Genomic DNA, 144179 nt, shown 5'->3' with positions numbered 1-144179 from the left:
AGCCCAGATAATCACGATGGTGTGACCACACACCTAGAGCCAGACATCCTGGAATATGAAGTCAAGTGGGCCTTAGAAAGCATCACTACGAACAAAGCTAGTGGAGGTGATGGAATTCCAGTTGAGCTGTTTCAAATCCTGAAAGATGATGCTGTGAAAGTGCTGCACTCAATTTGCCAGCAAATGTAGGAAACTCAGCAGTGGCCACAAGACTGGAAAAGGTCAGTTTTCATTCCAATCCCAAAGAAAGGCAATGCCAAAGAATGCTCAAACTACCGCACAATTGCACTCATTTCACATGCTAGTAAAGTAATGCTCAAAATTCTCCAAGCCAGGCTTCAGCAGTACGTGAACCATGAACTTCCAGATGTTCAAGCTGGTTTTAGAAAAGGCAGAGGAACCAGAGATCAAATTGCTAACATATGCTGGATCATTGAAATAGCAAGAGAGTTCCAGAAAAAACATCTATTTCTGCTTTCTTGACTATGCCAAAGCCTTTAACTGTGTGGACTACAATCAACTGTGGAAAATCTGAAAGAGATGGGAATACCAGACCACCTGACCTGCCTCTTGAGAAACCTATAAACAGATCAGGAAACAACAGTTAGAACTGGATATGAAACAACAGACTGGTTCTAAATACAAAAAGAAGTATATCAAGGTTGTATATTGTCACCCTGCTTATTTAACTTATATGTAGAGTACATTGTGAGAAACACTGGGCTGGAAGAAGCACAAGCTTGAATCAAGACTCTTACTCCTCGGAAGGAAAGTTATGACCAACCTAGACAGCATATTCAAAAGCAGAGACATTACTTTGCCAACAAAGGTCCGTCTAGTCAAGGCTATGTTTTTTCCAGTGGTCATGTATGAATGTGAGAGTTGGACTGTGAAGAAAGCTGAGTGCTGAAGAATTGATGTTTTTGAACTGTGGTGTTGGAGAAGACTCTTGAGAGTCCCTTGGACTGCAAGGAGATCCAACCAGTCCATTCTGAAGGAGATCAGCCCTGGGATTTCTTTGGAGGGAATGATGCTGAAGCTGAAGCTCCAGTACTTTGGGCACCTCATACGAAGAGTTGACTCAATGGAAAAGACTCTGATGCTGGGCAGGATTGGGGGCAGGAGGAGAAGGGGACGACAGAGGATGAGATGGCTGGATGGCATCACTGACTCGATGAACGTGAGTCTGAGTGAACTCCGGGAGTTGGTGATGGACAGGGAGGCCTGGCGTGCTGCGATTCATGTGTTCAAAAAGAGTCTTACACGACTGAGCGACTGAACTGAACTGAACTGAACTGAATGAGAACCAATGCTATAGCACAGGGAAGTCTACTCAGCACTCTGTGGTGACCTAAATGGGAAGGAAATCCAATAAAGAGGGGAATGATGTATATGAATGGCGATTCACTTTGCTAAACAGCAGAAACTAACACAACATTGTGAAGCAATTATACTTGTTTTAAAATAAAGTTCTTCCCTCTTATGTACTCAATATGATGCCTTACTGAATGACTTCTGAAGGCTTTAACACCAGTGGTATGAAATCTATGTAAAATGAGTTACATTTTATGCAAACTGGAATTATGTGACATTTAATCACTTAATGGCAAACACTATACAATCTTTGTGAATTTAAAAATAATATAAATATATTGAAATTTATAAATTTTGCATGTTTTCAAAGATAGGAAGCCAAAAAAATGTAAATTATGTCTACATAATTGTCTTGTGGTGGCAAAAGTAAAACTATAAAGAGAAATAGCTGCCATTATTTTTCAGGGTAGTTTTACACCTCACTATGTTTTTGTATATCAGAACTTCTCTTGAGAAATATTGGTGACAAGTGTGCTTGTATTTGAATATTCACTGTTAACTATAATCACTTATTCTATTATTCTTATCACTTACTGTCACTTATTATGAAAAAAGAGATATTGATTCTCTTGCTGAAAATGTGCTAAAACTGAGTACCTTTGTTACAGAATTTAGAAGTGAAAATGCTCCAAAAAGGATCAAATGACTGAAATCCTGCATGATTTGATTAATTTAGTAATAAAGTCAGAAAAGCATTACAGATAAATCTTAAAAAAGAACCATGCTACATTGACATAATGTTAAATAAAACAGGTAATTTTAAATTTCTTAAATTGTTATGACTAGAAAGACAATATATAAGTTAGTCTTGAATACTTAGGAATATGATTGAGTTATAGCAAAGAGTTGGACACGACTGAACAACTGAACTGAACTGAACTGATACACACACACACATACACACACACACACACATACACACACCTCCCTTATATTGATGGAAATACCTTGCACTGAGTAATTATTTTTATGTATTTTAAAATAACTTGGTTTATACAAATATATTATTTGACACATATTCCAGAATGAAAGTGACATTCAGTTTTTCAAAAGTCTGAAGATTAAATCAAATTTAAATTGTTGTTATATATAGTTACCAAAAAACAACAATAACAATAACAACAAAGAGCTCTATGCTGAAATAGAGGTATTTTTATGAGAAACTAGATAGCTTTGAGTGTGCTAGGGTTATGTCTCAGATTATATATATCTGATTTCCAAAATATAGTTTACCCATTAACTTTCAGATTTCTGAACTTATAAAAAGCACTGTTGGTCTTGTCTTTGTTGCTCAAAATCACATATTCTAAATACTATCTACTTTTCATGCTTTTAAATCCTCAATTTCAGTCTAGTTTTGTATGCATAATTGTATGCATAAAAAAGACCTCATGATTCATAGGTGACTAGTTAAAATTATGTGACATTATATCTCACAGTACATGGTTTAACTCCTAGATAGATATCTAAGCATTTACTGCTCATTTTTCTTCACCTCGGGCTTATCTGGTGGCTCAAACTAAAGCATCTGCCTGCAATGCAGAAGACCCAGGTTTGCTAACAGTTCACAGGGTCGCAGAGAGTCAGACCCGACTGAGCAACTAAATTATTATTATTATTTCTTGCCTCTGTTCATTTTCAAAATAATAGTTTTACATAGACTACAATATGAAATACAATATATTCCAGGATTTTTACCTGTATTACAATATACCTAAATAAGAGAAATGTCACTCTTTCTGAAAATAATCTTTAGATTAGTCCCAGTCTGTAGTTTTCATTAACACTCCTTATTTATGCTTCATGTTTTATTTATGTTTCTAATTAGAAACTCAGCCAGATTCAAATGCTGGAAGCAGCAAGCAGGCTGAAGGGACCCACATTTTGTCTTCTGGAGTCTCAGGTGTGCATAATCAGTGCCCCTTGTAGAAATGTACAACGTGAGCTAATTTTTATAAAACTGGAACAAGCCTCTCGTATAATTTTTATAATACCATAAAACCCAATGTTATGTTAAATTATTTTTTTTTACATTCAACAAGGACATTAGGAGGAGACACAGCAGTGAAAGGTACAATCTTTTCAGCATTCTTTGCATTTCATCCTACAGTGGCTACCCTTTCATTTTCTAGCTTTATTACCAGCTACAAGGATTCAAATTATTTCAACAAATGACATTTTAAGCTGTTTAACAAATACAGCTTACAACTTTTAGGTTATTTCAGTCGAGTATATTTTAGAGTTGATGGATTTCCTATGCAGGAGATGGGCATTGACAACCCAAAATGTCTGATTCCTTTACAAATAAGAGTTCTTTTGTTAATTCTACTTTTCCAGCCCCTTAAACATTAATCAGTTCTTTATAACTTTGGAGGGAGATCATAAATAAATGATAGTTTTATCCTCTCTCTGTACTTTACTGTATTTCAAGCTAGATTTTTTTAAAGGAGTATCAAGTCATAGCAAACTTAATAAGAGCAACTTAAAACTGAACATGAAGAAATTTAAAATGGATTTCTTAAGATTCTAAATTATTTGTTCTGCATAATAGAAGAAAAATAAGACAGGTAATGAAAATAATATTATAGAAGCTATTATGTTAGGTTGAAGTTTTGAGGAATTATGTGGTTTATTCAAGTTCATAGAGACAGTGAAGTACCGAAGTTTTAAAGCTAAATTTTATTTCTGGAACCAACTTGTATTTTTTTTTTTTTAGTAAAACATTCTATCAAATACCAAAAAAGATGATTCTCACTCTTATCACAATTTAATTTAACTGGCATTCTGGAAAATTGTTACTATAATTATGATCATATACTCCTTTATCTCTTTTAGCTATTATTCTGGATCCTTATGTAAAAATGCAGCAATTATTGGCTTCATCACATTTATATCTTTCACATCTAAATAGTATAAATTTTACTTCAAATTGATTTATAGTTTTTGCATTATGTTCCATTCTTACTGTCACAGTCCTGGTCTAAGCAGTCCATCTAGTTATTGAGTTACTTAAGTTTCAGATTTACCCATTTTTTTTTTCTGTAGTCTCCTTTCAATTCCCTGGTACTAGTGGACAGATGTTGGAAGACCACTGTCACCCTGTCAGTACATTGACCAGGACTATAAAATGTTTTTTGTTGTTGTCTAATAAATCACAGTAGGAGCCCTTACCACTTGTTCAACTGTCTATCTAAACTTTAAAAAGTAAATTGACTCAAGTCAGGGATTTCCTCAAAGCCCCCTAAAGTCCCCATTTTCCATGCATTCTTCTGTGTCTTTATTTTTGTCTTTCAACATAGCAAAGCCCTTCCTATTCCTAACTTCTCTAATTTTCAAACACTAAGCAACAAAAAAGCAAAGAAAAGAAAGTGTTACCTTCTTAAAGATGCTTCCTCTACCCATTACTTTCTGTACTCCAGGAAAATTGCTCCCATACTCTGATAGTAATAACTCTTATTCCAATGACTTCTGTCTCTATCAACTAACAAACTTATTAGTATTCCACTCTCAGAAGATTTTACATTGCCTCTTTTTCAACTAACTGAAATACCTCTTTAAAAATTTTATTTTTCTAAAAGTAAAACTATATTCACTAGGAAAAATCCATTTCAAGCAAACTTTGAATCTTCCCCTGAAAAACAATTTGGTAGTGTAGCAGAAGCACAGAGATGTCAGGATTGTTCATCCTGTTCCTTTCATACATAATATCAATACAAGCAGACCAGAGTGTATATGGCAGAAAAAGATTTATATATGTATATGGCAGAAAAAGGTTAGAATAACCTTTGTCTAGAAAATGACATTTAAGCAGACAACTGAAGGTTGCTAAAGAGTTAAATAGCGAAAGCATTTATTTATTTATTTATTTATTTTTAAATTTTTTTTGGTCCTTTTTTTTTATTTTTACTGCCCATTTTATTTTTTTTTCTTTATTTATTTTTTTTTAAATTTTAAAATCTTTAATTCTTACATGTGTTCAGAGAGAATAGGAATACAAAGGGAATTCAAGGAAGTTGAAGTAAGAAGGAAAAGACACTGATACAGAGCTGGAACCCAGAGGAGGATGGAAGAGGAATGAGAAAAGTAAGAATTCAAATACTGTAGGACCTTGCAATGGAGAAGGCAATGGCACCACACTCCAGTACTCTTGCCTGGGAAATCCCATGGACGGAGGAGCCTGGTGGGCTACAGTCCATGGGGTTGTGAAGAGTCAGACATGACTGAGCGACTTTACTTTCACTTTTCACTTTCATGCATTGAAGAAGAAAATGGCAACCCACTCCAGTGTTCTTTCCTGGAGAATGCCAGGGACAGGGGAGCCTGGTGGGCTGCCATCTATGGGGCCACACAGAGTCGGACACGACTGAAGTGACAGCAGCAGCAGCAGAAGCAGGACCTTGCAAAACATATTAAGGACTCTCAAAATGTGTATTAAAGAGCATTAGGAAATAATGGAGAGACTTTAAGCTAAAAGTGATGGAAACTGAGTTATTTAAGCGGCTATAGTGCATGAACTGAAGTGACTTACCACAAAGTGCATGAAAAGTATATAGTTGTTTCGTTTTTAAAATCATTCAAGAGGGATAAAGATTGTTATATGAAAGGTAGGTTCTTGAACCTGATAAAAAGCAGGTAAGGTTGGCTATAGATATCTCACATAAGAGGCTACCCCCACAGTTCAGGAGAGAAAGGTAGAGTTTAGTCTAGAACTGGTATAGAAATGGTGAAATACGGAATAACTTGACATTAATTATCTATTCTGTACCAATGTTGGGGAATACAAAAGCTAACAGAAGATAGATAAACTTCCTATGCTAATGAAATCTAAGTTTTTCTGAGATAAAGGAGGAAATAATCATATACTAGGTTATTTTGTTTTTGTTATTCAGTCGTTAAGTCATGTCTGACTCTGCAAGCCCATGAACAGCAGCACACCAGGATTCCCTGTTCTTCACTGTCTCGTGGAGTTTGCTCAAAGTCATGTCCATTGAGTCAGTGATGCCATCCAACCATCTCATCCTTTGTTGTTTCCCTTCTTGTCCTGCCTTCAGTCTTTCCCAGAATCAGGGTATTTTCCAGTGAGTCAACTCTTCACATCAGGTAGCCAAAGTTTTGGAGCTTGAGCAACAGCAACAGTCCTTCCAGTGAATATTCAGGGTTGATTTCTTTTCAGATTGACTGGTTTGATTCCCCTGTAGTCCAAAGGATTCTGAAGAATCTTCTCCAGCACCACCATTGGAAAGTATCAATTCTTTGGCATTCAGCCTTCTTTATGGTCCAGCTCTCACATCTGCACATAACTACTGGAAAAACCATAGCTTTTACTATACAGACATTTTTCAGCAAAGTGATGTCTCTGCTTTTTAATACGCTGCCTAGGTTTGTCATACCTTTTCTTCCAAGAAACAAGCGTCTTTTAATTTCATTACTGCAGTCACTGTCCACAGTGATTTTGGAGCCCAAGAAAATAAAATATGTCACTGTTTCCATGTTTTCCCCATCTATTTGTCATGAAATGATTGAACCAGATGCCGTGATGTTAGTTTTTGAATGTTGAGTTTTGAGCCAGCATTTTCACACTCTTCTTTCATTTTAATCAAGGCTCTTTAGTTCCTCTTCACTTTCTGCCGTTAGCGTGATAGCATCTGAGTATCTGAGGTTGTTTATATTTCTCCTAGCAGTCTTGATTCCAGCTTGTGATTCATCCAACCTAGCATTTTGCATGATATACTATGCATATAAGTTAAATAAGCCAGGTGAAAATATACAGCCTTGACGGACTCCTTTTCCAATTTTGAATCAGTCCATTGTTCCATATAGTTCTAACTGTTGCTTCTTGACCAGGTTTCTCATGATACAGGTAAGAAGCTCTGGTATTCCCATGTCTAAGAATTTTCCACAGTTTGTTTGTTTTGGTTTTAATTCCTTTCATTTTTCTATAATCCAATGGATGTTGGCAATTTGATCTCTGGCTCCTCTGCCTTTTCTAAATCCAGCTTGTACATCTGGAAGTTCTTGGTTCATATACTGTTCAAGCCTGCCTTGAAGAATTTTGATCATTACCTTGCTAGCATATGAAATGAGCTCAATTGTACCATAGAGCGTTCTTTGGCATTGCCATTCTTTGGAATTGGAGTGAAATCTGACTTTTTCCTGTCCTGTGGCCACTGCTGAGTTTTCCAAATTTGCTAGCATATTAGTGCAGCCCTTTAACAGCATCATCTTTTATTATTTGAAGTAGCTCAGCTGAAATTCCATCATCTCCAGTAGCTTTGTTCATAGTAATACTTTCAAAGCTCTACTTGACTTTCATACTCCAGGATGTTTGGAAATGAGAAAAAAAAAAAAAAAAAAAAGCAACAGAGGCTTGAAATAGGGGCTGCTGAAGAAGTAGGTAAATTTTCACTTTGAAGTAAAACTTCAGTCAGTCAGTTCAGTCGCTCCGTCGTGTCTGACTCTATGCAACCCCATGGACTGCAGCACACCAGGCTTGCCTATCCATCACCAACTCCCAGTGCTTGCTCAAACTCATGTCTATCAAGTCAGTGATGCCATCCAACCATCTCATCCTCTGTCACCCCCTTTTCCTCCTGCCTTCAATCTTTCCCAGAATCAGGGAAATACAGCTTACACAGTGGTAAATTAAAGTTTCCAACATGAATATAAAAGAATATTTTAAAAAATTGTCTTTCTGCATTAAAAACAATTTGACAACGCAATAAAAATGAAGTATATATATATATATATATATGGATTGTTTTAGTTTCTGAATATTATACAAGATTAAAGATGACAACATTGAGTGTGATTTAGGATCTTTTTGAAGGAGTTTGAATTTAGTATCACAGACATTGTTTACAGTTCTTTTTTCCTCTCCTGGGTTATCAAAGAAATGAATTTCACTTATTTATTACAGTAGCAGCAAGTTTTCACTCCTGCTTAGAGGAAAGAAAATCTATATTTACATACAGATTTGTCATGAATAATTCTCTTTCTTTTGGTGTGTTATATGTTAAATCTGTTTAGTCAAGCATAATATTTTAAATATTAAGTTAGTAACTCAACCCTGGGACTCACAGAATTCATCTTACCAAACTGGGAATGCATGTAAGAATTAAAGATTTTAAAATTAAAAAAATAAATAAATAAATCAAAGACACACTCATATTACTTCTAATATTAGGCCATTTTGAAACCATGAAATTGATTAATATTCAGGAATTTTAAAGTTACACAAAATTGAATAACTCTGCCTTTTGATAATATAGTTTTAATGTATTAATAAATTTGTTTTATCTAAGGCAGATCCAGTTATATGCTATTTTAGTCTTTGAATTGCATTTCTCCAACTTTGAGGTTGGTTTAGCTTTAATATATTTGTAAGATGGCTTTTTATGTGATTAGTTTGAATGGTCTTTTCATTATCCTTCTTGAGTTGAAGTTTTTTTTTTTTTTTTTTTTAATTTTTCTCAGATACAGGAATGTAGTATATTGGGTTTGAAATGTTGAATAAGACACATCTTATCTCTGGCTTTTAGCTTTAGCACTCCTTCTACTCAAATTGATTTGAAGTGTAATGTCATAAGCAGAAGCCAAGATTAGGAAAAAAAGAGTGGAAGGGACAGAAAAGAAGTCATCAACTATTCCTGCCAGTTCATGTGAGCTAAATGATACGGAAATCATGAAGAAAGGAGTAAATAATAGGTGTTGTGATATCTTATAACTGTTATTGGGAAAAAGTAACTTCTGAAAAATTAGTTAACCTATTTTTTAGATAAAAATATTTATCAGAATACCTTAAAAATCAATACTTGGATATGCACATGTAATTTTATGTCTGTCTACTTCTCACATGCATTGGACTTTAATAGATTTAAACACTATTTTTAACAAATATTAACTCAGCTGATTCAGATCTATGAGAAACTATGTATAAATGAAGAACAGGTTGGAATTCAGAAATCTGTGACTGAGCAGTTAGATAAAACTGTAGTCATTATCAAGCCATGAGATCTGTAAATAATAACCTACTGAATTTCTCAAAACTATTTTAAAAGGTTTCAGGATATAACTGATTGATTGTAAATGGAAACTCAAAGCTTTAATAATGAAGAACAGATATATGATAAATATGTTATTAGGTATAAAACTATAATTCATTTCATTTTCTTAATATACATACTGTGCGGTTTATAACATATGTGGATATAATACATATGGCAACTAGTGAAAGGGAAGGGGAGAAGCTTAATAAAATTATAAAGTTACAAAGCTCTTACATTTTATTGCATTTTACTTACCCAAAGTGAAATAAAGGATTTTGCATGTAATACATAAAATAAATTAAAAAATATAAAAGACCATTAAACTGAGATGAGTTCAGTTCAGTCACTCAGTTGTGTCCAACTCTGCAGCCCCAAAGACTGCAGTTCGCCAGGATTCCCTGTCCATCACCAACTCAGGGAGCTTACTCAAACTCATGTCCATTGAGTCGATGATTCCACCCAATGGTCTTATCCTGTGTCATCGCCTTTCCTTTTCACATTCAATCTTTCCCAGCACCAGGGTCTTCTCCAATGAGTCAGTTCTTTGCATCAGGTGTCCAAAATATTGGAGTTTCAGCTTCAGCATCAGTCCTTCCAATGAATACTCAGGATGGATTTGCTTTAGGATTAACTGGTTTTATTTCCTTGCAGTCCAAGGAACTCTCAATAATTTTCAATACCATAGTTCAAAAGCATCAGTTCTTTGGCAGTCAGCTATTTGTAGTCCAAATCTCACGTCCATACATGACTACTGGAAAAATCATAGCTTTGAGTATAAGGACCTTTGTCGGTAAAGTAGTGTCTCTATACTTTTTAATATCTGTCTAGGTTGATCATAGATTTTCTTCCAAAAGCAAGCCTCTTTTAATTTCATGGCTCCAGTCACCACCATTTTGGAGCCCAAGAAAATAAAGTCTCTCACTGTTTCCATTTTTTCCTCATCTATTTGCCATGAAGTGATGGAACCAGATGCCATGACCTTGGTTTTTTGAATGTTTAGTTTCAAGCCACCTTTTTCACTCTTCTCTTTCAACTTCATCAAGAGTTTCTATAGTTCCTCTTCACTTTCTGCCATAAGGATGATGTCATCTGCATATCTGAGGTTATTGATATGTCTCCTGGCAATCTTAATTCCAGCTTGTGTTTCATCCAGCCTGGCATTTCACATGATGCACCCTGCATATAAGTTAAATAAGCAGCATGACAATATACAGCCTTTATGTAGTCCTTTCCTGATTTGGAACCAGTCTGTTGTTCCATGTCCAGTTCTCACTGTTGCTTCTTGACCTGCATACAGATTTCTCAGGAAACAGGTAAGATGGTCTGGTACTTCAATCACTTGAAAAATGTTCCACAGTTTGTTGCTATCTACACAGTCGAAGACTTTGGCATAATCAATAGAGCAGAATTAGATACTTTTCTGGAACTCTTACTTTTTCGATGATCCAGTGGATGTTGGCAATTGGATCTCTGGTTCCTCTACTTTGTCTAAATCCCACTTGAACATCTGGAAGTTCATGGTTAATGTACTGTTGAAGCCTGGCTGGAAGATTTTGAGCATTATTTTGCTAGAGTGTGAGATGAGTTCAATTGCTCATTAGTCTGAACATTCTTTGCCATTGCCCTTCTTTGGGCCTGGAATGAAAACCGACATTTTCCAGTCCTGTGGCCACTGATGAGTTTTCCAAATTTGCTGACATTTTTAGTATAGCACTTTCACAGCATCATCTTTCAGGATTTGAAATAGCTCAACTGAAATCGCATCACCTCCACTAGCTTTGTTCGTAGTGATGCTTCCTAAGGCCCACTCTACTTCTCATTCCAGGATGTCTGGCTCTAGGTGAGTGAGTGATCACACCATCGTGGTTATCTGGATCATGAAGATCTTTTTTTGTATAGTTCTCTATATCCTTGCCACCTCTTCTTAATGTCTTCTGCTTCTGTTAGGTCCATACTATTTCTGTCCTTTATTGTGCCCATCTTTGCATGAAACTTTCCCTTGGTATCTCTAATTTTCTTGAAGAGATATCTAGTCTTTCCCAGTCTATTGTTTTTCTCTATTTCTTTGCATTTATTGCTGAGGAAGGCTTTCTTATCTCTCCTTGCTGTTCTTTGGAACTCTGCATTCAAATGGGTATGAGACCCAGGATCGATTCCTGAGTCAGGAAGATTCCCTGGAGAAGGAAATGGCAACCCACTCCAGTACTCTTGCTTGGAAAATCCCATGGATGGAGGAAACTGATAGGCTACAGTCCACAGGGTCACAAAGAGTCAGACATGACCGAGTGACTTCGCTTTCACTTTTTACTTTCACTTTTCACTTTCACTTTCCTTTTCTCCTTTGCCTTTAGCTTCTGTTCTTTTCTCAGCTCTTTTTAAGGCCTCTTCAGACAACCATTTTTTTTCCTTTTTTGTATTTTTTCCCTTGGGAATGGTCTTGATCACTGCCTCCTATACAATGTCACAAACCTCCATCTATAGTTCTTCAGGCACTCTACCATATCTTATCCTTTGACTCTATTTGTCATTTCCACTGTATAATCATAAGAGATTTGATTTAGGCCATACCTGAATGGTCTAATGATTTTCCCTATTTTCTTCAATTTAAGTCTGAATTTCACAATAAGGAATTTATTATATGAGCCACAGTCAGCTCCAGGTCTTGTTTTTGCTGACTGTATAGAGCTTCTCCATCTTTTACTGCAAAGAATATAATCAATCTGACTTTGATATTGACTATCTGTTGATGCACAGTATCGCTGAAAACCCCATGAACAGTATTAAAAGGTTAAGATGAATTCCTATGTAAATTTTCACACATTTATGTGTATGTTTGTGTGTGTGTGTATATATTCTTTAAAAAAAGGCAGTGAGAGTGGAACAAAGGAGAAAAAAACTGTAGACAAAAAAAATAAACTAACATTTTAGACTTAACTAGAGTTGTACAATAATTACATTAACTGTCAATGACCTTAAACTCCAATTAAAAAGCAGAAATTATCAGAGTAGATGAAAAAGAGGAACACAGCTATTTGAAAAAATCTTAAATAGAAATGCATTAAATATGGGTTTATCTGAATGTAATCATTTGAAAAAGGTAAACTATGCAAAAAATAAAGAATAAGCCTGGAGGAGAATATTAATATTTGCTATATCAGACTTATGAACAAAAGTAGAGAATTTCAAAATATAAAATACAAACTGTACAACTCCTTGAAGATAGCATATACAATCTGGATAACCTTGAGTTTGTTAATAACTTTCTAGTTACAACACCAAAGGCACCAATCCATGAAAGAAAGAATTGATAAGCTGAATTTCATTAAAATTAAAAACCTCTGCTCTAAGTCAGTATCAAGAGAATGAAAAGCCACAGCTTAGGACAAATTATTTGCAAAAAGCATATTTTATAAAGGACTGTTATGAAAAATACACAAAGAAATGCTGACCCATCTATAAAAACAACCTGATTAAAAAAACAGGTCAAAATCCTTAACAGAAAACTCACTAAAAAAGATATACAGATGGCAGATATTATTTGAAAAGATGGTCTCTATCATATATCAACATGGAAATGCAAATTAAAACAATGCCTCTACACATACATTTGAATAGCCAAAAGTCATAACATTAACATTATTTATTGCTAGGGAGAATGTATAATAATATAATGATGGATATGTGGCATTATACATTATACAATGGAATATTATTCATTAATAAAAATAAACAACTGCTGATATATGAAACAGCATGGAAAAATATGTCTGGTTTGAGTCATATGACCTTTTGACAAAGGTACTTATAAACACAAATCTGTTGTGAAGGACTGGGCTGGCCAGATGTCTTGACTGTAAAGGGAAATCAATGATTTGGGGGAGATGATAGAACTTATTTTTATTTTTATAGTAGTGTGTATATGACTGTGTGTTGTCTGACATCCTAGAATTTATACTTTATGGGTAACTTTTTTTGTGTATGCATACTGACCTCAGTAAAACCAAAAGGGAACCAGGTGTGCATGATTCTCTCTGTATGATTTTACTCAGTGTATTTTTATCTAACTTCCTGAGTCAATGTTTGCCATTATATCTCTTTTATGGGAATATGACTGAGTCACTAATTAAATTTGTGGATTTCATGAAATGTTCAATATTATGATTGTGGTGGTACTACAGAATAGATTTTGTTCAAAACTGAAAATTCTTACATTAAAAGTGGTCATGTTTACTGTACATGATACCTCAACTGTACATAATATTGTATATAATATAACTCAATGACCCTGATTTAGGTATTTTAGTAGGCTAGTTTAGAGGAAAACAATATATGTGTTTATAGCTATAAGGGTATTTGTGTATATATATATATATATATAAATATATGTATATGTATATGTATATGTATATATATATATATATATGCTGCTGCTGCTGCTAAGTCGCTTCAGTCATGTCCGACTCTGTGTGACCCCATTGACTGCAGCCCACCAGGCTTCCCCGTCCCTGGGATTCTCCAGGCAAGAACACTGGAGTGGGTTGCCAGTTCCTTCTCCAATGCATGAAAGTGAAAAGTGAAAGTGAAGTCGCTCAGTCGTGTCCGACTCTTAGCGACCCCATGGACTGCAGCCTACCAGGCTCCTCTGTCCATGGGATTTTCCAGGCAAAAGTACTGGAGTGGGGTGCCATTGCCTTCTCTGGATATATATATATACACATATATATATGTATCTCTTTATATAATTTCCTCCTAAAGAAGGAAATTTTCTGTTTGCATGTAGTATATATATTCAAATATAAGAATTAGCAAATAATCTGTACTAACAAAGCACATTTATATCATTTGAAATTATCCAGAAACATTGTTGATTCCATTTGATAACAACTGACATTTAGTATATTATTATAATCTAAAACATTGTTTTATGTGTTGTACAGATATGATCATTAATGACTAGCACAAATTTTCTCAAAATTTCTAAAATTAAATGGTATTTGCATTGCTGAAATGATATTTTTGAGAATTATAGTTAGATAATTGTTCTTGAAGTTTGGATTTAATGTCAATATGTTAATCAATGAAAATTCAACTCCTCTTATAGCATATAATAACTATTACCATAAAAAATTGATCCCTTACCCATTGACTCATTTTTGTTCAATACATTGATCTCATGCATACAATTTGAGCAGCAGTTAATGGAAACACCCTCATTACATGATTTGAATAAGTATGAAGAAGGTAATTTTTTAATTAATATATTTTTATTGAATAATAATTGCTTTACAGAATTTTGCTGTTTTCTGTCAAAAACATGAATCAGCCTCAACATGATATACATATATCCCCTCCCTTTTGAAACTCCCTCCCATTTCTCTCCCCATCCCACTTGTGTAGGTTGATACAGTGCCCCTGTGTGAGTTCCCTGAGCCTTACAGCAAATTATTGTTGTCTATCTATTTTACTTATGGTAATATAAATTTCCATGTTATTCTTTCTATACATCTCACCCTCTCCTCCCCTAGGCAATTCTTATATGATGTGAATTTGATACTGGCTGATAGAGAGTTCCATGGACAGAGAAGCCTGGCAGGCTATGGACCATAGAGTCCTAAAGAGCTGGCCATGACTGAGTGACTAACACTAACTAACTGATGCAAAATTATGTAATTTTCAACATGTATTTATATATTTTAGTTTAGTGTAGATTCTTAAAAGAAAATTAAATGATCAGTTCAATTCATTTCAGTCACTCAGTCATTTCTGACTCTTTGTGACCCCATGGACTGCAGCACACCAGGCTTCCCTATCCATCACCAACTCCCAGAGCTTACTCAAACTCATGTCCACTGAGTCGGTGATGCCATCCAACCATCTCATCCTCTGTCATCCCCTTCTCCCCTTGACTTCAATCTTTCCTAGCCTCAGGGTCTGTTCCAGTGAGTCAGTTCTTCTCATCAGGTGGCCAAAGTATTGTAGTTTTGGCTTCAGCATCAGTCCTTCCAATGAATATTCAGGATTGATTTCCTTTAGGATGGACTGGTTGGATCTCCTTGCAGTCTAAGGGACTCTCAAGTCTTTTCCAACATCATCATTCAAAAGCATCAATTCTTCGGTGTTCAGCTTTCTTTATAGTCCAAATCTCACATCCATACATGACTACTGCAATAACCACAGCTTTGAGTAGAAGGACATTTGTCGGCAAAGTAATGTCTTTGCTTTTTCTTTTTCTTTTTTTTTTTTATTTTGCAATACTGTATTGCTTTTGCCATACATTGACATAATCCACCACAGGTGTACATGAGTTCCCAACTCTGAACCCCCCTCCCACCACCCTCCCCATATCATCTCTCTGGGTCATCCCACTGCACCAGCCCCAAGCATCCTGTATCCTGTATCAAACCTAGACTAGCGATTTGTTTCTTACATGATAGTATACATGTTTCAGTGCCATTCTCCCAAATCATCCCACCCTCTCCCTCTCCCACAGAGTCTAAAAGTCTGTTTTTGCATCTGTGTCTCTTTTGCTGTCTCACATACAGGGTTATCATTACCATCTTTCTAAATTCCATATATATGTGTTAGTCTACTGTATTGGTGTTTTTCTTTCTGGCTTATTTCACTCTGTATAATAGGCTCCAGTTTCATCCACCTCATTAGAACTGATTCAAATGTATTCTTTTTGATGGCTGAGTAATACTCCATTGTGTATATGTACCACAGCTTTCTTATCCATTCATCTGCTGATGGACATCTAGGTTGCTTCCCTGTCCTGGCTATTATAAACAGTGCTGCGATGAACATTGTGGTACACATGTCTCTTTCAGTTCTGGTTTCTTCAGTGTGTATCCCCAGCAGTGGAATTGCTGGGTCATAAGGCAGTTCTATTTGCAGTTTTTTAAGGAATCTCCACACTGTTCTCTGCTGGGAGCCAGCATGAGGAGCTCCACCCATGGCAAAGGTCATGAGGAAGGAGGCTTCGGCATACGCAAAGCCGGGATCAAGCCTCAGGAAACCCCCTGTTCCCGAGCATCTACCCTCAAAACCAGAGTGCCTACTTTACTGTTTTATACTCTCACCTATACCTCTGACTTTACAGGGGGCTGACCCCTCCCCCCCCCCCCGCCACCTCTCTCAGAGAAGGAGTTAACTTGCAGCTCCAATTAATAAAAATTCCTGGGCATGACAAGCATGTTTCAACTTACAAACTCCTCTGAAGGTTCTCTAGCCTGCCTGAGCAGGTTCATCCGGCCATATGTGATTGTTTACAGCCTCCCAACCATGAGAGGCACGAGATGCTTTAAAACTTTCTAAATACAGACTCTTTTGAGAAGTTATAAAATTATTAGTATAGTGTAGTGGATTGATTAGAAATTATATTGGTGAAGGGTTTTTCATTTGTTGAGCCAATATTTGCTGCTAGATCTCCATATTCTCTGCCCTTATAATGAGTATAACTAGCATATAGGAGAAATAAGTATTAACCTTTAAGATTAATCATGTTAAACCTTAGGTTAAGTAAATTCCTTTCTTGATTGTAACCGACTATACCCTCACCCTATAGGGATGCAACTTTATTTGGAGGGTGGCACCTAGTTTAAGAATAAATCACCCCTGGAAAATATAAGTTTTCTGGTTGACTGCCCGTTATCAGAAAGGGCCATAAAATGTCATCAGGCCTCATGGCTAGAAGACGATGTAAAACCGCTAAGACCTTTGTATAATTTTATATGAAGCACCTGATTTTGACAAGGGTCAGGTCTGCTGACCCCGCGTGACTCTGTATTCATCCCTATGTATAACAAAAAGTATACAAGCAAACCTGAAAATAAAGAAATCAGATGAGTTTCTGGAAAGACTGATTCCCCCGTGTCGTTCTTTCTTTCCCCTTCTGGCTGAATTCCCATCTGGAGCGTGGGTACTCACCAAGCCTGCTAATTTTGCCTGGGCTTCTAAGATCAGACCGGGGAGGCCTCAGTGCCTCCTCTCCTTTGGGAGAACGGAAAGACGCCTGTGGCCTACGTAGGTGGTACAAGCTTTTATTCTCGAAGCTTTATTGGTATCCCACATAAACCAAATTATTCAGCCTCTTTATCGCCACTAATTTTCCTACTACACTATTCCTTTCGAATCTCTCTTTATACTTCTAATTAAATAGCTTTTTCCTAGGATGCCGATTCTGTCTCCCCTTCGAATTACCCTGGATCCACCGGGGCTGGACCCCGGCAGTTCTCCATAGTGGCTGTACTAGTTTGCATTCCCACCAACAGTGTAGGAGGGTTCCCTTTTCTCCACACCTTCTCCAGCATTTATTGCTTGTAGACTTTTGGATCTCAGCCATTCTGACTGGTGTGAAACGGTACCTCATTGTGGTCTTGATTTGCATTTCTCTGATAATGAGTGATGTTGAGCATGTTTTCATGTGTTTGTTAGCCATCCGTACGTCTTCTTTGGAGAAATGTCTATTTAGTTCTTTGGCCCATTTTTTGATCGGGTCATTTATTTTGCTGGACTTGAGCTGCGTAAGTTGTTTGTATATTTTTGAGATTAGTTGTTTGTCAGTTGCTTCATTGCTATTATTTTCTCCCATTCTGAAGGCTGTCTTTTCACCTTGCTTATAGTTTCCTTTGTTGTGCAGAAGCTTTTAATTTTACTTAGATTCCATTTATTTATTTTTGCTTTTATTTCCAGTATTCTGAGAAGTGGATCATAGAGGATCAAGATGTGATGTATGTCGGAGAGTGTTTTTCCTATGTTCTCCTCTAGGAGTTTTATAGTTTCTGATCTTACATTTAGATCTTTAATCCATTTTGAGTTTATTTTTGTGTGCGGTGTTAGAAAGTGATCTAGTTTCATTCTTTTACAAGTGGTTGACCAGTTTTCCCAGCACCACTTGTTAAAGAGATTGTCTTTATTCCATTGTATATTCCTGTCTCCTTTGTCGAAGATAAAGTGTCCATGCTGTGCGGATTTATCTCTGGGCTTTCTATTTTGTTCCATTGATCTATATTTCTGTCTTTGTGCCAGTACCATACTGCCTTGATGACTGTGGCTTTGTAGTAGAGCCTGAAGTCAGGCAAGTTGATTCCTCCAGTTCCATTCTTATTTCTCAAGATTGCTTTGGCTATTTGAGGATATTTTGTATTTTCATCCAAATTGTGAAACTATTTGTTCTAGCTCTGTGAAAAATACCGCTGGTAGCTTGATAGGGGTTGCATTGAATCTGTAGATTGCTTTGGGTAGTATACTCATTTTCACTATATTAATTCTTCTGATCCATGAACATGGTGTATTTCTCCATCTATTAGTGTCCTCCTTGATTTCTTTCATCAGTGTTTTATAGTTTTCTATATATAGTCTTTAGTTTCTTTAGGTAGATATATTCCCAAGTATTTTATTCTTTTTGTTGCAATGGTGAATGGAATTGTTTCCTTAATTTCTTTTTCTACTTTCTCATTATTAGTGTATAGGAATGCAAGGGATTTCTGTGTGTTGATTTTATATCCTGCAACTTTACTATATTAATTGATTAGCTCTAATAATTTTCTGGTGGAGTCTTTAGGGTTTTCTATATAGAGGATCATGTCATCTGCAAACAGTGAGGGTTTTACTTCTTGTTTTCCAAATTGGATTCCTTTTATTTCTTTTTCTGCTCTGATTGCTGTGGCCAAAACTGCCAGAACTATGTTGAATAGTAGCGGTGAAAGTGGGCACCCTTTTCTTGTTCCTGACTTTAGGGGAAATGCTTTCAATTTTTCACCATTGAGGATAATGTTTGCTTTGGGTTTGTCATATATAGCTTTTATTATGTTGAGGTATGTCCCGTCTATTCCTGCTTTCTGGAGAGTTTTTATCATAAATGGATGTTGAATTTTGTCAAAGGCTTTCTCTGCATCTATTGAGATAATCATGTGGCTTTCATTTTTCAATTTCTTAATTGGTGAATTACATTTATTGATTTGTGGATATTGAAGAATCCTTGCATCCCTGGGATAAAGCCCACTTGGTCATGGTGTATGATCTTTTTAATGTGTTGTTGGCTTCTGATTGCTAGAATTTTGTTGAGGATTTTTTCATCTATGTTCATCAGTGATATTGGCCTGTAGTTTTCTTTACTTGTGGCTTCTTTGCCAGGTTTTGGTATTAGGGTGATGGTGGCCTCATAGAATGAGTTTGGAAGTTTACCTTTCTCTGCAATTTTCTGGAAGAGTTTGAGTAGGATAGGTGTTAGCTCTTCTCGAAATTTTTGGTAGAATTCAGCTGTGAAGCCATCTGGCCCTGGGCTTTTGTTTGCTGGAAGATTTCTGATTACAGTTTCAATTTCCATGCTTGTGATGGGCCTGTTATGATTTTCTATTTCTTCCTGATTCAGTTTTGGAAAGTTGTACTTTTCTAAGAATTTGTCCATTTCTTCCTCGTTATCCATTTTATTGGCATACAACTGCTGATAGTAGTCTCTTATGATCCTTTGTATTTCTGTGTTTTCTGTTGTGATCTCTCCATTTTCATTTCTAGTTTTATTGATTTGATTTTTCTCCCTTTGTGTCTTGATGAGTCTGGCTAATGGTTTGTCAATTTTATTTATCCTTTCAAAGAACCAGCTTTTGACTTTGTTGATTTTTGCTATGGTCCCTTTTGTTTCTTTTGCATTTCTTTGTGCCCTATTTTTAAAAATTTCTTTCCTTCTACTAACCCTGGGTCTCTCCATTTCTTCCTTTTCTAGTTGCTTTAGGTGTATATTTAGGTTATTAATTTGGCTTTTTTCTTGTTTCTTGAGGAATGCCTGTATTGCTATGAACTTTCCCCTTAGCACTGCTTTTATAGTGTCCCTCAGGTTTTGGGTTGTTATGTTTTCATTTTCATTTGTTTCTATGCATATTTTGATTTCTTTTTTTTTTTTTATTTCTTCTGTGATTTGTTGGTTATTCAGAAGCGTGTTGTTCAGCCTCCATATGTTGGAATTTTTAATAGTTTTTCTCCTGTAATTGAGATCTAATCTTATTGCATTTTGGTCAGAAAAGATGCTTGGAATGATTTCAATATTTTTTGAATTTATCAAGGCTAGATTTATGGCCCAGGATGTGATCTATCCTGGAGAAGGTTCTGTGAGCACTTGAGAAAAAAGTGAAATTAATTATTTTAGGGTGAAATGTCCTATACATATCAATTAGGTCCAACTGTTATATTGTATAATTTAAAGTTTGTGTTTCTTTGTTAATTTTCTGTTTAGTTGATCTATCCATAGGTGTGAGTGGGGTATTAAAGTCTCCCGCTATTATTGTGTTATTGTTAATTTCTCCTTTTATACTTGTTAGCATTTGTCTTACATATTGCAGTGCTCCTATGTTGGGTGCATATATATTTATAATTATTATATCTTCTTCTTGGATTGATCCTTTGATCATTATGTAGTGGTCTTCTTTGTCTCTTTTCACAGCCTTTGTTTTAAAGTCTATTTTATCTGATATGAGTATAGCTACTTCTGTCTTTCTTTTGGTCTCTATTTGCATGTAATATCTTTTTCAAGCTCTTCAGTTTCAGTCTGTATGTGTCCCTTGTTTTGAGGTGGGTCTCTTGTAGACAACATATATTGGGGTCTTGTTTTTGTATCAGTTCAGCCAGTCTTTGTCTTTTGGTTAAGGCATTCAACCCATTTACATTTAAGGTAATTATTGATAAGTATGATCCCATTGCCATTTACTTTATTGTTTTGGGTTCAGGTTTATACACCCTTTTTATGTTTCCTATCTAGCAAATATCCTTTAGCAATTGTTAGAGAGCTGGTTTGGTGGTACTGAATTCTGTCAGCTTTTGCTTGTCTGTAAAGCTTTTAATTTCTCCTTCATATTTGAATGAGATCCTTGCTGGGTACAGTAATCTGGGCTGTAGGTTATTTTCTTTCATCACTTTAAGTATCTCTTGTCATTCCCTCCTGGCCTGAAGAGTTTCTATTGAAAGATCTGCAGTCATCCTTATGGGAATCCCCTTGTGTGTTATGTGTTGTTTTTCCCTTGCTGCTTTTAACATTTGTTCTTTATGTTCAATCTTTGTTAATGTGATTAATATGTGTCTTGGGGTGTTTCGCCTTAAGTTTATCCTTTTCTTGGACTTGGATGATTATTTCCTTCCCCATTTTAGGGAAGTTTTCAACGATTATCTCCTCAAGTATTTTCTCATGGGCTTTCTTTTTGTCTTCTTCTGGGACTCCTATAATTCAAATGTTGGAGCGTTTCATATTGTCCTGGAGGTCTCTGAGATTGTCCTCATTTCTTTTAATTCGTTTTTCTTTTTTCCTCTCTGATTCATTTATTTCTACCATTCTATCTTCTATTTCACTAATCCTATCTTCTGCCTCCATTATTCTACTATTTGTTGCCTCCAGAATGTTTCTGATCTCATTTATTGCATTATTCATTGCATATTGACTCTTTTTTATTTCTTCTAGGTCGTTGTTAAACCTTTCTTGCATCTTCTCAATCCTTGTCTCCAGACTATTTATCTGTGATTCCATTTAGATTTCAAGATTTTGGATCATTTTCACTATCATTATTCGGAATTCTTTCTCAGGTAGATTCCCTATCGTTTCCTCTTTTGTTTGGTTTGGTGGGCATTTATCCTGTTCCTTTACCTGCTGGGTATTCCTCTGTCTCTTCATCTTGGTTATATTACTGTGTTTATATTATTTTCTGTATTCTGGCAGTTTGTGGAGTTCTCTTTATTATGGAGTTTCCTCACTGTAGATGGGTTGTATCAGTGGCTTGTCAATGTTTCTTGGTTAGGGAAGCTTGTGTAGGAGTTCTGGTGACTGGAGCTGGATTTCTTCTCTCTGGAGTGCAATGAAGTGTCCCGTAATGAGTTATGAGATGTCAGTGGTTTTGGAGTAACTTGAGGGGCCTGTATATTGAAGCTCAGGGGTGTGTTCCTGTGTTGCTGGAGAATTTGTGTGGTATGTCTTGCTCTGGAACTTGTTGGCCCTTGGGTGGTGCTTGGTTTCAGTGTAGGTATGGAGGTGTTTGATGAGCTCCTATTGATTAATGTTCCCTGGAGTCAGGAGTTCTCTGATGTTCTCAGGATTTGGACCTGCTTCTGGTTTTCAGTTTTATTTTTACAGTAGCCTCAAGACTTCTCCATCTATACAGCACTGATGATAAAACATCTAGGTTAGAGATGAAAAGTTTCTCCACATTGAGGGATACCCAGAGAGTTTCTCTGAGTTACATGGAGAAGAGAAGAGAGAGGGGGTAGTTAGAGGTGACTGGAATGAGATGAGGTGGGATCAGAAGAGGAGAGAGCAAGCTAGCCAGTAATCACTTCCTTATGCACACTCCACTGTCTGGACCACTCAGAGATGTTCATGGAGTTATACAGAGAAGAGGAGAGGGAGGAAGGAGACAGAGGTGGCCAGGAGGATAAAAGATGGAAATGAAAAGGGGAGAGACAGATCCAGCCAGTAAACAGTTCCCTAAGTGTTCTCCACCATCTGGAACACACCGAGATTCACAGAGTTGGGTAGAGAAGAGAAGGGGGAGGGAGGAGACAGAGGCAACCTGGTGGAGAAAAAGGAGAGTCCAAAAGAGGAGAGAGTGGTAAAGCCAGTAATCTCACTCTCAAGCAAAAATGGGTACTGAAGATTGGGTTTTAAAAGGTAAAAAAAATAATAATAACAAATACCAAAAAACAAAGATTAAAAATCTAGAGTAGAGGTTGGATTTTCAAAAATACAATATTAAAGAAAAGAAGAAGAAATGTTTGGGAACACATGTAAGAATTAAAGATTTTAAAATTTAAAAAAAATAATAATTTGCATGACAATTCAAAAAAAAAAAAAGAAAGAAAAAAAAAGTAACAAGAATTATTAAAAAAACAACAACAACAACCACAAAATATATATATATATGGCGTTTGCTTTAAGAACTTAAAAATTTTAAAGTGTTAAAAAAAAAAAAAGAAAAAACAAAGAAATAAAGAATGATCGTAAAAATAGTAAAGGTATATCCGGGACTCTCTCTCTGGTGGTGTTGTGGGCAGTGTGGGGTCAGTTCATTTTCAGATAGTTCCTTGGTCTGGCTTATATTTCTTAAGATCTATACTTCCAAGGGGGTTCCCTTTGTTTTAGCTTCTTCTGTTTGCTGGTCTCTTCAGTGTCTGTTTTCTGCCCTGACATAAGGGGAACGGTGGTGGACACTTTTTTTTTTTTTTTTTTTTTAAGGCTCTCTTGTTCAGTTTTGCTGTGGGGAGGGAGGGATGCTGCAAACAAATAACACTGGCATGTGCTCGTGGTGTCTCAGCCATGCTGGGCCTGCCCCCACTCACAGTGCACACCCCTCAGGCTCTAGGTTGCTCTGCCGGGAACCCTCTGAGGCTGGCCCTGGGCTGCATGCACCTCCCCGGTCTAATCTGCTCAGGCTCAGGCACTCAGGTAGTCCTCAGAGGTGCAGACTTGGTTGGGCCTGCATTTTGTGCCCTTCCCAGGTCCGAGCAGCTCAGGTGTTTGGCGAGCACAGTCGCTGTGACTTATTGCCTTTCCCTACCCTGCTGCTCAGTTTTCTGGGTGTACAACTGGTGCCCCTTCTTAGGCAGATGGTGACTGTCCAGAACCCCAAGAAGTTTTAGTTAGCAAGGAAGCTTGCTTACAGTTTGGAAGTTGATGTTTCTCTGAGGCTGCAATTGCCCCCTTCCAGCCCTTCCGGCTCTGGTTGCCTGTCACCGGAGGGCGATGGTCTGCAGCGGGCTAATTCTGTTCCGTCCTTTGTTCTGTGAGCGGTCCTGGTGGTGTCTTATGTTAGAGCTTTTTGTGTGGTAGCTATCCCACTGTCTGGTTTGCTAGCCCAAGTTAGTTCAATATGGTTACACTCAGGGCATTCAGGCCCGATTCTTAAAAAGCACTGCAGCCTGCGCCTCCCTGCCCAGCCCCCACTTGCTAGTGGCAGATGCAGGTGTCTGCACTGCTTCTCCGCTGGGGGAGTTACTGTTGGGATCGTAACCTGTTGCTTTTAATTATTTATTTTTCCTCCCTGTTATGTTGCCCTCTGTGCTTCCAAGGCTCGCCACAGACTCAGCAGCAAGAGTGCTTCCTGATGTTTGGAAACTTCTCTCTTTTTAAGACTCCCTTCCTGGGATAGTGCTCCCCCCCTACCTCCTTTGTCTCTTTTTTCCATCTTTTATATTTTTTTCTACCTGTTTTTGAAGACAATGATCTGCTTTTCTGGGTGCCTGATGTCCTCTGCTCTCTGCCAGCATTCAGAAGTTGTTTTGTGAAGTTTACTTAGCATTGAAATGTTCTTTTGATGAATTTGTGAGGGAGAAAGTGGTCTCCCTGTCCTATTCCTCTGCCATCTTAGGACCACCCTCTGCCTTTGCTTTTTAATATGCTGTCTAGGTTGGTCATAGCTTTTCTTCTAAGGAGCAAGTGTCTTTTAATTTCATGGCTTCAGTCACCATCTGTAGTGATTTTGGAGCCCCCCAAAATAAAGTCTTTCATTGTTTCCCTTATTTCCCTATCTATTTGCCATGAAGTGATGGGACTGGATGTCATGTTCTTAGTTTTTTGAATGTTGAGTTTCAAGCCAGCTTTATCAGTCTTCCTCTTTCCCTTTTATCAAGAGGCTCTTTTTTCCTCTTCACTTTCATAAGAGTGGTGTCATCTGCATATCTGATTTTATTTATATGTCTCCTGGCAGTCTTGATACCAGCTTGTACTTCATCCAACAGGGAATTTCGCATGATGTACTCTGCATAGACATTAAATAAGCAGGGTGACAATATACATCCTTGATGTTCTCCTTTGCCAATTTGGAACCAGTCTGTTGTTCCATGTCCAGTTCTAACTGCTGCTTCTTGACTGCATACAGATTTCTCAGGAGGCAGGTAAGGTGGTCTGATATTCTCATCTCTTGGAGAATATTCAGCAGTTTGTTGTGATCCACACAGTCAAAGGCTTTTGCATAGTCAATAAAGCAGAAGTAGATGTTTTTGTAGAATCCTTTTGCTTTTTCAATGATCCAATGGATGTTGGCAATTTGAGATCAATTTGATCTCAATTCACTACACCAAAGCCTTAGTGTAGATTCTTAAAAGAAAATGAAATGATACAAAAAACATAACAGTAAAACATATAGAGTTTCTAAAGTAAAAACTGAATATATATGTATATATAGGTTTCCCTGGTGTCTCATTTGGTAAAGAACTTGTCTCCAGTGCAGAAGACTTGAGTTGATCACTGCTTTGGGAAGATCCTCTGGAAAAGGGAATGGCTACCCATGCTGGTATTCTTGCCTAGAGAATTTAAGAACAGAAGAGGCTGGTGGGCTACAGTCCATGGGGTAGCAAAGGGTCAGCCACAACTAAGCAACTTTCTTTTTCGTATGCGTAAATATGCTACTTACATATATATTTGGTTTAAATGTGTGTTTGTGGCTCAGCTGAGCCAGCAGGGAAGCCCCCTTGAATACATGTACATACATATTTAATCTAGCATATTTAGTGTATCTCTACTATATTTCTGTATACACAGTGTCCCGTTTATTCTTAGAACTGTGCTCTTGGAACAGTATCCACACTGTACTGAGGACAGTTCCTCCCTCTGTTCAAACACTGTCCTTTTAGTTGTTATTAACATAACACTGGCTTATTTTATCTATAAATAACCACCTAAGCAAAGGCAAATTCTTATTTTTTCAAAGGAGCAGGGAAAAAGATATTTTTACTAATTAGAGAAAATATCAGACAAGGGTTTTTGAGGATATCGACAGCTGTTTTCCCATCTTCTGAAATGCAGAGAAGTGACTAACAATCAGAAAGCTGCAGAAAGAGAAATAAGTAGACACAAGCTACATCAGATTTGAGTTTTCCATAAAATTCACTTATAAAATCAAATATTTCCATAGTTAGGTGGGGTCAGTTTTTCTGAATTAAGTCACTATTACTCATAGTCATTAACAACATTTTTTATAAATCAATACAACTTATACACTATCAACACCTCAATGCTGGAGATGCAGGTTGTATCCCTGAGTGAATAAAATCCCCTGGAAAAGGAAATGGCAACCCACTCCAGTATTCTTGCCTGGAGAATCCCATGGACAGAGGAGCGTGGTGGGCTACAGTCCACTGGATCACAAAGAATGGACACGACTGAGCAACTGCTGACTCTACTACTACTATGACTGACATGTCAATTACATGTAGTTCTATAAGTAACTTCTAAGCTATTAATTGTCCTAAAACTAGAAAATTGACTTACCTTAAAACAATTCCAAAGCTATCCACTAACATATTACAAAATTGGGACATATTCTGATAGTTAAATATTGGTGTATTTTTTGTGACTAAATCTTTAATTTTAATATAACATACCTACACAATGTTCAATATGTTAGGATATTTCCAATTGTCTCTGTCTGCATGCTAAGTTGCTCAGTCATGTCTGACTCTTTGCAACCCTATAGACTAGCCCGCTAGGCTCCTCTGTCCATGGGATTCTCTAGGCAAGAATGTTGTAGTGGGTTCCTATGCCCTCTTCCAGGAGATCTTCCCAACCCAGGGATCAAACCCTCGTGTCTTTCATCTCCTGAATTGGCAGATGGATTCTTTACCACTAGCACCATCAAGGAAGCCCCAAAGTATCTCTAAGGTTTTTTTGTTTGTTTGTTTGTTTTTTATGAAAATGCGTACAAAAATTCTGAGTTCCAGATTTAAAAGCTGTATTAAGGATATGGAAAACTAAGCAACAAATTGAGAAAAATATTCATTATTTTAATATATTTTACATATATATTTTTGTTGTTATTGTTCAGTCATTCAGTCATGTCTGATTCTTGAAACCCAATGGACTGCAGCACCCCAGGCTTCCCTGTCCTTTACCATGTCCCAGAGCTTACTCAAACTCATGTTCAATGAGTCAGTGATGCCATCCAACCATCTCATCCTCTGTTTTGGTTATCTGGGTCATTAAGACCTTTTAAAATTGTTCTTCTGTGAATTCTTGTTACTGCTTCCTAATAGCTTCTGCTTCTATAAACTCCATACAATTTTTGTCCTTTATTGTGCCCATCTTTGCATGGTTCCCTTGGTGTCTAATTTTCTTGAAGAGATCTCTAGTCCTTCCCATTCTATTGCTTTCCTCTATTTCTTTGCATTGTTCACTTAAGAAGGTTTTCCTATCTCTCCTTGCTATTTTCTGGAACTCTTCATTCAGATGGGTATATCTTCCCATCTTTCCATTGCTTTTCACTTCTTTTCTCAGGTATTCATAAGGCCTCTTCAGACAACCATTTTGCTTTTTTTCATTTCTTTTTCTTGGGGATGGTTTTGGTCACTGCCTCCTGTTCAATTCAGTTGATCAGTCATATCCAACTCTTTGAGACCCCAATAATTGCAGCATACCGGGCCTCCCTTTCCATCACCAACTCCTGGAGTTCACTCAAACTTATGTACATCGAGTTGGTGGTGCCATCCAGCCATCTCACCCTCCGTCATCCCCTTCTCCTCCTGCCCCCAATCCCTCCCAGCATCAGAGTCTTTTCCAGTGAGTCAACTCTTCACATGAGGTGGCCAAAGTACTGGAGTTTCAGCTTTAGCATCATTCCTTCCAAAGAACACCCAGGACTGATCTCCTTTAGAATGGACTGGTTGGATCTCCATGCCTTTCAAGGGACTCTCAAGAGTCTTCTCCAACACCACAGTGCAAAAGCATCAATTCTTCGGCGCTCAGCTTTCTTCACAGTCCAACTCTCACATCCATACATGACCACTGGAAAAACCATAGCCTTGACTAGACGGACCTTTGTTGGCAAAGTAATGTCTCTGCTTTTCAATATGCTATCTAGGTTGGTCATAACTTTTCTTCCAAGGAGTAAGCGTCTCTTAATTTCATGGCTGCAGTCACCATCTGCAGTGATTTTGGAGCCCCAAAAGATAAAGTCTGACACTCTTTCCCCATCTATTTGTTATGAAGTGATGGAACTAGATGCCATGATCTTCGTTTTCTGAATGTTGAGCTTGAAGCCAACTTTTTCACTCTCCTCTTTCACTTTCATCAAGAGGCTTTTTAGTTCCTCTTCACTTTCTGCCATAAGGGTGGTGTCATCTGCATATCTGAGATTCTTGATATTTCTCCCGGCAATCTTGATTCCACCTTGTGTTTCTTCCAGCCTAGCGTTTTTCATCATGTACTCTGCATATAAGTTAAATAAGCAGGAAGACAATATACAGCCTTGACATACTCCTTTTCCTATTTGGAGCCAGTCTGTTGTTCCATGTCCAGTTCTAACTGTTGCTTCCTGACCTGCATACAGGTTTCTCAAGAGGCAGGTCAGGTGGTCTGGTATACCCATCTCTTTCAGAATTTTCCACAGTTTATTCTGATCCACACAGTCAAAGGCTTTGACATAGTCAATAAAGCAGAAATGGATGTTTTTCTGGAACTCTCTTGCTTTTTCCATGATCCAGAGGATGTTGGCAATTTGATCTCTGGTTCCCCTGCCTTTTCTAAAACCAGCTTGAACATCTGGAAGTTCACAGTTCATGTATTGCTGAAACCTGGCTTGGAGAATTTTGAGCATTACTTTACTAGCATGTGAGATGACTGCAATTGTGCGGTAGTTTGAGCATTCTTTGGCATTGCCTTTCTTTGGAACTGGAATGAAAATTGACCTTTTCCATTCCTGTGGCCACTGCTGAGTTTTCTAAATGTGCTGGCATATTGAGTGCAGCACTTTCACAGCATCATCTTTCAGGATTTGAAACAGCTCAACTGGAATTCCATCACCTCCACTAGCTTTGTTCATAGTGATGCTTTCTAAGGCCCATTTGACATCACATTCAAGGATGTTTGGCTCTAGGTGAGTGATCATACAGTCGTGATTATCTTGGTCGTGAATATGTTTTTTTTTTTTTTGTATAGTTCCTCTGTGTATTCTTGCTACCTCTTCTTAATATCTTCTGCTTCTGTTAGGTCCATACCATTTCTGTCCTTTATTGAGCCCATCTTTGCATGAAATGTTCCCTTAGTATCTCTAATTTTCTTGAAGAGATCTCTAGTGTTTCCCATTCTGTTGTTTTCCTCTATTTCTTTTCACTAATCGCTGAGGAAGGCTTTCTTATCTCTTCTTTCTTATCTACAAACCTCTGTCCATAGTTCTTCAGTCACTCTATCAGATCTGATCCCTTGAATCTATTTGTCACTTCTACTGTATAATCATAAGGGATTTCATTTAGGTCATACATGAATGGCCTGATGGTTTTCCCTACGTTCTTCAGTTTAAGTCTGAATTTGGCAATAGTGAGTTCATCATCTGAGCCACAGTCAGCTCCCGGTCTTGTTTTTGCTGACCGTGTAAAGCCTCTCCATCTTTGGCTGCAAAGAATATAATCCATCTAATTTTGGTATTGACCATCTAGTGATATCCACGTGTAAAGTCATCTCTTGTGTTGTTGGAAGAAAGTATTTGCTATAATCAATGCGTTCTTTTTGCAAATCTCTGCTAGCTCTGTCCTGCTTTGTTTTGTACCTGAAGGCCAAATTTCCTGTTATTCCAGAAATCTCTTGACTTCCTACTTTTGTATTCCAGTTCCGTGTGATGAAAAGGACATTTTCTTTTCTTTTCTTTTTTTTTTTTTTATTTCCAGAAGATCTTGTAGGTCTTCATCGAACCATTCAACTTCAGCTTCTTCAGTATTAGTGGTTGGGACATAGACTTGGATTACTGTAATATTGAATGGCTTGCCTTGGAAACGAACCGAGATCATTCTGTAATTTTTGTGCTTGTACCCCAAGTACTGCATTTTGGACTCTTTTGTTGACTATGAGGCCTCTCCCTTTCTTCTAAAGGATTCTTGCCCACAGTCATAGATACCATGGTCACGTTAATTAAATTCACCCATTCCTCTCCATTTTAGTTCACTGATTCCTAAAACGTTGATGTAAAATGTCAATGTTCAGTGTTTTTAATATTGAATTTTAAGCCAACTTTTCACTCTCCCCTTTCACCCTCATCAAGAGGCTCTTTAATTCCACTTCATTTTCTGCCATTAATGAGGTTTAATCTGCATATTTGAGGTTGTTGATATTTTTCCCAGAAATCTTGATTTCAATTTGTAACTCATCCATCCTGGCATTTCGCATGATGTGCTCTGCGTGTAAGTTAAATAAACAGGGTGACAATAAACTGACTTGTTATACTTCTTTCTCAATTTTGAACCAGTGTGTCGTTCCATATAATGTTTTAACTATTTCTCCTTGACCTTCATACAGGTTTCTCAGGAGACAGTTAAGATGGTCTAGTATTGTCATCAGTCTAAGAGGATTTCACATATGTTATAATCCCTAGGCTTCCCTGATAGCTCAGTTGGTAAAAAATCTGCCAACAATGCAGGAGAACCCAGGTTTGATTCCTGGGTTGGGAAGACCTGCTGGAGAAGGGATAGGCTACCCACTCCAGTATTCTTGGGCTTCCCTTGTGGCTCAGCTGGTAAAGAATTCACCTGCAATGTGAGAGGTCTGGGTTTGATCCCTGGGTTAGGAAGATCCTCTGGAGAAGGGAAAGGCTACCCACTCCAGTATTCTGGCCTGGAGAACACCATGGACTGTATAGTCCATGGGGTCTCAACGTGTCAGACACAACTGAGTGACTTTCACACTTTTCACATAGTCAAGGCTTTAGTGTAGTCAATGATACAGAGATAGATGCTTTTTGAAATTCCCTTGCTTTCTCTATGATCCAGCAAATGTTGGCAATTTGATCTGCTTCCTCTGCCTTTTCTATACCCAGCTTGAACATCTGGAAGTTCTCAGTTCATGTACTGTTGAAACCTAGCTTGAAGGATTTTGAGCATAACCTTACCAGCGTGGGAGATGAGGGCAATTGTCTGATAATGAGAGGGTAACACGTAGGAAGGTCAGAGGTAGCCAGGTGGCAGGAGGAAATAAACTGCAAGTAGCAGATGTTGTTTTTTGTTTGTTTCTTTCTTTTTTCCTACTCTACACATAATTAAAAGAGGCCTCTTTTAATTATGTGTTGAGTACACCTGGTTCTGCCGTCAGCTGACCAATGTGTTTTTCTTATGAAAATGTTTTTCTTAAGTTATTTTAATGAAGTTATGTATTTGCTTTGGGATTTGCCTTTCTTCAAAATGATTCCACCTAAGACTAACATTTTTCTTTTCTCAAACCTTGGACTGATAAAGGCTCAACAAACCAGTATTCCTGTCAATTGTTTTATGGCCAGAGGATGATACACCTTGTGCCATTCTATCTCAAAAATGCATATTGTGGGAGAGGGGCCTGGTGAAACTCCCTCAGCCTTGAGGCGTTTTTCTTATAAGATTAATAGCTTTCTAACAGACAAAAAATACCTTGCTAAAAACTAACAAGGGGGCCCTCTTTCTGTCCCCTTCTGATGTCTATGTCAGAAGCTTTCCCTACCTATGTTATACTTTAATAAAGATTTGCTACACAAAAAGCTCCAAGTAGTCAAGCCTCATCTCTGACCTTGGATCAAAATCCTCTCCTCCAGAGGTCACAGATCCTCAACACGTGACTCACAGCAGCAACTGTTTTGTATTTTGAACATTGCTTAGTACTGCAGTTCTTGAGAACTGGGATGAATATTGAACTTTTTCAGTCCTTTGTCCACTGCTGGGTTTTCCAAATTTGCTGGCATATTGCGTACAGTACTTTAAAAACATCATTTCTTAGGATTTTAAATAGGTCTGCTGGAATTCGATCACCTCCACTAGCTTTATTGATAGCAATCCTTCCTAAGGTCCACTTGACTTCACCATCCAGAATATCTGGCTCTTGATGAGTGACCACACCATCGTGATTACCCCAGTCTTTAAGATATTTTTTTGTACAGTACTTCTGTGTATTTTTGCCACCTCTTCTTGATCTCTTTTGCCTCTATTAAATCTTTACCATTTCTGTCCTTTATTTTATCCATCTTCAGATGAAATGTTCCTTTGATATTTCCAGTTTTCTTGAGGTGGTCTCTAATCTTTCCTCTTCTGTTGTTTTCCTGTTTCTTTGCATTGTTCATTGAAGAAAGCCTCAGATGACCATCATATCAACTCCTGTGGGCCAGAATCCCTTAGAAGAAATGGAGTAGCCCTCATAGTCAACAACAGAGTAGGAAATGCAGTGGTTGGGTGCAATCTCAAAAATGACAGAATGATATCTGTTCATTTCCAAGGCAAACCATTCAATATCATAGTAACCCAAGTCTATGTCCCAACCAGTAATGCTGAAGAAGCTGAAGCTGAATGGTTCTGTGAAGATTTACAAGACCTCCTAGAACTAACACCAAAAAAACAAAAAAACAAAAACAAGATATCCTTTTCATTATAGCAGACTGGAATGCAAAAGAAGGAAGTTAAAAGAGACCTGGAATAACAGGCAACTTTGGCCTTGGAGTACAGAATGAAACAGGGCAAAGGCTAACAGAGTTTTGTGAAGAGAATGCATTGGTCATAGCAAACACCCTCTTCCAACAATACAAAAGACTCTACACATGGACATCACCAGATGGTCAATACTGAAATCAGATTGATTATATTCTTTGCAGTCAGAGATGGAGAAGCTCTATACATTCAGCCAAAACAAGGCTGGGGGCTCAATGTGGCTCAGATCCTGAACACCTTATTGCCAAATTCAGACTTAAATTGAAGAAAGTAGGGAAAGCCATGAGACCATTCAGGTATGACCTAAATCAAATCCCTTATGATTGTACAGTGGAAGTGACAAATAGATTCAAAGGATTAGATCTGATAGAGGGCCCAAAGAACTATGGACAGAGGTTCGTAACATTGTACAGGAGGAAGTAATCAAGACCATTCCCAAGAAACAGAAATGCAAAAAAGCAAAATGATTGTCTGAGGAGGCCTTGAAAAAGTTGAGAAAGAAGAAAAGTGAAAGGCAAAGGAGAAAAGGAAAGACATACCCATTTGAATGCAGAGTTCCAAAGAAAAGCAAGGCAAAATAAGAAAGACTTCCTCAGTGATCAGTGCAAAGAAATAGAGAAAAACAATAGAATGGGAAAGACTAGAGATTACTTCAAGGAAGTTAGAGATACCAAGGGAACATTTCATGCAAAGATGGGCACAATAAAGGACAGAAATGTCATGGACCTAACAGAAGCAGAAGATATTAAGAAGAGGTAGCAAGAATACACAGAAGGATTAGACAAAAAAGATCTTCATGACCTAGATAACCAGGATGGTCTGATCACTCGCCTAGAGCCAGACATGCTGTAATGCAAAGTCAAGTGGGCCTTAGGAAGCATCACTACAAACAAAGCTAGTGGAGCTGATGGTATTCCAGTTGAACTATTTGAAATCCAGAAAATGATGCTGTTAAAGTGCTGCACTCAATATGCCAGCAAATTTGGAAAATTCAGCAGTGGCCACAGGAATGGAAAAGGTCAGTTTTCATCCCAATCCCAAAGAAAGGCAATGGCAAAGAATGTTCAAAATACTGCACAATTGCACTCATCTCACACGTTGGCAAAGTAATGCTCAAAATCCTGCAAACCAGGCTTCAACAGTTCATGAACTGTCAACTTCCAGATGCTCAAGCTGGATTTAGAAAAGGCAGAGGACCAGAGATCAAACTGCCAACATCCATTGGATCACAGAAAAAGCAAGTGTTCCAGAAAAACATCTACTTCTGCTTTATTGACTGTGCAAAAGCCTTTGACTGTGTGGATCAGAACAAAGTGTGGAACATTCGAGAGAAGGGAATACTAAACCATCTTACCTGTCTCCTGAGAAATCTGTATGCAGGTCAGGAAGCCACAGTTAGAACTGGACGGGGAACAACAGAATGGTTCCAAATTGGGAAAGGAGTACATCAAGGCTGTATACTGTTCCCTGCTTATTTAACTTCTATGCAGAGTACATCATGCAAAATGCCATGCTGGATGAAGCACAAGCTGGAATCAAGATTCCCGGGAGAAATATTAATAACCTCAGATATGCAGATGACACAATCCTTATGGCAGAAATGAAGAACTATGGAGCCTCTTGATGAAACTGAAAGAGGAGAGTGAAAATGTTGGCCTAAAACTCAACATTTGGAAAGCTGAGATCATGGCATCTGGTCCCATCACTTCATGGCAAATAGATGGGGAAACAATGGAAACAGTAAGAGACTTTATTTTGAGGGGCTCCAAAATCACTGCAGATGGTGACTACAGCCATAAAATCAGAAGGTTCTTGCTCCTCAGAAGAAAAGCTATGACCAACTTTGACTGCATATTAAAAAGCAGAGACATTACCAACAAATGTCCATCTAGTCAAGGCTATGGTTTTTCCAGTAGTCATATATGGATGTGAGAGTTGAACTACAAAGAAAGCTGAGCACCGAAGAATTGATGCTTTGAACTGTGGTGTTGGAGAAGACTCTTGAGAGTCCCTTGGACTGAAAGAACATCCAACCAGTCCATCTTGAAGGAAATCAGTCCTGAATATTCATTGGAAGGATTGATGCTAAAGCTGAAGCTCCAATACTTTGGCCACCTGATGTGAAGAACTGCCTTACTGGCAAAGACCCTGATGCTGGGAAAGATTGAAGGTGGGAGAAGGGGACGACAGAAGATGAGATGATTGGATGGTATCACTGACTCGATGGATATGAGTTTGAGTATGCTCCGGGAGTTGGTGTTGGGTGCCTGCAGTCCATGGGGTCACAAAATGTCAGACACGACTGAGTGACTGAACTGAACTGATTTTATATATATTATCTTTTGCTCATAAATATTTTCATGTGCTTAATATGTTTGATGAAATACTTATGCATAGCATTTGTAATATGCTTCTTCAAATCTGTAAGAAAATGACATTTAACAGAAAAATATGCAGTATATTTAAATGGAGACTTAGCAAAGGGAGATATGTAAATAGATATATTGATCAATTTTTGTAAACTTAAGCATGACACATATCAGTAAAAAAAATTAACAATGTTTTGCAAGTCCCCTTCATATTCCCTTATAATTACCACCTGTGGGAACCACCATAGTTTCAATTATCACCGTGATGGAGATTATTCCTTTTATCTAAATATTATAGACAGCATGTAGTTTTTAGCATCTTCTTCCTTGCATCTAGCATCATGTTTGTGAGATTCATTCATGTTGCTACTTATATCACATGTGTGTGATTTTCCTTTGCTATATTGAATTTCATTGTTTGACTGTCTTCTGATGAAGTCATCCCATTTAATAGTTGCTGGCATTTGAGCTGCTATCATGTATAACTCTCGAGAGCAGCATTGCCATGCTACTTGTGTATGTATGACCATACTTGTGTATGCTTTTTGGTACAGGGATATATGTGTGGCTCTAAGGGCCTCTCCAAGGAGGGAGATTGCTGCATCACAGCACACACAGCAAGGATGAAGAGGTTTAATAGATGTTGCCAAAAGTTTCCCAACAGGGGTTGTACCAATTTAATTTCTCACCAGAAATGTTTGAATGATCCAGTTGTTCCATCATTACTAATATTTAGTATTGTCCAGCTGTTTTCTCCCCATATTCTGGTGGGTGCTTACAGTAACTCCATTATTGTTTCATTTTGTGTGTTCTGGGTAACTGATGACATTGAACACTTTCCCTAGGTTTATGCCCAGTAGACTATCTTCTTTTGTTTAGTGGCTATTCACGTCTTTTGCTCATTTTTTCATTGACTTGTCTTTTTCTTATAGAGTTGAAGATGCTTTTTTATGTATGAACGCTTGTCAAATATGTATTTCCAAACATCTTCTCTCAATATGTTGCTTGCCTTTCCATTTTCTTGATATTCTTTGAAATCTACCTGTAAATGTTGTGTACATTTAAAATTTACTAAAGAAAGATTCACATGTGTCCTAGCACCTAGAGTAACTTCACAATAACCATTTTAATTAATTTCATTAAAAAATGAAAACCAATAATAAGGCAAATAAAATACTCCAAAATTGTTTGAAAAATAGTGATTGAAAATTTCACTAATCTAGTATGCTACAAATTTATTTCTTGCTAGATTTTGTGACATTTGTAACTTCTTAAGCATTATTTTCTTGATTAGAGAAAAAGTGTTTCTTATAGTCTTACCCATATTCCCCAAGGTGTTTTTTTTTTTTTTTTTAACTAAGCACATTAAGAAGGATTACATGTGTTAAGAAGTCCATTTTATATGACACACATGAGGAAAGAAAGGAGTCTCTTGGCAAAGGCAGGATATTATTGCATAAGCATTCTAACCCTGGGGGAGCCATTAAGTGTAGTATAAGTTAAACTTATATTTGTTGCTTTCCTTTCTAGTAAACAAATACATATGGGGACATAGATTTCAACCTTGAATTTAATTTTCTGTATGGAAATCCTGAGCATTTTACCTATCTCCTTATAATAAGGTAATAAATCATAGTTCTGAAATATCCTTATTGTAAACTCTTCAGGACATATGTGAACTAGTCATAGTTTACTAGTTATAAATAATTGTAAGTAGTCATAAGTTACTGATTTGGTCTTATTATTTAAATTAATCCCCATATATGACTATTGGAAGTACATCAGTTTACCCACTCTAATTAGTCCTACTACATAGTTGAAGATTTTTGATACCCTTGCCAGTAGTCTGACTCAGTGGTGTATTACCCAGCAATAAGAAATAGTAATCTATGACAAAATTAAAAATAATTTATCATAATTTTATAACCAGAAAATTGAGACTACATTTTAATTTCACCACTTAAATTTTATATTATTTTGAAAAAATGCCACTTTGCTTTTTATTATATATTGTTTGTTTCTACCATTTAATCTTACATTCAGTTCAGTTCAGTTCAGTCGCTCAGTTGTGTCCGACTCTTTGCGACCCCATGAATCGCAGCACGCCAGGCCTCCCTGTCCATCACTAGCTCCCGGAGTTCACTCATACTCACGTCCATCGAGTCCGTGATGCCATCTAGCCATCTCATCCTTGGTCGTCCCCTTCTCCTCCTGCCCCCAATCCCTCCCAGCAGCAGAGTCTTTTCCAATGAGTCAACTCTTCTCATGAGGTGGCCAAAGTACTGGAGTTTCAGCTTTAGCATCATTCCTTCCAAAGAAATCCCAGGGTTGATCTCATTCAGAATGGACGTGTTGGATCTCCTTGCAGTCCAAGGGACTCTCAAGAGTCTTCTCCAACACCACAGTTCAAAAGCATCAATTCTTTGGCGCTCAGCAAAGCTGATTAACAGACTGAACTGGCTCTCATTTCATTATTCTTTCTGCAACTCTGGAAAAAAAATGTGTCTTGTTAAACTATTTTATTAAATCAGATGTGCATTTGACTGTTGTTCAAATACCTCTGACTCTTTCCTAAATATCAGACATCTAACAATGACATCTTTAAACAGCCTAGTGTAAGCTCAGGTTTAGAAACTTCATAATATTATTTCCAGAAGATTAAATTAATTACAAAAGTTTTATAAAGGTGGTAATAAAAAACTGTGAATATATTAAAATGTTCCTTGACTCTCACAGTTCTTCAGTACCATAACTGTTATTTTTAGTGCTATTTTTATTTTATTATGGCTAACAAATGGACCTTTATACAACTAAAGTATTAAAAGGTAACTATATTGTGATAATTTTCATTTGTCTAATTAGTGATATTCTAATTTACAAAATGATACACATTATTTTAACATCTTTAAGACCACTCATATTTTCCTGTATTTTTTGTTTTGTTTTGTTATTTTCACTCTTTGTTTTTTTAAAGATTTCTTCTTACTTTATTAGAGCATAATAAGGATATAATGTATTTCACATATTTAAAATATAAAAATTGATAAATCTAAATATATATATATATACACACACACACACACCCCTGTGAAAACATTACCAGGTGTATGCATGTATAGGGTTGTTATGTTGCTGTGAATTGAAGCTTATTACTATGAAACAAACTTCGTTATCCCTGGTGACCTTCTTTTTTTCTGATAATCTACTTTGTCTTTTATTAATATAGCAACTACAACATATTTTTTATTAGCATTAGCTTGATATATATTTATCCACAAGTTTTCCTTTAATCTACTTAACGTGTGTTTATATTTAACTTGGTTACAGTTTATGTTCATTTTACTGTTTTATTTTGTGCAAAATGTCTGTTTTATATTGCTGTTTCATCAGTCCACATTGGGAGTCTTTATTGTGTTTCTCTTTTCTTCTCCTGCCTTCTCTGGAATTGAGTATGTTTATGATTTCATTTAGTATTCTTACTCTTGAGGCAGTCTGAGCTCAGGTTGGAAAAGAATATCCAGACATAGAGCATTTCAAAAGGGAGTGAGTTTATTAAGGAAAAAGAACAGAGATAAAGTGGGCACTATGATCTCTGTGGACCAACCTCCTCACAGACTAGGGAAAGACTTCAGTTTTTGTGAGTCTACAGACAATTTTGATAGCCTCAAGAAACAAAGAAAATTTCTGTTGGGAAGTTGGCATTAGGTGATTGATTGGGGTGCTATTAGGTGCTTACTGGAGTGGGTATCTTTGCCTAACTGGGAGTCAGGAAACTTGTTCACGATGACTAAGGGGCTTTTGGCAAGGTTACCAAGGGGCTCAGTCAGCTTCAGAGGTTACCTTGGTTCTGGGCTCTGCTTCTATGGCCTTGGTCCAAGGCCCCGCACCTGTGGCCTTGGGGCAGGGCTCAACATTTACTACTTCATCAGATGTTGCCCTCTGTTTGGGCTTTCATATCACTTTGCATGTCAGAGTATACAATTTATTATTAATGTATTGCACCATTTCACACATATGCTGCTGTTGTTTAGTCATTCAGTCGTATCCAACTCTGTGACCCCATGGACTGTAGCCTACCAGGTTCCTCTGTCCATGGAATTCTCCAGGCAAGAATACTGGAGTGGTTGCCATGCTGTTCTCTAGGAACCTGAAATAGTGTCCATTAATTTCCCTTCTCTTAGGGTTTAGGTGTTACTCTCATTCATTTTACTCTTCATGCATTATAGTAGTCCACAGAGCATACTGAATTAGTCTATACACATACATATGTTAATGAAAAATTTAAAAATTAGAGCAATATTGTATACTTATTTGTACATTTAATTTATGGTGCTGTTTGATTAGATCTAATTTATATTTGGTATCATCATTCCTCTTCTTCAAATAATTTCTAGATTTCTTGCAATAAAGTTCTACTGATAATGACTTTTTCAACTTTCATCTGTCTGTGAAAGTCTTTATTTTGTCTTCATTAAATTTTTTTCTATAATAACTTTTGTCTTATAATTTTCCATTAATGTCTAGTCTTTCATTCAGTGTCATTTCACTACTTTAGGATCCAATTCATCTTCCCACATTTCATATATATTTTTTTGTCTCCTGGTCTTTTCCAATTTCTGACAGTCTTTCCTGGTCTCTCTTTGGTTTGACATTTTAAAGAGTATCCATCCATAATTTTGTAGCATATCCCTCAGTTCAGGTTTGTCTGGTATTTTCTCATGATTAGGTGGGAACTATATATTTTGGACAAGAGCCCCATAAAGTAGAGTGTTCTTCTCAGTATGTGATTTCAAGTGGTGTTTCATAGAAATATGACATTTACTGGATATATTAAAATAAATAGATCACTTGTTTAGAAAGCATCTGTTGGTTTTTTCTTCTGCAGATTTACTGTTTTCTTTTTGTATTTAATATATATATATCATGGAGGTATACTTAAAATTTTGCAAATATTCTATTTCCTTCTAACTTTTGCCTGCTGATTTTAGTATCTACTATTAAGTCTTGCCTGCAAAGATTATCACTGTGATGTTCTAATTGTGACTTTCTGTTTTCCTCATCCCATCTATGTTTATTCAAGGTAAACTGGAACAATTCTCAGGGTAAAATTATCCTTTCTCCTCTTTCATTTATTCAGTTATTTATTTATATCAGTGCAGACTCATATATTTTGTTGAGTTATAATCAACTTCTTTTTTTTTTTTTGATCCAGTTATTCCACTTTTGACCTTTGAGAGTTTACCAACTTAACTCATTGTTCCTTCTGATATGCTGCCAAATTTTTATTTAAAATTTTTATAAATGAATAGTTTTTATTAATACATATTCAAACTTGCTATTTATATTCTCTAAAATAGCTAATCTACCTTAATTGTATTCAGTGAATTTTCATTTCAGACATTATAGTTTTCACCTCTTGAAATTTGATTTGAATCTTTATTGTATTTTCAGTCTCTCTACTTCTTGGGTTTAGTCTCTCCTCTATCTTCTTGAATATGTGGAATACAGACTTACAACTATGTTTATGTTCCTGTCTACCAACTTTTTTTTTTTTTTTTTTTCCTTTTTAGATGTGTTTCAATTTACTGATTTCTTCTTCATTGTTCCCCTGCTTCTTTCAATTTCTGGTAATCTTATTAGGTGCCAGAGCTTGTGAAATTTACCTTGTTTAGTGCTGGGTGTTTTTCCAACCCTCTGAATGTTCTTAAGCTTTTTTGTTTTGCAGTTAAGCTAATCTGAAACAGACTGACCCTTTTAAGACTTACTTTAAGCTCTGTCTGTGGCACTGTCGCAGCTTTTAGGTCAGTGCCAACTTGACCATACTTCTGAGCTAATAACCTTATGCTTACTCTACTAGATATCTGGTAAATCGTGAGGTTTTCTACTCTGTGTCATGGGACCATGATCAGCTTCTTTCTCTAAGTGTGCCTCTTTTGTGTGGAACTTTCCCTGGCTTCGGATAATTCCCTACTAACACACAGACCTACAGGGCGAAGCACCCTCTCTTTCTCTCTGGCTCTCTCCTCTCCAGCTCACTTGAGAAGTCCGGCTTCCTTGGCTTTCTTGAATGCCTAGCTCCATCTTCTTAACTCAGAAAGATCCCAGGGTTCCATCTGGGTTTCCTTCCTTGTGACAGCCTGGGAACCCAAGTGAGTAAAACTGTGACAATTAAGGGTTCACTTCATAAAGGCCTTTCACTGAGGGATCTCTGACCTGTGCTCCTTGAGGTTCAAAGCTAACTGTTCTTTCATATATTCCTTACAATATGTCAGTTGCTTCAAGTGGGACAGTAAAAGCAGTCCCTGAATTTCAACTTGGCTCATCCTTAAATTATATTTTTAAATTTTGCACTTATTCAAATAAAAACATGTCTTTTAGAAAAAATATACTAGTTATGTTTTATATTTCATGTGTCTTCTAAAGTACTTTTGAACTGTAAAAACATGTTCTGTTTTCAATATGATTTTCAGAGATTCATGTATATTTATGAGTAAAATTTGGAAATAGTTTTAAAATGGAAAGCTATATTTTGAAAAGAAGACTAACAAATGATGTTTCGTACTTTGGGAGGAGGGGCTTTATTATTGAATTTCGTAAACAAAAGTGAATGAAATCTATTGCACTACTCTGAGTTTCTTTTTAAAAAATTTTAGTTTCATAGCACATTAGAATAACAAAGAACCAATTAACTGTTCCTTATTTTTCCTTACAGGCTGCATTCATCAATTGCTAACATTTTTACAGTGCAAAAAATCTATATAGATAGTGGCACAAGTATTAGGAAGCAAGATTATTTGACACTGCAAATATTGAAATCACACTGTAGGAGATCTTCTTGTGTATATTCTAGGTTTGGGACTTACAATAAGATGTATAAGCCTATCCAAAACAACAGTACAATGATAAGCCATCGGAACATATAGAGCTGTACATTTTCTCTGCACAGCAAACACACAGCAATATACTTAAATCCAGCACTATGACCTTCAGTTAAGTTCATATTACTATGAAAAAAGAGAAGGGCACAGTCTTCCTTCATTGTACAGACCATCTCTGTTTATCATCTTTGATTCGTATGTGACTTAATTCAAACCCACTGTAAAACTGAAATAATTTGAAATATCTGAAAGAAAACAAATATTCTAAAATATTGTTAAATACTCATTGGAAAAGACCCTGATGCTGGGAGGGATTGGGGGCAGGAGGAGAAGGGGACAACAGAGGATGAGATGGCTAGATGAAATCACCAACTCGATGGACATGAGTTTGGGTAAACTCCAGGAGTTGATGATGGACAGGGAGGCCTGGTGTGCTGCGATTCATGGAGTCACAAAGAGTTGGACATGACTGAGCGACTTAACTGAACTGAACTGAACTATGTTAAGCTTTGTTGCTGTTGTTGACTGTGTGTCTGACCCTTTGTGACCCCATGGACTGTAACCCTTCAGGCTTTTCTGTTCATGCAATTTTCCAGGCAAGAATACTGGAGTGGGTTGCCATTTCCTTCTGTAGGGGATCTCCCCAACCCAGAAATCGAACCCCTGTCTCCTGCATTGGCAGACAGATTCTTTACTACAGAGCCACCTGGGAAACCCTGATGTTAGACTACCAAAAATACTCCTTAGTGTACATTTGCAGAAAGCTACATAGAAATGCAAATACCTATTGTATTTTATAACCCTCTAAGCAAGTTTATATGTATATCCATAGAAGCCAATATATTGATTATTGTATGGAAATATTACTTATATTGATTTGTAGAATCAGTCAGTAATGATGTATTTTTACATTAATGTCTCTTGGTGGAATCTGTATGGAACACTGAATTTTAACACTTGAAATAAAACATTTATATAACTGCTATTTAATAGCTATGTTTCTATTCCTTCTAATAGAATAATAAAAATCATCAGAGATTCTTCTTTTTCTATAGTCTGCATAATCATTTCAATGCCATTGCCATATATTCCATTTTGAAGAGCTTAGAAATATTGTAGAATTTAATAGAAAACTAATGAACTCTAAAAATCAGTGTTAATTTTACTTGCAGTGCTTCCAATTAGGTTTACAGGAATCTTTCATTAGCCGTTCTGAATCTCTATGACCAAGCATATGTAATTGTTGGTAAATTTACTGAGTTAGAATTCTAATCTAAACAGTGTATTTGATAGTATCATCAAATTATCTTACAACTCTACAAAACCTTTTCTCAGAAGCCCAGAATGAAGTGATATGGCAAGCATTTTCAAGTAGACAGTTCGTACACTGAGTCAACTCTAAGGAAAATTATACAGCATTCTTAGTTTTGTTTCAGCATAGTCAGTCTTTTTTTTTTTTTTTTTTTAATGACCTCTCCTTCTATGGTGCACTCTTGCTTTTTCCGCCTGAAGTGTTTTTGTTTTTTTTTTTTTTTCCCTCCCATTTCCTCTCTGTCAGAAATGGATATAATAAACTCCAGAAAATAACATTAGCCTTGAATATATCTTTCGGCACAATAAATAAGAATAGAAAAAAGAAAGAAATACAGAGGTGAGGAAAGAAAAGATGAAAATTTTTCATAATTAAAACTCATTTCAGTTCTCAAGCTAAATGAAATGGCACTTTTATTAAAACATCTTAAAATATCAGAACATCAGTAAAGGAGTATGTGTTCGTAGTATTATGTAAGTTTCAATTTAGTTGATTTATCTATGAATTCCTTTTATTTAATCTTGTATTTTTTTTTAATAATCCAGTAAATGTTTTTGAGCATGGCCATGTGTAATGCCAGTAGAAGACAAAAAAGAGGTGGCAAATATATTTTTTTAAAAGACTTTAATTATAAATTTCAAAGTTTGATAGTTACTTTCATGATCTCCTTGGCTTGATAACTACTTCTGGGTCTTATTTTCAGTCACTTTATTAAAGCAGATTACCAAAAATTTTGTTATTGCTGTACTACCACTTAAGTTGTTTAAAAGATTTTACTTTTAAAAAGCAATGAAGTCCTTACCAAAATGATGAATGATGTCACTTCTAAGGCTTTTTTGGAATGCCTTACAAAGTTAACCAACAGTCCTACTAAATCACATGATGTGAAACAGTAATTTAAAGAGTACCATATTTTATTTCGGGTCTCCCAAGTGGCTCAGTGGTAAAGAATACACCTGCCAATGCAGGAGACATGGGGGATGCAGGTTCAATCCCTGGGTCAGGAAGATCCCCTGGAGGAGGGCATGGCCACTCACTCCAGTATTCTTGCCTGGAGAATTCCATGAACAGAAGACCCTGGAAATCTACAGTCAATGGTGTTGCCAAGAGTTGGACACGAAAGAGCAACTAACACTTACACTTTTCATTTGCTTCCTTGTATAAACTTTAGAATCAGTTTCTTGATATCTACAAGATAACTTTCTAGAATTTCTCTGGGGGTGGCATTGACTGCATAGATCAGGTGGAAAGAACTGACATCTTGACAATTTCGATTCTTTCTGCTATGAACATGGAATTCTTTCCATTTAGCTAATTCTTTGATTTTATTTTTCATAGTTTTATAGTTTTCCTCGTATAGATCTTGTTCATACCTTATTAGATTTATACATCAGTTTTCACTTTTTGGAGTATTATTGAAAATAATACTATATTTTTAATTTCACTTGTTCATTGTTGCTATATGGAAAAGCAGTTGACTATAATCTCACAATCTTCTGATAATTGTTAATTCCAGAGGTTTTTGTCCATTCTTTGGGATTTTCTACATGAATGATCATGTCATTTGTAAACAAAAACAATTTTCTGTCCTCCACCCCAATCGGTATGCCTATTATTTCCTTTTATTGACTTACTGCATGACAATTACTTGCAGTAGGATGTTGAAAAGGAGTGATGAGAGGGGGACATCTTTGCCTTGTACCTGATCTTATAGGGGAGATTGGAGTTTTTTAACTGTTGAGTGTGATGTTGGATAAATTTTTTGTAGATAATCTTTATACTATTGGGAAGCTTTCTCTCTGTTCTTGGTATACTGACACTTTTAAATCATGAATGAATGTTGATATTTGTCAAATATTTTTTCTCCATCTATTGATATGATGATGTCTGTTTATGTGATGGATGGTATTAATTGATTTTTGAATGTTTAACCAGCCTTGATTGCCTGGATAAATTCTGCTTTGTCATGGTTTATAATTATTTTTACATTTTTTGAATGGTTAGCTTTTTATTCCAAATATTATGCTGCTAAGTCACTTCAGTCGTGTCCGACTCTGTGCAACCCCATAGACTGCAGCCCACCAGGCTCTCCCATCCCTGGGATTCTCAAGGCAAGAACAATGGAGTGGGTTGCCATTTCCTCCTCCAATGCATGAAAGTGAAAAGTGAAAGTGAAGTTGCTCAGTCGTGTCCAACTCTTCGTGACCCCATGGACTGCAGTCAACCAGGCTCCTCCATCCATGGGATTTTCCAGGCAAGAATACTGGAGTGGGGTGCCATTGCCTTCTCCATCCAAATATTATAGGCATCAATTATTATGATGTGAACCATAATTAATTTCCATTCTCATCTCCTCTTTTTTGTATCAATTTTCAAAATAGTCCAGTTTTCAAAAGCTTTTTCTTTTTACCTTCATCGTATACCTAAATCATCTCAGAATTTCCACTGTGTTATGCCTTTTAATGAGTCCTCCTTTTTCTCTCTAACCTATTCCATCTGGGTCTGGTTTGCTCTGTTTTCCCCCTCAAACCACTCTGATATGTTGCTAAACCTATAGAACAGCTGCCATCCTGAGGCATTTTGTTCATTGTATTTCTGAATTGGATATGCTTTTCAATATTCATTGACTTTGCATGGTTGCTCCCTACTTTTGTTTGTAGATAAATTTTCTGAATAATTGCCTGTTTTCCTTCTAACTTTAAAATTCATGGACTGCTAATCCCCTTGTTTTCTCTTTGTTGTTGTAAGATTTTTACTTCTTTTATTGCCTTGCTAATAATTATGTCTTCATAGAGAAGAAAGATAAATGTTTACACATAATCTGCAGTATTAAACTTCCAGTTCTATATAGTTTTTAAAATACACACGCATTTTGGCAAAGCAAATGCATTTTTTTTTCAGTTGCCAAAGTTTTTAATGCTTATTTAATTTTTTTAATTAATTTTTTTTATTTAATTTTAAAATCTTTAATTCTTACATGTGTTCCCAAACATGAACCCCCCTCCCACCTCCCTCCCCATAACATCTCTGTGGGTCATCCCCATGCACCAGCCCCAAGCATGCTGTATCCTGCGTCAGACATAGACTGGCGATTCAATTCTTACATGATAGTATACATGATAGAATGCCATTCTCCCAAATCATCCCACCCTCTCCCTCTCCCTCTGAGTCCAAAAGTCCGTTATACACCGCTGTGTCTTTTTTCCTGTCTTGCATACAGGGTCGTCATTGCTATCTTTCTAAATTCCATATATATGTGTTAGTATACTGTATTGGTGTTTTTCTTTCTGACTTACTTCACTCTGTATAATCGGCTCCAGTTTCATCCATCTCATCAGAACTGATTCAAATGAATTCTTTTTAATGGCTGAGTAATACTCCATTGTGTACATGTACCAGAGCTTTCTTATCCATTCATCTGCTGATGGACATCGAGGTTGTTTCTATGAATTTGTACAAACATGTTCAATCCCAGGGACAGGGGAGCCTGGTGGACTGCCATCTATGGGGTCACACAGAGTTGGACACGACTGAAGCGACTTAGCAGCAGCAGCAGCAGCAGCAGTATATGTTCAATGATTTTTTTGCAGTAAAATAAAAGATCACAACTATCAAAACAGATGTGTATCTATAAAGGAATTTATTTGGATTAATACTAAGAAGTGATGGCAAATGAGTATATCAATGAATGTTTACTAAAATACGTGTTATAAACATATACACATACATTTAGCCTGTGAGTATCTGAATTCACCTGTCTTTCAAGATTTGGGGGTGACTGTTTGCCATACAAGCCCCACTCTTTGAAGGATCCAACTAAGTCATTGATTTTCAGCTTTTTCATGATTTTCTTATAGAATGGGAATGGTTACAACCAAGATTTTAATATATTAGGACTGAAAACAGAAGTCCCTTTGATCATTTAATGTTTAGCTGACATTAATGTGCCAGATACTATGATGATTAATATTATCTCTAAAAACATTCTTTGACTATCATAATTTATAAAGAAGCATTTACTATTTCAATTGTAATTAGAAAATAAAAAATTTTATTCAGATATTATTTTTGCCATCTAGGAATAATATGATATATACATATGTATATAGATAGATAGATAGATAGATAGATATAAAATAATGCATTACTTTTTCTTAAGCTAATGATAAAATAATTTTTAACAAGAAAAAATAAAAGCATATCATAGTTTCCCATAGTTCAAACTTATAAGTATTGAAAATATAGAATTGTAAGAGAATATGTAGGGTAATAGTAATTAACTCAGAAGTAAAATGCTATCACCCATCCTACATATGTATTGTGAGCAATGATTCTATTTCTGCATGCAAAATAATCTGTTATGATAAATTATGTTGTAAATATTAATTTAATGCCTTTACATTTTTTTGTAAGTTAGAAATATTTTTGGGTCATAAAGTTATATTTGGTCATAAAGAGTGAATGCCTGTTAATGATAAACAGTAAAAACAATTTATATCAAAATTAGTGCTCCACAACATTTTATGTACCTTTTGAAGGGTATCACACATAACTTAATTTTCAAGACATGATAATTTAAATGATGTAAAGTTTCAGTAGACAGCCATTACTATTCTTGGCAGTAGATAGAGGTATGCGTCAATGTTTGATTGATATAATTATGTAACTTTTCTTCCTTAGCTGTTTAATATAACAGATTATATTAATTGATTTGCTACTATTTAACCCATGTTGCATCCTTCAAATAAAGTCCATATATGCAGTTCTTTTTTATACAGTGTTATATTCAATTTGTTAATACTACATTGAAGATTTTGCAAAATTTCATATGAGAGATATCAGTGTAGTTTCTTTTTTATGTATCTTTTCTTTTTATTTCAGCTTTTTCTTTCTTTCTTTTTTTTTATCAGTATAATACAAGGTCTCAGAAAATGAATTACTGCTAAGTCACATCAGTCGTGTCCGACTCTGTGGGACCCCATAGACAGCAGCCCACCAGGCTCCTGTCCCTGGATTCTCCAGGCAAGAACACTGGAGTGGGTTGCCATTTCCTTCAAAGCATGAAAGTGAAAAGTGAAAGTGAAGTCGCTCAGTCGTGTCCAACTCTTCGTGACCCCATGGACTGCAGCCTACCAGGCTCCTCCATCCATGGGATTTTCCAGGCAAGAGTACTGGAGTGGGTTGCTAGAGCCCTCTCCTAGAAAATGAATTAGGTGCTGTTTATTTCTCTTTTATTTCTGGGAGAGTTTTGTAAAACTGATGTTAAACTTTCTTAAATATTTATCAGAATGCTCATGTAAAGTCACGTGTCTGGGGATATATGTTGGGGGGAGCTTTTTAGCTTGAATTCAATTTTTTAATGGCTCTAGGACTATTAAAGATGCCTTTTATATATATCATTTCCAAAAATAATGAGAAGAAAGGTGGTATTATTTTATGTATCCATGTTTTGGCTCTTTTTGTTGTTTGCTCTTCCAAAATTATTACTTTTATGTATGATACTACACTTGATACTTAAAGTAAGTGCCTAGAATAACAGATTAACAATATGTTTTCACAAGGAGGATGTAGTTGTTTAAATTCTAAATTCTATTGTATACATAAGGCATTTCACAATGAACTTCTTATGAACAGGAGGGTTTTACTTCCTCAGTTTCACCAGTAACCAAAATTAACAGTGAATTTTAGACCGGTTTATTTGTTTCTGCAGTTGTTTGAAAATACTGGTGATACAACGTTTTTTGTTTGTTTGTTTGTCTTATTTTAACTGTCAGCTTTGGTATAGAAATACTTTTTTAGTTAAAAAAAGAAATTTTTCCATTTTCTCTTTGGGTATACAGCTAATTCAATCTGTGCTTACTCTTCTGGGTTATCTGTAATTGGATTACTTTCTGATATCGAACTTTGAACATGCTGTTTCCATGCTCTTTCTCTTACCCAAAAAGCTCTATCTCTGGCCCCACCAATTTTCATCTGAAACATCCCTCCTCATTAAGTTCCTAGGTGAGCTGTCATCATCACAGAAAACTCTTTCCTAACAGCTTGTTCTAAAGTACATTCCTACAGCAGTCTCAGTCACATTACATATTTAGGTTGATAATCTAAAATCATCATATGCCTGCCTGTATGTCACTCTTTTTTCCTAATAGCGTTTAAATGTCATGAGGATACAGAATTTGTCTTCTTTACCTATATATCCATACCCACTTGAATAGAACTCAGCATGAACACTTAATAAGTATTTTTAATTGAACAAATGAATAAAGAGTCAAATACAGTTTTAATAGATTTTTCCTAGTGACAATTTAGTTCCTCTAAGCTTTTGTCATAACCTCTGGCACAAAATAAGAGTATAATATATAATGCATGAAGATCTTCTAGTCCTAGTTATAGGATAAGGATCCCAAATAATTTGATGAATATTGCATATTTTTTCAGGGCATCTTCTTTAGGCACATGTATACATAATTGGGTCTATATTAAAGCCTGGTTAACAACTTTTGCAAATTTCATTATAGTCAGTCATTCATAAAACAGTTGTTCATATGCTTGGTCCACCTAATGACAATGACTTAACAGTGCATGCATGTATGCATGCTAAGTCGCTTCAGTCATATCCAACTCTTTGAGACTCTGTAGACTGTAGCCTGCCAGGCTCCTCTGTCCCTGGGATTCTCAAGACAAGAATACTGAAGTGGGTTGCCCTCCAGGGGATCTTCTTGACCCAGGGATCGAATCCACATCTCTAATGTCTCCTGCATTGGCAGGTGGGTTTTTTACCACTAGTACCACCTGGGGAGCCTGACTTAATGATAAGAAACTTTTTTTTCTGTTTTAAAAATGTCTGCACAGGCAAACCAAGCTAGGTCTGACAGTTTTCCATCATCAGGGAATAGAATTATTTCTGCTGCTTCTCTACGTTCTTTCTTTTTTAAAAAATAAACAGACTAATATGATGCTGTTTCTTCATTTTATTTATTTATGTTTGACTACACTGTGCAGGCATGTGGGATCTTAGTTCTCTGACAAGGGATCAAACCCAGGTCCCCTGCAGTGGAAGTGTAGCTTCTTAACCAGTGGACCACCAGGGAAGTCCCTTCTCTGCCATCTTTAACATGTGCTTCATTTTATGCTTCAAGATGGCTACTTGAACCTCTCCAACATATTTTCTTTATTTTATACTTTATTACATGTTTATATAATAATTTGGACTTGTTGTAACACAACTATTTCACATTTTAAAATGTCCTGTGAATCTGATAGCTTACCTCTAAAGAAGACAGATGAGGAAATAAAGTCCAGAGAGTTTAAAGGACTGTGTCTACACCATGCAGGGTATAGGACATTTAGATTCTCTAATATTTATTCTTTGTATACAATATGATAATGGTTTGATAGCTCTGCCTTTTAAAGAACTATTTGAACTGGAGAGTACTTATAAAACACCTAAATTTGCATTCAGGGAAAAATTAACTCAGCTCATTAGCTGTCCATGCATTTTCCCCCAGAATACTGAGTAAGGAGATCAGAAAGATAATGAATCTTTCTCTAACTTGAAATGAGAGGTATTATCATTCACAGAATATCTTACTTTCACACAATAAATACTTTACATATTAAAAGCCTGATTGACCTATAAACCTTTGAATACCTAAGAAGAACTGCTTCTAATATTTAGCAGAGCATGCTATAATGAATTAACTAGAGCATATATTTATAAATTAGGATAACTAAATGTTCTAAATAATATTAAAGCTTTGAATTTCACAGAGTACTTTTACATATATTTGTAATGTTCCTTTGCAGCTGGTGAAAATACAGTGACTTAAATAGGGCAAGCACAGTTTTGTAGTCATCTTCCTTCAACAGGTAAACTCCTAGAGTTGACATTTAATCCCCCCACATTTTCTTATTAGAATTGGTAATATATTTTCTGTAGGTTGCCTCTGTCAAGAAATGTTGAAGCAGTTTGACAAAGGATATCAACATGATGATCTCATAGGGAGACAAACACAGGACTACAATAATAAGAAAAATGAAGCAATGAAAGCAAAGAAAGTGTTGCTTTGTCAGCAAAGCACAAAGCCTCCATCATTGGACCAGTCTTTGGTGTAGGAGCAAATTTTTGAGATATAAGAGTCCTTAGTCTCCATATCAGTTATATAATCAGTGGCAGAAAAGTGGTGAGCAGTCAAATAAAACTATGCATTAGAACTTAGAATTAAAAGAAAAAGTAGTTATTAAGTGTGAACGTTTACATTGGCAGCATTTATTTGCACAGAGGAAATACCAGCCTTTAGGCCAAATAATGCATCCTTGGATCTGACCCATTCCAAGTACAGAGGCTTGGTAACATCACATCTGTGTGGCAGGAGGATGGTAAAGTCAAACACTGGTATTGCAAATTTCTCACAAAACTGCTGAGAGAACAGATTAAAGCCAGAAACACAAAATCTTTTTTCTAAGCTTAGATTCCATTGCATGTTCAGTAGCTTAATCATGTTCTACTCTTTATGGCCCCATGGAATGTAGTCTGCCAGTCTTCTGTGTCCATGGGATTTCCCAGGCAAGAGTATTGTAGTAGGTTGCCATTTCCTTTTCCAGGGCATCTTCCTGACCCAGGGATCGAAACCATGTCTCTTGCATCTCCTGTATTGGCAGGTGGATTTTTTACCACTGGTGCCTCCTGGCAAGCCCATAAACACATATCCAAGGAGCAGCGGCTGCCCTGGTGCAGGAGTGCCAAAAGAAACTACTCCAGGTTCAAGGTCAGGAGGGGCAGCGGTGAGGAGATACCCCTCATCCAAGATAAGGAGCAGCAGCTGCACTTTGCTGGAGCAGCCGTGAAGAGATATCCCACGTCTAAGGTAGGAGAAACTCAAGTAAGACGGTAGGTGTTGCAAGAGGGCATCAGAGGGCAGACACACTGAAACCATGATCACAGAAAACTAGTCAGTCTAATCACATGGACCACAGCCGTGTCTAACTCAATGAAACTAAGCCATGACGTGTGGGGCCACCCAAGAAGGGCGGGTCATGGTGGAGAGGTCTGACAGAATGTGGTCCGCTGGAGAAGAGAACGGCAAACCACTTCAGTATTCTTGCCTTGAGAACCCCATGAACAGTATGATGAGATACTGAAAGAGGAAGTCCCCAATTCGATTGGTGCCCAATATGCTACTGGAGATCAGTGGATAAATAACTCCAGAAAGAATTAAAGGATGGAGCCAAAGCAAAAACAATAACCAGTTGTGGATGTTACTGGTGATAGAAGCAAGGTCTGATGCTGTAAAGAGCAATATTGAATAGGAATCTGGAATGTTAGGTCCATGAATCAAGGAAAATGGTCCATGAATCAAGTGGTCAAACAGGAGATGGCAAGAGTGAACATTGACTTTCTAGGAATCAGCGAACTAAAATGGACTGAAATGGGTAAATTTAACTCAGATGACTATTATATCTACTAGTTGGGCAGGAATCCCTTAGAAGGAATGGATTAACCATCATGGTCAACAAAAGAATCTGAAATGCAGTACTTGGTTGCAATCTCAAAAATGACAGAATGATCTCTGTTCATTTCCAAGGAAAACCATTCAATATCACGGTAATCCAAGACTATGCCCCAACCAGTAATGCTGAAGAAGCTGAAGTTGAATGGTTCTATGAAGACCTACAAGACCTTTTAGAACTAACACCCAAAAAAGATGTCCTTTTCATTATAGGGGACTGCAAAGCAAAAGTAGGAAGTCAAGAAACACCTGGAGTAACAGGCAAATTTGGCCTTGGAATACAGAATGAAGCAGGGCAAAGACTAATAGAGATTTTCCAAGAGAACACACTTGTTGTAGCAAACACTGTCTTCCAACAACACAAGAGAAGACTCTACACATGGACATCACCAGGTGGTCAACACCAAAATCAGATTGATTATATTGTTTGCAGTCAAAGATGGAGAAGCTCTATACGGTCAGCAAAAATAAGACCAGGATCTGACTGAGGCTCAGATCATGAACTCCTTATTGCCAAATTCAGACTTAAATTGAAGAAAGTAATGAAAACCACTATAACATTCACGTATGACCTAAATCAAATCCCTTATGATTATACAGTGGAAGTGGGAAATAGATTTAAGTGACTAGATCTGATAGATAGGATGTTGATGAACTATGGATGGAGGTTCATGACATTGTACAGGAGACAAGGATCAAGACCATTCCCATGGAAAAGAAATGCAAAAAAGCAAAATGGCTGTCTGGGGAGGCTTTACAAATAGCTGTGAAAAGAAGAGAAGCAAAAAGCAAAGGAGAAAAGGAAAGATATAAGCATTTGAATGCAGATTTCCCAAGAATAGCAAGGAGAGATAAGAAGCCTTCCTCAGCAATCAATGCAAAGAAATAGAGGAAAACAACATAATGGAAAGAATAGAGATCTCTTCAAGAAAATTTGAGATACCAAAGGAACATTTTATGCAAAGATAAGCTCGATAAAGGACAGAAATGGTATGGACCTAACAGAAGCAGAAGATATTAAGAGGAGGTGGCAAGAATACACAGAAGAACTGTATAAAAAAGATCTTCATGACCAAGATGATCACAATGGTATGATCACTCACCTAGAGCCAAACTTCCTGGAATATGAGGTCAGTTTTCATTCCAATCCCAAAGAGAAGGCAATGCCAAAGAATACGCAGACTACCACACAATTGCACTCATCTCACATGCTAGTAAAGTAATGTTCAAAATTCTCCAAGCCAGGCTTAAGCAATAGGTGAGCTGTGAACTTCCAGATATTCAAGCTGGTTTCAGAAAAGGCAGGGGAACCAGAGAATCAACTGCCAACACTCCCTGGATCATCGAAAAAGGAAGAGAGTTCCAGAAAAACATCTATTTCTGCTTTATTGACTATGCCAAAGCCTTTGACTGTGTGGATCACAATAAACTGTGGAAAATTCTGAAAGAGACGGAAATACCAGAACACCTGACTTGCCTCTTGAGAAACCTATATGAAGGTCAGGAAGCAACAGTTAGAACTGGACATGGAACAACAGACTGGCTCCAAATAGGAAAAGGAGTACGTCAAGGCTGTATATTGTCTCCCTGCCTATTTAAATTATATTCAGAGTACATCATGAGAAATGCTGGGCTGGAAGAAGCACAAGCTGGAATCAAGATTGCTGCGAGAAATATCAATAACCTCAGATATGCAGATGACACCACTCTTATGTCAGAAATTGAAGTGGAACTAAAAAGCCTCTTGACGAAAGTGAAAGAGGAGAGTGAAAAAGTTGGCTTAAAGCTCAACATTCAGAAAACGAAGATCATGGCATCTGGTCCCATCACTTCATGGGAAATAGATGGGGAAACAGTGGAAACAGTGTCAGACTCCAAAATCACTGCAGATGGTGACTTCAGCCATGAAATTAAAAGACACTTACTCCTTGGAAAGAATGATATGACCAACCTAGATGGCATATTCAGAGGCAGAGACATTACTTTGCCAACAAATGTCCATCTAATTGAAGCTATGGTTTTTCCAGTAGTCCTGTATGGATGTGAGAGTTGTACTGTGAAGAAAGCTGAGTGCTGTGTTGGAGAAAACTGTTGAGAGTCCCTTGGACTGCAAGGAGATCCAATCAATCCATTCTAAAGATCAGTCCTGGGTGTTCTTTGGAAGGAATTATGCTGAAGCTGAAACTCCTGTACTTTGGCCACTTCATGCGAAGAGTTGACTCATTAGAAAAGACTCTGATGCTGCGGGGGATTGGGGGCAGGACGTGAAGGGGACGATAGAGGATGAGATGGCTGGATGGCATCACCGACTTGATGGATGTGAGTGAGTGAACTCTGGGAGTTGGTGATGGACAGGGAGACCAGGAGTGCTGCAATTCGTCGGGTCGCAAAGAGTTGGACACGACTGAGAGAGTGAACCAAACTGAACTGAACTTATTTTATCAATCTGCTTGTATGTAGCTTATTCTCAACTCCACACCTCTTCCTTCTAACTCACTGATTAGTTGGATCAGTCATCTTGTGCACAGAGGTTAGGAACTTATCTATGTAGATTTATATGTTTTATGTCTATATAGATATATGTATACACACACAACTCACAAATGCACCTATAAGCATAAATGTATCATTATACCCAATATCAATGCAATAGCACAATGTTCACTGTAGTAAGTTTAACTGTCTATATTTATTATTTTATTCTTTAATTATGAAATATCTGTCTCATACCATTATGACTTCAGTTCAGTTCAATCACTCAGTCGTGTCTGACTCTTTGTAACCTCATGGATGACAGCATGCCAGGCCTCCCTGTCCATCACCAACTCTCAGAGCTTGTTCAAACTCATTTCCATTGAGTCAGTGATGCCATCCAACCATCTCATCCTCTGTCATCCCCTTCTCTTGCCTACAATCTTTCCCAGCATCAGGGTCTTTTTTCCAATGAGTCAGTTCTTCACATCATGTGACCAAAGTATTGGAGCTTCAGCTTCAGTATCAGGTCTTCCAATGAATATTCAAGACTAATTTCCTTTAGGATCTCCTTGCAGTCCAAGTGACTCTCAAGAGTGTTCTCCAACACCATAGTTCAAAAGCATCAGTTCTTTGGCACTCAGCTTTCTTTATAGACCAACTTTCACATACATAAGTGACTCCTGGAAAAACCATAACATTTGATTATTTTATCAATAACTATTACATTCTAGGCATTTCATTTATTTGGCTATATTATAAATGGTACCACTTTCTAAAAATGTCTAATTGTTCATTACTTGTATGCAGAAACATGATAGATTTTGTATATTGACTTTGTATTATCCTCAATATATGTGTACGTCTTTTAAAATAGAAATTTTTAGAGCTATTTTAGGTTCACATCAAAATTGAGGGTAGTGAAGGTACAGATATTTCACAAAGTAAAGCATGATACAATGATGAGAAGCCATTATTTTAATTGAATTATGTTGCATTTAAGAGTATTTCTTGATAGCTTCCAATGATAGAGTGTGAGATGTGGGAAATGATATAGAGCTTTATTAAGTGGGTAGAAAAGGGAGAATGACATGGAGAAGCAGGGAGAGAGTGCAAAGTTCCGTTTGAAAGTTTATGGTGAAAGAAAAAGAGAGTGAGTGAGTGAAGAAGAAAAGAAAGGATGGTGGAAGGGAGGAAGGAAAGGAAGAAAAATATAACTTGAAAGCAATATCAGAGAGAGCTCAAAATTGGAAGAAAGTTTGTTTTATGAAAGAATATGGAAGAGGTTAATAACTATTCAGTAAATGTTGTGCGGGCACCTAGAAATAATTGAAAAAGTAGGTGAATATCTACTCCCTCATTTATATTAAAAATTACATGTATCAGTTAATAAAACTTAAATTCTGTTATGTGCCTACAAAATTTTACATCTATGAGATATCACAATCAATGAAATTTTCTGAAATACAATTTCTGATTCAGGAACTATAAATGATTGTAGATTTTTTCCATAACATTTTTTAAAGATCTGCAAAAAAATAACTAATGCAAAAATATACCAGTATTTATGGAGGGAAGCCCAATATTGTCCAAATCTACTAAATATACAAATAATAAAATCCTAATTGTACTAGGGTTATACTGATTTTTCATTTTGTTTTCAACAAGAATAATAGACACTAGAATTTAGATATTAAAAAAGTAAAGTAGTCATAACAAGATACTACTTGTTGTAGGACCTTCTGTAACACAAAGAACTATATTCAATACCTTATGTGTGTGTTAGTCGCTCAGTCGTGCCCAACTCTTTGTGACCCCATAGACTCCAATCCACCAGGTTCCTCTGTTCATGAGATTTTCCAGGCAAGCATACTGGGGTGGGTTGACATTTCCTTCTCCAGGGGATCTTCCCAAACGGATTGAACCCGGGTCTCCTGCACTGCAGGCAAATTCTTTACCAACTAGCTACAAGGGAAGCCCTCAATTCCCTATAATAAACCATAATGGAAAAGAATATGAAAAATATGAAAAAGTAGTATATATAATATATATTATATGTATAATGGATATAATATACATTGTGTGTGTGTGTGTATATATATATATATATATATATATAATCACTTTGCTATATACCGGAAGCTAATATAATATTGTAAATCAACTATTCCAAAAATTTAAAAAATTACGTCATAAAAATATATAAAATAAGTATATAAGGTAAGTGAAATAATTGGGCCTAGCACTCTAAGAGTATTAAAGATAAGTAAATAAGCTTTAATTATTAAAAGTTCTTTTGCCACAGTTATAGATTTTTTTTTAAGGAATAGAATGAAAAATTCTCCCATCAAGCCCAAATAATTAGAAAATTTACTGTAGCAAAATGCATGAATGCAAACCAGTTGAAATATTAGTATTTAAACATGGTTTTGGGATAACAGGATGGACATTAAATAAAATTATTTAGATCCATACCTCTTATCATAATAAAAAAAATTCAGTTGATCAAAACAAAACAAAAATAAACATAAAAACTTATAATAAAGAATGAAGTTTTCTATTTTTAACTTGAATTGGGAAAGACATTTCTAACTATCAGTCAAAATCCAGGAGACCTGAAGAGGAAAAAACATAGGTTCAGCACAGAAAAAAAGCACTTCCAACATTTTTGCACAGGGATATCAGACAGAGGAAAAAAAAAGTGCATCTAACGACAAAATGGTAAATGAAAAAATGACCTAAAACAAACAAAAAATTGTAGTTCATGCTTCAGAAAAAAAGCCTTGATTTCTCAATACATAAAGTTTCAGAAAGTCAATAAAGAAAAAATAAACAACCAAGCAGAAAATAGTCAATAGATATGAACATACAGTTGGAAAAAAGAGTAATTGTAAAGACTACATAAATATTTGAAAAGATAGTCAGTTTTACTTAAAGAATTTCAAGTGAGATTGTATTCAGTTCAATTCAGTCACTCAGTGGTGTCTGACTCTTTGTGACCCCATGGACTGCAGCATGCCAGGCTTCCCTGTCCATCACCAGCTCCCAGAGCAATAATTACTCAAACTCATATCCATCGCATCGGTGATGCCATCCAACCATCTCATCCTCTGTTGTCCCCTTCTCCTCCTGCCTTCAATCTTTCCCAGCATCAGGATCTTTTCCAATGAGTCAAATCTTCACATCAGCTGGCCAAAGTATTGAAGTTTCTGCTTCAGCATGAGTCTTTCCAGTGAATATTCAGGACTGATTTCCTTTAGGATTGACAGATTGGATCTCCTTGCAGTCCAAGGGACTCTCAAGAGTCTTTTCCAATACCACAGTTGAAAAGCATCAATTCTTCAGTGCTCAGCTTTCTTTGTAGTCCAACTCTCCATACTTGACTACTGGAAAAACATCCATACATAACTACATGTAGTCCAACATCCATACATACTACATACTACTGGAAAAACCATAGCTTTGACCAAACGGACCTTTAGTGGGTAAGTAGTGCCTCTGCTTTTTAATATGCTGTTTAGGTTATTTCCAATTCTGCATTGTTTCCATAATGGAGTAGTTCATGTTGGATTAACTCTCTCACAGAGAAAATCTTTAAAGTTTAATTTACATTAAGACAAACTAGCAAACAAAGATAATCAGAACTTTTTTATGGTGTAACTCCAGTAATGAGGAGCTTACAGTTTTCCACACTACCCACCCTTCATGTCTACATTGCTGATACCTTGCAAGGCATCTGCCTCAGGCCAGTTGTGAGCTACTATGCTTAGTGAAATAAGGCAGAGAAAGACAAACACGTATGGCATCACCTATTTGAGGATTCTGAAAAACAAACAAATGTATATAACAAAACAAAAACAGGCTCACAGATACAGAGGACATTTTAGTGAGGAGAGGGGCAAGATAGCGGTATGGGATTAAGAGATACAAGCTGCTGCTGCTGCTGATGCTAAGTCGCTTCAGTCGTGTCAACTAATGCGACCCCATAGATGGCAGCCCACCAGGCTCCCTTGTCCCTGGGATTCTCCAGGCAAGAACACTGGAGTCGGTTGCCATTTCCTTCTCCAATGCATGAAAGTGAAAAGTGAAAGTGAAGTCGTTCAGTCATGTCTGACTCCTAGCAACCCCATAGACTGCAGCCTACCAGGCTCCTCTTTCCATGGGATTTTCCAGGTGAGAGTACTGGAGTGGGTTGCCATTGCCTTCTCCAGAGATACAGGCTACTATATATAAAACAAATAGGATTCAAGGATGTATTATATAGGGAATATAGTACATATTTTATAATTATTTTAAAATTGTTTATGGAGGATAATGGATAAAAATACCAAATCATTATATTGTACCCCCAATGAACATACAATACTGTAAATCAATTATGCTTTAATTAAAAAAAATGTTTTAATTGAATGGAGATCAAAAGGTTTTCCTTCATTATGGAAGACCAAAACTTTGTTTGGATTATATAATATTTTTCCTCTCAGCTAATCATTCTCAAACTAGCCTTAGTAACTGCTGTGAACAAGGGTGTGCATGTGTGTGTTCACTAAGTCATTTCAGTTGTATCTCACTCTTTTCGACCCTAGGGACTGTAGCCTGCCAGGCTCCTCTGTCCATGAGATTCTTCAGGCAAGAATAATGGAGTGGGTTTCCATGACTTTCTCCAGGGTCAAATCCACATCGCTTATGTCTCCTGCGGGCAGGTTCTTTGCCACTAGCGCCACCTAGGAAGCTGTGAACAAGAGAGAAATACTGAGCTGGTTTAAACATCAAGAGTGATAGTTCTAGATAGATATATTAAGACACCAGGAATACTATTAGAATCTTGAAGTTTCCTGGTCTAAGCTATGAGCACACTAATGTGATCTGCTGGAGAAAGTTAAACCTTTCAGTATGGTGTTATAAGTTGAATAAGTCAAGCTCTCCTCCTCTTGTTTAATGACCTGAAAAAATATCTGGTAAATTTCTGATTTTCAAATCAGAAGGTGATATTCTGTTTGATAGTCCTATCTGAACTCACTTAGCCACACTTTATTGGCCTCAGTTAAGCCAAAATAAGAGCTTCTTTATTCCACAGCTCAACTGGTACACAATCCACCTGCAATGCAGGAGACTCCAGTTTTATTCCTGGGTCTGAAAGATCCCCTGGAGAAGGGATAGGCTACCCACTCCAGTATTCTGGGGCTTCCCTAGTGGCTCAGCTGGTAAAGAATCCACCTGCAGTGTAGGAAACCTCGGTTGGGAAGATCCCCTGGAGGAGGGCATAGTATTCTTGCCTGGAGAATCCCCATGAACGAGGAGCCTGGCAGGCTGAAGTCTATTGGGTTGCAAAGAGTTGGACACGACTGAGAAATTAAGCACAGCACAGCCCAGGCCAAAATAAACACCTAGATGTTTAAGCATCTGTTTTACTTATTTTCTCTACATTTTCAGATGTATACCTTCTTCTCTATAATGTACTCTTTCAAATTTACGTCGGATGTGAAGTGTTAATGTGGTATTTCACAGAACATCTAAGTTGTTTCTCTTACGTCAATGGAATTTCTTAATATTGTCATCTAATTTAACTGAGAAACATAAGCTATAGTGAAAAGCATCACTGGTGATAATTTTGAAGACAAAAATGGGCACAATTTCAGCCTTGGGCATTGTGTACCTTTGTTTGTTTTTAACTTTAAAATCTTTAATTCTTACATGTATTCCCAAACATGAACCCCCCTCCCACCTCCCTCTCCATAACATCTCTGTGGGTCATCCCCATGCACCAGCCCCAAGCATGCTATATCCTGCATCAGACATAGACTGGCGATTCAATTCTTACATGATAGTATACATGATAGAATGCCATTCTCCCAAATCATCCCACCCTCTCCCTCTCCCTCTGAGTCCAAAAGCCCGTTTATACACAGCTGTGTCTTTTTTCTTGTCTTGCATACAGGGTCGTCATTGCCATCTTTCTAAATTCCATATATATGTGTTAGTATACTGTATTGGTGTTTTTCTTTCTGGCTTAATTCACTCTGTATAATTGGCTCCAGTTTCATCCATCTCATCAGAACTGATTCAAATGAATTCTTTTTAATGGCTGAGTAATACTCCATTGTGTACATGTACCAGAGCTTTCTTATCCATTCATCTGCTGATGGACATCTAGGTTGTTTCCATGTCCTGGCTATTATAAACAGTGCTGCGATGAACATTGGGGTACATGTGTCTCTTTCAATTCTGGTTTCCTCGGTGTGTATGCCCAGCAGTGGGATTGCTGGGTCATAAGGTAGTTCTATTTGCAATTTTTTAAGGAATCTCCACACTGTCCTCCATAGTGGCTGTACTAGTTTGCATTCCCACCAACAGTGTAGGAGGGTTCCCTTTTCTCCACACCCTCTCCAGCATTTATTGCTTGCAGATTTTTGGATCGCAGCCATTCTGACTGGTGTGAAGTGGTACCTCATTGTGGTTTTGATTTGCATTTCTCTGATAATGAGTGATGTTGAGCATCTTTTCATGTGTTTGTTAGCCATCCGTATGTCTTCTTTGGAGAAATGTCTATTTAGTTCTTTGGCCCATTTTTTGATTGGGTTGTTTATTTTTCTGGAATTGAGCTGCATAAGTTGCTTGTATATTTTTGAGATTAGTTGTTTGTCAGTTGCTTCATTTGTATTTTTTTCTCCCATTCAGAAGGCTGCCTTTTGACCTTGCTTATATTTTCCTTTGTTGTGCAGAAATTATCTTTACTATTATACCTATTGGATCCTTGCTAAAGCCTTTTGGTGTCAAATAATATTCTGCTAACCAGTGTTAACAGAAAATACGTAAAGAAGTGAATGATTTTAGGTGTGTGGATTTAAGAATTTAGACAGCAGTAGCTACAATCCTGATGACAATTTGGCTTAATAGTTATCATGGCAGCAGAGAAGAAAACAAAGGAGAATATAAGAAATAATGTTTTCCCTACTTTTCCTTTGTGATATGAAGGAATCTTGGCTAAAGACAAATCTCTGGTTCCATCTTTTGTTTTCATCTTCTACAAAAAAAGAGGAGTGGATATGACTCAACTAGGTAGAGCTAATATATTAGCAGTTGATAAACACATGCTGGGTGGCAAATGATCAGTACATTCCTATCTCTTGATCTTGCACTGCTTCAAAATAGTCACGTGGAACCTAGAGGCTTCCAGTTTATTGAACAGAATGGAATTAATTTCAATATCAGTTATTCCTATGGTCTCATGCTTGGAGATAGTGGTCAAAAGTGAAAACTTGAGCCATTATGTTTGTTCTCTCTTTGACTTGTTCAAAGGTGAAATAATTATCCTGAAGAGATGTTTCTCTCTCCTGGCACAAATTCCCACATAGGACAAGTGAACCAAGATCTGCAGCGCTCGTGGAAGTGAGGTGAGCAGGAAGAGAGGACAAAATATTACTAAACCAATTTGGCCCTCTGGTTGAACCACATTTTTAGTAGCGTTGTCAGCTGTTATCAGCTTCCATTCAAATGCTAGTGATCTAATAATTAAGTTAGCAAAGGATTCCTTAAATGTTATATTCATGCACAGAGAGTAGTAGCACATTACCAAGTTACTTATGATGAGTCTACTAGAGTTCTTAATTTAGATTCCACCAAAGAACATGTTGTCATGTAAGCTTGACATATTGCACTTCTAAACAAGGTGTCCCCATGCATTTACCTGAAATCTCTAAAATTTTCAGAAATGACATTTTGGTTTAGTGCATAGCCAGTGCTACTGCCTTGAGCTGATTATGTGAATATAATTTGTTTTCATTCCCATTTGTTTTATAGTGTCTGAGTGTGTAATACTGATTGTTTTCATGAACAGTAATTTGTCCTATAAACTTCAGAATAATGGGATATTAAATCATATGTGGCAGGTCAAATATAACATAACTATTGTAAAGTGGATTTATGTATGTACAGTACATGTACATTATGTGTGTGTGCTGAAAAGTGAAGTGATGATGGAATGGTTGTAGCAACTAAATGGATGATGATCAAGTCACCTTGAAGAATACAGACCTCAGTCAAATATCCAGGCAAAAAAACTCAATTAGTTTTCTTTTCTTCTCTGAAAATTATAAACTGTATTATCCTTTACAGTGGGGTGAGTTTCAGCCTATAATATATAATATGTGGGTGAACTATGTGCGTATATGTGAGCCTGTGTGTGTATTTGTTCCTATATATATTGTTATTCATATGCAGAAAATATGAAGGCAAACATAGGGAATGTGCAGTAAAATTTCACCTTGAAATTTTCATTCAGTACTTAAATTCCTGGACAGGTTAAAAAGAAAAATGTGTTACTGTTTCAATGCCCATTCTTCTGTAGACTTGCTTAACTTTCAGGTCTAACTTTATTCATCTTATAATTTCTATGATCCATGCATGCATTGCTATTCTCTTTATTAAATTTTTTCTAGCAGCAACATTGATTTGCATTCAATGAGTTCATACTGAAAATGGCATAATTTTATATACTTAATGCTAAGGGTGCAAAAACTGAACAGTGTATTTTTGCTTCATCCTAACACTAATATAGCATGATATTAGAGGATTATTACCATGAAGACTGCATGGCAGGGAGGGCACTGTAACTTTTCCTTTCCTTGTCTATATAAAGGAATAAACAAAATGTGCATATTATTAAAGAATGAAATATATTAAGTATACAAACATGCCATCAAAACAATGTCTCCATATTTATTAAGGATATACATTTATGCAATTTCTGAATCATATTTTGTCAAAAGAATTCATGACAAAAATGATGTTCAGGATTCAAGGGCTATTTTAATGAAGAAGAACCTCCTAAGGCTGGCATAATGCTTCATTTCTGTTGGCGGGTTTTAGTCCTAACCAGGCTTTATGAAATGAACAATGTTTGAAGGATTTCTTGATAACATCACAGGAACTCTTCCTGTAGCAATACTTTCCCCAACCTGCAGAGCCTTGCCATGGTGGTCTGGTTAAGTTCTAATTTGGATAATTAAATTCTCTCTGCCTATCTGACTTTTTACAGTCTTCAGCCCTTTTTGCAGTCTTCTGTTATTTCCTGTTTTGAGTTGATGACTCCTGTGCCCTGTGGAACTAAGGCTGAATAATGCACAGGAAATTATTCACCCTTCTGTTACAGTTGTGGTAGCATAACAGTTTCTAGTTCCATTTTTCATTTCATTGAAACATGTTTTTAAATAAAATCACTTTTTCTTGTTTCTGGTCTGCTTTTGGAAGAATAAATTCCATGGAAATCTATACCCATTCAATTTCTATTAAAATATGCATTTATATAACCAAAAGAACAGCTTCTCTTTAAAAATATATACATAAAATATACAGTGTGACTTTAAAGATTTTAAGCAAACTTAATTAAAATAAATTTTGATTCATTAACCTCACATAGCAGTATATATGTTTTTATAATTGGGAAGTCTACCATTAAGCTTCCCAGTACAAATTATACTTACAATATGTATACTTAATGAATAATGTATACTATGGGTCTAGATGCAAACTCAAGAAGGTCATGCATTTCATCTTTGGGGCAGGTGCCCATATTTGTCCTAGATACATTTTAGTGGTTCTGGTACCATTTCATTTTCTCCAGATCATTCTGAAGAGAAAGCAATATTTCATTCACATTCTTCTCAGTGCACTCTGACCCCACCTTGGATCTTATTTTCTGGCCCCAGAAGCCTAATTCCCACTCCACCAAGGTCTAAAGTACCATGGAAAGCATAGTAATAGAAGGTAATAATACAAGCTCTGCCTGTCTTTTCCACACAAGTAAACATAGTTTACATCCTGTTCTAAAAGGAAAAGTATATTATTTACTTTTAGGTTTATGACTCAATATCAGCCTTATAAATAAATGTGATGTTTCAGCGGGTTTAGAGAAAAGGTAACATTATTAAAGAAAAATATGAACTCCAGTAGTGGTTAATATTTCACCATAAAGACCACAGAATATGATATTAAAAATGAGTACTTTGAAGTAAATATTAATACATATATATATATATATATATATATTTAAAAATACAGGGATACAATTTACATAGTCTTAAATTTATTTTCTAGCCAGACTTTTTTCAGTGTGCATGTATATTTATATGTGCACATATACATATTATACTGGGTGGCTCAGACAGAAAAGAATCTACCTGCAATGCAGAAAACCCAGGTTTGATCCCTAGGTTGGAAAGATCTCCTAGAGGAGGAAATGGCAGCCCACTCCAGCGTTCTTGCCTGGAGAATCCCATGAACAAAGGAGCCTGGCAGGCTACAGTTTATAGGGTTGCAAAGAGTTGGATATAACTGAGTGACTAAGTGTGTATATACACATTATATTGAATCAATAAGTATTATTCTTAATGTTAAGAATAGTAAAATAGTAAATTTGTAAAATACATTTATTATCAGGATAAGTATGCTTATGAGAGCATTTGAAAAACATATTCTCATAATTAACCTCATATTAGTCAATCTAAGTTAGAAACAAGAGTCATAGTTTTCTATATCTTGAAATTTAAAAATGCCCTGCAAATATAATTTTCTTCCAAATGAAGACAGGTCTGCGTTTTCCTGGAGAAAACTCCGTGTGTGTGTGTGTGTGTGTGTGTGTGTGTGTGCTTCCTCTTTGCACTCTATTTGAGGGGAGGAAGCATGTGCCCAAACTTTGGCCTCTTTGGAAACCTTAAAACTCTTCTGCCTCACTAAGGGCAAAACATAATGTAAGAAAAGTAAAAATGGTGCCATTAATGAGTGTGAGGCATCATATTAATAAAAGAAAAAAAAAAGCAATAACCAGATGACAATGTAACAATACTTTTGCTTCTTTTTGTCTTATATGTCAAATTAGATAAGCTGAGTCTTTAGGCATAGCCCACTTCAGTGGTGTCTTTGACATAGAAGAACCAAGTGAAGGCCAGAATATGATCCAAATGAGAAGATATGTTACAGGCTTTTGCTCACACCTAGGTCCGAGGATATTAGGATACCACCAAGATTCACAGCCAACTCTGTACAGCTGACCAGAATAAAATAGTATTTGGTGTTTCTGAAACACCTGGACTGCATATCTTTTAAAACTAAACCACCAGTGATAGTGACCATGATGGATGCCTTGTAAAGAATACAGTAATCTTAACATATTACTGAGTAATCGAGTAATTTAACTAATTAATGTAACATATTTGTTATTCTCTCTCACACATGTAAGTAACAGTAGCTTTTATGCCATTATGTTGTGATACTTTAACCTTAATTCTCAATACGTGAAAAGGCCATCAAATTCTCTATTTTGAGCTAATTACTTAAAAATTTCAGTAGATCCATTATGTAACGGTGCATGTGTAGCAGGCCTGTATAGCAGGTATAAGACAAAGGTCATTGAGTCAGACAGAACTCACATCTAAAGCCCAGCTCCACTGCATACTTTGTAGAGACTTGATTTTCTTACACATAAAATTCTGATGATTGTCTAACTCACAATATTATTGCAAGATAATATATCTAAGCCATTTGATACAACACATGGTCATACAAAACCAGTGATTCTGGAACAGAGGTCATATGTGTGATGTAATGAGAAATATTCAAGTATATAGAATTGAAAGCAAAGGGAAAAAAGTTTATTATCTTTTTTAAAATATTTTGGCTAAATTTTCTAAGTCCTTTCAGATCAAATATTGAAAATTGGCTACAGAAGTGGAGCATCACTATTTTTACCTGAGATTGTACTGCACATATAAATGATTAAATGAGATAGCTTATGTAAAGCAGTCAAATATTTATCTGGCATACAGTAAATATTTAAAATACATTTATTATCAGGATATGCATGTTTAAGAGACCTTCTTGGTAAAATGAGGAGAAGGCACTGACAACCCACTCCGTACTCTTGCCTGGAAAATCACATGGACAGAGGGGCCTGGTAGGCTGCAGTCCATGGAGTCAATGAAAATCGGACATGACTGAGCAACTTCACTTTCACTTGTCACTTTCATGCATTGGAGAAGGAAATGGCAACCCACTCCAGTGTTCTTGCCTGGAGAATCCCAGGGACGGGGGAGCATGGTGGACTGCCGTCTATGGTATCACACAGAGTCGGACACGACTGAAGCGACCTAGCAGCAGCAGCAGCATGGTAAAATGTATTTAGTTCTTACGCTGTAACATGGTTTCACTGTTTATCAATAGACAGTTCATCATGGCAACATCGGCAGTTTAAGAACCATTCTAGTTATATTTATGAAGGTACCCACATTGGCTGAATTGCATCTGATGAAGTGTATTAAGACAGCTGTTTTCAGAGAAGGCAAAAACAAGTAAGAAGCCCATTTGCCTGAATACTATTTTCAAAAGATTTAAGTCCTTCTGAAAATAGAATATAGAGATTCACCAAAGTGGAAATGACAGCTTGTGACTATGACAGAAAACTTGTAATGTTCACATACATGAGTAAATAAGAAATCTTTAAAAGGCAATTACTATATTTTAGAAACATGCATGTGTAGATTTATCAATTTTCTTGCTTGAATACTTTTCCCTTTTTACCTGCCCTCCAATATCTTATGACTTCTATGCCTATGTAATTATAGCTCTAAAATAATCATCAATATCACTCTTTCCAAAGCATGTATAAACAATAAAACCTATTTTTTAAATGAAGAAAAAATGTATATACATATTCTGCTTCTCATGAGGATCGACTTAGCATCATAAATAAGTAATTATTTCTTAGTCTTATATATCAATAGCTAATTTTTCCTACAACACATGTGTTCCCTTAGGCCACTAAAGCAGTTATGCTTTTCCTTCTAAGCAAGCACAAATCAGATACATATTTTGATGTTAGACTACTATAAAAACCTCTTCTATAAATTTTTATAATCATATGGTTTGGAGAAGTGTTCAGATTAAAGTATATGAATATATAATTTTACCAATGGCTGTTTTCCAAAGAACATATTTAATAATTTGCTGCTTTAAAATTGATTTTTTCTGCTTTTTCTGCATTTCAAAATTGAAATGATACATGTCATTTGAATTTTAAACTACATCTACATATAGCACATCCAATACTATCAATCAGGACCAGCAATATAAATTGTGAGGACTCTTGTTCAAATATTATATTTTCAATTCAAAATGTAGCACTGAAACATATACATTACCATGTGTAAACTTATATAGCCAGACACAAGGAGTTCAGATTAGGTGCTCTGTGACAGCCTAGAGGGGGGGGATGAGTGTAGGGTGGGAAGGAAGCTCCAGAGGAGGGAACTTATGTATATTTGTGGCTGATTCATGTTGATATATGGCAGAAATCAACACAATAGTGTAAAGCAATCACTTTCCAATTAAAAATAAATTTAAATTAAAAAATTATAATCTCAAGACAGTGACAACAAAGCTTTAAACCAAGCATGGGGCCTTTCTGACAGTGGAGTCCCATGCAACTGCCCACGTGTCATGAAGTGGGCTTTGCTGTCAAAGCAACAAGAACTTTGGAAAATAACTTTCTTCTCTTTAATGGTGAAGTCAGCAGTTTCCATCTTGTGATGATCTGGCACAGGATGTACGTTTCACACAGATAACTCGTTACAAATACAATCAATACAAATATGATGCCATGACAATTCATTTTTCTTAAAAAGCCAGAGAATATACTGAAAAAAAAAAAAAATCTGTCTTCAGTTTTCTAAAGTGAATTCAGTAATTGAACAAATTCTTTCTTATATGCTTATCTCTTGCAAATTTCTTTTATTTAGAATTTGAAAAGTAATTATCCAGTGTTTTTTGCATCTAGCAAGTCTTAATCCTTAGTTGAAATATTTTTATGATGTATTAACATATTTAATGTACAGATACTCTTGAAAATATTTGAGTTTTTTTATAATCAGGTATGTACTTTTACATTAAATATGAGTGAGTTTTAAATTTGATATATATATAATTTTTTTAAGTTCTTAAAATATTTGACGAATTTTGAAAAGTATTTTCTGAGGCTTTGAGAATTTAAATACATAGTCCAAACCTGGTATAGCACCATATATGTGTATACATATGATATATAAAACATAAAGTTTTTTAAAGTTGTCTTTAAAGTTGTCCTTATCTATGATAAGGACTTCCCTGGTGGCTCAGATGGTAAAGCATCTTGCTTACAATGCAGGAGACCTGGATTCGATCCCTGGCTCGGGAAGATCCTCTGGAGAAGGAAATGGCAACCCGCTCCAGTACTCTTGCCTGGAAAATCCCATGGACAGAGGAGCATGGTGGTCTATAGTCCACAGGGTCGCAAAGAGTTGGACACGACTGAGCGACTTCACTTTCACTTTCACTTTTATCTATGATACACAAGAACCTAAGGAAAGCCCTCAAACTTTTAAATCCCTAATTTATTTGTTTTTTCAACATTATTTAAAAATAAAATTGATTCATTAAGAAGAATAAAAGTAACTTTGGTATTTGAGATCATCACAGATTAACGTATATAACTATACTATAATACTAAATCAACTAAATGATAAATTATAAAAAATATAAGAGAATACAACTTCCTTAAGACAAACAGGTAGGCCTCACATTTTGTAAAATATCTGATATGCCAAATTGTGAGAGAAACCCAGAATTTATTCTAACAATTTTAATCTACTTTGTTTTTATGATAATAATTATAATGATAACAATATTGACTAATGATATGAGATATCTTTATGTGCTGTTTACTATGCTTTATAAGGAAATGGCAACCCACTCCAGTATTCTTGCCTGGAGAATTCCATGGACAGAGGATCCTGGAGGACTATAGTCAATGGGGTTGCAAAGAGTTGGACACAACTGAGCAACTTTCACTTTCATAATTGTTATACCTTTCAGTTTTCACTAACATATTGACATGTTCATTTCAGTATTAGAGATGAGGACACACAGCGAGAAAGTCAGATTAAATTCCCCACATTTATAAGAGTTACTGTCAGGGCACAACCTGTGTTTGTATAGTTTCAAATCCCTGCAATGTAGCATGGACAATGATCTCTTTCATTGACACGTGATCTATTTCAGTTCTCTTTATCAATGGCATATGTATAAGAAAGCTTTTTTCTTAAAACCTTAACAATTTCACAAGGTGTCATAGAGTATATGATACCATAGGGAACTAGAAAAATGATTTGCTACTTGCCGTAGAAGAAAAACATTAGTATTAATTTTTAAAATAAAACATTAGTTTGAATCCAATTTGTCTTCTATTTTAAGCATGTTTAGTTCTCTAAGTAAAGTTCAAATAAGGTTTAATAAGTCCATGATCTTGGCTATAGGAGTTCATGTTCTGTGACTGTGTGCTAGTTCTTAAGATTACTGACTCAGTGTCATAAAAATATCAAGTTGCCTAACCATGATCCTCTTTTTATCTACTATTAATATTTTTAACTGAAGCTAAGGAGAATATTTACCTTTAGAAGCTATATTTGTATGTTTTTAAATACATGAATTTTTCTTTTCAGGAACACTGGAGGTCATTGTAGCTTATTACCATGATAGTAATAATGACATTATTAGTGAAATTGGGAAATTGCATCTCTGGATTGAGTATCAGAGAACTGCATTTTTATGTTGAATTTTGTGGAAAGATCTTGAAGAAAAGACTTTCTTTACTCATTCTTTCAAAATAGGAGTTAACTCAAGTCATTTAATTCAGATTGAACAGGATTCAAGTGAATCTCATTACTTTCTAGCTGAGTAATCAAAAGAAAATTAACTGCTTTGAATTTAAGATCATCGTTTGAAAATGGGCACAGAAATAACCCTGTTTCATAGGATTTTTGTGGAGACTACATGAGAAAATGCATATAAAAAGATTTGTGTTATGCTTAGTATATATTTTCCCTGGTGACTCAGATGGTAAAGCATCTGCCTGCAATGCAGGAGACCTGGGTTTGATCCCTGGGTCAGGAACCTCCCCTGGAGAAGGAAATGGCAATCCACTCCACTACTCTTGCCTGGAAAATGCCATGGACGGAGGAGCCTGGTGGTGTCCCTGGGATCACAAAGAGTCGGACACGACTCAGTAACTTCCCTTTCTTTCCCTTTCTTTCCCTTTAGTATATATTTAGATTTTTTTAAAGTATTAGCTATTATAAATACTTCTCTATTGTCACCCACCTGTTTGAACTTTCCTGGTTATGAGAGATTTCACTAAAAATGATACTGTACCATCTGATATTTAAACTCTTAGAAAATAATTTATGATTCTATGTGGAAGTCTGTGTAACTCCAGTAAAATCTTAGTTTTATCAACTTTAGCTCATTGCTCATCAGTTCAGTTCAGTTCAGTTGCTCAGTCGTGTCCGACTCTTTGCGACCCCATGAATTACAGCACGCCAGGCCTCCCTGTCCATCATCAACTCCCAGAGTTCACTCAAACTCATGTCCATCAAGTCGGTGATGCCATCCAGCCATTTCATCCTCTGTCATTCCCTTCTTCTCCTGCCCCCAATTCCTCCCAGCATCAGAATGTGCATACCACGATACTAAATTACTTCAGTGAGTCCCCTGCATACAAATGAGTTTTATTCCAAGAGCTGATTCATAAATGTAATTTTTGTAAGTTCAATAAAGTTAGCCTAGGTATCCAACTAATGCAGTTGCATTTAGCTATGTAGTACTGTAGTAGGTTTATAACACTTTTCACACAAATAATACAGAAAAAATAAATAAATAAAACATTTTAAGTAATGCAGTACAGTACCTTGAAAAGCACAGTAGTGTAGTACAACAGCTAGTATAAAAGAGTATGTTTGCATCTTTGAACGTTCCCAACTGGAAGGTACATATGTAGGGGACTTACGCTATAGACTGCAGCCTACCAGGCTCCTCCCTTCATGGGATTTTCCAGGCAAGAATACTGGAGTGGGTTGCCATTTCCTTCTCCAGGAGATCTTTCCAATCCAGGGATTGAACCAGGTCTCCCACATTGTAAGCAGATGCTCTATTGTCTGAGCCACCAGAAAAGTCCTATAATTTATTACTGTATTCTTTATATTTTAATATGTGTATTATATTATTTTTGCCTACCCAGAAATCTTTTCTAATTCTTTTTTCAGGAGTACCCCTAAAGTTGTTGTTGTTGTACACTCACTAAGTAATTTAGACCCCATGGAGCCCACTGTTTGTGACCTCATGTACTGTAGCTCATCAGGCTTCCTTGTCCTTCACTCTCTCCTGGAGTTTGCTCAAACTCATATCCATCAAGTTTATAATGCCATCCAACCATCTCATCCTTTGTTGCCCCTTTCTCCTGCTGCCTTCAATCTTTACAACCTTGAGGGTCTTTTCCACTGAATCACCACTTCATATCAGGTGGTCACAGTATTGGAGCTTCAGCTTCAGTATCAGTCCTTCCAGTGAATATTCAGGATTGATTTCATTTAGGATTGACCGGTTTGATCTCCTTGCTCCCCAAGGGACTCTCAAGAGTCTTCTCTACCACCACAGTTCAAAAGCATCAATTCTTCAGTGCTCAGCCTTCTTTATGATTTAACTCTCACATCTGTACCTGACTACTGGTAACACCATTGCTTTGACTATATGGATCTTTGTCAGCAAAGTGACATCTCAGCTTTTTAATACACTGTCTAGGTTTGTTATTTTTTCTTCCAGAGAGCAAGCATCTTTCAATTTCATGGCTGCAGTAACCATCTGCAGTAATTTTGGAGACCAAGGAAATAAAATCTGCCACTGTTTCCATTTTTTCCCCATCCATTTGCCAAGAAGTGATGGGACCAGATGCCATGATCTTAGTTTTTTTTAATGTTGAGTGTTAAGCAAGCTTTTATGCTCTTCTCTTTCACCTTCATTAAGAGGCTTCACTTTCTGCTCTTAGTATGTTGTTATCTGCATATCTGAGGTTACTGATATTTCTCCCAACAATCTTGATTCCAGCTTGTGCTTCATCCAGCCTGACATTTTGTATGACACATTCTGCCTGTAACTTAAATAAGCAGGTGAGAAAGTCAGTTCTCAGGCAGATTGATAAAAAGTCTGAGGAACCTGAGGAGGAGAAAGGGGTCTGGGGTTTTGAGGAGGAGATAGGGTCTGGAATTCTCAAGCAGGAGGAAAGGACAAACTTTCTTTTTTTCTTTTCTACATTCCTTAGCCTTAGTTACATAAAATTATGTAGTTTTATGTAGTTATTTTTTTTTAGTTTTTTTTTTTTTTCTTTAAGCCTTGAACTGATGATTACACAATAAACAACTCAGTCTAAACTCTGTACTAGGGGTTATATAACAACAGTGTAATCTGTTTGAAGGCAGTTTCTCCTTCCTGAAACCTTCTGACTAATCCTGATATTTTAGAATCTATAATATGGGAGTGGGTCTGGTAGGATCTTTCTATTGTTAAATTCTAATCCTATTTATCTAAAATGTAAATTGTGGAAGTGGGTCTGGTAAAATTTTCATAAACTTGAGACATTCTTTTGATTTATTGTAATAACTAATTTATAAAATTGACAAACCACTAGCCAGACTCATCAAGAAGCAAAGAGAGAAAAATCAAATCAATAAAATTAGAAATGAAAATGGAGAGATCACAACAGAAAACACAGAAATACAAAGGATCATAAGAGACTACTATCAGCGGTTGTATGCCAATAAAATGGACAACGTGGAAGAAATGGACAAATTCTTAGAAAAGTACAATTTTCCAAAACTGAACCAGGAAGAAATAGAAAATCTTAACAGACCCATCACAATCACGGAAATTGAAACTGTAATCAGAAATCTTCCAGCAAACAAAAACCCAGGTCCAGACGGCTTCACAGCTGAATTCTACCAAAAATTTCGAGAAGAGCTAACACCTATCCTACTCAAACTCTTCCAGAAAATTGCAGAGGAAGGTAAACTTCCAAACTCATTCTATGAGGCCACCATCACCCTAATACCAAAACCTGACAAAGATGTCACAAAAAAAGAAAACTACAGGCCAATATCACTGATGAACATAGATGCAAAAATCCTCAACAAAATTCTAGCAATCAGAATCCAACAACACATTAAAAAGATCATACACCATGACCAAGTGGGCTTTATCCCAGGGATGCAAGGATTCTTCAATATCCGCAAATCAATCAATGTAATTCACCACATTAACAAATTGAAAAATAAAAACCATATGATTATCTCAATAGATGCAGAGAAGGCCTTTGACAAAATTCAACATCCATTTATGATAAAAACTCTCCAGAAAGCAGGAATAGAAGGAACATACCTCAACATAATAAAAGCTATATATGACAAACCCACAGCAAACATTATCCTCAATGGTGAAAAATTGAAAGCATTTCCCCTAAAGTCAGGAACAAGACAAGGGTGTCCACTTTCACCGCTACTATTCAACATAGTTCTGGAAGTTTTGGCCACAGCAATCAGAGCAGAAAAAGAAATAAAAGGAAGCCAAATTGGAAAAGAAGAAGTAAAACTCTCACTGTTTGCAGATGACATGATCCTCTACATGGAAAACCCTAAAGACTCCACCAGAAAATTACTAGAGCTCATCAATGAATATAGTAAAGTTGCAGGATATAAAATCAACACACAGAAATCCCTTGCATTCCTATACACTAATAATGAGAAAGTAGAAAAAGAAATTAAGGAAACAATTCCATTCACCATTGCAACAAAAAGAATAAAATACTTAGGAATATATCTACCCAAAGAAACTAAAGACCTATATATAGAAAACTATAAAACACTAATGAAAGAAATCAGAGAGGACACTAATAGATGGAGAAATATACCATGTTCATGGATCGGAAGAATCAATATAGTGAAAATGAGTATACTACCCAAAGCAATTTACAAATTCAGTGCAATCCCTATCAAGCTACCAGCCATATTTTTCACAGAACTAGAACAAATACTTTCAAGATTTCTATGGAAATAGAAAAAACCTCGAATTGCCAAAACAATCTTGAGAAATAAGAATGGAACTGGAGGAATCAACTTGCCTGACTTCAGGCTCTACTACAAAGCCACAGTCATCAAAACAGTTTGGTACTGGCACAAAGACAGACATATAGATCAATGGAACAAAATAGAAAGCCCAGAGATAAATCCACACACATATGGACACCTTATCTTTGACAAAGGAGGCAAGAATATACAATGGAGTAAAGACAATCTCTTTAACAAGTGGTGCTGGGAAAACTGGTCAACCACTTGTAAAAGAATGAAACTAGATCACTTTCTAACACCGCCCACAAAAATAAACTCAAAATGGATTAAAGATCTAAATGTAAGACCAGAAACTATAAAACTCCTAGAGGAGAACATAGGCAAAACACTCTCCGACATAAATCACAGCAGGATCCTCTATGATCCACCTCCCAGAATGCTGGAAATAAAAACAAAAATAAACAAATGGGATCTAATTAAAATTAAAAGCTTCTGCACAACAAAGGAAAATATACGCAAGGTGAAAAGACAGCCTTCTGAATGGGAGAAAATAATAGCAAATGAAGCAACTGACAAACAACTAATCTCAAAAATATACAAGCAACTTATGCAGCTCAATTCCATAAAAATAAACGACCCAATCAAAAAATGGGCCAAAGAACTAAACAGACATTTCTCCAAAGAAGACATACGGATGGCTAACAAACACATGAAAAGATGCTCAACATCACTCATTATCAGAGAAATGCAAATCAAAACCACAATGAGGTACCACTTCACACCAGTCAGAATGGCTGCGATCCAAAAATCTGCAAGCAATAAATGCTGGAGAGGGTGTGGAGAAAAGGGAACCCTCCTACACTGTTGGTGGGAATGCAAACTAGTACAGCCACTATGGAGAACAGTGTGGAGATTCCTTAAAAAATTGCAAATAGAACTACCTTATGACCCAGCAATCCCACTGCTGGGCATACACACCGAGGAAACCAGAATTGAAAGAGACACATGTACCCCAATGTTCATCGCAGCACTGTTTATAATAGCCAGGACATGGAAACAACCTAGATGTCCATCAGCAGATGAATGGATAAGAAAGCTTTGGTACATGTACACAATGGAGTATTACTCAGCCATTAAAAAGAATTCATTTGAATCATTTCTGATGAGATGGATGAAACTGGAGCCGATTATACAGAGTGAATTAAGCCAGAAAGAAAAACACCAATACAGTATACTAACACATATATATGGAATTTAGAAAGATAGCAATGACGACCCTGTATGCAAGACAGGAAAAAAGACACAGTGGTGTATAACGGACTTTTTGACTCAGAGGGAGAGGGAGAGGGTGGGATGATTTGGGAGAATGGAATTCTATCATGTATACTATCATGTAAGAATTGAATCACCAGTCTATGTCTGATGCAGGATACAGCATGCTTGGGTTGGTGCATGGGGATGACCCACAGAGATGTTATGGGGAGGGAGGTGGGAGGGGGGTTCGTGTTTGGGAACACATGTAAGAATTAAAGATTAAAAAAAAAAAAAAGTATATAACTGCCTTGCTAACACTAGCAAGGAGGGCACTCTCCATCCCACTTCTGATGTCTATGTCAGAAGCTTTCTCTGTACCTTTTTATACTTTAATAAAACTCCACTTTTGCATTCCAGCCCCTATAATGAAAAGGACATATTTTTGGGGTGTCAGTTCTAGAAGGTCTTGTAGGTCTTTATAGAACCATTCAACTTTACCTTCTTTAGCATTACTGGTTGGGACATAGACTTGGATAACTGTGATGTTGAATGGTTTGCCTTGGAAACAAAGATCATTCTATCATTTTTGAGATTGCATCCAAGTACTGCATTTCAGACTCTTCTGTTGATTATGATGGCTACTCCATTTCCTCTAAGGGATTCTTGCCCACAGGAGTAGATATAATGGTCATCTGAGTTAAATTCACCCATTCCAGTCCATTTGAGTTCATTGATTCCTATAATTTTGACGTTAACTCTTGCCACCACCTGTTTGACTGCTACCAATTTGCCTAGGTTCATGGACCTAACATGGCAGGTTCCCATGCAATATTGCTCTTTACAGCGTCAGACTTTGCTTCTTTCACCAGTCAGATCCACAAATGGACCTGATGGGTGTTGTGGGAGGGGTGTTGTTTTTACTTTGGCTCCATCTCTTCATTCTTTCTGGAGTTATTTCTCCACTGATCTCTAGTAGCATATTGGGCACCTACCAACCTGCGGAGTTCATCTTTCAGTGTCCTATCTTTTTGCCTTTTCATACTGTTCATGGAGTTCTCAAGGAAAGGATACTGAAGTGGTTTGCCATTCCCTTCTCCAGTCCACCACCATGACACATCCGTCTTGGGTGGCCCTACTCAGCATGGCTCATTGTTTCACTGAGTTAGACAAGGCTGTGGTCCATGTGATCAGATTGGTTAGTTTTCTGTGACTGTGGTTTTAGAAAAGACAGAAGAACCAGAGTTCAAATTGCCAACATCCATTGGATTATCAAAAAAGCAGGAGAGTTCCAGAAAAACATCTATTTCTGCTTTTTTGACTATGTCAAAGCCTTGACTGTGTGGATCACCACAAACTGGAAAACTCTGAAAGAGATGGAAATACCAGACCACCCGACTTGCCTCTTGAGAAATCTGTATGCAGGCCAGGAAACAACAGTTAGAACTAGACATGGAAAAACAGACTGGTTCCAAATAGGAAAAGGAGTACATCAAGGCTGTATATTGTCACCCTGCTTATTTAAATTATATGCAGAGTACATCATGCAAAATGCCAGGCTAGATGAAGCACAAGCTGGAATCAGGATTCCCCGGAGAAATATCAATTTCAATATCAATCAACCTCCAATATGCAGATGATACCAAACTTATGGCAGAAAGCGAAGAACTAAAGAGCCTCTTGAAGAAAGTGAAAGAGGAAAGTGAGAAAGTTGTCTTAAATGCAACATTCAAAAAACTAAGATCATGGCATCTGGTCACATCACTTCATGGGAAATAAATGGAGAAACAATGGAAACAGTGACAGACTATTTTATTGGGTTCTAGAATCACTGCAGATGGTGACTGCAGCCATGAAATTAAGATACTCTTACTTCTTAGAAGGAAAGTTATGACCAAACTAGACAGCATATTAAAAAGCAGAGACATTACTTGGCTGACAAAGGTCTGTCTAGTCAAGGCTATGGTTTTTCCAGTGGTCATGTATGGATGTGCGAGTTGGACTATAAAGAATGCTGAGTGCTAAAGAATTGATGCTTTTGCACTGTGGTGTTGAAGAGGACTCTTGAGAGTCCCTTGGACTGCACGGAGATCAAACAAGTCAGTCCTAAAGGAAATCAGTCCTGAATAATCATTGACTGAAGCTGAAGCTGAAACTCCAGTACTTTGGCCACCTGATATGAAGAACTGACTCATAAAGACCCAGATGCCTGGAAAGATTGAAGGTGGGAGGAGAAGGGGACGACCAAGAATGAGATGGTTGGATGGCATCACTGACCCAATGGACATGAGTTTGAGTCTGGGAGTTGGTGATGGACAGGCGAGCCTGGCATGCTGCAGTCCATGGGGTGACAAAAAGTCGGACGCGACTGAGTGACTGAACTGAACTGAAAACTCTGCTACACAAAAGCTCTTGAATGATTAAGCCTGATCCTTGTCCCAAAGCTAAATCATCTTCTGAGATCATGGATCTGATACCATTCATGTAAGTTATTACAGGGTGCCAATATATAACGTTGATGAACTCCTTTCCCAATTTTGAGCCTGTTCATTGTTCCATGTTCAGTTCTAAATGTTGCTTCTCGGACTGCATACAGGTTTCTCAGGAGGCAGGTAAAGTGGTCTGGTACTCTCATCTCTTAAATCAACTGTTTTCTTTTGTTGTTGTTGCTTTGTTGTTGCTGTTTATTTGTTTGCTTTTTGTGATCCACACAGTAAAAAGCATTAGCATAGTCAATAAAGTAGAAGTAGATGTTTTTTATGGAATTCTCTTGCTTTTTCTTTGATCCAATATATGTTGGCGATTTAAGTTTTGGTTCCTCTGCCTCTTCAAATCCAGTTTGAATATCTGGAATTTCTTGCTTCACATACTGTTGAAGCCTAGCTTAAAGGATTTTGAGCATTACTTTGATAGCATGTGAAATGGAAGCAGTTGTATGGTAGTTCAGACATTCTTTGGCATTGCCCTTCTATGGGATCGGAATGGAAACTGACCTTTTACAATCCCGTGGCCATTTCTGAGTTTTCCAAATTTGCTCACATATTGAGTGGAAGACTTTAATAGCATTATCTTCTAGGATTGGAAATACTTCAGCTGGAATTCAATCACCTTTTCTTTTTTCTTTTTTCTTTTTTTTTTTCCACAGTAATGCTTCTTAAAGCCAACTTGACTTCACACTCCAGGATGTCTGGTTCTAGGTGATCACAATTATCACACCATTGTGGTTATCCAGGTCATAAGAAATTTTTTGTGCAGCTCTTCTGTGTATTCTTGCTATCTCTTCTTAATCTCTTCTGCTTATATTAGGTCCTTGCTGCTTCTGTCCTTAATTGTATCCATCTTTGCATGAAATGTTCCCTTGGTATCTTTAATTTTCTTAAAGTGATCTCTAGTCTTTCCCATTCTATTGTTTCCCTGCATTTATTTGCATTGTTCACTTGTTTCTTTTCTCTCCTCAATATTCTTTGGAACTCACATTCAGTTGGGTATATCTTTCCCTTTCTCTTTTGCCTTTCACTTCTTTTCTTAGTAGACAACCATTTTACCTTCTTGCATTTCTGTTTCTTTGGGATGGTTTTGATCACTGTCTCCTGTACAATGTTGCAAACCTCCGTCCATAGTTCTTTGGGCTCTCTGTTTATCAGATCTAATCATTTGAATCTATTTGTCACTTCCACTGTATAATCATAGTAGTAGTAGTAGTGTGGTCACTCAGTCATGTCTGATTCATTGTGACCCCATGGACAATAGCCTGCCAGGCTCTCTGTCCATGGGATTCTCCAGGCAAAAATACTAGAGTTGGTTGCCATTCCTTTCTCCAGGGTATCTTCCTGACCAAGGATTTGAACCTGGGTCTCCTACATTGCAGGCAGATTCTTTACCATCTGAGCCATCATAAGGGATTTGATTTAGGTCATACCTAAGTGGCCGAGTGGTTTTCCTTACTTTCTTCAATTTAAGTCTGAATTTTGCAGTAAGGATTGCATGATCTGAGCCACAGTAAGCTTCAGGTCTTGTTTTTGCTGACTCTATTGAAATTCTCCATCTTCACTTGCAAAGAATATATAATCAATCAGATTTCAATATTGACCATATGGCAGCATCCATGTTTAGAGTCATGTCTTGTGTTGTTAGAAAACGGTGTTTTCTATGACAGTGTGTTATCTTGACAAAAGTCACTTTGTACACCTGCTTTACTTTGTACACCTGCTTCACTTTGTACTCCCCATCCAAACTTGCCTGTTACTCCAAGTATCTCTTGACTTCTTACTTTTGCATTCCAGTCCCCTATGATGAAAAGAACATCTCCTTTTGGTTTTAGTTCTAGAAAGTCATCATAGAACTATTAGACTTCAGCTTCTTTGACTTAGTCATTGAGACATAGACTTGGATTACCGTGATGTTGAATGGTTTGCCTTGGAAATGAACCAAGATAGTGCGAAAGCTACTTGTTTACAGTCTTGATGGAATTGTCCATCAAAATGACAGCCTGATCTCTTCCCCTCAGACTGTCTCTGGTTTCATGAATCAGCTGAAACATTCAAATACTCTCTCAGGGAAATGGCTATTCTTTGAGTAAAAGAAAAGAAAATGACTAAAATTAAATGGGCCACCTTCTTCTCAAAGGTGGGAGCATATTTTCATTGAAACATTAATACCTTATTTTCATTGATTTTCTAATTTCTCTCTTTTTGTCTCTCTCCACACACATATATATCTTTTATTCCATGAAGAATTAATTCTTAAAATAAATTTATTTTAATTATGCTTTTTACCAGGTTCATTGAGAAATAATTGATATGCAACATTGTATAAATGCAAGGCATACTGTATGATGGTTTGATCTGCAAATATTATGAAATGATTACCACAATAGTTTTAACTAATAGCCATCTTTTCATATAGATACAATAAGAACAAAATAAAGAAAAAAGAAAATAATTCTCCTTGTGATGAGAACTGATAGGATGTACTCTCTTAGCCACTTTCCTGTGTATCACACAGCAGTGTTAGTTATCATTATGATGGTGTACATTACTCCCTAATATTTATTTATCTTATAACTAGAAGTTTGTACTTTGGACCACCTTTCCTCAATTCACCCTCCCTCTTCCCTCTGCCTTTGAGAACCACAAATCTGACCTCTTTTTCTATGTTTTTGGGTTTTTTGTTTTTATTTTTGCTTTAGATTCCTCATAAGAATGTGATCATACAGTATTTGCCTTTCTATGACTTATTTCTGTTAGTGTAATGCCTTCAAGTTTCATCCATGTTTGTCTCAAATAGTTGGCTTTCCTCATTTTTTGAGGCAGATAATAGACATATATACCACAATATTTTTGTTTTTCTTTCAACTAATAGTGGACTTTTAGGATGTTTCCATGTTTTGGCTGTTATAAATAATGCTGTGAACATGGGGACACAGATATTTTTTCAAGTTGGTGTTTTCCTCTTCTTTAGGTACATACAAGAAAAGAAGTGAAATTGTGGGCTCATGTGGTTGTTCTATCTTATATTTTTTGAGTATATTCCACAATATTTTCCACAGAAGCTATACTAATTTACAATCTCACCCATAGTGCACAAGGGTTCGCTTTTCTACATCCAGGCCAGTATTTGTTTTTGCTCTTTTTTCTTTCTTAATTGGAGTATAATTGCTTTACAACGTTGTCTCAGTTTCTGCTGTGTAACAGTGAATCAGCTATATGTATACATACATCACCCCCCACACTGCTGACCTTCCCTTCTATATTACACCCTGTCTCACCCATCTAGGTTACTACTGAGCCCTGAGATTTGTGTCACCCTCCATTCCCTATCCTGATGTGTCCACTGCAGGTATGAACTCTCTCAGCCAGGATTCCCATGTTGGTTGCAGAGGTCCATCCCCTCCACCTTTTCTCACATTCATGTCCCCAGCATTTGAGCCCTGCAGATTTCCCTGAAATCTCCATGATGTGAGGTCAGAGAAGGGGATCCTATAAAGCCACCCACAGTGCTAGGGTGCTAGTTGTCTCCTTGGTTTTGATTTTCACTGGAGGAACCCCAGGCTCAGGGAACACCTCTCTGCATGGTGCTGTGCTGGGCTGGGAACAGCTATTAATGTGTAGCTACTTCTCTTACCTTTTTCATTTTCATGCAGTCTGCCTTTGCCTCTGTGCTACCAGGAGGTGTTGCAATCACCTCTGTCTTCCGGGACTCTCTCAGCTGTGTCTTGCTCTTGAATAGTTGTTGTCAGTTATTCTTCCTGTGAGGGGGAAGCAATCAGGAATGGCATATGTTGTGACTTTGGTGATGACACTCCCTGCGTAGGATTTTCAGAGGACACTTTTTGTTTTTGGTTCTTTTCTACAAACATATGCAATAACTATGTAACAATTGTTTACTTTATATTTCTCTCATTTTTAATCCAAAATTTTAGATTTCATCCAACTTTTCACTCATAAAAATAATGTAATACAAATATTATTATTTAGAAACTTTTCTCTATTTTCTATAGTTTACAGTTACATATATCTGTAAGAGAATATATATTGTTATAATTTATATGTCAACAATCATATTGTTATGTAGGGTAAAGACACTAGATAATGAGATGGGTAAAGCATGGTTTTCCTTTTATTCAAATTCTGTTTCCAAGAGTAGTTTATGTTACCCATATGCACTAAGAAGACATTTTAATTCTGATTCAAACCACCTTTCGCATTTGCTTGCTGTCAGAAAATTACATGCCCTGTCATCATAAATTCTTCCTGGCAAACCTTTTTCTTCACTCTACTCCTTTTCAGAACCAGGCTACTCATCTCTTGACAGGATGCAAAATGTAATGGTTACAAAGTAAAGTCTGCTAACTTTCACTCCTGATGAATTGTCCAAAGGCATATTAAAAAATAATTGGGGAGAAACTGCACAGATTTTTTAAATATATTGAGTCATTTTTCTGCATTGCTTGACTGGTCAGCTTGCAAGATACCATTCTTTCCAATATTAACAAGCCAGGACTACTGTTTTAACAAAAGGAACAGCACTATATTGCACTCAGCTTGCTCTTGTGGTTTGTTTCCATAGGCCTTCGATTTATCTAGAAAGTCAGCAAGTAAAACAGTCTTTTAGTACATGACTAGTTTGTGTTTCCAATTTACCTTCTATTAAGACTCATTTTTTTTTCACCAAGCTTGCAAAGTATATCATAAATACCACCTGAAATAGAAATAATAAACCCTTCTACATTGTTTTATTAACAGCTAATGTCTTTTACAAATTTTAGAAAATTCACCTGTTAATATGTTCCATTCTTAGCCTGTCTTACACAAACTATTTCAACCATAGTCAGTTTCAGTGATGTAGTCCATGATCAAATGCTTCTCCTGAGAGCCTAAACAAAATAAAACAAATGACCCACAATGATATACTCCATTAAGAGGTATATCTAATATCTTTGGAATCTTGAGTGATAAAAAAGCAAAGCTTCTACTGTAGGATAGGGAGGATCTAGAAATAGGAACTAAGGAGCAAAAAGAACAGGAAATTCAATTTGAGTTAAGGTGCTGGCTGAAAAAGTGGAATCTGAACCACATGTTCTCTTTAAAAAAGTATCATTAATATAGACTGGAAATAACTTCTGTATACAGTGTTTCAACGATATGTAGATAAAATACAAGTTGCTAATAACATGATTTTTAATGATAAGCAGGGTTACTAGTTTTTCACAGATTTCTGTAATTGCAAAATAATGTTAATTAAACTACAGCAGTAATTACTACAAAGCCATATTCATTGTTACCAAACTAATCATACCATATCTGTTTTTTTTTTTTAAAGAAATTAAGAAATTGAGAATTTATAAGGTTATAAATTAAAATTCTGAGGAGCTTCCTGATCAAAAATTTGCTTATAGAAATGTCTGCTCTATTTCTGAATGAAACTAATATAAATATTGTTAGGAAACATTGATGAGTTTTCCAATAATTTTGAGATAAAATATTCTAGAGTTAAAAATTAACTCTAGTGACAAGTGTCATTGATGAATAGGTACTATTTCCTACATAATATTAATATTCATGAGAAAATCATTTAATGTCATTTTTGCCTTTTGTTTCATGAATCCTTCCTACTCTAATTCACTAAGTAAATTAAATCTACATATTTCTAAAATGCTTTTTTTGCAAATCCAATCTTTCTTTAAAAGGCCATTTCAGGAAAACAACTCATTCTCAATTGAAACTATTGTTATGGATTAAAGGCTTTTGTTAAGAGAATATTGGACATTTATGAAGAAGATTCCATTTTCTTTTCCATCCTCAAATTAATTAAATATTAATTTATAAAATAATACATGAAACGAAATCAAAACTTCCAGAATCAAGTATTTTTCAGAAAGGCTTTTCCAAAATTTTGCTTTTCTTTTCAAGAAACATTTAGGTAATGACCAGTTATTAAACACATTGCTTTCATAAGCTGTTTATACACAAAGAAAAGGAAGCATCATCACATGATAAATGCCACATATTGCCTAGTCCACCTCAGGCAGGGTTGTCGAAAGTCCCCTGACATTACACTTCATTCGTTGGTGTATTAACAATTTAAATGTTGCTTCAGTTTTACTCAACTCACCACAATTGCCTCAAAATTGTAGTAAAAATACACTGAAAAAGAAATAAAGAAAAATTGTTGGTGTTCATTACAAATCTACACATGTTCTTACCACGTGATCCAGCAGCCACACTTTTTGGTACTCACCCAAAGAAATTAAAAGTTTAGTTCCACAGAAAGCCCTGCAAATGGATATTTATAGTAACTTTATTTCTAGTAGCCCAAACTTGCAAACAACTAAGTAGTCCTTCAGTAGGTGAATGAATAAATAAACTGTGGTGTATCTGGACCATGACATATTATTCAGCACTAAAAATAACATGCATTATCAAGCCATGAAAAAACAGGGAGGAAGTTTAAATGCACTAAGTGCATTTAAATGAAATATAATAAATTATTAGTGATGAGAATGAGTGACTGTTTGACTCTTTGTGGCCCCATGGACTATGAAGTCCATGGAATTCTCCAGGACTGGAGTGGGTATCTGTTCCCTTCTCCAGAGGATCTTCCCAACTCAGATCTGACCCAGGTTTCCCACATTGCAGGTGTATTATTTACCAGCTGAGCCACCAGGGAGGCCCAAGAATACTGGGTGGGTAGCCTATCCCTTCTCCAGCAGATCTTCCAGACCCAGGAATTGAACCAGGGTCTCCTGCATTGCAGGTGGATTCTTTACCAGCTGAGCTACCAGGGAATCCCATAAATGAAATATAATAAATTATCAATGATGAGAATGAGTTCAAATAAATAATTCATAGACTCCTAAAGAATTATTGTTTTTATCCATTTTCAACAGAAATACTTTTATTTTCTAATATTTTGAAGTGATAGCTTCTAGGGCTTATCAGAAACTCAGAAAAGTTTACTGAGAACTCTTGCCCTAGTGTCTCATAAGTCATGTTCATACTATAACTAGATTGTAAAATAGTGGCAGCTATAATATGACACTTTAGGAAAAATATGTCTTCCATGTTAGGAAAGTAACAGACGTGTGTTTCTAAAGATTTTAGATATCTCATTATGAAATTGTACACACATTTGAGAGTAGATCTAATGTTCTTTTCCTAGTGGTAGTGTTATGAAAAATCACTCTGTAAATACTTTTGTCATCTTAGCTTGAAACATAAAATGTAAGTAAATCTTATAAATGGGGCCTATGAGAGTGGCAGAATGGAAAGATTTGATTGAGAAAGTCAGTTTGAATATATCAATAGGAAGAAATATATTTCTTAAATCTGTGGTACATTGCAGAGTTTCTTTTCTGCTGGTTTGAATTCTCTTTCTGACACTCACTGGTCTCTTGCACCTGTCACTGTGGGATAATGATTCCTCATGGGAAACTAATCAAAGTTCTCAAAGAGAGCAATGACAGGAATTCACTGAGTATATCTGCATTATATAACACATAGACAATTATATTTTAATCATATTTTTATCTTAATGATTTAATCTAATTTAATACTTTTAGGATTTGGATATGATCATTGATCTTTTTTGCCTACTACCTCTTATTTCTCTTTCATATTAAACAGAGATAGTATTTGTCATGTGCCAAATTGAATAAAAAACAAACAAAAAATAAAAAATATTGCCTAATACCATACAGATTCTTAGTCATTTTTTACTGTCACTGAAAATTGGTGTTTGTGTTTTATGAAATACTCATAATTACAGAAACGCCTATACTTGTTTTTTGTTAGTGTGTATTTTTTGATATGATTCATCAGTTCAGTTCAGTTCAGTTCAGTCGCTCAGTTGTGTCCGACTCTTCGCGACCCCATGAATCGCAGCAGGCCAAGCCTCCCTGTCCATCACCAACTCCCGGAGTTCACTCAGACTCGCGTTCATCTAGTCAGTGATGCCATCCAGCCATCTCATCCTCTGTCGTCCCCTTCTCCTCCTGTCCCCAATCCCTCCCAGCATCAGAGTCTTTTCCAATGAGTCAACTCTTCACATGAGGTGGCCAAAGTACTGGAGTTTCAGCTTTAGCATCATTCCTTCCAAAGAAATCCCAGGGCTGATCTCCTTCAGAATGGACTGGTTGGATCTCCTTGCAGTCTAAGGGATTCTTAAGAGTCTTCTCCAACACCACAGTTCAAAAGCATCAATCTTCGGTGCTCAGCCTTCTTCAGAGTCCAACTCTCACATCCATACATGACTACTGGAAAAACCATAGCCTTGCACACACACACACACACACACACACACACACTGATGCATTTCATACATAATTCATATTATGTATAATATAATCATACACAAATTCATACATAATAAAACAGGAAGAAGCCCTTTGAAGCAAAGTGTCAGCCCCATCAAACATGAAATAAAGCCTTGACTGGAGACTGACTCCATGCCTTATAGGTTTCACTTTTAGCTATTGCTGTAACCCAGCCAAGATTGATCTGAGCATGTGATAAGAAGAGACACAAATTTTGGGAGAGTCTCCTGAAAAACTGACTGAGATGACTAAAAACCTCTCCTCCCAAATTGCAACTTGAGGACATTAGAAATCCCCCCCTCCTCCCAAGCTGATCACCGGTCTTGGGGTAAGAGGCTCCAGGGACCATACATCTGGGTGAGCTGGGACCGTCAGTCTGAGACACAGCTGGCTGTGACTCCATCTCCTTGTGAGGATCTTCCAGAGGCTCAACCCAAATGGGTGGTACTCACCTCCTCTTTGTGACTCCACAGTAGTCTGGACCTACTTGAGTGCTTACTTGAGGAACTGGTTTCCGACAACTGGATTTTTTCCATCCCTGGACGCATGGACTTGGTTTGTTATAGTCACTTTATGCTCCAGTGGTTTACTTTTCATTCTGTTTTGTTGCTATTATTCTGTCGCTAAGTCCTGTCTGACTCTTTGTGACCCAACGGATTGCAGCATGCCATGCTTCCCTATCCTTTTGCTCTCTCCTGAACTTTGCTCGAACTCATGTCCATTGAGTTGGTGATGCCATCTAACCGTCTCATCCTCTGCTGTCCCTTTCTCTTTTTGCTTGCATGCTTTCCTGGCATCAAGGTCTTTTCCACTGAGTTGGCTCTTTGCATCCAGTGGCCAAAGTATTGGAGCTTCAGCTTCAGAGTCAGTCCTTCCAATGAATATTCATGGCTGATTTTCTTTAGGATTGACTGGTTTGATCTCCTTGCAGTCCAGGGGACTCTCAAGTCTTCTCTAGCACCACAATTTGAGGGCATCAATTCTTCATTTGGTGTGTAGCCATTCTTTTACCAGTTAGTACTTTGTGCTCTCATATAATTTCTTGTAGCTAGTGGGCTGCCGTGTATAGGGTCTCACGGAGTCGGACAAGACTGAATCGACTTAGCAGCAGCAGCAGCAGCAGCAGGTACGCAATTTGGATCTGTTCCATAAGTAATTGCATATTATACTAATCTCTGAACTAGTTACAGTTACTTGAATTATGTTACACAGTAAAAGATGGGCTTGCCTCCAGCAACAAAAACCTTCCAGACATTAGGAAAAAAGTAATTTGCCAACAAAAAAGGTAGGAAAGCAATTTAGTTTGAGCACACATCTAATACACTACAAAAGTTTCACATTAGCTGGTGTCTCAAAATATTTAGGGTAGAATTTTCAATATTAAGACGTTTCCTGTGAAAGCAAACACTGTTTATTCTTGTATCTATATACATGGCTTTTTATTCCATACTGAACTACAGAAAATTTGATAAAAGACAAAAGAATCTTTGCAACTCAAGAAATCAATCCCATTCCTGCTTGTATCTATGTCCTCACTTAGATCCAGACCAGTTTCTTACAATTATGCTCTGTGAAGCTGTTCATTGATTTACTGTGATTTCTTTAGCATTTACATTGGATTATGTCATTTCAAATGCCTTGGTTTTCCAAAATATCTTCATATTGTGCTGACATTTCAACACCGTTTTCTCTGAATATATGATTCTTGGATCATAGATCTTTCCTTTTGATATATAATACATATTGTTCCATTGTCTTCCATCTTTTAGTGTTGCAGTTAAGTCTAAACTCCTTTGATTTTCATTCTTCTTAAGAACTTTATATTGTCTAAATACTTATAATAATCTGACTTGAGAAGCATTTTAAAACTACAGGATAAAGGCCCACCATTTTTGTTACTTTTGCTAAATTTTGTATGCTCTTTTATGTGTACATTTAAATTAGCCCTAACTCAGATAAATTTGCTCATTTATTACCTTTGTAAATCTCCATTTTCTCTTCTCAAAAGATGTTAAGATTCTCGATGCTATCTACATAATATTATTAAATTTTTAAATATTCTTTGTCACCAAAGAATCATATCTCAGCTTACAAGGTGGTTTTTATGATCACACATTTTGAAAACCATTGGAATATTTTGGATGATGAAGAAGAAATGAAGTCGCTCAGTTGTGCCTGACTCATTGTAACTCCATGGACAGTAGCCTGCACCAGGCTCCTCCATCCATGGGATTTTCTAGGCAAGAGTACTGGAGTGGGTTGTCATTTCCTTCACCAGGGAATCTTCCTTACCCAGGGATCGAACCCAGGTCTCCTGCATTGTAGACAAATGCTTTACCATCTGAGCTACCAGGGAAGTCCATTTTGGATGATACCATTTCCTAAATAAGTAGCTATCATGATATTTGATATTTTGCCGATGTTAGATTTGACATGGTATTTATCCAAATAAATCTAAATGAGTTCCACTGAAGATTATGCATGACCAGAAATGGAGATAGTAGAAAATATTATTTACTTGCAATTAACTGAAGGACTGATGCTAAAGCTGAAACTCCAGCACTTTGGCCAGCTCATGCGAAGAGTTGACTCATTGGACAAGACTCTGATGCTGGGAAGGATTGGGGGCAGGAGGAGAAGGGGACGACAGAGGATGAGATGGCTGGATGGCATCACCAACTCGATGGACATGAGTTTGAGTGAACTCCGGGAGTTGGTGATGGACAGGGAGGCCTGGCGTGCTGCGATTCATGGGGTCACAAAGAGTCGGACACTACTGAGCGACTGAACTGAACTGAACTGAACTGTTACTCCTAGAACATGCGTGTCCTTCAATGAGCCAATTGTAGTTTATAGTGTGATGCCTTTGTGCTTTGGCTATATGACTTTGTCCAAAGAATATGATTGAACATAATGAATGCAAAAGAGATTCATTCATATTGTTTACTTTAGTTACTGCATACTCAAGATTGTTATTTACCACCCTCCTCTTTCCTTTGGTTTTACCATAAACAGATGTTTAGAATTAGAGATTTGACCAGATTTTGATTCAGTTTTTCAGCAAGACCACTTCCTAGGTGATTGTGTATGTTTCCTGTTTTTGTTTTATTGCTTATGTGACAGTAACTTTTGTGATGTTAGCAGTTAGTGATGATCATTGTCCAGATCCATTATTTCATTTGTTGTTGCAAATGGTGCTTTTTTTTTGACCCCATGACTTCTTTCTTATTTTTCAGCTGGCATACTTTCAGAATGAGAAATTTCATGTCATCAAATGTTTATCTTATGAGAGCACAGTTTACACATGAAATATATGTTAAGTATTCAATTATTTTTTTAATTACTGATAAGTCTTCAAAAGAATCAATTTGTTCTCTAGTATGAAGTGCAATAGGATTTGTATTTTTTTTAATTTTTAAATTTTATTTTTATATCATTAAGAACATATGTGATGTTTTTCAATAGATGTCAGTTATATTGTTCATTGGTGCTCAAATTATACAATTATGGCTGTAGAACCTTCTTCAGATTGGCTCATATTAGCCCTTATTTAACTTGCGACTTGCCTGGTGACTCAGACAGTAAAGAATCTGCCTGCAATGCAGGAGACCTGGGTTCAATCCCTGGGTCGGGATAACTACCTGGAGAAGGGAATGGCTACCCACTAAGTATTCTTGCCTGGAGAAGTCCATGAACAGAGGAACCCCATGGGCTACAGTCCATGGGTTCACAAAGAACCAGACTCAACTGAACGACTAACAGTTTCCATTCATTCTTTTATACATGTCTTTACTTATTTTTCCCATAATAATATTAGTCTTTGATAACTTCCTTTTACTTTAATATGACAATGCATTCCAGTATCATTTTATACTTTTTCTGCTTCAGTTCTGAAATTAGTAATTATGAAAAAAAAAAAAAAAAAGCTCTTAGTGGAAAATCATCTTTAGAACCCAGTATATGAGCTGCTCATTCTAAATTATTGATCAGTTTCTACATATTTTAATGGATAAAATCAGAAAGCATATATGTGTCTATTACTATACTATATAAATTTAAATAATACTTGAAATTCAAGTAAGAATTTAGGATTTTTTAAAAACTTGTTATTTATTTTATATTTCCATTTATTTTATCTTAAAGTAAAAATCTTGGTTCCTAATAACATCATCACAATGAATTCCTTGCTTCATCCTATTGGTATATACATGTATGTATTATCAATAGTTTCAGAAGAAAATATTAGTAATAACACTAATTACTTTATAATCAGATTTCATTGTTTCACTTTTTTTCAGGGTCTTTTGATCCTTAGAGAAGTATCTCACTAGGAAATGCTACAACATTTTTGAACTTAAAGTCAATGTATGTTTATTTATTTATTTATTTATTGCCTTTTTTTCTTTTTTTTTAATTTTAAAATCTTTAATTCTTACGTGTGTTCCCAAACATGTAAAAAAAAAAATTATATCATTAAAGGGCTCAGAATATTAAAAAAAAAAAACATACTGAGCTGTAACTTGTTGCAGGAATATTAAGCTTATAGGAAACCTATTTAAATATTTTCTCATCTAGTTAGAAGTTAGTAGTTGAATTTCTAAAAATGCAAAATTACTGTCCCTTTATTATTACTATAAAACTATTTATGCATATCAAACCTACAATAAAATCTGATATTGAAATGCAAAATCTTTTATGAAATATGTGTGATGGCAAGTAGGGAATTGAGTCAATTTAGTTAAGATCGTCTCTTAAGTCATAAGAGACCAATGTTTCTATGTTGGCTTTGTGTAAGTAATTAATTGTGAGATCCCAGAATCTTAGTAAAAGAATTATATAAGAAAGTGATCATTTACTCCTTCATATTACTGCATGTCTTTTGAATAAACGACCAAATGAAAGATTTAAAAAAAATTAAAAAAATATAAAGTCAATGTATGTAATTCCTCATTGTAAGGAGTGACAGCAGAAACAGCTAAAAAATGTTGGGATTATTTCTTTCATTTAGCTTTCTATTTTTACAAATGACTTAAATTTTGACATTCAGTGATTATTATGTAAAGCATTCACCTGCTATAAAATTATTTCTGCAAAATGTGGTGCATTCAGAGCAGTCTAATTTCTATTCATGTCCTCCCCATCCTGTTTCTTCCTGTCCATTATACATAACTAAGTTTAATTTTATTTTCCATTTTTGTAAGTCACATGTATTTATGTGGATTTTAAAGTTTCTTAAATTTGTACTCTTTGAATATGAAAATTTATAAGTACACAGTTGTAAGTTTACAGGGTAATAATAACAAAATTAAGAACTGTACTAGTTATATTTAAATAATTAGTGTCTTTAAACAAATGTGTTAATATTCACAAACCAAATGAAACTCAGACTTTAAGAGAACTGGCATTTCATTATATCAGCTTTATACAAATACAGTATATTTAGCTAATTCATATTTTGCCAGTATTCTCTTTTGTTGACTTCAGTTATAAAATTTAGTCGTTGCAGTAATTGTGTTTTGCAATATTCAGTCTGCTCATTTGGCATTTCTTACAATCAAAAATAATTTAATACTACATATTTACATAAAACAATGTGTTTAAAACCATACATTAAACATATTTTTTAGTTATATTTATACAGCATTAGACATTTTGGAAAGCATACAGAATATGCAAAAACAGAATACCATTTTTCTTGAATGATACCCTGACTTGTGTTACTTGGCAATTATGTCCTTGAGATACCCCAAACTCAGCAATTCTAAGTCTTTATGGTTGCTGCATTTGTTTGAAGATACATAAATTTTTAATTATTATTCTATTGTAACAAATAATGTTGTGAACATTGCTTTCTTAATTTTAACAAAACTTGAAAAATATTGAAATTATTTCAATTGTTTTCAATATAGAAATATCTTTCAGGAAAATACAAATGCCAGAGCCCTCCCACAGTTAATTACCTTTTCTCTGTTCCTTTGGAGCCATAAATGCCTATTTATAAAAGAGGAACAGATCATACTGGCATTTCTCTCTTTCCTTTTTGCTTATCCTCCATTTATATCTCCATTGCATTCACTTACCTATGTAATCACAACTAAATTTAGTTAACTTAATCATATTTATTTAGTTAAAAAAAATAGTTTATCTTAGAAAAGCCTTCAAAAACTCATGGACTGAAACTCAGGAAAAGACATTATTTTGCTAATACTTCATGATAATAACACTAGTTGTCTCTAACTAGAGCACTTGAGATCTTTATGTTCAATTCTTGTATGAAATTCAGTGAAGACATTTGATAGCTTTATCATCATCTCTTTATCATCCTGAGTTTAAATAATTAAGCATTTTCCTAATAAGGATAATTTCAGTAATGAAATGAAATATGTGAGTGTATCTACATTCAACAAGAAAACATAGCCTAAACAAAATAAAGCATTAGAAGGATGGTAGTCTACAGAAATGCTTTTTTTTTCATACTTCCTTGATTTTTATGCAGGTAAACAAGTTTTGTGTTCTATTTAGTTCATTATATTTTTTAAAAGTATTTTAGAATTATATGTAAGAAAGAATGTAAAATCTGATTCATCTTTGTAATCCTATAATCAGTATGTTTTACTGGAGAAAGCTTCCTGATTGGAACTCAGCCAACAGCCAACTTAGAGGTTAGGATTAAAGCATGAGTTCCTATTCTGATAGAAATGAAGGTAAATTTGGACTAAATGGAAGATACGACAATATCTAGGAGAGGAAGACGGTACCTCTTATGATGCATCATTTCCAGACTGTCTACCAGTGCTTTAGCTAGAGTATTTATTGAATTCATCACTAATTTGCCTGCTAAAAATACACACCTCTAGTCTTTCCAGTATAACAGTAACAAAATCAAATGTAGACATTTTGAAGAGTGAAAATAAGAAACCAATGCCAAATTGGTCAACACTTATTCACTGTGAATATCACACTTACCTTGCTGAGTGGAGATCTTTCAACGTTTACAAGTTGGTGAGGCTGAGGAAGAAGTTCTACTATTATGAATAGCAATGGTGTTAGTATTTTATACAAATAATATAGTAGAATTACTTGCTTAGTAATTTATTTCTCAATCTTGGACAATAAGATAAGTTAAATGCAAATTTATAGGGTAAATTTGTTGCAGATCTTAAGATCAAGATCACCATTGAAATATTTTTCATTATGGTTCTTTCACCCATTGTTTTTCAAGTTGTATAAATCTATCAAGTAGGAATAAACATAAAAGTATATCACATAAAAATATGGCAGAGAAATAATTTTCAAATTTTGTATCAAAACTTTAAATATAGTATAGCTTAAAATAAAAGCATTACAGAGTCAACTTTCAATAACAATAGGATGAGGTTTGAAATTGTTTTCGCTTCCCTGGTGGCTCAGACGGTAAAGCATCTGCCTGCAATGCGGGAGACCCGGGTTCGATTCCTGGGTCAGGAAGATCCCCTGGAGAAGGAAATGGCAATCCACTCCTGCACTCTTGCCTGGAAAATCCCATGGACAGAGAAGCCTGATAGGCTACAGAGAGTCGGACACACTGAGCGACTTCACTTCACTTCACTTCACTTCACTTCACTTCACTTGACTTGACTTCACTTCACTTGGATAACAGAAGCCAAGAGCGATAAAGTTATTCATTTAAAAACACTGAAATGGAAAAACCAGAATGTTTTAAGTTTAGGTCCAGTTTGTGTCTGAAACAAGAAAAGGAATCACTAGGGAATTTTTGGCATAGTTTTGATATTGTAAATTTTCCTCAGGTAATTTCACATCGTTCAGTCAGCAATTATCTCCAAGTTCCACATGTAGTGACTCTTTTTGCCAAGTTAATATAAGCCCTCATGTAGTTCCTAAAATTTAACTACATTTTAAATACTATATCTGAAATTCTATCAGGCCTAGGTTATATTCAAATAACTTTTGATATCATACAAAAACTTACATATTTTGTTTCCTGTATAGACAATTTTACCCATGACAAAAGAAGTTCCATATTAGCTTATTCAAGAAATATTCCTGATAGATCTTAGCATTTTATTGGTCACAGGGTGAATGGCAAATCCAGAGTATTAACAAGAAAATGTGTTCTTAGGATAAAGATGAGTGTCCAATAAACAAAGCCCTTTTTAAGACCTTGTAAAGATTTCAGGTGATGTTTCAAAACTATAGTTAAATAGACAAAAGTTATTGTAATGCTGTTAAAATCTACTTTGCTAAACGAGAGCATTTGCAAATTGTAAGGGTTGTTTTGCAAAGAAGCTTCAAAGGATATCAAAATGGAGAAGGAACTACCTCCAAAAGTTTGTATAAGTGACTTTTGTCAAGTGGAGTCTAAGCAATATATAAGAAACCCAAAACATATTTATAAGAAGTTTATCAGCTTGGGCTGAAAAAAAAAAAAAATTACAAAAAGTCTTCATGCTTGCAGAAACTAAGACTGTACATTTCAATCCCTTTTTTTTTTTCCCCCTAGGCTTCATTTGATATTATTAGACAAAGAAGTACAACTATTTGAGCTCTGGAGAAGGGAGAGTGCATTTTTTCATTTGAGAAGACTAGGGGATTCCAAAGTGGCACAGTGGTAAAGAATCCTTCTGCTAATGCAAGAGATGCGGGTTCAGTCCGTGGGTTGGAAAGATCCCCTGGAGTAGGAACTGGCAACCCCCTCCAGTTGCCAGGAAATTTCCTGCCTGGAAATTTCCATGGACAGAGGAGGCTAAGGGCCTATACTTCATGGAGTGGCAGAGTCCGACACAACTGAACAGACACACACATAAATGATTTTAGTCAGGAAGGTGTACTTTGATAGTTTTAAAACTTGATATTCTTTGACAATCCTTTGATGATGAGGTAAGATTTACAGCCACTCCTGTTAAATCTGGCCAGCCTTGAGATTCCTTTTACCAACATAGAAGAAGTAATTCTATGAGACTTGTGCAGTGCCTGCCTTGGGCATGGGGAACATTTTCTCCTGGAGCTTTTGGTTAGGTGTCAGAAGTCTGAACACCCTGACACCATCTTTCTGTTTAGTCCTTCCACTCTCCTCGCTCAGACACTAGATGTATGAGTGCTGTAACTACCACAAAACTGGATACTGCAGAGCCAATTGTTCTAGACTCCAAAGACATGGACCACTTGTAGCTGTTTCAGTCACCCCAAATGGAGGCCTAGATACCATAAAAAATTATAATATATAGGCATATTTATTTTACATGCTTTTTGAGTTTCCAAACCAAGAATCTCTGACCATAGTGCAATGGTTGTTTTACATCACTACATTGTTAGATGATTTGTGAGGCAGAAACAGATGACTAGAACAGAAGTATGTGGGAATTTCTGAAGTATTTAATCAGGGGATAGCATGACCTTTTGGTTTCAGAAAAGATCATTCTGGCTGCCTGACAGAGAAATGTTTCAAGATATGATAAGTGAAAATGATATCACTAAATAGTTTTCATTGAATTAACTTAAGTAGTGTAGGATGACAATTTCTCAAAGAAAGTTTTGGCATGGTAAATGGAGAGAAACAAATGTGTTCTGCAGGTAGAGCCATAATCACTTCATTATTTGGTTGCCAAATATATAGAACTGCAAGTTAACCTACGTCCATATTCTGTAATTTCATTATGTAGACAAAACTGGCTATCTGTTTAAATATAGATTCTAATTTAACATGTCTGAGCTGAGGCCTGAGATTCTGCATTTTTAGAAGATTCTCTAATGATGTTGATGTTGCTCATCTGCAGTTTATGTGTTGAGTGGTACATTTCTGAGCTACTGTTGCCATGAATAGGATGTAGTTGTTCTTTCTAGGTTTTGAAAAAAGCTAGTGTAGTCACAGATTTGTTATATATAAAAGGGATAGTTGCAATATCTAGAAAGAAAAACAGTCTCAAAACACATATAGTATATTCCAGTAGTCAAATCTTACATAGTTTTTTGAGCAAATCAGAATTTGCTATAATTATAACTGCTCTTTATATCACTCTTATTATATTTAAATTGAAAAATGCCAAAGCCGCAGATTGATTAGGTTTAATTATCTCTGTACACCAACGCATATGTCTGTGCATACACACAACACATGCAAGCATTTTAATATTGAGCATGTAACAATTTGACTTCATAAATTTTCAATAGTATTTGCCTCAAATATCATGATTCTGTCAATTTCATATTTTTCACTGATTTTTAGATTATTTTTGCTTCTACTTATTGATATAAAAATAAGTGACCTAAAAAAAAGAAAATAAGTGACATAAATAAAAGTAAATATAACGAAGAACTTATACTGTACTGTACTACTATTTGATTATTTCAATTATTCTATATCGTAAAGTTATAATTTCCAGTGTACAATTCATAGAAATTAACAGATGCATTGATTTGCATAGTTAACGCCATAATCAGAATACAGAACAGTTCCTATCACTACAAGACTCTGTTGTATTGACCCTTTGCAGTCACACCTTCTCTCCAAACATAACCACTGGCAACCACTGATATAATTTCCTTCAGTATAGCTTTGTCACTTTGAGAATGTACTATGAAAGGAATCATATATTATGTCATATTTTAATTCAATGTAAAAGTGATTTAATTAATGTTCATTGTATAAAATATATATGAATACCATTTAAAAAAATTTTAGTAATAATTATTTTAGGACCTTACAGAAAGTTTTTTTTCTATCTTTGGCCAATTTTGTTCACTTTTATTATTTAGATGTGTGTTCATAGTAGATTTTAGGACTATTTTATAAATATGAGATAAAAATATATCAACATTAGGAAACACAACTGAAGGTTTAATAATCAAAAGGAAAATATCTAAAATAATTTTAAAAGGGTTTTAGCAGACTCTAGCCCCTATCAGTTTAATAGTTATCAAAGAAAATATTTTGAATACATAAGAACCACATTGAAATGTACACTTGCATGGTGATATAGTCATCTGATTTTATGTTTCTTTGTGTACAGTAGTCATAATTATTTTGAAATTGTTTCCTCAAATTTTTGTTTTTATCCATTCTAAGTGATTTAGTTCTGGGACTTTCCCTCACTATTGGAAATATCAAATAGACGATGCTTCCAGGAAGAGAACATTCTAATGACTAGAGTTACTATCTTACTGTTGTGCTTTGAAATTCAAATCATTATTTGTTTGTATGAAATAATAATTTTGAAATTAGTCTTTGAAATGATTGCAGAAGGTAATTCTACATATTTAGACTTTCTTTATGTTTCTAGTAAACTCAGATAATAGAATTTTTCTGACTCCTGGAGGAAGAGAAGTAAGGATGTATCATAAGAATACCCCTACTATATGGGTTCATGAGGTCGCAAAGAGTCAGACACAACTGAGCGACTGAACTGAACTGAACTGAACTGAACTATATGGGTGCAGTAGCACTCACCTTTGGAAGGCATAGTAATGTTAGTCAGGCCTAAAGCAAAAGAAAGAAGAAGAGGGGATTTTTTGGGTGGTGGAGGAAAAGATTCTACTTCATGTAAAGAGTTAGTCATAATTTGTCAGTTCTTCCCCTTTATTTACATCTAAATCTTGATTTTGAAAATACAGAGCTGGTAAAACTGAGCATTGCTTTCAGGTCTTTACTTTAAGGCATGTTATTTTGAATTTATTGGAGAAACAAATCACCAACCAGTGATACAAAGAAGGAACAAGAAATCATTAATGAACAATTATATCAACTGGTGCAGGAAATAAGCAATTAGAACTCACATGAAGAAAAATCAATACCCACATGTAACTTTTTCCAGCAACAAATTTCAAAGCAATAAAAGTAGGGCTAACTCTACTAATGAAAGCTAGATAACCAAAATTGAAATGCTAAATAGAACAAGATAAGGACAATTCCTGGCTATTAAACAATGACTAGAAAATTTAGGTAGAAATATCCAGACTTTAAAATATTCAAAACTGAATTTATTTTTACTAGATCTGTATAAAAGATACTATCAATTGGAGGTTTTATCATTCTTTCACATAATACTTTTCTATAAAATAGCTAAACAAATTTACAGTCTTCAAAAAGCTTGAAATCAAGTTAGAAAAACAAAGCACTTATAAAGATGAGAAATATACATAATAATCTACTTGTATATGTTATTCAGATAGTTGGTTAAAATCTTTACTCTTTCAGTTCCAACATTTTAAAAAATTGATTTTTAATTTAATTTCATAATAATTTAATTGCTAATAACTACATTGTAATAAATGTATGTATGATATTTTAAGTCAATCTAATTTGCTCTGCTTTGATCATTTGTTAGCATTATTTCTCTTAGCTCTTTATATTTTCATTACATTTTCATTATAATTTACCTTTAAGAGAAGAATGGAAAACTCAGACTCTTTACAAGGTAACATCCATAGCATCTGGAATACAATTGAGACAGTTACTAGATTTGTGAAGAACCAAGAAAATGTATGAAAAATGTAAAATTAAATAAGTAAATAGGAATAAATATAGACTCCAAAACAACTTTATGTTGGAGCTTGTAATATAAATATGTCTAAGGATTTAATGTAAATAATAGGCATAATAAGGTAACCAATGAAGATTTTCTACTGATAAAGATATATCTACTGATATAGCTATGGGGAAGTTGGTAAAGAATCTGCCTGCATTGCAGGAGACTGGGGTTCAATTCCTGGGTCAGGAAGATCCCCTGGAGAAGGAAATGGCAACCCACTCCAGTAATCTTGCTTGGAGAATCCCATGGACAGAGGAGCCTGGCGGGCAAGAGTCCTGCACAACTTAGTGACTAAACCACCAACCACCAAAGGTATAAAAAGCCAGATGTAAAATCTAGAACTGAAACACATATAAAAGCATAACAGGTGAATTTAAAGTCAGATTAAATACTACAGAAGATAAGATTAGTTAAAATTTGAAGATAGGTCAAGTGAAGCTGCCTAAGATGAAGCACAGAGGAAAGCGGCAGGGGGAGTTAAAAGAAAAAAAAAAAAAAAGGAGAGAGAAAAATTGGAACATAAAGATTATTAGAATAATTAATTCAGACATTTTTCAAAAGTTTTGAAATAATATTAGCTGATTTATCAACAAAACAACAAACTCAAAGCAAGATAAACAAGAAGAAAACCTTAGGTAAAGAATCCCCCTGAAATGTAGGAGGCCTCGGTTCCATCACTGGGTTGGGAGGATCAGATCACCTGGAGAAGGAAATGGCAACCGACTCCATTGTTCTTGCCTGCAAAATTCCCCGGACAAAGAAGCTTGGCGAGCTATAGTCCATATAGTCACAAGAGTTGGACACACTTTAGCAATTAACCACCACAAGATAAGAAATGCTAATAGAGATATATATTATTCTAAATAACAAAAGATTTTAAGGAAGGGGTATAGGAGATGCAAACTATTAGCTGTGAGATAAGCTGCAAGTATATGTCGTGCATAGTGCTGAATGGTCAATATTTTTTGATGACTGTTAACAAAGAATAACCTTTAAAAATCGTGAGCCACTGTGTTGCTCACCTGTAACTTATATAACACTACATAGCAACTATAATTTTAAAATATTTACTCAGCATTTTTTTACATGCCTAGCAGTGTGTACTTTACTTAAGCTACTGTATTTCATGTAATTAAAACAAAAGTTAGCATATTCACTTAATAACACATTAAAGAAAGTGCCAATTTATGCATTAATTTAATACAGAACAAAAATAGCTGAAGGAAAAAAATGTATAAAATAAATGTAGACAAAAACAAAATCTCAGATGGAGATTTTAGTCTTCTCTCAATAGCTGATTGAAAAGTAAACAGAATGGTATCAATTGTTTAGAAAATCACAATAACAACAAATTTAATTGATATCTGTGCAATATTCTACTTCAACAGGGGCTTCCCTGGTAGCTCACCTGGTAAAGAATCCTCCTGCGATGCAGGAGACCCTGGTTCAATTCCTGGGAGGAGAAGATCCCCTGGAAAGGGATAGTGAAAAACAAATATATTTAAATTAGACAGCTCATATCCATTGTTAATAAAAATATATATTAAGATATTACTTTTTAGCAAATGGTACTAAAAAACAGTGTCATAAATTGTTGTATAGTGTTAAAAGGGTGTTAGAGGTTAATTTATAACTCTAAATACTTATATTAAAATGAAGAAAGTTATTAAATTGTCTATATTCCCCTTAAGGCAGAAAACAAAGACCAAATTAAACTCAAATTATTTAGAAGATCATACATAATAAAGATAAAAGAGGAAACCAATGAGTAGAAAAGAGAAGAGCCACAGAAAAAAATCAAAGAAACAAATTTTACTATTTGAAAATAAGTATGCAAAAATAAAATCCTAGCTAAACTGCTGGATCATAAAAAAAATCAAGGGAATTCCAAAAATGCAACTACTTCTGCATCATTGACTACACTAAAGCCTTTGACTATGTGAATCTCAACAAACTGTGGGAAATTCTTCAAGAAATGGGAATACCAGACCACCTAACCTGCCCCCTGAGAAACTTGTTTGTAGGTCAAGAAACAACAGTTAGAACTGGACATGGAACAAATGACTGGTTCCAAATTGGGAAAGGATTACATCAAGGCTGTATATTGTCACCCTTTTTATTTAACTTATATGCAGAGTACACCGCACGAAATGTGGAGCTGGATGAAGCACAAGCTGGAATCAAGATTGCCAGAAGAAATATCAAGAACCTCAGATACACAGATGATCTCAAACTAATGGCAGAAAGCGAAGAGGAACTAAAAGCTTCATGATGAAGGTGAAAGAGGAGAGTGAAAAAGCTGACTTAAAACTCAACATTCAAATAAACTAAGATCATGACATCCAGTCCCATCACTTCATGGCAAATAGATGGGGAAACAATGGAAACAGTGGCAGACATCACTTTGCCAACAAAGATCTGAATAGTCATAGCTGTGTTTTTTTTCAGGAGTCATATATGGAGGTGAGAGTTAAACCCTAAAGGCTGAGCGCTGAAGAATTGATGCTTTGGAATTGTTTTTCTGAAGAAGACTCTTGAGAGCCCCTTGGACCGCAAGATCAAACCAATCAATCCTAAATGAAATCAACCCTGAATATTCATTGGAAGGATTGACTATTCATTGGAAGGACTGAAACTGAAGCTCCAATACTTTGGCCACCTGATGCGAAGAGTGGACTCATTGGGAAAGGCCCTGATGTTGGGAAAGATTGAGGTCAGGAGCAGAAGTGGGAGACAGAGAATGAGATGGTTGAATGACTCAATGGACATGAGTTTGAGCAAACTCAGGGAGATATGAAGGACAGGGAAGCCTGGTGTGCTGCACTTCACCTGAAGTTCATGGGGTCGCAAATAGACACAACTTAGTGACTGAACAACAACAGAGAGACTACTCAAAGAAAAGAGTGGGGAAATATAAATTTCCAGTATCAGATATCAAAGATAAGATATCCTGCATATCACACAATAAAATATATATCAGAGACTTTCACAAAATGTTGCATGACAATAAACTGAGCATCTTAAATGAAAAGGAATAATTCCTTTAAAGAGAAAAATGACCAAATATCCCTCAGGAATAATCTGAATAGTTCTATAGCTAAGAAAAGAAAAAAAAAATAGACTGTCACTATAGAAAACTGTCTCCAAGAGTATCATAAGTATATGCTTCTCTCACAAAATCTTTAGAAAATAGAGGGTAAAAGAACAGTTTTGTATTAATTTTACAAAGTGAACAAATCGTGGAAGTGAAAATCTTAATAATATTACTGAAAAGAGAAAATTACACTATATTTTATGAAATTATAATTCAAATTCTGAACGAACTGTTATCAAATTCTCTCTAGCAGTTCATAAAAAGAGAATGAAAAGACAGCTATAACTGTTGAGGAGTATGTGAAGAAAGGAGAATGCTCCGGCATTGCTGGTGTTAACATAAAAGAATGCACTTTGGAAAACATTTTGGAAATTTCTTAAAATGTTAAGCATATATATATATATATATATTAATTTATGACCTAGCAATTCAACCCCAGTAGTGATTGTCTGTTCAAGAGAAATTGTATATATTTCCACATAGAAACTTACAGGTGGATGGTTTTTGCAAGATTATTCATCATATTAATAATAAAAATTGGAAACCACGTAAATGATTTCCACCTAGTGACTGGGTGGACAAAATATGGTATATCCATAGAATGGAATAGTAGAGATCAATAAAAAGGAATTACTACAGATACATGCTATGATGTGGCTGAACCTCAAAATATTATGCTCAGTTCAAAATAACATAGTCTGACATAAGTGACTGTGTATTGTATTGTTTTTATATGAAATGTTAAGGAAATGCATATCTATAAGAAGCAGATTAGTAATTGTCTGAGAATGGGCAGAGGTTTAACAAAAAATATGTATGAAGAATCCTATTAAAATGATGAAATGTTTTAAAAATTTTTGTAATTATTGCATAACTTGATAAACTTACTGAAATGTCATTGATTTGCACACGTGAAATGGGTAACCTATATATGTGAGCTATGCTTCAATAAATTAATTTTTACAAAAGAAGAAAAGGTTTGTCTCATATTAAAAAGTCAATTAATATAATTCACTATATTAACAGAATGAAGAAAATAATACATATCAATATTTGAATAAAAAGTCTTTAACAGAATTCAGCACACATTTAAGATAAAAAATAAAAAATTAGAAGTGAATCTCTCAATCAGATAATTAGTAACTAAGGAAAGAAGCCTCATATAAGACAGTCTTTAATTTTCAGGGTCTCTGTATTTTCAACTTAAACCTGAGAATGAGATACTACTTCTTCAGAATGGAGACTTTATATAGTGAAAAAATAAATAATTTGATAAGAACTTGAAAGTAAAAGTATTTATATTTGCAGTGATAGGATAATAGAAAATTATGTTATAATTTTAAAAAAGAACCTACAAAACCCAAATTATTGCATTAAAGTTTTTGCATATGAGGTCAATATAATACCTAATTTATTTTTGTATAACTACAATTTTTGTTTTGCAACAATGATAAAGTAGCATTCCAATTTGAAGCAAAATAAGGAAATAGAATACTTGGGTTTAAATTGAAATTTGTCAAAAGTTGTATCAACTCTTTATTTAAAACTTCTCAAAAAAGGGAAAAAAGGGAAAAAAGGAAAAAAAAAGACAAATGAAAAGATGAATCAATCTTCATAAATAAGAAGTCTCAACCTGGTAAAATGCCCTTTCTTTCCAAAATATTTACATCCAAATTCTAGCAGTCTTTTGGCAGAAATTGACAAGATACACTTAAACATGTATCTTTTATTTGGGCAATTGTACTCAGGGTGGAGGCAGGACTCCTCCCTCCCTCTGTCTCAGGTACTTGGTGACAACTGTTGTCCTGAGAAAGTGACTACGTGGTGCCTGTGCAGGAGGTGATGTTCTTTCTATTAACAACTCAGGGATCACAACAAAGGCAGCAACCACACAAGCATTATAGCATCCTATGCTATCTGTTTCAATTCAGTTCAGTCACTCAGTAGTGTCCGACTCTTTGCGACCCCATGAATCACAGCACGCCAGCCCTCCCTGTCCATCACCATCTCCCAGAGTTCACTCAGATGTCCATCGAGTCCGTGATGCCATCCAGCCATCTCATCCTCGGTCATCCCTTTCTCCTGCCCCCAATCCCTCCCAGCATCAGAGTCTTTTCCAATGAGTCAGGTCTTCGCATGAGGTGGCCAAAGTACTGGAGCTTCAGCTATACCATCATTCCTTCCAAAGACATCCCAGGGCTGATCTCCTTCAGAATGGACTGGTTGGCTCTCCTTGCAGTCCAAAGGACTCTCAAGAGTCTTCTCCAACACCACAGTTCAAACGCATCAATTCTTCGGTGCTCAGCCTTCTTCACAGTCCAACTCTCACATCCATACATGACCACAGGAAAAACCATAGCCTTGACTAGATGGACCTTAGTCGGCAAAGTATTGGCTCTGCTTCTGAATATACCATCTAGATTGGTCATAACTTTTCTTCCATGGAGTAAGTGTCTTTTAATTTCATGGCTGCAGTCACTATCTGCAGTGATTTTGGAGCCCCCAAAAATAAAGTCTGACATTGTTTCTACTGTTTCCCCATCTATTTCCCATGAAGTGATGGGACCAGATGCGATGATCTTCATTTTCTGAATATTGAGTTTTAACCCAACTTTTTCACTCTCCTCTTTCACTTTCATCAACAGGCTCTTTAGTTCCTCTTCACTTTCTGCCATAAGGGTGGTGTCATCTGCATATCTGAGGTTCTTGATATTTCTCCCGGCAATCTTGATTCCAGCTTGTGTTTCTTCCAGCCTAGCGTTTCTCATGATGTACTCTGCATAGAAGTTAAATAAGCAGGGTGACAATATACAGCCTTGACGTACTCCTTTTCCTATTTGGAACCAGTCTGTTGTTCCATGTCCAGTTCTAACTGCTGCTTCCTGACCTGCATGCAGATTTCTCAAGAGGCAGGTCAGGTGGTCTGGTATTCCCATCTCTTTCAGAATTTTCCACAGTTTATTGTGATCCACACAGTCAAAGGCTTTGGCATAGTCAATAAAGCAGAAATAGATGTTTTTCTGGAACTCTCTTGCTTTTTCCATGATCCAGCGGATGCTGGCAATTTGATCTCTGGTTCCTCTGCCTTTTCTGAAACCAGCTTGAACATCAGGGAGTTCGCAGTTCACGTATTGCTGAAGCCTGGCTTGGAGAATTTTGAGCATTACTTTACTAGCATGTGAGGTGAATGCAATTGTGCAGTAGTTTGAGCATTCTTTGGCATTGCCTTTCTTTGGGATTGGAATGAAAACTGCCCTTTTCCATTCCTGTGGCCCCTGCTGAGTTTTCCAAATGTGCTGGCATATTGAGTGCAGCACTTTCACAGCATCATCTTTTAGGATTTGAAACAGCTCAACTGGAATTCCATCACCTAAACTAGCTTTGTTCATAGTGATGCTTTCTAAGGCCCACTTTACTTCACATTCCAAGATATCTGGCTCTAGATTAGTGATCACATCATCATGATTATCTGGGTCGTGAAGATCTTTTTTGTACAGTCCTTCCATGTATTCTTGCCACCTCTTCTTAATATCTTCTGCTTCTGTTAGGTCCAGACCATTTCTGTCCTTTATTGAGCCCATCTTTGCATGAAATGTTCCCTTGGTATCTCTAATTTTCTTGAAGAGATCTCTAGTCTTTCCCATTCTCTTGTTTTCCTCTATTTCTTTGCATTGATCGTTGAAGAAGGCATTCTTATCTCTTCTTGCTATTCTTTGGAACGCTGCATTCAGATGCTTATATCTTTCCCTTTCTCTTTTGCTTTTCACCTCTCTTCTTTTCACAGCTATTTGTAAGGCCTCCCCAGACAGCCATTTTGCTTTTTTGCATTTCTTTTCCATGGGAATGGTCTTGATCCCTGTCTCCTGTACAATGTCACGGACCTCATTCCATAGTTCATCAGGCACTCTATCTATCAGATCTAGACCCTTAAATCTATTTCTTACTTTCACTGTGCAGACCCAAGAGGAGACTGACTTAAACTGACTGAGATTTCAAAGCCCTTTGTGGTTTCTGAAGAGTAACTGCAATGCAAGACTCTAACTTTGGGAAATTTAGCCTAATGAAAGAGTGGATACAAGAAATCAGCAAAAGCAAGAATTTTCCACAATCTGTAATTGAAAATGTTGAAGGAAAAATTTTTACGCTTGGATCTTGCCCATTAGGAATGCCTATAAAAGGTGCCAATACTGATGTGTGTTGCACCAAGATATATTGATTGAAGTTACTTTTTCACCTCATTCTATAAATTGAATTTACAGGAAGAAGTGAAGATTTAGGAGCCATTGAAGCATTTGTGCCTGTTATCAAACTGTGTTTTGATGTCTTAAGGATTGATTTTTTTTTTTTTTTTTTGCAAGATTAGTACTGCAGACTATTTCAGAATATTTGGACCTCGGAGAGATAGTCTGCTTAAAAAGTATTAAAAGATAGAATTTGTGTAAGGAGTCTAAATGGTTCCAGGGGAACCAATAAAATTTCACATCTGTTTCTAATTAGTGACAACTTCAGGTTAACAGGGGGCCAAACTTCACACATCTATTCCAATATATTTCCTTGATGCTATTTCTTGGACTAAAAGTAAGTAACAGAACTTGCCAACTTTATCCAAATATAATAGCATCAACTTTTGTACATTGATTCCTCAGTGTTTTATAAATGGTATGTGTTAGATTATATTAAAGTTAATTTAAAAATAAATAACTGACAATAAAATATCTCACATTAAAAAAAAAAGGATAGCCAGGGTGATCATTAAAAAGAAGAACCAATAAAAAGACATATACTAATTTACTTAGAGTTATGAAAAGATTGAGGGCAGGAAGAGAGGGGACAACAGAGGATGAAATGGTTGGATGGCATCACTGACTCAATGGACATGAGTTTGAGTAAGCTCCAGGAGTTGGTGATGGGCAAGGAGGCCTGGCATGCTGCAGTCCACAGGGTCGCAAAGAGTGGGACACGACTGAACGACTGAACTGAACTGACTCTATTTCCGCATTAACCAAAAGAGTGTGTCATGGATCTGAGGATAGAAAGGTACAAAGACATTTGGAGACCAGAGCTCTATCCCTGGGTTGGGAAAATCCCCTGAAGGAAGAAATAGCAACCCACTCCAGTATTCTTGCCTGGAGAATTCCATGAACAGAGGAGCCTGGTGGGCTCTACAGTCCATGGGTCGTAAAGAGTTGGACATGGCTGAGCAACTAATACTTTCCTCACACACTTAAATCATGTTAAAGATGTTCCAAGGAAAATGGAAAATCTTTGAAACAAATGGCTGGGACAACTTATAAATACTTTAAAACGTTGTAACTTGTCATTTATCTCACACCATACATCAAAAATTAATTTGAGATGAATCATTGAGATAAATATAAACACAAGTATTAAAACGTTTCTAGAAGAAAACGTAGGTACATATTTTCTCAGATTTTGAATGAGCAAGTATTTCTTAAATTGGACCCAGAAAGTGTAACATTTTTAGAAAAGCATAAGCTGGTTCCTTCAAAATTAAAATCTGCCCATCAAAAAATATGTTTCACAAAATGATGGCAGAACAGGATGGGGAAATATTTTATACTTACATAAAATAATTATACGTTTATATATATTTGTCTTTCCAAAACTCATATATTGAAGCCAAAATTCATATGGCTCTTCAATATGACTGGATTCAGAGATGGGGCTTTTAAGGAGTTAATAAAAGTTAAAGAAGGATATAAGCATGGGGCCATAATTCAATATGACTGGTATGTTCATAAGAAGAGAGAGAGAGACCAGGGTTATATGTACTCAGAGAAAAGGTGACATGAGAACACAGTAATACCGTGGCAGTCTTTCAGGGAAAAGGGAATGGTCTAAGGAGAAATCAAACCTGTTGACCCATTGATGTTGAACATCTAACCTCTAGAATTGTGAGAAATAAATTTCTGTTGTTTAAGCCACCCAGACTGTGATATTTTGTTATGGAAACCTTAAAAGTATAATAATAATAGTTATTACTACTACTACTATTATATATACAAGAACTTCTTTCCAAAATAAATGAATTATTCAGATAACCTATAAACCAATAATAGAAGAAGGACAAAAATTCAATAAAATGGTATAAACAGTGACAACAAATATTTTTGATAAGGATGTGGAACAGCAGAAATTCTCCATACATTGCTAAAAGGGGCTTAAAATAGTACAGTCACTTTGGAAAGTAACTTTGGCAGCTCCTTCTTTAATTAAAATTATAATAACTTTATGACATAGCAATTCCACTCCTAAGTACTTAGACAAGAAAAATAGAAGCAGAAATCTAAAAGCAGGTACAAGGATATTTGCATGTAATAGTCAGTAATTGGGAACTATCCTAATGTCAACTAATGAATAATGGATAAACAAATTATGGCATCATCCTGCAATGTAATACCATGGAGGAATAAAAAAAAAAAAAAAACTAATGATATATGAAAGCAATGTGAATGAATGTCTTAATCATTATAAGGAGTGGAAGAAGCAAATACAAATGAGTACACAATGCAAGATTCCATTTTTATGAAACATTGGAGCTCCATCAAACCAATCTGTTTTGAAATGCTCACAGTAGAAATCTCATGTGGAGGAGATGAAAAAAGAAGTTCCATGAAGGGCCCTTCTAAGCCAACAAGAATTTTCTGTATTTTGATAGTGGTATGGTTTACACAGTTGATGAATATGTTGAAAGTCATCACATTGGAAATCAATATATGTACACAGTTACCCTACGTAAAATAGATTTCAACAAAAAGGTAAAAAATTCAAGGTCATGAGTAATTAGCAATGATGAAAAGACAAGTATCATTTTTGAATTTAGAGGTATAAAATAAAATAACCAGCTTAGAATTTACAGTACAACAGCAATTATTAGTTCACCTAAAAACTACCTTCATCATTGAACAGTGCTAATTAAGAAATTTTCACAACTTCTGTAAATTTACTCTGCGGTAACACTTATAATCTCCACACATTCTGACAGTCTTTTCTCATTTTGCTTATCTACTATCTCCTGCTTTCTCTTCCAAAACATAGCCAGTATTTAAGCTCCCATATTTTCATAGAAAATTCTAAAAATATTGTTTCTTTTGTTTTCAATTTTCTCCCATTAAATATCCAAACCTACAGCAGTTGAAGTTATTCTTTCCTACTTCTTATTGCTTGTGGTGGAATAATATTCTTTTCCTAATGCCAGTGTAACCCTCATTCCAGTCCCTTTAAAAATGCCTAAATTTTCAGTTATCTTCTTTTCTAATTCTGTTCCACCTGTTTCCCTTTATTGGTACTTTCCTCAGCATCCCCACGGGCTCTAGCCTTTCCCATTCTCTTTTTACAGCTATGTCTTCAAAAAATATTTACATTTACTTTTTTCCTCTCTCCCTAAACTCTTTCTAATCAACTTCTAACATTCTGTTTTTTTGTTTGTTAGTTTAAAAAAAAAAAAAAGAGTTTCATAAATTGTGTGCCAGTGGATTCAGTGGAAACTTTTTATTTCATACACATTTGACACCCAGAGTATTAGACTTGTTGACCTCTTCCTCAATATATTCTTTGGTTCTTGGACATTTTATTCCCTTGGCTTTCTGTCTCTGGCTCATGTCAGATTCTTTTACAGGCTTCTTTGCTTTTTGGTTAATGTTGCGGGAACGTCAGAGCCACAGCCAAGGTCTTAAATTTTTCACTCTTTAAACCTGCCATAGATGATGGCACATACTCCTGTGTAGCCTATAATCTTCTCATACTACAGTCTCACACATACATGTCTAAGGTCCACATCTAATTCTCACGTTCTTAGCGTTGACTATTTCTTAGAACTAACCACTTGGGTATTTCACAAGCATCTCAAAACACCACCTGTCCCAAATGAAAGACTTTGCTTTAGTGCTCCCCACTCCAACGATGCTTTTCTCTTATCCCATCAGTCTGTAATTTCATTTTATCCAGTTATTCATTCAGGCTTCTAAGCTCCTGATCTTGCTTATTTAAATGATAGTCTTCATTGTTCACTGACCTTCTCAGCTTTACAATTTTCTACTTCCCTCTTACCTTCTAGACTAGTTTGTCTTATTTTATGCTCTCCAAAGCATCCTGTTCTTTCCTGTTTCTAAGATGTATTTTTTTAAATTATTTGACCTATATCCACATATTCTAACTGAAATCCAATTTTAATGGGGATTCAGGAATGACTTTACCCACTTTTCTAGCTTCAACTCATTGAAATTCTTATCCCATAGCATGATTTCAAAAGTATGTATTGAATTAATTAGTTAATTAATGACAATCTTTTTGTGACTAGGAGCCTAGAAGGAAATAAAACACAATATGTGCACTACCTCAACTTTTGTTGAATGTCCATTTATTCTACTTTCTGCTTATTAACAATAAATAATAGAAGAAATTGTTAGTTAATAGTAACATTACATTAACAGTTTCTGTGAGAACAAGTTCATTATGATGATAGGTACAAAAATCCATGGCCCGTCTTTGCTAATGGTGTGTGGTTGATTAATCAGTGGAACCATTGGATAATTATGGTGTTCTGATAAATGTGATAGAAAAAACACTGAAAAACACAAGATGGCAATCTAAATAGCAGATCAAGGGGGTTGTTTACTGAAAATTGTAGTTTGCTTATCATATGTTTTACACATTTTACAATGAGCTAGTAATACAGTGTTGAAGAAGATAATCCTGTTTTTAATGAATTTGCTGTCTAGATGTATAACAAGACAACTGAATTGACAATTGCAATAGTGTGTCATAAGTCGTAAGTTAAGGTGTACACACAGTAACAAGCAAAGTTGCTAAGAGAATATGATTTCAGAGAGGGAAAATGCCAGAGACAAGGAAAATTGTCTTGAAAGATTCACAGTAATTCAAGAATGGCATAATAATGACTTGAAATAGAGAGTAAAAACCTGAACAGAAACAATTCTTGGCTTGGATTGAAGAACAGGGACCAGTAAAGACTATCGCTGAGTTAGCACGAGCATCAGAGTCATTTTGTGCCATTGGCCAAGGGAAGAGAGCACTAGGGACAGGTAGGAGTCATCAATAGGAGTCGATCTTGTAGACAAATAAAATGAAGATTCACATTGTATGCCTTATTTCATAGCAATCCTATATTTGGAACCCTTTTAATATATAAATATATAAAAGTGCTTTTTACCCCTTTTAAAAAATGATCTTATTGGCATATTAGGCTTTGGATAAGAGTATGAGAATGAAAGGCTTCTCTAGCGGCTCAGATGGTAAAAAACCCACCTGCAATGCAGGAAACCTGGGTTCGACCCCTGGGGTCAGGAAGATCCCCTGGAAAAGGAAATAGTAACCCACTCAGTATACTTGCCTGGAGAATTCCATGGACAGAGGAGAGTGACAGGCAGCCCCATGGGGTCACAAAGAGTTGGACATAACTGAAAAACTAACTCTTTCACTTCTATTTCATGAGAATGAAAATGTAACAAGGAGTTGTAGAGTAAATCTTGCTGGTAGGAGGAGACAAGATGGGGAACCCAAGTGTACTGAAATTGGGAAATATTGACCAGGAGATACAGTGATAGACCATTATATAATGGATAAATCCCAGACTAGTTACTTTATACATAAATTAGCTGGCATGGAGAACATTAATTTCTTCCATCAGTACTTTAAGATTTGTGCAAAGATTTTCCAAGTAGAAACTTAAAAAGTTTCGACCTGAGCAAGTGATTTCTGTTACCTCATTGATTTTTATTGACGACTAAACAGAAACCAGACGAGTGTTTGAAAAGAGTAGAGAATGAAGTCTAAGTCTTAGATCAGTGCCAAGACCAGAATTACAATGGCAATGCTGTATCCATATATGAGAAAAACTTTATCATTGAACAAACATTTTTTTAAGTTCAAACAGGCAGATTTTATATTAAAGTAGGATTTCAAAATTTATTTTAATTAAGTCATTTATTTCTTACTTTTACACTCATTACCAACACACCAATATATAAACTAATATGAACTGACAAGATGGTTCTGTCTCATAAATGATTATTGATAATTTCTACATATTTCTGTTACTAATATGATGCTTTCACTAAGGAAAAACATATACATCAAATAACTCAGTAAATTTTAAATTTGTTAAAGCTGCCTTTAAAAGAAATTTTCAAAATAAATGCTAACATTCAGAAATTTAATTGCTACATAGTAGTGTGGCTTTAGGGAATTTTTGTTTTTACATTTATGAAGCAAATTTGCTAAATATGAAACCTTATTTGTAATTATGATGCAAAAACACAGCTGAGGAACTAAACACATAAATTGGGTTCTGTCATATGTACAAATATATGCAGCTTTAAATACACAGAGCATACACAGAATGCTCATGTGATGTAAACAAAAAAGTAATGAATCTAGTTGAAGCTACTGTAAATATTGTGATACTAAATTTTATTTATAATTCAACTAGAATATAGAGAGGATAAGTTCCATCCTTCAGGGTTGTTTATACTATGTATAGAAGGGAAATTTTTCTTCCATAGTTTGTTTTCTAGTTCTTTGTTTTGTTCCTAGCTTTTTCTAGTTTTCCCGTGAATTCTGATTATCATTCTTTGTTTAGTCACTCAGTCATGCCTAGCTCTTTTCAGCTCCATGGACTGCAGCACTCCAGGCTTCCCTGTCCAACACCAAGTCCTAGACCTTGCTCAAATTCATGCCATTGAGTCGGTGATACCATCCAACCATCTCGTCCTTTGTCGTCCTCTTCCCCTCCTGCCTTCAGTCTTCCACAGCATCGGGATCTTTTTCAGTGAGTCAGCTCTTCACATCAGGTGGCCAAAGTATTGGAGCTTCAGCTTCAACGTCAGTCCTTCCATTGAACACCCAGGACTGATCTTTAGGATTGACTGATTTGATCCCCTTGCAGTCCAAGGGGCTCTCTAGAATCTTATCCAACACCACAGTTCAAAAACATCAGTTCTTAGGTGCTTAGTCTTCTTCATAGTCCAACTCTCACATCCATACATGACTACTGAAAAAACTATAGCACTGATTATGTAGAAATTTCTTGGCAAAGTAATGTCCCTGCATTTTAATATGCTGTCTAGTTTTGTCATAGTTTTTTTTTTTTTTTTTTCCAAGCAGCAAGCTACTTTTAATTTCATGACTGCACTCACCATCTGCAGTGATTTTGGAGCCCAAGAAAATGAAGTTTGTCACTGTTTCCATTGTTTCCCCCATCTATTTGCCATGAAGTGATGGGACCAGATGCCATGATCTTCGTTTTTTGAAAGTTTCATTTTAAACCAGCTTTTTCTCTCTCCTCTTTCACTTTCATCAAGAGGGTCTTTAGTTCCTCTTCACTTTCTGCCATATGGGTGGTGTCATCTTCATATCTGAGGTTATCAATATATCTCCTAGAAATCTTGATTCCAACTTGTGCTTCATCCAGCCTGGCACTTCACATGATGTGCTCTGAATATAAGTTAAATATGCAGGATGACAATATACAGCCTTGACATACTGATTTCCCAGTTTGACACCAGTCTGTTATTCCATGTCCGGTTCTAACTGTTACTTCTTGACCTGCATATAGGTTTCCTGGAGGCAGGTCTGGTATTCCCATCTCCTGAAGAATTTTCCACAGTGTGTTGTGATCCACATAGTCAAAAGCTTTAGTGTAGTCAATGAAGCAGAAGTAGAGGTTTCTCTGGAATTTTCTTCAGTTTTCATGACCCAATGGATATTGGCAATTTAATCTCTGGTTCCTCTGCCTTTTCTAAATCCAGCTTGAACATCTGAAAGTTCTCAGTTCATGTACTGTTGAAGCCTAGCTTGGAGAATTTGAGCATTGCTTTGTTAGCTTGTGAAATGTGTACAATTGTGCCATAGTTTGAACATTCTTGGCACATTATCATTCATATAAATCTATTTATATATTGTCATTCTTATAATTCTAATAATTTCATGGTTCTAATGCAAAACTATTAATTCAATAATGACTTTAACTTAGCCTATGTATTCATTGACATTTTATTTTCAAAATCAAGAAGAATTCAATTATAAACATGCTTGGCTTTTGAAAGTAAGAAGCTCCCTGACAAACTAGAGTTACATTTTTTGGTGTAATAATTGAACAATCTAACATAAGACATTTAATCAGGACCTCTTTTAAAACAGATTGTAGTATGATAAATTTGGAATGTAATGGAAAATGCTGTATTATCTTCCAGTATGTTTTTAGAGAATACTGAAGCTTATTTTTGATGCCCTGTCAATAAGTATATATCATAAATAACATGTAATAATATGAAATTAACATATAATATAATCTTACTTGATCAAAGCAGTACATTTGCACTGCATTCTTTAATCTGATGTGTTCATCCACGTGCATTATGCTCCAAATTTACAGGTATAAATAACAAAAGTTTGATATATAATTTAAGCATTTTGCATGCAAATATAGGATAAAGAGAAATAAAGGATTCATTTTGAAAGTAAAACACCAATACATAGGCTAAGTTAAAATTATTATGGACTTAATATTTTCACATTAGGATCATGAGATTATTAGAATTATAAGAATGGTAATAATTTATTAACAACAAAAAACATATTAATATTTAAGTAAACAAATGTAACTCAATGTCATAGCAATTTAGGATAAATTTAGATAGATACAAAAAAGAGAAAACTTGATATAAATACATTTGATATTAAAGAAAAAAAGCATGCCTACATTTATTCCTTAAAAATAAACAAAAATATTCATGTGATAACTGTAATCTTTTATTATAGAGACTTAGTTATAAGAAAAATACCTTTAAGATAACAATTTATTCTAATTTTTCTTAGATCTTGATAGTATAAACTTATTAAACTTAGGAAGTGGTTTTCCTACTTTTGTCTAATCACATTGTATTAATTTGGTAATTTTTCTGTGAAAAGCCCAAGGGAAATCTTTATAAAGTTTTTGTCATAGATCATTTCTAACCATTTGTAGTATTTTTAAACATTTATCAGTTTTAACATTGGATATACTTTTTATTCAGATAATCAAGGATCAGTGCTGTACTGTAGATTTTGCAGTAATATAATTTCTTGTGACAATAACTGTAAGAAATTTTAAAGAGATTATATGCAGGTCAGGAAGCAACAGTTAGAACTGGACATGGAATAACAGACTGGTTCCAAATAGGAAAAGGAGTATGTCAAGGCTGTATATTGTCACCCTGCTTATATAACTTCTATACAGAGTACATCATGAGAAACGCTAGGCTGGCAGAAGCACAAGCTGGAATCAAGACTGCTGGGAGAAATATCAATAACTTCAGAAATGCAGATGACACCACCCTTATGGAAGAAAGTGAAGAGGAGCTAAAAAGCCTCTTGATGAAAGTGAAAGAGGAGAGTGAAAAGTTGGCTTAAAGCTCAATATTCAGAAAACTAAGATCGTGGCATCTGATCGCATCACTTCATGGGAAATAGATGGGGAAATAGTGGAAACAGTGTCAGATTTTATTTTGGGGGGGCTCCAAAATCAGAGCAGATGGTGATTGCAGCCATGAAATTAAAAGACGCTTACTCCTTGCAAGGAAAGTTATGACCAACCTAGATAGCATATTCAAAAGCTGAGATATTACTTTGCCAACAAAGTTCCGTCCAGTCAAGGTTTTTCCAGTAGTCATGCATGGATATGAGAGTTGGATTGTGACGAAAGCTGAGCACCGAAGAATTTATGCTTTTGAACTGTGGTGTTGGAGAAGACTCTTGAGAGTCCCTTGGACTACAAGGAGATCCAACCAGTCCATTCTGAAGGAGATTAACTCTGGCATTTCTTTGGAAGGAATGATGCTGAAGCTGAAACTCCAGTAATTTGGCCACCTCATACGAAGTGTTGACTCATTGGAAAAGACTCTGATGCTGGGAGGGATTGAGGGCAGAAGGAGAAGGGGACGACAGAGGATGAGATGGCTGGATGACTTGATGGACGTGAATTTGAGTGAACTCTGGGAGTTGGTGATGGACAGGGAGGCCTGGTGTGCTGAAATTCATGGGGTCACAAAGAGTCAGACACGACTGAGTGACTGAAGTGAACTGAGGTGAGTCTTTATTGATTTCTCGTTTCTGAAGATTTGAAATTATTCTGAGAACAGTGTGAAAAACCCTAATACTATGCTAAATAATGGAGATAGAACAGGCATAATATATAATACTCTAATATTACCCAATCTTTTATCTGTGAAAGAGAAAGATTTTTAACTAAAATATATTACAAAATTACTATACCTTGGTATACCTGATGCTTGAAAAGAATTTTTGGAAAAATTAAAAAGACTTAATTCAACCTAAAAAGATGTAAGAACACTTAGTACAGCCAAAAAGGATTTGAATTCAGAGAAAAGGTACAGCTTGAATAAATACAACTTTATCTGGAGAAGATTATGAGTTATCAGGTTTTGCCCATAGTGAATTTCAGGCAAAGTCGAATTTTCTAGCTCATCCATTTCACAGCAAGTATCACTTGTCATTAAATTTAATGGTAATATAAATCATATAAGATTGTAGTCATTTTCAGGTTTATCTTTTCCACAAATTGTGTACTTCTTTTCACTTTTACCTTTGTATCCAATTCATGTTTATACTCCATTACTGGTTTTATCCTAAAACCCTTGTTGACATATTACTGATTTAAACTAAGGCATCTTACATCTGTTATAATAAAATTTCAGCCTATGGGTTGTATTTTCCATTTTAGATCCAAGTTTAGTCTTCTGTTTTCACTTAATGAGAAATAGGTAACTAATCATAGAGTGCTTTAGGAGTCAAACTCGGTCACAAGAATAGGATAATCAGCCTGTTCACAGGCATAGCTTTCCCTGTGATATGTATTCAGTTCAATTAAGTTCAGTCACTCAGTCATGTCCGACTCTTTGCGACCCCATGAACTAGTATATAAATACACATTTCAGAACATTATGTGCATGATAAGATAAGCTTAAAATAATTTCAATGAAATCATTACAGTCATTCTTGTACTATGAATAAATACTTGCAATAAGTAAAATATAATCCATTTAGAGTTTGACTAGTCTTATGAAAGCAAATATACTTGAAATATGTTTTGAGCAGCTTCAACAGTTCTTAAAATGAATTTCACCTAATCTTTGCATTTTCTGAGATCAAATGCTTCTAAGTTACTAGAGAATATGTCTTTCAGAGATGTACCTAACACATTCAGGTCTTGGACATTTGACTAAAATCAGGGTTTAGAAGCAGACTGCAAAGAATTGATATTCATAACCACAGGATTGTGTTGGTCATAGTGAAGAACAGGGCACTTAATGCTGGGGGTCACAGTGGACCTGGGTCAGAAGAGTGAAGCAAAGTCTAGGTGATGGGACCTAGAGTGTCAGAGTCCAGGAAACAGTGAAACAGGCACTACAGAGTGAGAAACCGGGGTAGAACTTCTCTGTGCAGGTGGTTGATAACTGTTTGTGTGAAATTGTATGAGTGTGTGGTGACAGAAAACATTTAATCCCTGGTCTAGAAAAGTTTAATTCTCATAGGGAGTCTCAGTGGTATTTCCTGGAGCCCTGATGCCGATGGAGGGATACAGTGTCAGCCAAATGTTCGCTAGTTCCTGCAGCTCAAGAATCTTTTTCCTTAAGTTTTTATATATTTATTTTTGGATGTGCAGAGTCTTCATTGCTGGGTGGGTTTTTCTCTGTTTTCAGCAAGCAGGGTCTTCTCTCTAGTTGCTGTGCACGGGCTTCTCATTGCAGTGTCTTCTCTTGTTGGGAAGCATGGCTCTAGGTATGTGGTCTCAGCAGTTGCGGCTTCTGGGCTGTAAATCACAGACTTACCAGTTATGGTTCACTGGCTTAGTTGTTCTGAGCCAGGTAAGATTTTCCCAACTCAGGGATCAAACCCATGTCTCCTGCATTGGCATATGGATTCTTTACCACTGAGCCACCAGGGAAATCTGTAAGAATCTTAATGTTGTGTGATTTAGAACTTGTAGAAGACAGTCTATGGGGCCCAACCTCCCCTGGTTGAAAGAAAGTCCTTCACTTTGAGTTGCAAAAAAGCAAAACAAAATAAAATAAATGTTTTCTGGGGAGAGTGTTAGGAAGGTACCTAGATTTTTAGTGTCCTAGAATCTGAGCAAACGTCTCCAGGTCAGATGAGTTTAATCCCCATAGTTTGTTTGGAACAATATACAATATAGAGCCTCTGAACAATCATCCTTTAATCAAGCTTGCCAGTGCTCTTGGGTCAGAAAGCCTGGGCCTTAAAGAAATGTAAAAATATTCACAATGGATTGTTTTCTAAAGCTGGTGACCACAGCAGCAAGAGAGGAGAACACAGTTACAGAGCAAAACTTCTAGTGATGGGACTTTCCAGGTATTTCTCGAATGGCTTGTCAAGATTTTCAGCCACAGAAATTGCCTTTGTGCTTCATCCCATTCCTTTAATATTGTTTTCTTCTCTCTCTTATTTTATCTCTCTCCCTTAAACATTTCTGGGCTTCCCTGGGGGCTGAGACAGTAAAGAATCTGCCTGCAATGCAGGAGACATGGATTCAGTCCCTGGGTTGAGAAGATCCCTTGGAGAAGGGGATGGCTACTCACTCCAGTATTCTTGCCTAAGAATCCTTGGGAAACCCCAAGGTAAGAGGAGCCTAGCAGGCTCCAGTCCATGGGGTTGCAATGAGTCAGACATGACTGAACCACTAATACTTAAATATTTCTCTTTTCCATTGCATGTCCATAAAATACTCATTTCATCTGCTGTCAAGTTTGCTTTTTCTTCATCACTACACAGAAAATGTACACTTTGCCTTACACTGCTTGAGCCAAACTACTGTCTCTACATTTTCACATTCTCTGAGGGGGATCATCAGCCATGGAAAGCTTCTGAAATGCCATGATCTAATTTTCTGATGTGACTCAGAGAGAAGGGAGAAACTGACAAGGGGCATCATAGAAAAGGTCAAGTCAGAGGGTATAGAGGGCCTTGCTGTTCAAAGAGGAGCCCACATACAAGCAGCATTGGCATCACCTTATTAAAAATGCTGATTCTTCGGCCTCACTGCAGACTCACTCAAACAGAATCTTTGCTTTAACCAGATTCTGGAGATATCCCTGGTGATCTTGGAAGAGTCTGTATCAAGGAATGAAACACTGATGGGAAACCACAAGAGCCTTAGAAAAACTCTTTGGCCTCAGGGGAAAAAATGGTATCAAAGATGCAAGGAAGGGACTTTGCTGGTGGTCCAGTTGAGACTCTATGCTTCCAATGCAGGAAACACCGGTTTGATCCCTGTTCAAGGAACTAAGATCCCACATGCCACAGGGCATGGCAAAAAAGAAAAAAAAGAAGGATTCAAGGAAGGCCACTATAGGTGTAATTGGCAATAGAAATTTAGCTAAGTCCCTGACTATTTGACTTATTAGATATGGCTTTCATGATGTAGTCATAGGAAGCAGAAATCCTAAATTTTCTGCTGAATTTTATCCTCATATGGTAGATACCACTCACAGAGAAGTTGATCAAATCAAATCATATCAAATAGAATGTTGTTGTTATATATAGGAACATTACACCTTACTGTGGGACCTAGACATCTGCTATGGGTGAATTTTGATTGATATGAGCAATAACATGAGGATAAACTAATACCCAACATCCAATGTGGAATACTTGGCTTCATTATTCCTGGACTCTTTGATTGTGAAAGGATTTAATGTTGTCTCAGCTTGGGCATCTGGTCCTATCACTTCGTGGCAAATAGAAGGGGAAACAATGGAAACAGTGACAAAATTTATTTTCTTGGACTCCAGAATCACTGTGGAGAGTGTCTGCAGCCCTGAAATTTAAAAATGCTTGCTCCTTGGAAGAAAAGCTATAACAAACCTAGACAGAATATTAAAAAGCAGAGACATCAATTTACAAAAATGTGTATCTAGTCAGAGCTGTGGTTTTTCAAGTAGTCATGTATGGATATGACAGTTGGACCATAAAGAAGGCTCAGTGTCAAAGAATTGATGCTTCAAACTGTGGTGCTAGAGAAGACTCTTGAGATTACCTTGGACAGCAAGGAAATCAAACCAGTCAATCCTAAAGGAAATAAACCCTGAATGTTCATTGGAAGGACTGATGCTTAAGCTGCAATATTTAGCCACCTGATGTAAAAAGGCAACACATTGGAAAAGACCCTGATGCGGGGAAAGATTGAGGGCAAGAGGAGAAGGGGGCTACAGAGGATGAGATAGTTGGATAGCATCACTGACTCAGTGGACATGAGTTTGAGCAAACTCCAGGAGATACTGAAAGACAGGGAAGACTGGCATGCTGCGATCCATGAGGTGGTAAAGAGTCGGACATGATTTAGCAACTGAGCAACAGCTTGGGCCCTTCCTTTAAGATCTAAGGATGCTATCTGGCATGTTTATATATGCAGCAACAATATTCAAGCTCCACAGAAGGTTATTGAACTTGCCAGTCAGCTGAATTTTGTTCCTGTTGATTTGGAATCAGAGCAATTGCAAATTTACCCCTGTGACTGTAGCCATAAGCCTGGCCATGTTTTTCTTCCTTTATTCTTGGGTCCTAAATGTGATTCATCCATGTGCTAGAAACTGGTAGAGTGACTTTTACAACATTTCTGATGAGACTGTGAATAAAACTTTGCCCATAGGTGCAATTACTTTGTGGTCTCTGGTCTACTCAGAGATCTGGCAGCTGTTTATCAGCTTTATTATGTCACTAATACAGAAGCTTTCCACTTTGGTTGGAGACCTGCTTACAGTGTAGAGAACAGCTTGAATTACTAAGCTTTTACTTCACTTTGATTCATGTTGTCTACAGCCTCTGCTTACCAGTGAGAAGGTTATAGAGATACTTCTTTTTCAACATAGCTTATCAGCAGGCATGAGATGTACTTGATATTCATCTGATGCTTCCCTGGTAGCTCACATGGTAAAGAATCTGCCTGCAATGTGAGAGGTCCGGGTTCAATTCTTGGGTCCGGAAGATCCCCTGGGGTGGGAAATATCAACCTAGTCCAGTGTTCTTGCCTGGAGAATTTCATGGACAGAGGAGCCTTGAGGGCTACAGTCCATGGGGTCACAAAGAGTTGGACACATTGAGCAATTAACACACACAGTAAAATACTTGATTAGTATAGTTAATAAAATAGAAGTTTTAAAGAATCCATCTGCCAATGCAGGAGACACAGATGTGGATTTGATCCCTGGGTGGTGAAGATCTTCTAAAGCAGGAAATGGCAACTCTGGATTTGCCTGGAAAATCTCCTGGACAGAGGAGCCTGCCTGGCTACAGTCCTTAGGGTTGCAAAAGAGTCAGACTTGACTGAGCAACTGAACACACACACACACACACACACACACACACACACACACACACACACACACAAGATTTAAAATAGTGTAAAACTTCACATACCTTATAACCGAAATTTTGGTATGTTTAGGGAGGGAAAAGAATTGTTCTTTAAGTAATGTTTCTGCTTAAGAATTATGTAGCTAATTCAAAACCATATAGAGTAAAAGCTGCTCCTATCCATTTATTTGCAGATTTATAGCAGAGAAGTGAACAAGAAAAAAGAAATGAAAGAGGCCAGTCACCATAAGGTGGGTATATTTTATAATGTTGCATTTCATAAAAATAATGTCTTTTCTTTCCCTTTAAAGAAGTTTTGATCAATTGCTTAGAATATCGTGGGCATCTCTATACCTCCCAAACGTAATAACCATTCAATGAATATGATGAATTAGTCATAAAGTCAAGACCACAAAGTCATTACTATTTAAAAATTGACAAAGTGCATCATGTTTTGAAACAAAAGGCTATTATAAAGTATTATTAATAAAAGTACTCTTACTTATCAAAGTTGAGTGGTAGTTTTAACAAGTTATTTTCCACAAAAGCTTTAACAGGATGAATGGATTTATAACACTGTCAGATACAAGTAAGAAAAACTTGGAAATAACTGACCAAAAAAAAATCCCAAGAGACTTTTATCCATTCATCCTCACCACCACAGATATTGTCTGACAGTACATCTAGTCTCTCTGATCTTCACTACAATAGATTACACATCTGACACTGGATTTTTATAGGTAAATACAAGAGTTCCTTGTTATAAAATGGCCTCTTGAGAAATTTATAATATTTGGGCATCACTTTCAAGAAGAAACAAGACTTCAAAAATATAAGTAACTACAACTATACACATTCTTCCACTCTCCTGCCTCTTGCTGTAGAATTTATAAAAACTAAAATACAGGATACTTTTTATCCTGTTGCACTGTTTACAGCTTTATGTGTATAATAACACTGGGAAAAAATGTTAAACAACCTTATAATAATATGAAAATATATTTCACTTATGATTCTTCCAAAAAAGCTTTAGATTGACTTTTAACATTTGAATGCACTCAAATAAACCTCAATTAATGCATTATTTTTGTCAAATACAGCTTTGGAAATATTGTGGTTCCATGGACCCACCATATTTTCAAATCTGTATTTGACAAAAAGAATGCATTAAGTGAAGATTTTTTGAGTGTATTCAAATATTAAAAGTCAATCTAAAGCCTTTGGCGAGGGGGAAATCATAAATGAAATATATTTTGATAGCTCAGTTGGTAACGAATTCTTCTGCAATGCAGGAGACCCCTGTTCAATTCCTGGCTCAGGAAGATCTGCTGGAGAAGGGACATGCTACCCTCTCCAGTATTCTTGGACTTCCCTGATGGCTCAGCTGGTAAAGAATCCATCTGCAATGTGGGAAACCTGGGTTTGACCCTGAGTTGGGAAGATCCCCTGGAGAAGGGAAAGAAGGGCAACCCACTCCAGTATTCTGGTCTGGAGAATTCCATGAAATGTAAAGTCCATAGCGTTGCAAAGAATTGGACACGACTGAGCAACTTTCACTTCCACTTTCAAAGCTGTTTCTCGGTTTTATTAGTTCTTTACCTAATTATTTATTAATTTTGTACAATATAAAGAGGTTTCATTGAATGTCTTAATGATTTTCTGCTTGCCTATACAGTGTTAAGCATATGTAAACTTTTCAGTAAATTCTAGTTATTGTCACCCTAATTATACTAATCTATTTCTAACACTCAAGCTTTGCATCTTTTGAACCTCTCCATTTTCAGAGAATATTTAGTATTGATATTCTGTATCATATATTCCCATCCTCTTCTCCTCTACCTTTGCCATTTCATCACCATAGGTATTTAATATTCACAATGAAGTAATTGACATTTCCAACTCAAGTGTTTGTGACTCTCCACTAGTCTTCCATCTCTGCCTCCGTAGTCATGTGGTCTTCTCTCCTTATGAGTCAGTGTCTTCTCTTCTTATAGAGAGATAAGTCCCATGGATTAAGGACCACCCTAATCAGTATAAGTTTAGACTAATTAATTTACATGCAATGGCAACCCACTCTAGTACTCTTGCCTAGAAAATCCCATGGAGGAGGAGCCTCGTGGCCTGCAGTACATGGGGTCGCTAAGAGTCGGACATGACTGAGCGTCTTCACTTTCACTTTTCACTTTCATGCATTGGAGAAGGAAATGGCAACCCACTCCAGTCTTCTTGCCTGGGGAATCCCAGGAACAGAGGAGCCTAGTGGGCTGCCGACTATGGGATCACACAGAGTCGGGCATGACTAAAGCGACTTAGCAGCAGCAGCAGCATTTACATCCACAAAGACCCTGATTTCGAATAAGGTCACCTTCAAAGGTACCAAGAGTTAGGACTTCAACATATCTTTTATGGGATGCAATGCAAGCTGTAATATTCATGTTTCTATGTCAGTGTTATTCTGCCTTCACAAAATGAGTCAGCAAGTTTGCTTCTTTTCTGATTTATAAATTAGATATCATATAGGGTTGCTATCAACTCTTCCAAACACATTTGAGCAAAGTCAGCTCTGAAAGCATAGGGGCTTTGAGAGCTTCTTTAATTTGCAGAGGGAAATTCTGTGACAAGTGTGGCAAGTTGTGGCTTTTCAAGATTGTTCCATTTCTTGGCATAGAGTTGGGCACGAAACCCTTTAATTACCTTTTATTGTTTATGCAAAGATCATTATTTATATTCTACCTTTAATTTCTGCTGTAGGTAATTTATACTCTTACTTGTTTCCTCTCTTACTTGGTCTTGCTAATGTGCCTATTCGAGAATTATTTTTATTTATTTTTTGCTGTTTCTCCTATTACTGTTGTGCTTTTTCTTTTGTTTGTGTTCTTATGACTACTATTTCCTTCTTACTAATTGCATCAGATTTAAATTACTCAACTTCCATTTATTTTTATGAGATTATTTATTTTTACATTTTTATATGTGATCATTTATTCTATAAGTTTCTCTCTAATCACTATTATAGTTCTACAAATGCAGATATGTTGAGATTTTAATATAATTAATTTCAAAATATTTTATAATTATCTCTGTGATTGCATTTTTGGTCCATGCATGCATGCTAAGTTGCTTCATTCATGTCTGACTCTTTGCAGCCCAATCGACTGTAGCTCAACAGGCTCCTCTGTCCATGGGATTCTCCAGGCAATAACACTGGAGTGGCATGCCATGCCCTCCTCCAAGGGATCTTCCCGACCTGGGGACTGAACCTGGATCTCTTACCTCTCCTGCATTGGCAAGTGGGTTCCTTATCACCAGCACCTCCTGATAAGCCCATTTGATCCATGAATTTTACAAATGATTTCTAAATGTCCAAATATATAGGATATTTCTAAATGCCTTTAATAATTAATTTTTATTTTAAAATTAATATTTTCAGAGAAAATACTTTCTAGTATTTATATATTTGAGACTGGTGTATATGGTCTATTCTGATGAGAAGTATGGGTACAGAATAAATATTCTATAATTATTGGATATGAGTTCTGTGCTTAGTTGCTCAGTTCAGTTCAGTCGCTCAGTCACGTCCTACTCTTTGTGACTCTATGGACAGCAGCACACCAGTATTCCCTGTCCATCACCAAATACTGGAGACTACTGAAACTCATGTCCATTGCATCAGTGATGCCATACAGCCATCTCATCTTCTTTCATTCATTTGTCCTCCAGCCCTCAATCTTTCCCATCATCTGGGTCTTTTCAAGTGAGTCAACTCTTCGCATCAGGTGGCCAAAGTATTGGAGTTTCAGCTTCGGCATCAGTCCTTCCAATGAATATTCAGAACTGATTTCCTTTAGGATGGACAGGTTGAATCTCCTTGCATTCCAAGGGACTCTCAAGAGTCTTCTCCAACACCACAGTTTAAAGGCATCAATTCTTTGGCACTCAGCTTTCTTTATAGTGCAACTTTTACATTGATACATGACTACTGAAAAGAACAAAACTTTAATTAGACAGACCTTTGTTGGCAAAGTAATGTCTCTGCTTTTTAATATGCTATCTAGATTTGTCATAACTTTTCTTTCAAGGAGCAAGCGTCCTTCAATTTCATGGCTGCAGGAACCATCTGCAGTGATTTTAGAGCCTCTCATAATAAAGTCTGTCACTGTTTCTATTGTTTCCCCATCTGTTTGCCATGAAGTGATGGGACTTGATGGCATGATCTTAGTTTTCTGAATACTGAGTTTTAAGTCAACTTTTTCACTCTCCTCTTTCACTCTCATCAAGAGGATCTTTAGTTCTTCTTTGCTTTCTGTCATAAGGATGGTTGTCATCTGCATATTTGAGGTTGTTGATATTTGTCCAGGCAATCTTGAGTCCAGATTGTGCTTCATCCAGCCAGGCATTTCACATGATGTGCTCTGCATATAAGTTAAAAGCAGGGTGGCAATGGGATGACACCACCACTTGGAATATTTAGATCATTAATTATAAACAAAATTAATTGGGTTGGGTTGAGGTCTGTTTTACTATTTCCTGCTTGCCCAATCCTGTCTCCTTATCCTTCTGTCCTACTATTGGGTTAATTCTTGAGTTATCCACTGTTTTCTTTTTTTTTTTTTAACTGTTGTAGTTTATTCACTCTATTGACTTAAGGAGTACGTCAAGGCTGTATATTGTCACCCTGCTTATTTAACTTATATGCAGAGTACATCATGATAAACTCTGGGCTGGAAGAAACACAAGCTGGAATCAAGATTGCCGGCAGAAATATCAAGAACCTCAGATATGCAGATGACATCACCCTTATGGCAGAAAGTGAAGAGGAACTAAAAAGCCTCTTGATGAAAGTGAAAGAGGAGAGCGAAAAAGTTGGCTTAAAGCTCAACATTCAGAAAACGAAGATCATGGCATCTGCTCCCATCTCTTCATGGGAAATAGATGGGGAAACAGTGTCACACTTTATTTTTTGGGGCTCCAAAATCACTGCAGATGGTGACTTCAGCCATGAAATTAAAAGATGTTTACTGCTTGGAAGAAAAGTTATGACCAACCTAGATAGCATATTCAAAAGCAGAGATATTACTTTGCCAACAAAGGTCCATCTAGTCAAGGCTATGGTTTTTCCAGTAGTCATGTATGGATGTGAGAGTTGGACTGTGAAGAAGGCTGAGCACCAAAGAATGGATGCGTTTGAACTGTGGTGTTGGAGAAGACTCTTGAGATTCCCTTGGACTGCAAGGAGATCCAACCAATCCATTCTGAAGGAGATCAGCCCTGGGTGTTCTTTGGAAGGAATGATGCTAAAGCTGAAGCTCCAGTACTTTGGCCACCTCATGCGAAGAGTTGACTCATTGGAAAAGACTCTGCTGCTGGGAAGAATTGGGGGCAGGAGAAGGTGACGACCGAGGATGAGATGGCTGGATGGCCTCACTGACTCAATGGACGTGAGTCTGAGTGAACTCCAGGAGTTGGTGATGGACAGGGAGGCCTGGCGTGCTGCGATTCATGGGGTCACAAAGAGTTGGACACGACTCAGTGACTGAACTGAACTTAACTGAATACACTTTTTAGTGATTTCTTTAGAGTTAATTCTTGGAATATAGCTGATATTTTGTACTAAATTTAAATGGAATAAATTTATAAAATATTGAATCACTATATTATACCTAAAATGAATATAATAATCTAAATAAAGAATGCTTTAATATAAAAAATAAATTTTTAAACTTGTCTTTAATGTATCACAGTACCTTTAATCTAGTACCTAAAATGGAGAAATCTTGCTGCAGATACATACAATTAATTGTCCTCATGCTTTGTGCAACGATTTTCATGTATATTACATCTACATACATTAAAGACAACACAAGAAGGGTGATCTTTAGAGTTTTGCTTGCCCTTCATTCTTTCCTACACCTAACATTCTATTTGGTGTCATTTCCTTTTATTTTAGGGTCTTTCCTGTGGCTTAGATTGCAAAGAATCCACCTGCAAAGCAGGAGGCTTGAGTTTGATCTCCAGTTTTGGAAGATCCTGTGGAAAAGGGAATGCCAACCCACTGCAGTGTTCCTACCTGGAGAAGCCCCATGGACAGAGGAGCCTGGCAGGCTACAGTCCATGAGATCATGAAGAGTCAGACATGACTGAAAGACTAAGCACACACACATCTATTTACTGTTATTTGCAGTTCAGTTCTGATGCCTGGAAACTTTCTCATGTTTTATCTATCCACAGAAGGTTTTATTTTGTCTATATATGAAGGGTGGTTTTATTAGATATGGAATTCTAGGTTTTGAGTTTGGGTTTTGTTGTTACTGTTGCTTTGAGAAATTGGACTTCATCAACAAAATAGTGTAATATTCTGTTAAATGGATGACAAGACAAGTTACATCCTGGGAAAAAACATTGCAAGCTACAATTCTACAGCAAATTGTTTATAGGATATATTAAAAACTGAAACCTCTAGAGTTGAATAATTAGGAAACAAGCAGAATAGATATTTCACTGAGGAGAACTGTATTACTCAGTGTTCTCCAGAAAAATAGAAACAGTAGCATATTTCTACAGTAGTATATTTCAGAGGGAGGGAGGGAGGGGTGAAGAGAGTGAGAAATTGAGAGACTTATCGTAGGAAGAGTTGATGTTGCAGTTCAAGTCTGGAGTCATCCTGGAAACAGAATCTGTCTTTGTCAAGAAAGCTTAATTTTTTAAAAGAACTTCAACTAAATAGAAGAGGTTGATCCACATTATGAAGGGTAATTTGCTCTTTATGAAGTCTTTTGATTTAAATTTTAATCTCATCTAAAAGTACCTTTAATGGTATCTGGACTGGTCTTTGATCAAATATCTTGGTACCATGGCTTATTAAAGTTGATATATAAAATTAACAGTCACAACTCTGTGCACATGGCAAACCCATGGAAGATACTCAACATTAGCCATTCAAGAAATACAAATTAAAAGCACAATTAAATATAACTATACTCCTCTCTTATCAGAATGGCTAATTTTTTAAAACAGTGATACAAAATGTGATCAGGATGCAAAAATCAGGTCATTTTTACATTATACATGAGAATGTAAAGTGACATAGCCACCATGGAAAGTAATTGGACAGTTTCTTAAAACTGAACATAAAACTAACATGTGATCTGCCATTGTGCATTTATCCCAGATAAATAAAAACTTATATTTCATACAAAATTGTTTCATAAATATTTACAGCATGTTTATTTGTAATGGCCAAAGTCTGGAATCACCTCAGCAAACTAGCGGGTAAAAAACTTGTCCTTCAACAAGTGAATGGGTAAACAAACATAAATACATACTTTCAACAATTTGATACATAAAAACTCTAATACATCTTCATAGAATTATGCTACATTAAAATAATTCTGAATAAATACTGTATTATTCCATTTATACATAACATTTACTGAAATGATGAAATTATAGTATGGAGAGGAGATTACAGTTTTCCAAGGCCTAGGGGAGGAGTAGGGGCAGATGGGAAGTGAGGCGGACATAGGGATCCTTGTGGAGATAGAAGTGTTCTCTACATTTTTAAAGCACTGTCAGTATCCTGGTTGTAGTGTTGTACTGGGTTGGCCAAAAAATCCATTCAGGTTTTTCCATTACATCTGATAGAAAACCCAAATGACTTTTTGACAAACTCAGTATTGTAGTCTTCCAAGATGATACCATCTTGTAAAGTGGTAGGAAATATCTCTTTCTTATTACAACTGAATGTGAATCACATTTAATGTTTAATTAAAAAATCAGGAAGACTAATGAAGGTCTGCCTTAACAGGAATTAAAAGTAATTGCAAAAGTAATTTGTGAGACATATCTATATGTACTGATATAGAAACCATGTATTACAACCTATTAACAAATCATTTGTGTAGAATAAAAAGCAGAAACTCCTGACTCTCTCCATATGCATTATACTTTTAATTTTAGAAAGTAAAATCTATGATAATATATATATTTTTTAATTTTTATTTTTACTTTGTTTTACTCTACAATACTGTATTGGTTTTGCCATACATTGACATGAATCCACCACGGGTGTACATGAAGTTCACTACAAGTTTACACCCAAAACTGTAGGAGGTGATAACTTTAGTGAAAAGAGTTTTGGCTTGTTTTGTGTGTGTGTGTGTGTGAGTAGCTTTATGTTTTGTGGGTTTGTTTTTGTTTTTTTGCAAGCAGGTCTATGTTTTGCAAAAAACAAGGTCCAAGCCATGCTACATATCTATGGTTCTTTCCTTTGTATGTGTCTTTGGTTGGTTGGTTGATTGTTGTTGTTTACTCACTAAGTCATGTCTGATTCTTTGAGACCTTATGGACTGCAGCACGCCAGGCTTCCCAGTCCTTCCCTATCTCCTGGCATTAGCTCAAACGCATGTCCATTGAGTCAGTGATGTCATCCAACCATCTCATCCTTTGTCAGACCTTTCTACTCCTGCCCTCAATCTTTCCCAGCATCAGAGTCTTTTCTAGTGGGTTAGCTCTTTGCATCAGGTGGCCAAGGTCCTGGAGTTTCAGATTCAGCATCAGACTTTCTAATGAATATTCAAGGTTGACTTCCTTTAGTTGATTGGTAGTTTGGATTTTGATGTTGTACATCTTTGTAAGCTATCAAATGGTGATCTGCTCAGTCTCTCTTTCTGGAGCAGCCAGTTTGGTCAACTGAGCCAGAGACCAAGGAGTCAGTTTATTTCCTTTTCTTTCTTGGCTCTTATTTGCATACTGCCACCCTTATTCCTAATTTATTTACCATTGAGTATTGATGAGAACAAATGTATGTCTTGTGCCTTGAGTTCACATTACCTGATGCAGGCCAGATTTCCCAGGCTGCCAAGAAATCCTTAAGACACAGACTAAACTAATAACTAAGTAGTAGTTTGGTCTCATTGTTAGCAGTTTTCCTTAAATGGCAGAAGTTGGGCCTTTTAACTTAAACATAGACCCTAAGAAATCTATCATTCCCAGAAGCAAATTATGATTAGAATTTTGACTTCATTTTTTATATTTTAAACTGCTGGCATCTTTGCAGCCTCATCTCTCCTCCTTTTGCTTTCATCCTATTATCTGAGAAGGCCAATAAGAAAGCTAGAGAGCTCTCTTTTGGTGGTGATGGGAACTTCAAACCATGAAATTCCAGGAACCCTAACCACAGTAACCCCTCCATTCGTTTGCTTCTCAGCTTTGCTAACTAATTTTATGATCAGTTTAGGAGCACTTTACTTTGTCCATTATGTAAGGAAGAAGCCTTTCATGTGTCCCCTTAGTGAGAGTGCAGGATCATAAGTTTTGATATCCAAACCATTATTTCAGTGGGGAGTTTATCTTGCTTCCAAGGGGAAACCACAAGACAGTTGGCACAGAGGACACAGTAGTTAAACGGTCTTCACCTAGACCAGAATCTGTCTGTTTTGCTCTGGGCTTGCTAACTGACTGTGTTGTCTGATCATGAATGTTAATTGAGATGACACCTACAAGTTATGTAGTACCTTGCATTGTGTGGTTTTGTGTTGGGCTGTGCTGCACTTACTGAGTCTTACTGAGCTTCTGCTATAAACTTAACCAACATTTGTTGAAAGTTTTTAAATTGGTTTTTAAAGAGAGCAGTGTGGGATCAGGCCTGTCTTAAGGTGACCCCAGGTGAAGTGTTTTGTCCTAGACCTCTTTGTTGGGTTGAGAAATTAAAATATGCTTGCAACTTGGAAGAAAATCTATGACAAACCCAGAGAGTGCATAAAAAAAGCAGACACAATAAGACCCTTATATATGCTGCCTACAAGAGACCCACCTCAAACCAAGGGACACATACAGACTGAAAGTGAAGGGCTGGAAAAAGATATCTGATGCAAATGGAGACCAAAAGAAAGCAGGAGTAGCAATACTCATTTCAGATAAAATAGACTTTGAAATAAAGACTGTGAAAAGAGACAAAGAAGGATAGTACATAATGATCAAAGGATCAATCCAAGAAGGAGATATAACAATTGTAAATATATATTCACCTAACATAGGAACACCTCAATACATAAGGCAAATGCTAACAACTATGAAAGGGGAAATTAACAGTGACGCAACAATAGTGGGAGACTTTAATACCCCACTCACCCCTATGACAACCAAACAGAAAATTATCAAGGAGACACAAGCTTTAAATGATACAATGGACCAGTTAGACCTAATTGATATCTTGAGGACCTTTCACCCCGAAACAATGAATTTCACCTTTTTCTCAAGTGCACACAGAACATTCTCCAGGATAGATCACATCCTGGGCAATAAATCTACCACTGATAAATTCAACAAAATTGAAATCATTTCAAACATCTTTTCTGATCACAATGCAGTGAAATTTGATGTCAACTACAGGGTAAAAAAAAAAAAAAAAAAACTAAAAAGTACAAACATATGGAGGCTAAACAACACAATTCTGAATAACCAACAGATCATGGAAGAAATCAAAAAAGAAATTAAAATATGCATTAAAAACATGAAAATTAAAACATAACGACCCAAATCCTATGAGATTCAGTAAAAGCAGTGCTAAAAGGAAGGTTCATAGCAGTAAAAGCTTACCTCGAAAAAAACAAGAGAAAAAATCAAATAACCTAACTTTACACCTAAAGCAACTAGAAAAAGAAGAAACGAAGAACACTGGAATTAGTAGAAGGAAAGAAATCATAAAAATTAGAGCAGAAATAAATGAAAAAGAAACAAAGGAGACTATAGCAAAAATCAACAAAACTAAAAGCTGGTTCTTTGAGAAAATAAATAAAATAGACAAATCATTAGCCAGACTCATCAAGGAAAAAAAGGGAGAAAAATCAACAAACTTAGAAATGAAAATGGAGAAATCACAACAAACGACACAGAAATACAAAGGATCATGAGGCTACTATCAGAAACTCTATGCCAATAAAATGGACAACTTGGAAGAACGGATGGATTCTTAGAAATTATAACCTTCCAAAACTAAAACAGCAAGAAACAGAAAATCTTAACAGACCCATCACAAGAACGGAAATTGAAGCTGTAGCAAAAAATCTTCCAACAAAAAAAGCCCAGGACCGATGGCTTCACAGGTGAATTCTACCAAAAATTTAGAGAAGAGCTAACACCCATCCTACTCAAAGTCTTACAGAAAATCACAGAGGAAGGTAAACTCCCAAACTCATTTGATGAGGCCACCATCACCCTAATATCAAAACCAGACAAAAATGCAAAAAAGAAAAGAAAAGAAAACTACAGGCCAATATCACTGATGAACATAAATGCAAAAATTCTCAACAAAATTCTAGCAAACACAATCCAACAACATATTAAAAAGATCATACCTCATGATCAAATGGGCTTCATCCCAGGGAATGCAAGGATTATTCAGTATTCTCAAATCAATCAATGTGATACACCATATTAACAAATTGAAAGATTAAAGCCATATGATTATCTCAATAGATGCAGAGAAAGACTTTGAAAAAATTCAACACCCATTCATGACAAAAACTCTCCACAAAGCAGATATAGAAGGAACGTACTTCAACATAATAAAAGCCATATATGATAAACCTACAGTAAATATTATCCTCAATGGCAAAAAAAATGAAAGCAATTCGCTTAAAGTCAGGAACAAGACAAGGGTGCCCACTCTCACCATTACTATTCAACATGGTTTTGGAATTTTTAGCCACAGCAATCAAAGAAGAAAAAGAAATAAAAAGAGCCCAGATTGGAAAAAGAAGAAGTAAAGCTCTCACTGTTTGCAGATGACATGATCATGTACCTAAAAAACCCTAAAGACACCACAAGAGAATTACTATAGCTAATTAATGAACAGTAAATTTTTAGGATATAAACTAAATACACAGAAATCCTTTGTACTCCTATAAACTAACAATGAGAAAAGATTAAATTAAAGATAATTAGATTAAAGAGAAATTAAGGAAGCAATCCCATTTACCATTGTGACAAAGAGAATAAAATACTTAGGAAGAAATATACCTAAAGAAAGACCTATATATAGAAAACTATAAAACACTAATAAAAGGAATCAAAGATGACACATATAGATGGAGAAATATACCATGTTCATGTATTGGAAGAATCAATACAGTGAAAATGAGTGTAATACCCAAAGCAATCTATAGATTCAATACAATCCCTATTAAGCTACCAATGGTATTTTTCAAACTAGAACAAATAATTTTTAAACTTGTATGGAAATACAAAAAGCCTTGAATAGTAAAAGCAATCTTGAGAAAGAAGAATGGAACTGGAGGAATCAACGTGCCTGACTTCAGACTATATTACAAAGCTATAGTCATCAAGACAGTATGGTATTGACAGAAAGACAGAAATATAGATCAATAGAACAAAATAGAAAACCTAAAGATGAATCCACACAACTATGGACAACTTATCTCTGACAAAGGAGGCAAAAATATACAATGGAAAAAGACAATCTCTTTAATAAATTGTGCTGGGAAAACTGGTCAACCACCTGTAAAGGAATGAAACTAGAACACTCATTAATATTATACACAAAAATAAACTCAAAATGGATTAAAGATCTAAATGTAAGACCAGAAACTATAAAATCCTAGAGGAAAACATAGGCAGAACACTCTCTGAAATAAATCAGAAGATCCTCTATGACCCACCCTCCCAGAGTAATGGAAATAAAAACAAAAATAAATAAATAGGGCCTAATTAAATTTAAAAAGCTTTATCACAAGGAAGGGTACTATAAGCAAAATGAAAAGACAGGCTTCAGAATGAGAGAAAATAATAGCAAACTAAGAAACTGACAAAGAATTAATCTCAAAAATATACAAGTAACTCATGCAGTTCAATATCAGAAAAAATAGATAACCCAATAAAAAATGGGCCAAAGAACTAAATACATATTTGCCAAAGAAGACATATAGATGGCTAGCAAACACATGAATAGATGTTCAACATCACTCATTATCAGAGAAATGCAAATCAAAACCACAATGAGGTACCATCTCATACTGGTCAGAATGGCTCTAAAAAACTCTGTCAAAAAACTCTACAAAAAATAAATGCTGGAGAGGGTGTGGAGAAAATGGAACCATCTTACACTGTTTGTGGGAATGCAAACTAGTACAGACACTATGTGGAGATTCCTTAAAAAACTGGAAATATAACTGCCATGTGACCCAGCAATCCCACTATTGAGCATACACACCAAGGGAACCAGAATTGGAAGAGACACATGTACCCCAATGTTCATTTCAGTACTTTTTACAGTAGCTAAGACATGGAAACAACCTAGATATCCATCTGAAGATGAATGGATAAGAAAGCTGTGGTACATATACACAATGGAATATTACTCAGCTATTGAAAAGAATGCATTTGAATCAATTCTAATGAGGTGGATGAAACTGGAGCCTATTATACAGAGTGAAGCAAGTCAGAAAGAAAAACAACAATACAGTATATGAATGCATATATATGGAATTTAGAAAAATGATAACGACAACCCTATATGCAAGAAAGCAAAAGAGACAAAGATATAAAGTGCAGACTTTTGGACTCTGTGGAGAAGCTGAGGGTGGGATGATCTGAGAGAATAGCATTGAAACATGTATATTACCATATGTGAAATCAATGACCAACCAAGTATGATGCATTAAACAGGGCACTCTAAGCTGGTGCCCTGCGACAGCCCAGAGGGATGGAATGGGGAGGGAGGTGGGAAGGGGGTTTGGGATGGTTGGACACATGTATACTCAAGGCTGATTCATGTCAATGTATGGCAAAAATCACCACAATGTTGTAAAGTAATTAGCCTTCGATTAAAATAATTCTTAAAAAAAAGCAGAGACATCACTTTGCCAACAAAAGTCCATCTAGTCAAAGCTATTGTTTTTCCAGTAGTCATGTACAGATGTGAGTTTGGGCTATAAAAAAGGCTCAGCACTGAAGAATTTATGCTTTTGAATTGTGGTGCTAGAGAGGACTCTTGGGGGTCCCTCAGACAGCAGGGAGATCAAACCAGTCAATCCTAAAGGAAATCAGTCCTGAATATTTATTTATTGGAAGGACTGATGCTGAAGCTGAAGCTCCAATACTTTGGCCACCTGATTTGAAGAGATGACTCATTGGAAAAGTCCCAGATGCTAGGACACATTGAGGGCAAAAGGAGAAGGGGATGGCTGAGAATGAGATGGTTAGATAGCATCACCAACTCAATGGACATGAATTTGAGCATACTGTGGAAGATAGTAAAGGACAGACGTGGCTGGCATGCTACAGTCCATAGGGCCACAAAGAATCAGACACGACTTATTGCCTCCACAACAACAAACATGGGCACTTAGAATTGCCTTAGCAAAATGTTATCACATGAAACACCCTCTTACCCAGTAAAAATACCCAATACAATTCAATATAGAATAAAACAAGGCCTAAACTAATTAAGTTCTATCATAGACTCATACTTATGGAGGGGGCCATTGTGCCTGCTTTCTTTTCCCTTAGCAACCCAATTTGGTCATTGCTCCACCTTGATAAAAGATGACTGGCTCCCAGAAATAGATGGCTGCAAGTTTAATCCATTACACCCCTTATTGAGTGTCCTATTCACAACATTGGGCTTTCCATGTGGTTCAGTGTCAAAGAATCTGTCTGCCAATGCAGGAGACACAGAAAATATGGGTTCAGTCCTTGGGTCAGAAAGATCTGCTGGAGGTGGAAATGACAATCCACTTCAGTATTCTTGCCTGGAAAATCCCATGGACAGAGGAATCTGGTGGGCTACAGTCCTAGGATCACAAAGAGCATGACTTTTTGCTCTTTGCATGACTGAGCAACTGAGCAGACATGCATACATGGTATTATAGAAATTATTGACTTTATCCAATCAGTGACTAGAAAATAATTTTCTATTGGATTTCCTTCTATGTTCTATTCACTGCCTATTTCAACATCCTCTATTCACACTATTTGCTTCACTTTCTAAGAGACTATATTTAATTTTTTTTTTTAACCCACATCTGGGTAAATTACAATTCTGCCATTGTACACATGCTTTACAGTCAAGAGCCTAACCATATTCATTATTTCCTCAGAATACAGATAAAACAATATTTTGAAGTCATCCTTCTCAGAAATTTGATACAATTATTCTAGATATACACCCATTCACAAAGGAGCATGCTCACATACACACATACTCTCACTGAGTAATGAGACATTGCCCAGAACTAGTACAAGGCCCTGTCACTTTGATTAATTTCTGGACATGATATAGTCAAATCAGAGCTGCTTTCTTTGACATTTAACACCTCTGTCTACCATTTTCAGCAAGTGCAATGTTAAAACAAATCCAACATCTTTGGGGGCTTTTTTGGTTGCTATAGGCAATATGTTACTCATTTACAAATTTTCCATAAAGTAATGTATGCTGCTGCAGTGATCCCATTGTGAATGGCCTCCTACTCACCAACAGAAAGGTTCAGAATCTATCCAGATTATAATACAAACAGGCCCATGCTACAAGACACACAAGAGATTCCTTAACTCTAGAAACTTTAACAATGTCTATTCAAGTCTTTGTTTAGTTTTTATTAGATTATTTGAGGTTTTCTTTTCTTTTTTTTTTTTTAGGGAGTTCTAAGAGACCCCACGGGATTTCTTTGGAAGGAATGATGCTAAAGCTGAAACTCCAGTACTTTGGCCACCTCATGCGAAGAGTTGACATTGGAAAAGACTCTGATGCTGGGATGGATTAGGGGCAGGAGAAGAAGGGGACGACAGAGGATGAGATGGCTGGATGGCATCACTGACTCAATGGACGTGAGTCTGAGTGAACTCCAGGAGTTGGCGATGGACAGGGAGGCCTGGTGTGCTGCGATTCATGGGGTCACAAAGAGTCGGACACGACTGAGCGACTGAAATGAACTGAACTGAACTGAACTAAAGAGACCCCACATATTTTGAATAACAATCCCTCATCAGATACATTGTTTTCTTGTTCAGTACATTTCTTTTTACTCTGTTGATTGGTTCCTTTGCTGTGTAATCATTTTAATTGATGTAGCCTTTTTTGTCAAAATTTGCCTTTGTTGCTTGATCAGTGGAACAGAATACAGAGGCAAGAAATAAAGTAAACCCACATGCCTATGATCAAGTGACCTTAGACAAGATTGTCAAGAATACAAAATAGAGTCTTTTTTTTCCCCCCTCTTTCTGACTTATTTCAAAAGCCAGTGATTAAGAGAAGAAATTTAATAGCATGGAGGAGAAAAAGACAGTGCATTTAGGGAAATAAAGATAAGAATGAATGCTGGTCCAAAATGAGATGTTCTTTCAGAAAACGAAGATCATGGCATCCAGTTCCATCACTTCATGGGAAATAGGTGGGGAAACAGTGAAAACAGTTTCACACTTTATTTTTCTGGGCTCCAAAATCACTGCAGATGGTGACTGCAGCCATGAAATTAAAAGACGCTTACTCCTTGGAAGAAAAGTTATGACCCACCTAGACAGCATATTCAAAAGCAGAGATATTACTTTGGTGACTAAGGTCCATCTAGTCAAGGCTATGGTTTTTCCAGTAGTCATGTATGGATGTGAGAGTTGGACTGTGAAGAAGGCTGAGCGCTGAAGAATTGATGCTTTTGAACTGTGGTGTTGGAGAAGACTCTTGAGAGTCCCTTGGACTGCAAGGAGATCCAACCAGTCCATTCTGAAGGAGATCAGCCCTGGGATTTCTTTTGAAGGAATGATGCTAAAGCTGAAGCTCCCGTACTTTGGCCACCTCATGCGAAGAGTTGACTCATTGGAAAAGACTCTGATGATGGGAGGGATTGCAGGCAGGAAGAGAAGGGGACAACAGAGGTTGAGGTGACTGGATGGCATCACTGACTCAATGGGCGTGAGTCTGAGTGAACTCCGGAAGTTGATGATGGACAGGGAGGCCTGTCGTGCTGCGATTCATGGGGTCGCAAAGAGTCGGACATGACTGAGTGACTGAACTGAACTGAACTGAACTGATGAGGTTAAATGCACACTGAACTTAGTATAAAAGTGTAGTCTCGCTAATAATTGTTTATGTTGATTACATGTTCAAGTAATATTTTAGAGATATTGGGTTAAATAAAATGTATTATTTTTCTAAAAGAATATATAATAGAGAAAAAATAGTCTTGTCAACAAACTGGGGCTTCTGTGGTGAAGAATCTGGCTGCAGAGTAGGAGACCCAAGTTTGTTCCCTGGTCAGGAATTCAACAAATTATGTTGAGAAAACTGGATATTCACATGAAAAAGAATAAAAATACCAGTTTACATCCTACACAACACTCAAAATGAATTAAATATTTCAGTGTAAGACCTGAAATTGCAAATCTCTTAGAATTAAAAATAGCGGAAAAGTTTCATGATGTTGGGCTTGACAGTGATTTTTTTTTTTTGATATCTCAACAAAAACATAAGCAACAAAAGTAAAATTAGTGTCATATGTTTTTTAAAATTAGTTTTTTTTGACATTTAGCATTTTTAGGTATATAATATAATTGAGTATTAACTAAAAAATGGTATCATAATTGACTAATTTATATGGTACTGTGTTCTGTATCTGTTTATGTGTTGTGATGACATATCATTTATAATTACAGTTGCTAGAATACTCCATGATATTCTGGTGATAAGATAGTATGATATGCACAGTAAACCTGGGAATATGTTTATGTACATGGCAAAGCGATTTTGCATATATAATTAAGTAATGACCTAAAGACAGAGAGATTATTTTGAATTATTCTGATGAGCCCCATGTAATCATAAGTTTCTTATAGAAGAGCAACAGGAACGTGAGAGTAATAGAAATGGGAAAAGCCTTTAGGATCCAGAAAAACTGGGAGATAGATTCTCCCTTACTGCCTTCAGAAGGAGCAAAGCCCTGACAATACCTTGTGTTCTGTCATTCAGTTTTAAGTCACTAAATTTGTGGCAAGTTAATTATTACGGCAGCAATAGGAAACTAATACCTACAGTAAGTCAAAATCATTTTCATAGAAAATAGATTTTTCCCATTCTATCACTAGCAAAACAAAAAAAAAATAAATTGTAAAAATATTTGAGCTTGTGCCCTTGAGTTTTCAGTATTCTTGCTTCTATGGGACACTTTTCTTTGCCAACCTTTCTTTTTTCACTTGGCTTCTATTATGCTTTTTTCATTGATAATTTATTCCTAACAAGATTTTATTATAATAAGTGCTTTGCCTTCCCTTTAGAGATCTAAAAAAGGTTGCTAGAGGCTTATGATATGTGTAAGCACTCTTCCTGCAAGTCTCATTGCAATTACTATTTATTCAGCCAGTGAATGTTTGAGTTATTCTGTTGATTGATAACTTGCTTTGCTAAAAACATGAGGACAAAACATTCTCCTTTAGGAATAAAGCTTAATATTATACAGATATTACTTTTATAAACCTAATTGCACCATGGTTTACTCTGTATAATTCTAGATTAGTATCCATCACTTCTATACTTATTGATCAAAAAAGCAAGCTTTTCTTTAGAGAAGTTAGAAACAATAATGCAAATGAACATTTTATACTTTATAAGACAAAACCACTTTGATTATTCTCTCATCCAAACAAATATGCAGAAAGTATGGAATTTTGATGCAAATGTAATGGCAACATTTTCTCTTTTAAGAATAAAACTTGTTTTCAGGCAGGCAAATTGCTTATAGCATCACTGCTTATTAACAGTTTAATGCAATCAACATGTGATTTAAAATTTTCTAATAGTCATTTTTAAAAAGTAAAATGAGAGTGTAAAAATAATTTTGATGATACATTTTATTTGGCCTGCTGTGGCAGAGGAACCAGAGATCAAATTGCCAACATCCGCTGGATCATGAAAAAAGCAAGAGTTTCAGAAAAACATCTATTTCTGCTTTATTGACTACGTCAAAGCCTTTGACTGTGTGGATCACAATAAACTGTGAAAAATTCTGAAAGAGATGGGAATACCAAACCACCTGACCTGCCTCTTGAGAAATCTGCATGCAGGTCAGGAAGCAACAGTTAGAACTGGACATGGAACAACACACTGGTTTCAAATAGGAAAAGGAGTACGTCAAGGCTGTATATTGTCACCCTGCTTATTTAACTCATATGCAGAGTACATCATGAGAAATGCTGGGCTAGAAGAAGCACAAGCTGGAATCAAGATTGCTGGGAGAAATATCAAGAACCTCAGATATGCAGATGACACCACCCTTATGGCAGAAAGTGAAGAGGAACTAAAAAGTCTCTTGATGAAAGTGAAAGAGGAGAGTGAGAAAGTTGGCTTCAAGCTCAACATTCAGAAAACGAAGATCATGGCATCTGGTCCCATCACTTCATGGGAAATAGATGGGGAAACAGTGGAAACAGTGTCACACTTGATTTTTCTGGGCTCCAAAATCACTGCAGATGGTGACTGCAGCCATGAACTTGAAAGACGCTTACTCCTTGGAAGAAAAGTTATGACCAATGTAGATAGTATATTCAAAAGCAGAGACATTACTTTGCCGACTAAGGTCCATCTAGTCAAGGCTATGGTTTTTCCAGTGGTCATGTATGGATGTGAGAGTTGGACTGTGAAGAAGGCAGAGCGCCGAAGAATTGATGCTTTTGAACTGTGCTGTTGGAGAAGCCTCTTGAGATTCCCTTGGACTGCAAGGAGATCCCACCAGTCCATTCTGAAGGAGATCAGCCCTGATATTTCTTTGGAAGGAATGATGCTAAAGCTGAAACTCCAGTACTTTGGCCACTTCATGCAAAGAGTTGACTCATTGGAAAAGACTCTGATGCTGGGAGGGATTAGGGGCAGGAGGAGAAGGGGACGACCGAGGTGAGATGGCTGGATGGCATCACTGACTCAATAGGCGTGAGTCTGAGTGAAATCCGGAAGTTGATGATAGACAGGGAGGCCAGGCGTGCTGCGATTCATGGGGTCGCAAAGAGTCAGACACGACTGAGCGACTGAACTGAACTGAACTAAAGCATTGGTAATTTCAGAACCAGTTATTTTATGTGAAAAAATAAAAAGAGAAATAGTCTTGTATTAGACTATCACTCTTCTACCGTAGAGAAGAATGGGCAAAAGAACTCTGCACATTAAAGATTATTTGATTTGGATTATTTGAAAAAAACAATGACCTGCTGCAACATAGGAAAAGTTTTAGCTGTGACACGCTTTGTTTTCAGTATTTTGAATGATATGAAGCTTGACTATACTGGCTTAATAAAGCATTTCAGATGCAAGCTATGAATATGATAATTCCCCTTGAAATTTTAAGAATATTGACATACATTTGTTGAAAAAGTCCTTTCTAGAAAAACTCCATTTAAATGGCTTATTAATTCCTATTTTGTGGACACCTTTTTGGCATGGTTATTTTCGTGTGAAAATAAAATTCAATCTGTTTGATTGATTATTCAATCTATGTCATATTTTACTTGTTACTTTATTATGGTATTAATATTTTTATTGGAGTCATTTTTACCAGAAAAGCCAAATTTAGAGAGCAAATGTCAAAAGTGTTAATTCTTCAGTGTTTTAAAAAAAATAATACTTGGAAATGAATATATATTCATTTCATGTTGTTAGTATTAAATGATGTTTCTGAGAGAATATTTATTGTTTAAATATTATTTTACTATCTGGCAGTTCAGCAGGATTGAATGCTTATCAGCTTTCAGCTTATTATAGGAAAATAATACAATGTAGTAATTACATTAAAAAGAAGATATGAATAGATTTATAAATGATAAGCTAAACATAAATCATAACTATAGTTAATTATCCTTAATAAATATTATGCAATATGATATAACATAGCATTTTCTCTTCTTTTGAGCTCTTAGAGACTTCATTGCTAGTAGAAGATTGAGCACATAGATTGCATTAATATAAACTATTTTGAGATTTGATCTTGTGTCTTGTTCAGGAATAAGTATTATCACAAACACTATATTATTTCAGAAACTAAGGAAAATGCTAAAATTTTCCAGAAATCACATGGTATTTTTATAATTTTCAAGGTAAAAAAATCCAGGGAAATTTGTTAGCATTTCTGTTCTTTAAATAAGATAGTCACAATGTCTAAAAGAACAGTGACATGGAATTATTTTGTTAGTTCCACAAGGGTTTATTATTATTCCATTTAGAAATAACCCCTGGGCAGTGAAGAATTGGTTTCCGTGTTTAGTATGTAACATTTGGAAAGCAGTGAAAGATATTTGCATTAAATTTTTTACACTTTGGAAAGTTTGCTCCTTGGAGATTTTGATAACAGATTTATCAAATCTTTTATACCGAAGATTGGCAAGAAAATAGATCCTTTCCTTCTCTTTAAAAAGATACAGACTTGAAAATCACACACACATACAAACGCTTCTTGATTTGCACTTGAAATGAAGAAAAGCTATAGACTTCTTCCAGAGTCTTTATAGAATTGTTTCCTTCCTTAGTTATTTTGAGGCAGTGAGTGAGATGCTCCTGTACAGTATCATTGAGGAACATTTGTAAGAGAAAAAAAAAAAGAAAAGAAAAGAAAATCACTGATCTGGAGTAACCATCCTATGACAGATAAGAACCTCTAGTGTAAATCCTACTAGCCTTGGTGCTAGAGGAGACACTGTTTTACTGCTTAATTATATCCTGTCATGAAAAATACACAAGTATGAAGGTGCTTAGATATTTGTCTCAA

General features: G+C 36.1%; 2 pseudogenes; both read left to right on the top strand.

Annotated features, from left to right (window-relative positions):
• Positions 1–52008: 52008 nt before the first annotated feature.
• Positions 52009–107719, top strand: LOC138090728 (poly(A) polymerase alpha pseudogene; annotated as a pseudogene).
• Positions 107720–120378: 12659 nt separating this feature from the next.
• LOC138090726 (metalloreductase STEAP2 pseudogene) lies at positions 120379–121957 on the top strand (annotated as a pseudogene).
• Positions 121958–144179: the final 22222 nt, after the last annotated feature.

Source organism: Capricornis sumatraensis, chromosome 14, assembly GCF_032405125.1.
Source record: "Capricornis sumatraensis isolate serow.1 chromosome 14, serow.2, whole genome shotgun sequence".
Classification (NCBI taxonomy): domain Eukaryota; kingdom Metazoa; phylum Chordata; class Mammalia; order Artiodactyla; family Bovidae; genus Capricornis; species Capricornis sumatraensis.
Note: the sequence above shows the minus strand (reverse complement) of the source record. Positions and strands in the feature narration are given on the sequence as shown.